Here is a 143,719-nt window from a genome sequence, read left to right as displayed (position 1 = left end):
AAGCATGGAGGGTTAACAACACATCCCATGACATTTGTCGTTGTGTCATACCACGTCCACTGGGGTTGATGAAATGCAATGCAACATGCCTGTATATCAGTAAAAAAACCACACTTCTACAACACAACCGGCACTGCAGTGTAGAAAGAACACTGGAAAGTGGGACAGAAGTACTAGCATTATAATTGGGAAAACTAATGTGATATTCTCCGCATCTGAATGTGCCATTGGAATAAGGTGGCTTCCTTGGATGTAGAAAACAAAGCATGCCTTGGTGGATGAGCTGCAGACCCCCCAAGTGTCCCTATTTTCCAGGGGCACCTCCAGATTTACAGAAGCTGTTCCAGTTTCTGATTTGATCCTGGAATGTCCTGCTTTTCCTTAGGATGTCCCTATTTTAATTGGAGAAATCTTGGAGTGTAAGGAGTTATGTGACCCCTGAGCCAAGGAGATAAGTAACTATACAACCTTTAGAAGACATCTGAAGGCAGCCCTGCACAGGGAAGTTTTTTGTGCTTAATGGTTTATTATATTTTTAGATATGCTGGAAGCTATCCAGAGTGGCTGGGGCAACCTGGTCAGATGTGTGGGATATTATTATTATTATTATTGAATAGGATGTCCCTACTTCGAATGGGTGGGACGCAGGTGGCACTGTGGGTTAAACCACAGAGCCTAGGACTTGCAGATCAGAAGGTCGGCGGTTTGAATCCCCACGACGGGGTGAGCCAACCTAGCAGTTCGAAAGCACGTCAAAGTGCAAGTAGATAAATAGGTACCGCTCCGGCGGGAAGGTAAACGGTGTTTCCGTGCGCTGCTCTGGTTCACCAGAAGCGGCTTAGTCATGCTGGCCACATGACCCGGAAGCTGTATGCTGGCTCCCTCGGCCAATAAAGCGAGATGAGCGCCACAACCCCAGAGTCAGCCACGACTGGACCTAATGGTCAGGGGTCCCTTAACTTTACCTTACTTGGAACGGGACTACAATGCAATAATGGTTCGGCTTCTTTGGGCCTTGTCAAACTGGATTTAAGATGCAGTCCAATTGCCTTTTACTTGATGGAGTTAAATCTATTTGGGGAGGGCAAGCTATGCGGCTGGGAGCGGAGGTGATATGCTCAGGTGTACAGCAGGTATGTGCCTCAAAGGAAGGAGGCTGCGTTTTAGGCCTGATTCCAAGCAGAGATTTCCCCCACCTCTTTTGCAAAACAAGTTCTAGGTGAAGCCAAACAGCTTCGTTCTGAGGTTAAAAGAAAACATGGCAGAGACTTGCGAGCAAGGAGAATAGCCCGCAACAAAATATATTTATTTTGGCCTTCCCATCTTACAAACTCCACATTTTCAAACAAGCCTAGGAGCTATCAACTAGCAGAATCAGAATGAAGTATACAAAAGAGGCAAGTCTTTGAGGGGTTTTTTAAACTGCCTTGAGGTTTGTGCTTTAAGCAATCAAAAGGCATATAAATTATATTAAATAAATAAACAAACAAGCTAGCTAGCTAGCTTATGGAAATATGCCTAATTTGCATAATTTAGAAAGGTTGCAGAATTCATTCTTGGTGGTACCAGAATGTAGCCATTTCAAGGTGCAAAATATACAAACTCCTGTACATAATAAGCCCCCCAACTTGTAAGAGCTCCCCCGCCTCCCAACCAGGGCTGTATATCTAAGGCAGCTATGTGGAGACAAAAAATAAAGGGGGGGGCCACAGAATGTGGCAGTAGTGGGCAGGGCTCAGCTTCTTGAGAATTTCAGCTTTCTTTTCAAAAAGCAAGTTTCTAGATCTCATGGCTGCACAGAAGTGCTTGGAAATGTGAGAGCAGAGATATGGCTGAATAAGCTTTTCAATGCTTAGGAGTCTGACTCCAGTAACCGGCCACTCTGACTAGTAAAACTGGAATAAACGTTTACAAAGTAGTGTGTCTGTGCCTGTGTGTGTGTGAATGATGCAGAATAAATTGTATTTAAAATACACTGCATTAACTCAAACCTACATCAATGTATACAGTTTGCAGAAATCTCCCCCCCCCCCTTCTTAGTGCTGAATTTTCTTACAAGGATATCACTCCAAACTTTGACTTTTCTTGTGGTTGGGGCTGGGGAGATGAGATTCCCTTGCAGTTTACATTAGTTGCATGAATTGAGGATTTGGCTCCATAGACTACATTTCTTGGTCTGGCTTCATTGTGTCTGTTCCTTGACCCTCCCAGCCCCCCTCCCGCTTTTTGCCTTGTCCACTCATTGAATCCAAAGCTATGAATGGCCATGACTGTCTCTTCCCTAAGGCTGTGCTGGCCAAAGTGAAGCTTTGATCTTGGACTGCAATTATATAGGTGTTGCTCTAATAATATGTAATAAAAGTGGTTTTGCAAAGGGATGGGCAGCAATTGTTGTGAGCCCTGGACCAGCCTCCCAATGTCCCAGGATGTAAACCACAAGTGACAATATTTGGAGGGTGGGGCAGAAATGAAACCAGGGGAAATCAGCAACGTGGAGAACCAGGACGTGGATAAGCTTGTGTAACCGGAGCTTGGGAACCCCTCCCAGAGCTTTCGGAACACTTAAGTGCTCTGCGCATGCAGCCTGCGGCACCTGCTATCTGTGCCAATGCAGGACCAGTTGCGCAGGAAAGAGCAGTACAAAGGGGGTACCGAAATCTACAGTTAAACTATGGATTTCACTCCCATAGGAGGCAGAGATGTCCACCAATGTAGGTGGCGTTAAGAGAGGATTAGACATGGCTATCCTGGACCACTGGGATGCTGGTGGCGCTGTGGGTTAAACCACAGAGACTAGGACTTGCCGATCAGCAGGTCGGCAGTTCGAATCCCCGCGACGGGGTGAGCTCCTGTTGCTCGGTCTCAGCTCCTGCCAACCTAGCAGTTTGAAAGCACGTCAAAGTGCAAGTAGATAAATAGGTACCACTCCGGCGGGAAGGTAAACGGCGTTTCCGTGCGCTGCTCTGGTTCGCCAGAAGCAGCTTAGTCACGCTGGCCACATGACCCGGAAGCTGTACGCCGGCTCCCTCAGCCAATAAAGCAAGATGAGCGCCGCAACCCCAGAGTCAGCCACGACTGGACCTAATGGTCAGGGGTCCCTTTACCTTTACCTTTATCCTGGACCACTAGCCACAATTTTCTACCTCCGCTGTCAGAGCCATTATGCCTCTGAATACCTGGAAGTCAAGTGCTTAGTCAGTGTGATGGCCTGGGGCTCGGGCTCGGGCTCGGAACCAGAGGAGTCTCAGTCTGCATTGGATCCTTTGCCGCAGGCAGCGTCTGAACCAAGTCTGGGGCCTGATTCTGAAGAGCCCCAGTCTGCACAGGTTCCCCTGCAACAAGCACCAGCTGGGCCGAGTCAGGGGCCTGAGCCTGCCCTGGCTCCAGATGTGGGGATTACCTCGTTGCCTTCAGCTGGGCCATCACTTACAGCTGCTCCACTACCAGTTGGGTCCATAGCTGTCAACTTACAGATGTGAAAATAAGGGACCAGCAGCCACGAAAATAAGGGATCAGCAACCAAAATAAGGGATTTTGCTATTGTAAAGCGTTACATACATTGGTAGGATTGACAGATGCTGTCAATCCGGCATGAGGTGGTTGTGGCACCGCGGTGGCCACTGAAGCGCCACCCTTCTGTGTCCCTCCCCATCCCCTACTCTTCCTCCTTCCTCAGGCCACCTCCTCAGCTGCCACCACCGCTGCCACCTCCGGGCTCGCGGGTGGTGTGGGCAAGAGTCTCTCTCCCTCCCCCCCTCTCAGGAGGGGAAGGGCCGATGGAACTCCTCGCGCCAGGACAACGGTGCCAGCTCTCTCTCTCTCTCTCTCTCTCTCTCTCTCTCTCGCGGCGGAGGACCCCGAGCCGCTGCTTCCATCCTGAGCCGGGTGAGCATCAAACACGGGAAATTTAAGGGACATCATCAATAAGGGACAGCAGTGGGACACGGTGCTGGGATAAGGGAGTTTCCCACCAAATAAGGGACGGTTGACAGCTATGGTTGGGTCAGGGGAGGCTGAGGCGGCCTCTGGGTCTAGTAACCCACCGACATCTCCCGAGCTGCAGAGACTCAAGTCTGAGAGAAGGAGAGACCTGAGTACTCGCAGGAGGAGTGCTCGCCTTCGGGCAAGACAGGGTGGTGAGTCACTGGGGAATCAGGACCGGCCATTACCCCAACAGAGATAAAAGACTGCTGGACCCTGCCCCAGGTTGCGGGAGCAACGTTGCTGTTTGCCAGAACCTGCCTGTGATCCTGTGCCTGACCTTGCCTGGTTTCCTGCCTCGTGTCCTGCCTTGGCCCTGTCAGACTGACTCCTCACGGAACCCTTGGATTTGGGACCAGACCTGGACCGCGTTACTTGGGCTACCCCCAGACCCAGCACAGTCAAAGTGGTGCATGCTCTGGTTATCTCTTGCTTGGACTACTGCAATGCGCTCTATGTGGGGCTACCTTTGAAGGTGACCCGGAAACTACAACTTATCCAGAATGCAGCAGCTAGACTAGTGACTGGGAGTGGCCGCCAAGACCACATAACACTGGTCCTGAAAGACCTACATTGGCTCTCGGTACGTTTCCGAGCACAATTCAAAGTGTTGCTGCTGACCTTTAAAGCCCCAAACGCAATCAGCCCAGTATACCTGAAGGAGCATCTCCACCCCCATCGTTCTGCCTAGACACTGAGGTCCAGCGCCGAGGGCCTTCTGGTGGTTTCCTCTGTGAAAAGTGAAGTTACAGGGAACCAGGCAGAGGGCCTTCTCGGTAGTGGCACCCGCTCTATGGAACGCCCTCCCATCAGATGTCAAGGAAATAAACAACGATCTGAATTTTAGAAGACATTTGAAAGCAGTCCTGTTTAGGGAAGTTTTTAATGTTTGATGTTTTATAGTGTTTTTAATATTCTGTTGGGAGCCGCCCCAGAGTGGCTGGGGAAACCCAGCCTGATAAACAGGGTATAAATAATAAATTATTATGATTATATTATTATTTATTATTAGTTCTGATCCCTCCCTCAAATTTTGCCCCAAAGATCAAGCACCACTCTTATCTCAGCTCCGCAAGAAAACACTCTGCAAAGGATGGGAGCAGATCCAGATTTACAGCGATGCAGGCAGCAGCACTAAAACAATGTAGGAAGAGATTTAAGGAAGAGTCCCTGGCAACCCTCTGGACAGGGTAGCAGTAATGGGCATTTTCCTTGTGTCACTATTTCTTGGAACTCTGCTGAAGGGAGCATTGCGCAACTTAGTTTTCCAAGGAAGAAGGCAATCAGTGCCAAATCTAGAGCGAAATTAAAAGGAGCCAGAGGCAATGGGAGGTGGCAATGACATTCCAGGGCAAGGATGTTTGCTTGCGGATCTAGCCTTGCCAAGAGGCCAGCATCACTCAAGTCCTTACATGTGCTTTGGACCACTTTCTTAAGCTATTGATAACACGAGTTACACTGAAAACCATAGCTTTCCTTTTTTGGAACGAGCAATTATTTTTGAAGAACAGGAAGGAAAAACCACACAGCAAGGTTACTCACGGAGAGAAAAAGAGAATATTAATTTAAAAAGAGAATAATACTAGCAACAATTATTTATTATATTTATTAAAATTGTATACCACCCTTCATCTGGAGATCACAGGGAAGTTCGCAAACAAAACAAATACAAAACAGTTACACAATATATATATATAATAAAACAAAAACAAACCAATAAGTCCCCTTCACACAAAGACATTTAAAAGACTGTAGAATATTAATCAACCAAAGGCCTAGTTGAGAAGGAAGGTTTTTGCCTGGCGCCTAGAGATATTGTTTTTAAAACTTGATTGGAAGCCGCCCAGAGTGGCTGGGGAAACTCAGCCAGATGGGCAGGGTATAAATACAGTAAATAAATAAATATAATATAATACAATATAGTGAAGGTGCCAGATGAACTTCCCTGGGGAGAGCATCCCACAAACGGGGAGCCACCACAGAAAAGGTTGCCACCCTCCAGATATCTCATGGAGGAGGCACACGAAGAAGGGCCTCAGATGATGATCGCAGGGTCTGAATGAAACTCGCTTATTACAGTATTTAGTACAATATGGATGAGCATGTGAGACAGTTAAACAGTCTGAGGAAAGAATTACTCATTATTGAGATGGTTTAGAAGTCTACATTAATCTGTCAGAATATTAATATATTTAACTGGGATACGGGCTTCCACATAGGAGATGAATGGAAACTATAGTACTGTAACATCTTTTCAAACACAGATGCGCTTGTTGAATGAGGTTGTACATAACTGTGGTCTTTCAAATTCTAGTAATCCTCTGATGTTTCTAGAACAAGGATTAGGAACCGCAGGGTAGCTCAATAAATATTCCCCAGACAAGCTTCAAAAATCCGAAATGTATTTCTTGAAAAACTAATTGTAATTTTCACAATAGAAACAATAACAAAGATGCTGCACAAAACAAAAGCTCAGTATTTGAAAATGCAGTAAACAGCATAAACACTATTCCGAAGCCCAGTGAAAACGCTGCATAGCCCAGTGGCTATACCAGCCAAAAGAGCTTATATGATGTAGGCCAGCCCTTATTGACCATCTTAGACATGTATGCCTGAGAGACAGTGTGGTATAGTGGTTAGAGCATCAGATTAGGATCTGAAAGACCAGGGTTCAAATCCCCACTAAGCCATGAAGATCACTGGGTGACCTTGGGCCAGTCACTCTCAGCCTAGCCTACCTCACAGGGTTGTTGTGAGAATAAAATGGAGAAGAGAGAATAACGTATACCACTTTGAGCTCCTTAGAAGGTGAGATATAAATGTTATAAATATAGTAAAATAGAAGCAGGGGATCAGTACTGAATGGGACCTCATACTCCAGAGAGTATAGTGTTTGCACATACACACTCCCTTGGCACCTAAATTTTTCCAGCCCTTGTTCAGCAGACTTATGTACCCTGAATACTATTTGGGAATCTGTGCCAGGCCTGCAGCAAAACAATTCAGGTTTTCTTTAATGGACCCATGCAAGGGCAAAAAACCCCCAAGATGCTTGTTTTGCACACATTCTCTTACAGCCACCTCCTGCTATCTAGGCTGGGGTTGATTGAATTATCTCTTTTTGACAGTATTTATAAGCCTGGGACATTTCCAGTGACGGGGATTAGGTGAGACCTAACACTCTGCAGGGGTTTAGCTCCTGCTGGGGCTAAGCTGCCTCTGGATGTGACAGAGCCACAAATCACAAGAGGCAAACCTTTGTTTCTCCTAATCCTTTGTTATCCAAGGGTGTCATTGGCCTCTGCACTCATTTTCCCTCCTGCCCGGCTAACCCTGCACGTTTTGCCTCTGAGGAATAGTTCGTTCCCTCCTGCTCCGATCCTGACCTTTTCTTCTTGCCTCGCTGCTCCTGCAGCAGCAGCTGAATGAACCTGTGAGTCAAGGGGAGGCGGCTGTCCAAAAGGGCAAGGCCTCAGCTTGAAGATCACGTGGGTGCCAAGCCTGGCAATTATTCTGTTCCACTTGGCACCAGCAGCGAGGCTTTGTGAGCAGCCCAGATTGAAGCAAGCTCTGAATTAGAGGAACTGAAAAGCAAGGGATCCAGCTGAAAAAGATCTTGCAACATCCAGGGCTTACGCAAGTCTGTCCAACTATAGCGAGTTTAACTAAGGCTGCAAAGACAACTATACCTTTAAAGCACGTTCAAAGCGCATGCACACCCCCCCCTCAGAAGACTGTAGTAAGTCAGGGGGTCCTGAAAATTGTAATTCTTTGAGGGGTAAACTACAATGCCCAGAATTCTTTGAGGGGGGAGATGTGGTTTGAATGTACTTTAAAGGTACACGTGCGCACAGCCTTGATCAGGAAAACCAATACAGTGGTTACATACGCTTCAGGTTACATACGCTTCAGGTTAAAGACTCCACTAACCCAGAAATAGTGCTTCAGGTTAAGAACTTTGCTTCAGGATGAGAACAGAAATCAGGCTCCGGCAGCGTGGCAGCAGCAGGAGGCCCCATTAGCTAAAGTGGTGCTTCAGGTTAACAACAGTTTCAGGTTAAGTATGGACCTCCAGAACAAATTAAGTACTTAACCCAAGGTACCACTGTATACTCTAAAGAAGATACTCCCTCCAGAGTGGTTTAACTCTCAATCGCTTTCCCCAGGAAACTCTGGGATTGCAGCCCAGGAGGTCTCCTTATACGTCTCAGGATGCTGAACAAACAACAGCTCCCAGAATTCTTTGGGGGAAGCCATGATTGTTTAAAGTAGTATCATGGAATATGGCACATGGAGGGTTGGCTGAGTGTGACTGCCGTCCGCATGTGAAAATAAGGTTGGTCACCCCCACTGTGATAACTGCAGGACATTGGACCTCCTTGGATATCAAAAGGTTAAGGGAAAGGGAGGGTGATCATTCTTCAGGAGAGCAGAGATGTGCAAGAAGAGGTTGCTGTTTGCACTATTCAGAAATGAAGGAGCTGCTGCAAAGCCTTGTCTGTGCAGGGTCCTGCCACCACCAGTGCTTTGTGGGCACTGCGGCGCTATGTAGTAGCCCTTGGATATTGCTGTGGGCAAAGACAGGAGGCCAAGAAGGAACACAGACAGACCCTTGCAAGGGCAATGAGAAACTAAACCCCCAAAAGTTTATAACTCTGACAATGAGCAAGCAGCATAGATGTTCTTCTAAGAATGGCAGCACTGTAGGAGGGATGGGCTCCCTTTGCCCATCATGGGGATCCAGGCAAATCTACAGCCTCACCACTCCCAGCCTCACCACTCCCTGCAGTTGGTCCTGACTGTTATTTGGTGAAAACAAAGCTGTACATAGATCAGAACTGGAACAGAAGTCTATGGATTCATCAAAACCCTACTGGTGGGTTTCTTATGGCTACTGCAGAAGACAGGATGCTGCACTAGATAGGTCTCTGGGATGATTCAGCTGGGTTTTCCTTATATTCTAAAAGGGAAGGGCTGTTGTTTAGTGGCAGGGCATTTACTGTCAGGAGCTTGTTCTACTCTCGAGTAGGACCCTGGCAGAGACACATGCCCGACGGGCATGTTCTCTCCCTCCTGGTCGTTCGTTCGGGAGCTTCAAAAGCTTTCCTCTGCCTGAACATCACAGCGGCCGATGCCAACAGACATCGGCACACTTAGGGATCCGCAGAGTCTTTGCAGCTTGCGTAACAGACCTCAGCAACTCAGCATTTTGGCTAATCTATTTTATTTACATATAAACACACACAGAGCACTGCAACATGGCTCCCTCTCTCTCTAGCATCAGACAGCAAAGAGGAAAAGAACAAAGGACAATAGTCCCACTTCATGGAACACAGTAACACAAACATCCCGTCTCCGTCACTTCCCATTCTGAGGAGTCAAAACATACACCGCCATGTGATAGACAACAATCCCATGACTGCAAACATGGAGCAGGAATTCTAACATTTACTGTGCCCTGGGTTCAATCCCTGGCATTTCCAGATAGGGCTTGGAGAGACTATTGCCTGTGCTGGAGACACTGCCAATGCAGTGAGCTATATGGACCCAAGGGTCTGAGTACTATAAGGCAGCTTCCAAGGTTCCTATATCCTGTTGTTGCTTCCAGGGGGCTCATGGAATTAAAACCGTCTACATCTGAGAGAGACCCTGTGATGCTCAATAGCCTGGAGTTCTTTTCATGTTGCAATTCCTGCACTTTCTCCAAGAAACTCAGAACACAAGTTGCATTGGACCAGCCAAACTTGCCGTTATAGGAGCCGGTATGCAGTACAAAAATAATGGTCTTTCCATCCCCCAGCCTTCTCTTAAGCAACTCTCCTTTCAAGTGCAAAACCTTTACAGGTTTATAAATTAATCAGTATCGTGTATTGGCAGGCAGTGCTTAGGGCCAAAACTGAAAACAATGCAGATGAAAGGCTTATTATGCAACCGTGAATTCCGAGACAAATTATGTTCCATGAGCAGCATTATTAGGCTCCCCCCCTCTCTCAGTCATAAGATTCCCCAATGGGCTTTTTAAAAAGAAAAACTAACAAGTGGGAGCTGTGGAAGTTCTGAGTTTGATCAGAGCGGCCAGCTGTGCTAGGGAAGGGAGGTTAATTCTCTCTGTGTTTGTTTTTTACTAAAAGTAAGCATGGGCAGGCAGCTTCCTATGTACTGATGCCCACCTCTTAATTTCAAGCCTTTTAAAACCATCCTCTTCGGTTGAAAAAGGCTCTTGAAAGTGGCTTACCTAAGATCCATAAGAAGGCAGACCCTGTTAGGCTGCAGATTCGCAATCCAAAAGGCAGGGGAGAAAGGAGGAAAGGGAGGAGGAGGGAAGAGGGAAACAAGAATCAATTCTTTAAATGAAAATTCTTTTAACAAGTAATTACACATTTTTGCATTTAACATGTGTGTTACCTGCTAGAAAATGTGTAAACATTGGAAACTTTGCCTTTTACTGATTACCCACACTTACATTTCCTTTGCTATTTCCAGGCACGGTTCCTGTTTTAAAGGTCTGTGTCGGAGCTAAGCACCCCCTCTTTTTTTGTCCCCCACAAAACTTGAAACAAATGTCAATCTGCAGAAAACCAGAACTGACATTTGTTCTGATTGAGCATTAAAGAGTATGCTTTTGTGGGGAAAGCTCTGGGATGAAATAAAATAAAATGCTCTGACACAGAACTTTTAAGCATGGACCTGTGCCTGGAAAAAGCAAGGCCAAAGGTAAGTGTGGCTAAGCCCCCAGACTATTGGTCCATCCATCTCCCTCAGAACTGTCTGCTTTGTGCAGCAGAAGTTCTCCAGGATTTCAGACAGTGCTCTCACTTCCAGCCCTTCCAGAAAATCCCAGGCATTGAACCTGGGCCCTTCTGCATGCAAGGGAGCTGCTGCTGTCACTGGGCCACAGCACTTCCTCCTAAATTATGCTAGCAGAGATATCTGGAAGAGATGCCCACGAGCTCCCTAATCTGATAGCCTCCAGCCCTGTGTCCTTAGGGGCACTAGAGGCTCCCACCTACCGCAGCACGCGGAAGAACCGCGAAAGCAGCTCCTCGCCCATTCTTCCCCAAGGAACCCGAAAATCCTTTGCTTATATACGGACAGACCCCAGTTGCCTCGCTCGTTTTGTAATCTGCCGCCACCTGCTGGCCAGGTTCATCACCTGCATCCCAGGAAGGTGTTCTGGACGAGGGAGGTTTGAGGAGGGGTGTGTGTGCGCGCTTGCTTGCTTGGCATTGTGTTTCCATTGCATGCTCGCGGCTTCATCATGACTCCCCGGGGAGGGTGGTGGAGGGCAAGGGCAAGGCATCTATGCCCACTTCATTCATTGGGACCTGGAATCAGCCTGATCGTCGCAGATCACAGTCTCTTGCAGCGTTGGGTTAGTGCAGGTAAAGAAAGGTAAAGGGACCGCTGACCATTAGGTCCAGTCGTGGCCGACTCTGGGGTCGTGGCGCTCATCTCGCTTTATTGGCCGAAGGAGCCGGCGTACAGCTTCCGGGTTGTGTGGCCAGCATGACTAAGCCGCTTCAGGCGAACCAGAACAGCACACGGAAACGCTGTTTACCTTCCCGCCGGAGTGCTACCTGTTTATCTACTTGCACTTTGACGTGCTTTTGAACTGCTAGGTTGGCAGGAGCAGGGACCGAGCAACGGGAGCTCACCCTGTTGCAGGGATTCAAACCGCCGACCTTCTGATCTGCAAGTCCTAGGCTCTGTGGTTTAACCTGGTGCAGGTGTCTGGACGCAAATATCTTTTTTTTTTATAATTTTTATTCAATTTTTAAAACACATAATTAAAAGACAAACACATCACAAAATACAAACAAACATAAACAAATCAAACATAAATAAATTCATAATCTTATTTTCTTGTAACTTCTTTCAATCGACTTCCCCATACCTCCCTTTCGCTGCATCCTTATTTTAGAAAGAATTTTTTTAGCAACCCTTTAGTCAATTTATCCATTTAGTTCCCTTCATTAAATTCCCATGAATTTGTTGGTTACAGCTGTAATTCTCTGCTTCTTACCCCTTGACATCTTAACACTCCTCAATTTTACAACAGTTTTTAAGATATATTTTAAATTTCTTCCAGTCTTCTTCCACTGCCTCTTTCCCCTGGTCACGAATTCTGCCGGTCATCTCTGCCAGTCCCATGAAGTCAATCACCTTTGTCTGCCATTCTTCCAGAGTAGGTAATTCTTGCATCTTCCAATACTTTGCCAGAAGAATTCTTGCTGCAGTAGTAGCATACATAAAGAAAATCCTATCCTTCTTTGGCACCAATTGGCCAACCATGCCCAGGAGAAAAGCCTCTGGTTTCTTAGTAAATGTCCATTTAAGGACTTTCTTAATTTCATTATAAATCATTTCCCACAATGCTTTCACCCTCGGGCAGGTCCACCATAGGTGATAGAAGGTACCTTCATTCTCATTACATTTCCAACATTTATTATTGGGCAAATGATAAATTTTTGCAAGCTTGACTGGGGTCATGTACCACCTGTAGATCATTTTCATTATATTCTCTTTTAAGGCATTACATGCCGTGAACTTAACACCAGTGGTCCATAACTGTTCCCAGTCAGCAAACATAATGTCATGACCGATATCCTGTGCCCATTTAATCATAGCTGATTTCACCGTTTCCTCCTGTGTATTCCATTTAAGCAGCAAATTATACATTCTTGACAGATTCTTAGTATTGGGTTCTAACAGTTCCGTTTCTAACTTTGACCTCTCCTTCTGAAATCCTATTTTCCTGTCCTCTTTAAATGTCTCATTTATCTGGTGGTAATGCAGCCAATCTCGAACTTTGGACTTTAGTTTTTCATAACTCTGAAGCTTAACCCTTTCACCTTCATATTCTAAGATTTCACAATATTTTGGCCATTTAGAATCCATATTAAGTTTTTTCACCCCCTTGGCTTCCATTGGTGACAACCACCTGGGAGTTTTGCTTTCCAATAGGTCTTTGTATCTGCTCCAAACATTATATAGAGCTTTTCTAACAGTATGGTTTTTAAAACCTTTGTACACCACTGCCTTGTTATACCATAAATATGCATGCCAACCAAAACAATTATCATATCCTTCCAAATCTAAAATGTCTGTGTTCTCAAGAAGTAGCCAGTCTTTCAGCCAGCAGAAAGCTGCTGCTTCATAATATAATCTTAAGTCCGGCAGGGCAAACCCCCCTCTATCTTTTGCATCAGTTAAAATCTTAAACTTTATTCTGGGCTTTTTGCCCTGCCAGACAAATTTTGATATATCTTTCTGCCACCTCTTGAAACAATCCATCTTGTCCAGAATTTGTAAAGTCTGTGGACGCAAATATCTCTCTCCCCCGCCAAGGTGCTGCTCCCAACCCAGCGTGGGCGGAGCCTGGATTTTTGGGGGCGGCAAGACTTTTGTTGGGAGGGGGGAATCCAGAACGGACGTGATTGTTCAGTTAGTTAAGTGTTTCTATTTTCTTACTTGATCTGCCCCCCTCCCCGACTGCGCCCCTGCACCCCAGCGCACAGATTATCCACCAGATGATTCAGAGAGGAACAGGAAGGCGGGAGGGGTGCTTTCCACATGGGAGTATTAGTGTTTGATCAGCGTCTCGGTTGTGCCCTTTTGGTAAACGTAGAAGAAAGAAGTGAGAGGCGTTTGGTTCCTTTTTCTAGATAACTGTTTTCTCCAGGGCCTTTCCGTACGAAAAACCAAGCAAACCCCGAAGTTTACCCGGTTGTGAATCAGCCCCAGGATATTCCTTAGTCTGCAAATGGTAGATGGAGTTGTCCATGCTTCAGGAGAGCCATATTCATATGCAGTTCCCAGTACTCATACTCGTTAACCCTGCCTTCTCCTCTGTAAAACTTAAACTGTAAGCTCATCGGGGCAGGAATCTCTCTCTCTGCATATCCCTCAATAGCTTGGGACCAGTTTACTTGAAGGGTCGCTTTACGCCATTTGTGCTCACTGGCACCAACCTTTATGAGTGCCACATAATGTTCATTCTGCTTTTGCAACAAATCAACCCTCCAGAGTGGCAGCACCTACTCTGTGGAACTCCCTGCCTGTTGACATTAGGCAGGCATCTTTGCTGTATTGTTTTAGTGCCTGGTAAAAACTTTTTTGTTTTCTTCTGGCAAGCCTACCCAAGTACAGTGGTACCTCGGGTTACATACGCTTCAGGTTACGTATGCTTCAGGTTACAGACTCCACTAACCCAGAAATAGTACCTCGGGTTAATAACTTTGCTTCAGGATGAGAACAGAAATTGCACTGCGGCGGCACCGAGAGGCCCCATTAGCTAAAGTGGTACCTCAGGTTAAGAACAGTTTCAGGTTAATCACAGACCTCCGGACCGAATTAAGTACTTAACCCGAGGTACCACTGTATGCAATTCTAACATGCCATTTTATTACATAGATTGCTGCTTTTATTTATACTTTGATAAAACGTTATGTCTTCTTCGTTTGTAATCTTTGCTTTTCTTAGTTATATTTAATAAATGTCTGAGAATCATCAAGTTGGAAGGGATCCCAAGGACATCTGCTCCAACACCCTGCAAGGCATCCATGACAGATGGCCACCCAACATCTGCTTATAAACCTCCAATGGAAGAGAGTTCACAACCTCCTGAGGGAGACCATTCCATTGTCAAACAGCCCTTACTGTCAGAAAGTTCTTCCTGATGTTCAGTCGGAATTAGTCCTACCCTCCAGAACAAGAGAAAACATGCTTGCTCCATGCGACAACCCTTGAGATATTTTAATATGGCTATCATATCTCCTCTCAGTCTCCTCCTTTCCAAGCTAAACATACCCAGCTCCTTCAACCGTTCCTCATAAGGCTTGATTTCCAGACCCTTGATCATCTTGGTTGCCCTCCTCTGCACACGTTCCAGCTTGTCAACATACATCTTAAATTGTGGTCCCCACAATTCGACAAAGTATTCCAGGTGTGGTCTGACCAAGGCAGAATAGAGTGGGACTATTACTTTCCTTGATTTGGACACTATACTACTTTTGATGCAGCCTAGAACAGCATTAGCTTTTTTTGCTTCTGCAACCCACTGTTGACTCATATTAAGCTTGTGGTCCACCAAGACCCCTAGATCCTTTTCATATGTACCGCTAGTAAGCTAGATGTCCCCCATTCTACATTTGTGCATCTGGTTCTTCCTGCCTGAGTGCAGAACCTTACATTTATCCTTACTGAAATCCATGTTGTCAGTTTGGGCCCAGTTTTCCTATCTGTTAAGGTCATTTTGAATCCCGATTCTATAATCTGCCTCAGGTGGCAGATGCTGTTCTGGAGCCGCCTAAGCCACTCCCCTCAGTGGCAGATCAAAGCTATATATGCTAAGGCACACATGCATCCCCTAAACCAGGCGCAGGGAACCTTGGGCTCTCCAGATGTCAGTGGCGTAGCGTGGGGGGTGCAGGGGGGGCGGCCGCACCGGGCGCAACATCTGGGGGTTAGGGAAATCCACGGGTTAGGGGGCGCAAATCCATGGGTTAGGGGGCGCAAATTACTTGCCTTGCCCCGGGTGCTGATAACCCACGCTACGCCACTGCCAGATGTTGCTGAACCACAGCTCCAATCTGCTGCAGCGCCACAGCAAGCAAGGCCGGGGACGATGGAAGTTGACATTCAGTAATATCTTTTAAAAATCGGCATCTTAAAAAGCAGAGATATCACCTTGCCAACAAAGGTCCGTATAGCTAAAGCTATGGTTTTCCCAGTAGTGATGTATGGAAGTGAGAGCTGGACCATAAAGAAGGCTGATCGCCGAAAAATTGATGCTTTTGAATTATGGTGCTGGAGGAGACTCTTGAGAGTCCCATGGACTGCAAGAAGATCAAACCTATCCATTCTCAAGGAAATCAGCCCTGAGTGCTCACTGGAAGGACAGATCCTGAAGCTGAGGCTCCAATACTTTGGCCACCTCATGAGAAGAGAAGACTCCCTGGAAAAGACCCTGATGTTGGGAAAGATGGAGGGCACAAGGAGAAGGGGACGAGAGAGGATGAGATGGTTGGACAGTGTTCTCGAAGCCACGAACATGAGTTTGACCAAACTGCAGGAGGCAGTGGAAGACAGGAGTGCCTGGCGTGCTCTGATCCATGGGGTCACGAAGAGTCGGACACGAAGAAACAACTAAACAGCAACAACAACAAATATCTGGAGGGCCAAAGGTTCCCTACACCTGCCCTAAACTAATCCTGCTGCCAGCATTGGAGCAGGATTCAGCTGCCAGTCCAGTTTTTGTGAACGGGGATTTGTGTGTTTGTGTGTTTGTCTGTTTGTCCATCTTGTCCTTTGCCCCAGGCAGCAAAATACCTTCAGCCAACCCTGACCTTTCGCTGTTATTTTCAGGAGAAGATTGCATGAGTAATGCAAAGAATAACGAGAATGGGAATTCACAGGAACACTGAGTTGTGGGCGGAACAGAAACAGAAGCAGTTTGTGTAGGCAACAGTAAGTAAGCAAAATATGCCGTGCTCTCACTTCTCTAAAATCACCCCACTGCCCTCCTGGAAAATTTAATACTCTTCTCCTTCCCCCAAAATGTCAGATTTTACTACAATCTACAAGTCGGAATACAGGAAGCTGCCTTTTGCCAAGTCAGATCATTTGGGTACAGTATTTAGTGCAGTATTGTCTCTACCATTTTGGACAGCAGCATTCCAGGAATTCCAATGAGGGTCTCTTCCAGTCTGACCTGCAGAGGCTGAATATTGAACTTGGAGCTTCTTGCATGCATAGCAGGTGCTCTGCAGTGGAACTACAGGCCTTCCCCACTGTCTCAATGTTATGTTTTGTTTAAAACAGGGACGTGGCCAAAAAAGAGAGAGAGAACACGAATCTGCACATCATTTTATATGCTTGCTGATGTGTAATAAATGCAAATTTAGAAATGATTGCTATGATTTAAACATAAATACAATACATGATCTCACCCAAGTTGGGACTCTGTACATTTCGAGCACCCCGCCTGGGCAAAGAATCCTGGGAACTCTAGTTTGTTAAGGGTGCTGGGAATTGTACCTCTGAGGAGGGCGAATTCCCGTTTCCAAGGTGGTGGTGCTTCAGATGTGTTTTAAATGCATGGTGTGAACATAGATGATTTGTATAAGAACATGCATTCTAGGGGGTTGGACTAGAGGACCTCGTGGTCCCTTCCAGCTCTGCAGTTCTGTGATTCTATGATTCTAAGGAGCTCTGCTAGATCAGACCAAAGGCCTATCTAGCTCAGGATTATATTCCCAGAATAGCCAAGCAGTTGCCTCTGGAAAGTCTGCAAGGAGGAGGCGATCACAATAGCACCCCCCCTCATAAACACCCAGACATGATTTCAGGCAACTGGTATTCAGAAACAGACTGTCACAAGTTGTAGCCTGAGATAAGAAACTTTCACATTGCACAGAAATCTTCAGGACATTCTTGCCTGGAAAAAAGAGAGTCTTCTCTCAAATAATAATAATAATAATAATAATAATAATAATAATAATAATAATTTATTTATACCCCACTCTGGGCAGCTTCCAACAAAATATTAAAATACCGTAATACATCAAACATTAAAAGCTTCCCTAAACAGGGAATGTCTTCTAAAATGTCTTCAGATGTCTTCTAAAAGTCTGGTGGTTTGACATCTGATAGGAGGGCGTTCCACAGGGCAGGTGCCACTACCGAGAAGGCCCTCTGCCTGGTTCCCTGTAACTTGGCTTCTCGCAGCGAGGGAACCACCAGAAGGCCCTTGGTGTCTGGGTAGAACAATGGGGGTGGAGACACTCCTTCAGGTATACTGGACCGAGGCCTATCCTATCCTAATAACATTGCTGGCCAAATAGCTGTTGGGGCTGGTACATATATTTATTTCCCCCAGCTTTTACAAGTTGTTACATTTAACAAGAGGAAGAGTCTACAATTCTTTTTTTGAAAAAGGGAGCAGGCACACCTTGAAATGTAACTCCTAGCTTGTCTTTGAATGAGGTATGCTAAGTGCTGGGTGGTGCCAGATAGTTTGTCATCAGAGGGTGACTCAGGTTAATTATTATCCAGTTGTCCATAATGGTGGAAAAGACCATTGTGGCATCCGTGCTTGCCTCAACCTGCCATTGTTGGTAAACATTCACTGCATCTTGACTGCAGGAACTCAGCCAAACTCTGCCCTCAAGCTCCTATAGCCTGTCTAGGTCAAGAGACAATCTCACGGATGGAGGGTTATTCTGGGGCAATCCATAAAACATGTTAACAACAGTTAAAGAGCCATGACCTCTCGGAGCTAGTGTTTGCAAACAATAGATCACATGGGCAAACTGCTGCAATTATAACTAGGGAATGGCTCGACTGAGTTGCTCCTCCATATAAATATATGTATTCCAAAGAAAGGAAAATGTGCTTCTGTGTTCTGTGGAAATAGAGCAAAAGGTACACTTGAAGGATATGTTAATTGCATCATTTCTAAAGAAGAAAGGAGGGGGGAAACATAGAAAACTAGTGTGGTCATCGGCTCTACTTTATAGAAGACAGTCCTCTGTTTGAAGGAGTCCTCTATTTGAAGGACTGGCTGGTTCAAGTCTGGGTTAAAGAACAATAAAAACAGAGAGCAGAGTTCTGGAAGTTACTGATCAACAGTAACTCCCAGAGCTACCATATCCATTGAGCACTGGATAGCTCCGTTGGTTAGAGCATGGTGCCAATAACACTAAAGTTGCAGGTTCGATCCCCATATGAAACAGCTGCATATTCCGGCATGGTAGGGGAATGGATGGGATGATCCTCAGGGTCCCTTCCAATTCTACAATTCTATGATTTCCCCCAGAGCTACTATTCCCAGCACCCTGAACAAATTATACTTCCCAGAATTCTTTGGAATCCTTTGAAGCTGCGTTCGATGTGCTTTAAAATATCTGGTGTGGATCTGCTCAATTACTCTGGCCCTTTCTAGAAAAACCAGATTTCCTGACATTTGAAAGCGACCATGGGGGAAAAACACAGACCAAACAATCTGATGATGAATCAAATGTTTGAGGATGCCCAACAAAAAGAAAGTAAGCAAAAGCGTGGTTGTTCCAAAAGCAAGCACCTAGTGTACAGCCAGTCCTTGCCCTGAAAACCAGCGCTAGGTTCAGGGAAAAGCAGCCAAGTTGTCTGTAAAGGAAGAGGAAATGTCCAAAATAATATCATTTTGTTATGGCTTAGGGCCGAGACGGAACAAAGAAACACCATTCACTGGTTCTTGATTCTCCAATAATATGTGTAAAAAGAGTTGCACTTATTATCATCAGCCTGTAGAGGTAGATTAAAGGGAAGTGCTTTAAAAAGACAGTTGCAGGCATGAACAAACACATTGATTGTTTACCAGAAAAGCTTGTTGATCAGGAAGGCTGATATCTGGCTGACAAAAGGAGTATTTTTGCTAAGCCAAGTTCGTGGAAATATGAAACTTAGGAGCGGAACAGGCTAAGCTATCACTGATACAGCACAAGGATTAAGCCTTCCTTTCTTCCATACGCAAATGATGGGCAGATGTTCGGTGTCATTAAGTGTATGCATGGAGGGAGGTGGAGGGTTGTAATGATTCAGGTGTCCAGCTCTGCCTTTCCTCTCCATGTGCCCAATGTCCACACATAATTTATTCTCAACAAAATAAAAAAATTCCTTCCAGTAGCACCTTAAAGACCAACCTACAGGCTACTAATCAAAACAAGATCAATTTATTCTCAGTGATCAATGCATGAATTGCATAGCTGCCTTATTCTGACTCAGATCGGTAGATCAGTATCATCTACCATTGACGCTCCAGGATTTCACAATTCTCAGGGTTCCCCTGGAAAGAGGGGTTGGTGGTTAAACCACTATAGCTCTGTAAGGGAAAAGGGGTCTCCAAACAACTCTCAGCACTCTTAACAAACTACAGCTCCCAGAATTCTGTGTGGGGAGGGGAGCTATGACTATCAAAGCGACATAATAGTAATGCTATAGGTTTATGGGTGCTGGAATTTAATTAAGGTTTGGGGTGTTGAAGCCAATTTCCTTTGATGTGATATTCAATTCAATTTATTTAATTTAAGCCTGACCCAGTGTGAATCTAAGTCGTGCACTAGACCTTGTTAATTCTTGAATGAAGCTAGTGTAAAAGCTAATTAACTCAGATAATTTCCTTTCGATGTGCCTGCGGATGAACCATTCAGGCAACACAAAGGCTCAAAAGCGAACCTCATTTCCTCCCACCCTCAACTGAGTGTTTAGTTTAGAAGACAATGGCAGTGTTTTAGGAAAGGTTAGAGTTTAGAATGGCAGCTGGGAGTTAAGTAACAGAGTTATCATACTAAGCAGTGGGCTGGAGAGAGAGTCAAAAAGCAGGATGGTGATGTCTGTTTTGAATCCAATGCTGTGATTATGGGAAATCCAGAGCTTCTTGAAATGAACTGCTGGAAATCCCTCCATGCTTCGTTCTTCTACTTTGGCGATCACTCGGAGCCGAGTAAGATTGTCTTCCATAAACATGGTTTTAACAATGAGTAGGCTCAGGTTGTAAGGGACACAGGTGGCACTGTGGGTTAAACCACAGAGCCCAGGGCTTGCCGATCAGAAGGTCAGTGGTTCGAATCCCCACGACGGGGTGAGCTCTCATTGCTCGGGCCCTGCTCCTGCCAGCCTAGCAGTTCGAAAGCCCATCAAAGTGCAAGTAGATAAATAGGTACCGCTCCGGTGGGAAGGTAAACGGCGTTTCCATGCACTGCTCTGGTTCACCAGAAGCGGCTTAGTCATGCTGGCCACATGACCCGGAAGCTGTACGCTGGCTCCCTCGGCCAATAAAGCGAGATGAGCGCTGCAACCCCAGAGTCGGTCACGACTGGACCTAGTGGTCAGGGGTCCCTTTACCTTTACCTTTAGGCTCAGGCTGTATGTTGGCATCTGTCAAGAGACAATGGAATGTGCCTTCAGGGGTGACGTAAAAATGCTGCGTTAGCAGTACCGAAGGGACCTCGCTAAGGCGCAAGCCTGGGCAGTGTGTATGGAGGTCCTGGGCTGCCCGGACGACAAGACTCTCAGGCACGCTGATGTGATCCAAAGGAAAGCAGAGCAATATGTTTGGTATCAGCTTGGCTGCAGGAGTTGCTAGAAGGCTCCATCCACTCTGGATTTGTGTACTCCTTAGCCTTTTGTTCTCCTGAAGGTACCCTGCAAGGCAGCAGAGGTTTAGGATCAGCATTTTCTGTCTCCTAGATGGGATATCTTCCCAGCTTGATGAGCCCCATCTGCCCGTCACTTCCCTCTGCAACAGAGGCATCTCCTTCTTGACCATTGGACCCACTTTTGGTGTCATCCGCTTAATCCACCAGATTCTATCTCTGCATGCAGGTAAAGGTAAAGGGACCCCTGACCATTAGTTCCAGTCGTGGCCGACTCTGCGGTTGCGGCGCTCATCTTGCTTTGTTGTCCGAGGGAGCCGGTGTACAGCTTCCGGGTCATGTGGCCAGCATGACTAAGCTGCTTCTGGTGAACCAGAGCAGCACACGGAAATGCTGTTTACCTTCCCGCCAGAGTGGTACCTATTTATCTACTTGCACTTTGACGTGCTTTCGAATTGCTAGATTGGTAGGAGCTGGGACCGAGCAACGGGAGCTCACCCTGTTGCGGGGATTTGAACCGCCAACCTTCTGATCGGCAAGTCCTAGGCTCTGTGATTTAACCCACAGCGCCACCCATGTCCCCATTGCATGTAAGGGAATTCCCTAACTCACAGAGGGTTTAAGACCCATTGGCTACCCTCATTGTCCACTAAGAAACACAGACTCTGGGTTAAAGTGCACCTGGTTTCCTTGGTTCAGCTCAGGCAGCAGGTGTCAAACCTGCTGTTCACGCAGTAGGTGGCTGGCAGCTCTTGTAGAAACAATGGGGCCCTGAAATTTACTTAGCATTCAGCTGCACTACAATGGAACACACACATGCAGACACACACATACAGTTTCATTTATTTGTTTACAAGAGGTTAGGTTACCTTCCTCTTTCTTTGTGCTCCACTGCATTTGAAAGCATTTTTTATTCTTATTATTCTGTCACTGCTTAATGTGCTGATTGCTGGTGCTGCTCTTTGTAATTTGTTGTTTTTAACGGATAATTTGTGTCCTAATGGCTGGATCGCTTTTGTTTTTCTGTTTGCAAGTCGTTCTGAGTAGTTCCTTTGTGGTGAAGGAAAATATCAAGTTTTAAAAATAAAAAATAAAAAATAAAAAATGAATCCAACCCAATACTTAATGTTTTCCAACCTTAAGGAGATCAGAGTGGTGTGCATTAAAAAGAGAAAAACTATAAAAACTGTACTAACCAATAAAAAGAGGAAAGTCTGTAGCTTAGGGGAAGAATGTCAGCTTTGCATGCACAAGGTCCCAGGCTCAGTCCCCAGCATCCCTAGGTGGGGCTGAGGGAGATTCCTGCCTGAAACCCTGGAGATCTGCTGCCTGTCAGTGTCAACAAATTTGACATACCCCCCAACATGTTAAGTTGAAAATCTGGGGTGCCGCAGACCAGGGCCATGCTCTTGTGCAAGTCATGTGATCCATGCAAGATCACATTCCCCAAAGACTAGCTTTTTTGCAACTGCCGCCCAAAAATGCGTGTTTTGGGGCAGGGGCGAATGAAGGCGTCGTGACACCTGGGGCAGGGCGTCGCTACGTAGGGCGCATGCGCTGTACATAGTGATGCTGCACATGTGCTGTACATAGCGGTTTGCCGGTGCTGCCGCTCCAGCGCCATACGGATGGTGCCAGGATCCTCTGCTTGCGGCTGCAGCCACGAATGGAGGATCTTTCATCCGCGGCTGTAGCAGCAATGGAGGGATTCCACTGCCGTCCGTATGGTGCTGGAACAGTGCTGGTGGCAAAACACTATGTACTGCGCATGTGCGGCGGTGTTATGTATAGCGCATGTGTGTGATGCTGCACATGCGCTGTACATAGCGGTTTGCTGCTGGCGCCGGGATCCTCTGCTTGCAGCTGCAGCCGTGAACGGAGGATCCTCCACATGTGGCTGCGGCGGCGCAATGGCTGCTCGTGCCCCTGCGAGCCCCCGTGGCAGTGGCGTAGCGTGGGTTGTCAGCACCCGGGGCAAGGCAAGTAATTTGCGCCCCCTAACCCGTGGATTTGCGCCCCCTAACCCGTGGATTTGCCCTAACCCCAGATGTTGCGCCCGGTGCGGCCGGCCCCCCCTGCACCCCCCACGCTACGCCACTGCCCCGTGGGGTATCTTCTTGTCATCCCCCCCCAGACATGGCACCTGGGGTGCACCGCCCCCCGGCTCCCATTGCGATACCACTTTTTTGGGGCACCCCATGAGATCATGGTGCCCCAAATGGTAGCCATGCTCTCTCGCGAAGAAATGGGTAGTCCTGGTTTTATTGGGACAGTTTAGGGGTACGTTCTGAGCTATACAGACCGTGAACATTTTAGTTGTGTCCAATTTATGTGCGACTGTGCATGCATGCACCGCACTGGTCCTGGAAGTGTCTGGAAAAGGGGGTGGAATGGGCTTGCATGTACCCCACCGATGCACAGGGTATGTGTGTGTGTCAGGAATGCAACCCCCTTGCAAAATGGTTGTTGCCTGAATGGACCAACGGTTTGACTTGGCCTCACTCAGCTTTCTGTGTTCCCAAATTCCATGTTTTCCTACCCTTCCTGCAAGCATTTCAATTTTGGAGCACTCGTGTGGATTCGCCCAAAGATCTTACCTACTATCAAAGGGTTCTTTTGCACAGCTTGGGTGCAAACTCCTGACATATAATCAGAAAATATGGCTTTTGTGCTTCTGGCACAGGTATAGTCTGGGGACAGGGCTGAGAGGAATATGTTTGTGTTACTCTCAGTAATCCTTTGTGTAGCTTGTTTCCCTGTGGCATGCGAACAAGAATGTTTCAAGATGTTATTTGCCCTGTGATTGACTTATTTTTTTAATTTGCAAAGGAGACAAGGCCTGTTTTATCGCAACTGATTATTCCAGGTTAACTCTTGAAATTGGCTCCTGCGGGCCAGTGGGGAAACCAGCCCCCAAAGAGCTTTGGCGTGGCGTGGCGGGGGTTGGGGGTGGGAGAAACAAAGTCTTCAGTGTAATGTCTGAAGAACTGGGCTATTTGTTTCAGAAACCTTCGCGAGCAGCGAAAGGCTGCCCTTCAGTCAGGAGTTTTCAACACATTTTTATTCCCACTCTCCGATATAATTGCCCAGAGGAACAAAGAGCCTTTCACTCCCGTTGCTGAGAAGGGTGGGCCTGATTCTGACAGAGCCGTCAGGTGAGGTCTAAGCAAAGCGTTTCCTGGAAGGGGAGAGGTAGATTTGAGGGTGTGGGGTGCTGGGCGTGGCATCTGTACCTGGTAGCACAGGGATCAGGTGACACAGCATTAAATCTAGTCAACAAGAGTGAGCTCATGTCTCCAACATCTTGGGCACCCTTTGCCCAGTTTACAAAGAAAGGCGCAAATCATTACTGGGTGTTATAAAGCCTCTCCTTTCCAATTTACAAGGCGTGCTATGCCATAACTTATTTTACTGGGCTGAATTTTTAGCTTTCCAATAAAAGACAACACAGGCTGCCTGCACACCATACATTTAAAGCACATAACTAACCACCCTCACCACCCTAGAATCATGGGAACTGTAGTTTAGGAGTGTTGTGAATATAGCTGTGTGTGGAAGCAGCAAACTACAGTTCCCAGGATGCTTTGAGGGAAGAACGTGCTTTAAATGGATGGCATGTGGACAAAGTGACAGTTGCCTCTTGATATGAGTCTCCCTGAGCAGGACTCTCTAAAAAATGGGGTATTGTGAGTGAAAAAGTTTCTCTTTCCAGTCACTACTTGTTCTAAGTACCTGTGATATCTGAATGGTTTGTTTGCAATACAGTGGTGCAGACGCTTCAGGTTACAGACTCCTCTAACCCAGAAATAGTACCTTGGGTTAAGAACTTTGCTTCAGGATGAGAACAGAAATTGTGTGGTGGCAGCGCAGCGGCTTCGGGAGGCCCCATTAGCTAAAGTGGTACCTCAGGTTAATATCAGTTTCAGGTTAAGAACAGACCTCCAGAACGAATTAAGTTCTTAAGCCGAGGTACCACTGTATTACCACATGCACCATCTTGAAGCACCCTTAGGTGGTGCGGACACAGTGTTCTGGGCAAGCATTTGTTTCAGGTGAGTTTTGTGGGCACATCTGGTAGTGGGTGTGCTGGTCTCTTTGTGAGGAACATGGGCCGCTGCTGCTGTTGTCTCTTGAGCTTGTCAAACATCTCTTTGTATGCTCCCAGAGTGTCTGTAATCCCACGGATGACCTTAAGCGGATTTCTCCCCCCGCCCCTGCAATAATAAGAAAAATCAACAACTGTACATTAAAGCATACAAAAGTTTAAATACCAAAACAGATTAAAATTACCTCAGCTTCTGCGTAGGCTTGTCTCAGCAAGAATATTTTAACAGGTGCCCAAAAAAGTACAGTGAAGTTCACCTCAATAGGCAGGGAGTTCCAAAGTGCAGTATTTCAGATGCCAGCTCCCACTGAAACCAGTTTTTGTGAAAGGCTGTCTAAGTGGTGCTGCTTGCCAAAGAGTTCTGTGGAACCTGGAAGGTTATGTATTGTGGAACTAAGAGATGTTTTCGCTCTGTTGGAAATAATCTCCTGCTTTTTGTTTGAAGCTGTGAGATTTCTGCATATAAACAGTTATGAGAATCCCAGAAGTTTTGCATTCTGTCATTGTTAGGTACCTTATCTATTACATATCCCTCAATAAACTCGTACCTCGGAAGTTGAATGGAATCTGTTCCGGAAGTATGTTCAACTTCCAGAACACTTGGAAACCAAAGTGCGGCTTCTGATTGGCTGCCGGAAGCTCCTGCAGCCAATCAGAAGCCGAGGAAGCCGTGTCAGACGTTTGGGTTCCAAAGAACGTTCGCAAACCGGAACACTTACTTGCTGGTTTGCAGCATTCAGGAGCCAAAATATTCAGCATGCAAGGCGTTCGACTTCTGAGGTACAGCTGTACTGCTTCTGTTAGATGTGAAAACACTGCTAGGCTGCCTGCTAACCTTTCCTCGCTCCTCGTCCTTTGCCCTGCAGGATATCCTTGTACTCACGGGATCTTCAGAAATTTTAACCTGCAGTAACCAAAATGCATCTCAGGGAAGGAAGGGGGAGTGAAGCTTTAAATCAAGCCATGTGCTAATAATGAACCACCTTTTCCTTTCACCCGCAATGTGTTGTGGTTTCATGCTTGAGAACCATTCAGAATTCTCCTGCTTCTGAAATGCTTTCTTTTTTTTTCTTTTTTGCTTCACCACATTGATCTGAACCTATAGGTGGAAGAGGCCACAGCATTCTTCCTACCATTCAGGCAGGTGGCTCCTGGCAGCCCATCTCTGCAAAGGGCTCTCTGTGTGCTACGCAGTGCCCAGGGAGCACAGAAAAGGGGAAAGTACAACTCATGCACCATTAGTTCATTCAGCTGCTGTCAAAAATGTCAGGAACTACCAGTTAATTATGAACAGGCTGACCTCTCTCAAAGAGAAGAACACTGTCCTCTGATGGGCGTCTCTTTATTGTCATTTTGCACTCAGGGCCAGTATAGTAGTAGTAGTAGCAGTAGCCCTAGCAGCAGTAATAATAATAATAATAATAATAATAATAATAATAATAATATCCTGCCTGTCTGACTGGGTTGCCTCAGCCCACTCAGGCAGCTTCCAACAAATATAAAAGCATCATTAGGTCAGCTAGGCAGCCGCCTAGGGCACAGACATCAGAGGGGTGCAGTACTGACCTTTGAGGGGCACAGAAACTAATACAGATTAGTTTTTTGTTATACAGTGGAACCTCTGTTGTTGAACAATTCGGAAGTCGAACGTTTCGGCTTCCGAACTCCAACAACCCAGAAGTGAATACTCCCCTTTTTGAACACACCTCAAAAGTCGAACGGCTTCTGAGGCGCGTTTCTCAATTTTTTTTCAATGCATTTTGCTGACCGGCAATTGCACCTCGGCTGTCGAATGTTTCAGAAGTCGAATGGTCGTCCGGAATGGATTATGTTCAACAACCGAGGTTCCACTGTATCATATAAATTTCTGATAATAGCTTACTTTTATATTTTGAAGAATTTTATCATTTTGGAAGTAATTCATACATTAGTAATCTTTTTAAAATGTGTATATGAGATAGATAGATGGTAGAGTTGATTGGAGGTTATTTTGTATTTACACACACACACACACACACACACACACACAGAGAGAGAGAGAGAGATAGGTAGCCGTGTTGGTCTGCCATAGTCAAAACAAAATTAAAAAATTCCTTCCAGTAGCACCCTAAAGACCAACTAAGTTAGTTCTTGGTATGAGCTTTCGTGTGCATGCACACTTCTTCAGATACACTGAAACAGAAGTCACCAGACCCTTCTATATAGTGAGAAGGTGGGGAGGGGTATTACTCAGAAGGGTGGTGGGATTGGGTGATTGGCAGATAGCTGTGATGAGCCTGTTGACGACTCTTAACGACTGCAATAGGTCTTACAGGAAAAAGCAAGGGGTGATAAGGTGAAAAATGGCTTGGTCATGTATAATGAGATAAGAATCCAATGTCTTTGTTCAGACCAGGTCTCTCCATGGTTTTAAGTTTGGTAATAAGTTGCAATTCAGCAGCTTCTCTTTCCAGTCTATTTCTGAAATTCCTTTGTAATAGAACAGCTACTTTGAGATCTTGTATAGAATGTCCTGGGAGATTGAAGTGTTCTCCTACTGGTTTCTCACAAGACAGAGACATTTTTCACCTTATCACCCCTTGCTTTTTCCTGTAAGACCTATTGCAGTCGTTAAGAGTCGTCAACAGGCTCATCACAGCTATCTGCCAATCACCCAATCCCATCACCCTTCTGAGTAATACCGCTCCCCACCTTCTCACTATATAGAAGGGTCTGGTGACTTCTGTATCAGTGTATCTGAAGAAGTGTGCATGCACACGAAAGCTCATACCAAGAACTAACTTAGATGGTCTTTAAGGTGCTACTGGAAGGAATTTTTTTATTTTGTTTTGACACACACACACAGTGTGTGGGGTGTGTGTTAGGGGAAGGGTAGTACCCCTGACGGGGGACCTGCTGTGCTCCTTCTGGTATAGTTTGTCCATTTCGGCCTCCACCCTGCACTTAGTAATTCACCTGCGGCTCCTAGAAGCTGCCAGCATGTGACAGGTGGCCACACCCTGAGAAATGCCTTTGACTGGCCGGCTAAACCAGCTGAGGGTAGTCGATGGGTTTCAAGCCCTTGGTGAGTTAAGGACTTCCTCTGTTCTGGTGGACTGAGTGAGTCCAATGGCAAAGAAGCTGGTTTCTGCATGTGCTGCAGAGGGAAACAAGGGGCTCATCAACCTGGGAAGGTAGCCCATCTAGGAGAAGGGAAACTCTGATCCCAAACCTCTGGTGCCTTGTGGCTATACTCGTTTGTGAGAAAGGCTTGGGGAGTGTGAACCCCAAGGAAAAATCGGTACCCACTGCCTCGTGGGTGCATCTTTGTGAGAAGAAAAGGCTAAGGAGCGAACCCCACACAAATCCAGAGCAGATTCCCTAAGACGGATGGATGGCGCTTTGTACACTTCCTTCCGGCAACTCCTGCAGCCAGTAATATCCAAAGGCAACACGATGACCAAGTACAGCAATGTGAAGTCAATATAAACTCTTTATATAATCTATTGAACAATATGAAATATATGAAATATGCACTCTCTGCAAAATAAACAGAAATCTTCCAAATCTCTGAAAGTCACAAAATATGCACTCTTGATGGATTCTCTTGAATAAACATAAGTCTTATAGGTCTCTGAAAGTCTTTGTGAGCTATGCAAGTCTCTGAGAGAAGCAATGGGTAAGATTCTTATCTGATGAAAACAAGCCTTTGTTTTATGACGTCCAACGCTGCCGAACTGGTCCGCAAACAGACGTAGTGAACAGTGATTCCAGATATACCCACTGTTTCGTGGAATTCTTCTTCGGCACCACAGAAGGATACAGAAGTGCTTCATAAACCCATCTATATGGTGAATGGAATTGTATAGCAACAATTACGGTACTAAGGAGCAGTGGTCATAAAGTTATGTAGCCACTGCTAGACAGGACTCAGGGAGAAATCTCTGGAGGTGGAAACAAGGCAGCCAAATGACATCTCCCTTGCCCTGCCCTCTCTACCTAATGCAAAGCTCAGACAGATAGCCCTTGTGACCACCTGGCTTTTATTTCCATGAAAGTGGCTTTAGAGTCATAGGGAGCCTGCTTCTGCTCCTACCAGTGTGGTGTAGTGGTTAAGAGCAGTGGATTCGTAATCTGGGGAACCGGGTTCGATTCCCCGCTCCTCCACATGGAGCTGCTGGGTGACCTTGGGCTAGTCACACTTCTCTGAAGTCTCTCAGCCCCACTCACCTCACAGAGTGTTTGTTGTGGGGGAGGAAGGGAAAGGAGAATGTTAGCCGCTTTGAGACTCCTTCAGGTAGTGATAAAGTGGGATATCAAATCCAAACTCTTCTTCTTCTACCTGAAGGATGGTGCAATGCTTCTTGGAAAGTTAATTAGCCCTTGAAGTGAGATTCTGGCTTGGTCTCTCTTTGGCTCCCATCCCTACCTGCCAGGACAAAAAGACAACACATTAACCAAAGGCTTCTCCCTTCTTCTGCTCTTGGGATTTATTATTTTGGTGTGAGTGCTTGCGGAAATAAAATATCCAGTAAAAAAACCCCTTTTTAAAAAAGAAACAAAAAAGAGCACTTCTTTCAGCTATTTTTCCTAGGCTGGAAAATCTGCATATCAGTGGTATTCCTCTCCTTTCCAGCCAAATGCAAATAGGAAACTTTTTTTTTTAAAGTAGAGGACTTGGCACAATAACTTCCAGGAGGCGTGAAATCATTCCCTTCACTGCTACTCAATAAACCTAAAGCTTTCTCTGTGTTGGTTATAGCTCATTTGAAAGCAGGTCTTCTTGCCATTAATAAACATCCCAAAATCCACATTGGGGTGAAACATTTAGTTACAAAATGATGTTCAAGCTTTAGAGCTCTCCATAACTCTTCGTTGGGCTATACGGTAAACAAAATGGAGGGGGAAAGGTTGGCTGATGCTGAAGTCATAAACGGAGTCTGCATTTAGTCACAGTCTTAAGAGGATAAGGAGGATGAGGGTATTAATGGCTACTGGATAGGATGTCTACGTTCTGCTTCTTCTGTTGGAGAAAGTATGCCTCTCTGAATATCACTTGACGGAATTCATAAGTGGTTCACAATTAGGGCTCTTTAGTGACGCTGATGCATTGCTCTTCTGCAGTCAGCTGGAAAACAAAATTAAAGCAATGATTCCACAAGGACCTTCGGGCTTGCCCACATTTTATCATGATTTAATCCATCTTTCGCCCATTAGAATTAGACCGGAGTAGACCACACCTGCATGCATTTGAATTTGTATATGAGGAGCAACTTCATTCTTTCCTGTTTGTACCAGTAGGTTTGTACCCTTTTGTGTTTATCCCTCCCTTCTGATTTGTTGATTATATTATGACGATTAAATACGGATAGGGCATCCTCACAGACAGCTGTGAGGCAATTATAAATGATTAAAGCAATTGTAAATTCTCAGCACACACACTGTTTGGGTATCTCGTGTAGAAGTTTTTAGTGTGGTTTGACTGGCTTTCTGGTTTTGTGCAAATCAGAGGGATCCAAAACAGGTGGTGGGGGTGGATATAAACACATCTGCATTTCTTTATTCAGGAAATAGTTATGAGCAAGACCGGTGAAGAAACTAAAGCACTGAGGAAGTAATGTGTTTGGAAAGGGGAGTGAAAGAAAGTGACAATTGGCCAACCAGCCACAACAAACTGGAACAAGTAATTTGTATCCCGATTCCTCCACTCTGGTGTGGACGAGCCCTTCATTTACCATGAGGGGGCCTCATAATGATCCCTGAAATGCCTGCCTGCACAGGAAAGGCCCCAGTATACTCACAACTCTTTTTTGTACTCACCTATTTTTTTTGCTGCCCACAGCGGCCATTTTGTGTTGGCACCCACAGCACTTTTATCAATACAAGAGTACCAGCACTTCACTTTTTTATAATAAAAAAAAAGAAAAAAGACCACTGAATATGCTTACTCTGCAGTAAGTTCAGTTCAGCAGCTGATCATGGCTACTGTCCCTTTAATTCGCCATTTCCAGGTATTTCCTATATACAGTAATCCTTTTAATTAATTGCTTCCTTTTTGCAGCCCTAGTAACCCCACTGCTCTGCTTCTTGATTCATTTCACTTAATTTATTTATTATAGAAATCGTGTGATCACAATAGCGTACAAAAATTAACAAGCAAATTATGGGGTCCATTCCCGTCCCTCCTGTGGGATGCATAAAGACCACCCCATTTTAAGACCACTGAAATCTGTCAAAATAGTCTAACGGAGAGGTCTTGTGTGACATAACACCTGAAAACCGGAGAAGCTACTTTCTGAACAGTGCCTTGTACAAAATGTTCCCATTCAAGCTATATCACATATCAAGGCAGCCACATTAGAGACAGGTTTGCGGTTTGTGTGGTTAAATATAGCCAAATTAGGGCTAATTATTTACTCCCCAAGCGCTGCGAGGTATAATCGTTTCTGAGCCAAGAAGGAAGACTCAGCTAGATCTAACTGTATTTAACTTGGCCACTGCTACTTATAAATGTGGGTGTTTCAGAGATTTCACCTCTTTGTGTACATCCACCTCAATGACGCATCTACTGAAAGGGTTTCTCTGAAGCATCTAAACGTTTGGCTTCGGTACAGTTTACAGAGGGCTCTGGGTGTGACACACGTGAGCGGGGACTATATATGTCTCTGCACATACATCTATATGGCAGGGTTGCACTAATTACATGGATATTGAGTGGGTGTGGTCTCAAGAGGGAGAATGAAGGCAGCAGCAGGGGGAGCATCCAAAACAGTAAAGCAACAGAAGGAAGGGAGAGGCAAGCCGTCCGCAAACTGATTTTTAAATGTAACATTTGTTTATTATTTTTTAAAATTACAACCTACTTTCCACAACATCTGGGTCTCAAAAATAGATATTATATTTCTCTAATACATTTATATACCAAAGGGTTTCATGTGTATGTTGCTATATACACTTCAGGCTCTTTCTTTTTAATGTGGAACATGCAGTCTGTGAAGGACTTGCCCAACAGGAGTATCAGTACTGGAGCACTGCCAGTGGGTTCCCACACACCCCTCACGCTTTCTGAGGGGAATTAGAATTCGCAGAATCACAGAATTGTAGAGTTGGAAGGGGTTATCTAGTCCAAACTTACGACCCTGAGATTAAGGGTCTCACGCTTTGCTGACTGAGCAGGTCCACAGCGTCTTTCCGAGGCAAGAAAGCCATTTCATTGGCTGCTCATCCATTGACCAAACACATCTCTAGCAGCCCTAGAGAGTTAAGTTGACCCTCCCTTTGCCCGTATCGTGCACAGAGATCTCACACTAAGGTGGCTTCTGTCACTACTGACTGACGCTGGCCATTTAAGGTGACTATCATAAGAGCTTATGGTGTGACAGAGGATGTAGCCTCTGTTTTACGTCCGCGCCCCCCCCCCCCCTGTGGCATTCCACATTCCAAAGCTGGCAGTTAATAGAAAACCACTGGGATAAATTGGACCTCAACTGTGTCCCTGGGGTTGCTTGAATCCGTTGCTGTCCTAGAGGGCGGTGTGTTCGTAGCAAAACAGTGGCCATTGAATGCCAGGCACAGAGATGAACACACAGTCAGATTGTGGAAAGGGATCATCTGCCCAAACCTCTTTTTGACCAGCCCAATGACTGACCTGGCAAGTGAGTTGCCCATTGCCGCCTTAGCAGACAGGTATGCAATGGAACCAAGGCGCCATCAGAGTGCCGGCAAAAATCTCTGTTGTGAATGAGGCCAAAGAGAGGCTGCTGGCGAGCAAAGCTGGCAACGCCTGCCCGCCAGTGTTTACTCTGAAGGCATATTTAGTGCTGCTGCTCAGTGTGGGGATGGCATGAAAAAGCCGTTATAACTGAGCTCACGCTGAAGCAGGGGAGAAATTGGATTCCGTTTGCATTTAAAGGCGAACCTACTTCATTTGCAAGGTTCCAAAAAATAAATAAATGTGAAAATGGAAATGGGCAATTTGCATTTCTCTGTTCAGGGACACTAACTTTGGATATTCCAGGACTGAACCCTGGAAATGAAAACAGATTTTGAAGGTTGGCTAAAAAGAAAAAAATGAAAAAGAGCTGCCTTTTCAGGATCGAAAAGCTTGGAAAATTATAAAATGGAAAAATAGAGGAGCAGATTTCAGAACATGATTCTAAAACAGGTTTTCAACCTTTTTGAGTCCATGGCTCCCTTGACCATCTACATTCTTTCTGCGGCACCCCTGTGGGGCTCAGGAGCCCAGTTATGTCACCCCTTGCCTGGGGAGCTGTCAGCCTCTCACCCTTTTTCAAATACTCCTTGTGGAGTGTTCCCTCAGCCTCCTCTCCTCTCCCCTCTCCTTGGGAGTCCTCTGTGCAGCACCTGCTGTTGCCCCTGATCTCTGAGCTGCTCCCCCCCACCCCAAAGAGAGGTGCCTCCTCACGCTGCCCCACAGGGGACTGGGAAGCACGCCCTGGCCAGCCCCAGAGGCACCATTCACCAGGGGAGCTTGTAGCCAGGGCTGCTGCAACAAACAGCTGTGCAAGCTTTGGGGAGGCAGAGATGCAAGAGGGCATCAGAGGAGGGAAAGAGGGACAGAGGTCAGTATTGCCCACGGCACCCCTGACCATCAATCAAGGCACCCCAGGGTGCCAAGTCACACTGGTTGAAAACCATTGTTCTAAGAGCTGGTCATGAGCTTTAAAGTCCTGTATGGCTTAGGCCTTTAGGACCTAGGTACCTTAGAGACAACTCCTTTTGTCAGATGGTGTATGAACCATTTATGTGTGTAAAAAGTGCATGTGAGATTTCCCTCAATACAGGCAATGCTAAATAGCTTTGGAACGATCCCATAATATTGGAAACAACAGTATGGAAACACATTGTTGTGTACTCATTGGCTCAGATTTTTTTTATTCTACATTTGAAATTTGCAACAAAACATTGCAGTGGATCCTAATCTCCTAACAAAACTTTTCTTCAGAGTTCCAGTGAATCAGTCATGCTCCTCTCCTTTCTTCATTTTCCCTTTATGGCTCACAGAGAATATTCTATTATTCCTGGCTAGGGATGAGGAAGAAATTAATTTTTGTTTGCATATTAATGAGAAACTGCTTACGGTAATTCACACCTCTTGAACCAATAAACAAACAAGCACAGCTGTCCTTCAAAATTCATGCTTTCTGAATTTTGCGATGCAGTACTTCGACCAAGCAAAGTGTGAAAAAACACTTTTATTGTGGGGAAATGTGCATAAATGAAAGATAAAATGCACAATATTAGGGGTAATTACTTGCATGTTGATCCTTCTCTCTTGTTTCTTTTTTATAGTATTTTTTATTAATTTTAACATATAAATTATAAAATGTACCACAAAACTTATCACTTATACAATCTTTTTGGACTTCCATCAGCACCTCTGATGATCCACCATTTTAACCACTTCTTATGCATTTCTTAACTTTATATTGCCTTTACATCTCTTAACAAATCATCCTCCCCCTTATCCATTTTTACAATACTTCTAATAATACTCCTCACAAAACTTCTTGCAACCCTACAAACGTCATCTGTTTTTCACAATTACTTTTCAAATAGTCTGTACATTTACTCCAGTCTTCTGTGAATTTCTGGTTTCACCGGTTTCGAATCGTTCCTGTCCTTCTCTCTTGTTTCTCAGTAATCTCATCAGTGCTCACATCCCAAGTTCTTTATTAGAGAGTGTGACCTCAAAATGTAAGATAAGATTCTCAGAAAGCAGAAGTCTTTGTCCAAGAATGATTCTTCAGGCACTTCCTGCACTCCTACAGCACAGCCCTTCCGATAAGTGCTTGTGGGTGGCATTCAGGCAGTTGTATTCCATGTAGCAGTTGCAAAAGAAGTTGTGAGTGGAGAAAAATAATGTTGTCTCAGCGAGATTTACCATAATTTAGATGCATCCCATGGCCCATATATCAACTCCTCCATACCTATGTATGCAGACAAATCCTGTATTGGATGAGAATGGGCAAGGTCTGTAACTCAGTGGCAGAGAAGATGTTTCACAAGCAGAATGCCTTAAATCAGGGCTATGGAACCTTTGGTTCACCAGGTGTTGGTGGATTCCAAGTTCCATTGACCTCAGTCCTCATGGCCAAGGGGCAGGGATAATGTGAACTGTAGTTCAACAACATCTGGAGAAGCCAAAGGTTCTCCCCCCATGTCCTGGGTTCAATCCCTGCTTCCTCCAATTACTGGGATCTCAGGATGCAGAACTGGGTACATCTATCTAGGGCAGCAACAGAGCAGATAATTTGGGCTTGATGGACCTAGTTGTCTGACCTTATATTAGGTAGTTCTTCATAGGACTCCTGTAGTTATTATACAGAAGGGTGTTTCATTGAGACAACACAGACAACCACATAGGTTGGTCATGTAAGCCTCCCCTTTTGGAATACTACTTTTGGTATACTGTCCTCCTGACTTATGCTTAATGCTTTTTATGTTTGATTCTGGTTGGCAGTTATTTTTAAAGAAGTTCTTTGGCAGTTTATTCCAATCAGATAAATTGAAATTGTCGAAAGCAACAAAACCCTGCTTGTTTTGGCCTGTGTAATAGTATATTTCCAAGGTAAGCTGATTATAGCTGTTATATTAAAAAGGAGGGTGGAAATCCCTTTGGGCCGGACAGGCAGTGACATTACCTAAACTTACTTCAGTGTAAACACAACCAGGCTAATAGCCAATGGTCACCTAGTATGAATGGGACATTCAGATGGTGGCTTGTCTCCAATGGTCTCCATTGCACCGATAGAAGGCTCTTTGATCCATCAGAGGCTTCTGTCAGTGTAACAGGAAGAGAGATGATGTCCACAGCGTCTCCCTTCCCTATGTAGCTCTCCATGCCACCCCCCTCACTTCCAAAGGGTCCCCCAACCCACTGCACCAGATTTTGGGAGTGCATGGTAGAGGTTGCTTCAGGAAGCAGAATTGTCAAAAATCACCTCTTGCCCTTTCTGTTGTTAGAAACCTCTGCTAGATCCAAGAGCGTTCTCTTAGCATTGGGGTTCACCACTGGGTATATTGTTATTGTTATTGTTATTGTTATTATTTTATTTATACCCTGCCCATCTGGCTGAGTTTCCCCAGCCACTCTGAGCGGCTTCCAATCAAGTGTTAAAAACACAGCATTAAATATTAAAAACTTCCCTAAACAGGGCTGCCTTCAGATGTCTTTTAAAGAGAAGATAGCTACTTATTTCCTTCACATCTGAAGGGAGGGCATTCCAACCAGGGCAGGCGCCACTACCAAGAAGGCCCTCTGTCTGGTTCCCTGTAACCTCACTTCTCGCAATGAGGGAACCGCCAGAAGGCCCTCAGCGCTGGATCTCAACGTCCGGGCTGAACGATGGGGGTGGAGACGCTCCTTCAGGAATACAGGACCAAGGCCGTTTAGGGCTTTAAAGGTCAGCACCAACACTTTGAACCTGTAGTTCAACCAGTGTGGTATTAGCTTTCATGTACATGACTACTGTCATGGGCCAGGAGTCAGCTTCACCTGCAGAACAGCAGCCTGAAAGGGGAGAAGGCAGAGTGACTCTACCTGCAGCTGATCAGCCTTCAAGGACACAGAGGAGAAGGTGCTAATGAGAACCAGCTGCCTTCAGCCTTCTTAAGCAGAGCTTCCAGCAGCAGTAAGATGCTAGAAACAATGCTTATAGTTCCTGGTCCTGTCTTCCTGCTTGTTTTGACCCTTGACCCCATGATCATCAGATTCCCTGACCCCTGGACTGTCTGTGTGGATTGCTGTCCGTCCAACCCTAGGACTGGACCTAACTTTGGACGCTGACTCTGTCTCTCGGCAAGTACACCTGAGGTGCAGGCAGAGGGCATGGTAGCCCTGGGTGGGCAGAAAGGGGGAGCAGAGCGGTGTACAAGGAGTCTTAATTTTTCTTTAAGTGCATACGTGTCTAATCTTTCCCCTTTCTGAAATTTATTTATTGGTTTGTTTGTTTTTTCTTTTTGTAAATCTACCAAAGAATAAAATACAGTCGTACCTTGGAAGTCGAACAGAACCTGTTTTCTGGAAGTCCGTTCAACTTCCAAAATGTTCGGAAACCGAAGTGCAGCGTCTGATTAGCTGCAGGAAGCTCCAGCAGCCAATCAGAAGCTGCGGAAGCCCCGTTGGACGTTCGGTTTCCAAAAATAGTTTACAAACCAGAACAGTCACTCAGTGGCGGAACTTCATGTTCCGGGGGCGGGGGCAGAGAGGGGGCGGGGCTGGTGTGTGTCCTGGGGGCGTGGAGCCCAGCTTGGGTGGGGGCAGCAGTGATGGCAACCCACTGAAGTCATGCTGCTGGGGGTGGTGTGCTCCCCCTGCACTCCTCTTCCTCTGCCAGTGCAGTCACGTCTGGGTATGTGGTGTTTGGGAGCCAAAACGTTAGAGAACTAAGCTGTTTGAAAACCACGGTACGACTGTATAATAAAATTGGGATCAAGGGGTGTGTGGATGGGGCGTGTGTTGTGTCCTGTTGATGTCCTCCTTCTGATAGGAAATGCTCTGGGGGTGGGAGGTTGAGGAGGGTTAGTTGTGTGGTGGAGTGAGCGATGCCCCTATTTTCATCTGAGGAGTCAGTCAGTTTTATTGCACATAGCCAAAGGCTGCCGCAATGTACACAGAATCATTCAACATTTAAAAGAAAATATACTGGATTGATACAAAAAACTTAAAACATTTATATTATCAAGACATTACCTACTCTAAACAGAGCTATAAAACTACCTTAATATACAAATTAAGACACTAAACAATAAAATTTATAAGCTGAAATTATCACATGGTCACTAATAAAAATGTTAATACAGTGTGCAATTAAATTCGGAGGAATGATGGAGGGTATGGGAGAGAATGGGGCAAGGCTGATAAGGGGTGGGACCTGGCAAGGAAGCATTGCCTGGGGAGAGTGACAAGGGCCCAGGTGGAGGGCTCCATTTGGCCCCCAAGATTGAGGTTCCTCACCTCTGCCCTAAAAGCAGGCCTTGATTCTAGCCAAGATCCATAAAACAAGCCCTCAGTCTCAAGCTGATTCTTTCACAAGTCTAGATCCCATCGGCACTGCACCACAGTGACTTTCCTATGCATGGATTGCAGTAGACTTGTCAATGGAAAAGGACAAAAAAGAAACAAGCTAGCCTGCCTTTGATGGCAGTTCAGTCTGAGGAAATCAGCAGGTGGAGCTTTCAGAGCATGGAAACAAACATTATCACTTGCTCATGTTTGCAGATGAAACTGCTGTGAAAATCACAAAAATTAGAGGCTGGTTCTCCTATACAGTTTTGTCGTGTACAACAATACAAATACTAGGTTTTCACCACACAGAGATTTTTTTAAAGCAACAAACAAACAAAAAACCCACTAAAAGCTCCAGTTTTCAGCATGGTTCCATTTTCTTTTATGCTCTCATCTGGCACAAAGAACAAACAGGCGCTTATTAAAACAAGACAGACGCTCAGTAAATTGGCAGGCAGACGGCGCAGTACATATGAGCAAACACTAGAGGGCAGCAGCTATTTACACAACAAAACCAGCGCACTCTGTAGGCAAGCTGTGTCGAGTGGGTTGAAGCCGTCTCAGATTATTAAACAAACTAGTGATGGATTGGTATGGGGTTGATACACCAGCGAAGCCTGTGATTATATATGTATTACTCTGTTTACATGAATAGGCTCTGGACCTACCTGCCCTTTTGGGGGCAGGACAGTGAAGCTGTAATTGAATTGCCTCAGCTATATTCAGAAATTACCTGAATCAGGGGCAAATGAGATGTGAAATCAAGAGTTCTGTGACCAAATTTCCCATGCTTTTTTAAACGAATAGAAGCAGCTACAGGGACATGGGCAGAATTGGATTGGGGCCATGGCCCTGATGGAGGGGAAATTAACCTTGGGATAGATCAGCTGGCAGTTTTGAGGGTGGCGTCACTTCCATACTGGAGACACGAATCCTTGTTTATGTTTTTCAGCTGAGCTAGGAGAAGCTGTTTTGCTTCCAGTTCACTTGAGCTGAGTCTGTCATACATACTTGTAATGTGTGAGGACATCTGGTTTTTTGACTTACCGTATTTTTCACTCCATAAGACACACCTGACCATAAGACGCACCTAGTTTTTAGAGTAGGAAAACAAGAAAAAAAATATTCTGAATGAAACAGTGGATGTATGATTTTTGTGGTTCATGCTGTGGCCACAGACATGTGATTTGATGGTGAGTTTGGGGTAGCCCAATGCAAAAATCCTGAGGATCCATGGGCTTTTACCTCTCTGCTCCCAGGCAGCCTTCTTTATCTCTAGCGTCCCTTATCTCCCTCCCTGATCGCTTGCCAATCAGCTGCTCAGCGGCTTTGTTTCAACACCCCCTTCCCTCATTCTAAAAAAAAAAAAAAAAAGCAGCATGATCTGCTTTTTGCCCCTGGGCAATTCGGCTGCAGGGACCACGCATTCGCTCCATAAAACGCACAGACATTTCCCCTTACTTTTTAGGAAGAAAAAAGTGCGTCTTACAGAAAAATATGGTATATTTCCTGAGTGGCGTTTTTAAGAGCAGGAGGCAAGGCCATGTCCCACTCATGAAAGCTAAGCGGGGTTGTATTCAATTTGATTGAGGCTTCATGTTCTTTAGGAAAAACACATTTGTTACACGCTGGTCATCTCCTTTCTCCTTTCTCAACACTGACCAATAAGTGGAATTCCTTGGGAGGCAAATGAAATGCTTCACTCGTCACAGTATGTGCTCAAAACGTCCCCAAATTTCATTCTCTGGGGCCTTCTTTGCCTCTGGAGAAAACTCTTGCAATGCAGCAGAGAAGAGAGGAAGACACTCCTATTCTAATAGCTTTGGTTCTTGAACCGTTCACTCTTTGTCAGAGAAATTAAGCAAGCAAGTCAAAATCCCTTTGCTTTCCGTCAGCCGAGAAAACGACTGTGACATTTTCCATGGAAAAAGCCTCAGCGGTTGCCAAGGGGTGCTGTCTTCTGCTGAATTCCTTTGGGATCAGCAGCAGCTGTGGGCTATGCCTGAGGTAACTTTAGGCCGGCCTTTGCCAACGTAAACATGAACCATAAGGGCCGAATGGGCAAAGCAGATCCCATGCAGTTCTGATAAATTGTATGAATTGGCAGTCAGGGCAACGTATATATGCCTCTGTTTAAAACAGAGATACATGCCCAGCAACACTTTGAAAACTCTCCTGGAGGTCCAGTGTCTTAAGGGGACACACCCACCCTTGTTGCACTTTCAAAGCCATGCCCCTTGCATTGCTCACATGGAGGGCATCATCATGCAGGGTTTGTAGGTTCAAGCCTCACAATGGGCAGATATTCCTGCATTGCGGGGGTTGGACTAGATGATCCTCGTGGTCCCTTCCAACTCTACAATTCTATGATTCTATAAAGAGTTTTGGGGGTGATAAACCTTGTTTGAACCCGAGGGTCACATTTCCTCAAGGGTAACCTTCAGTGTAAACATATACCTGCTGGTAAGGGATGGGACTAAAATTCATTTCAGTACACCTTTGAAGCCAGGGGTCAGCAAACTTTTTCAGCAGGGGGATGGTCCACTGTCCCTCAGACCTTGTGGGGGACTAGACTATATTTTAAAGGGGGGAAATGATGCAAGAGCACCACAAGCCTCAGTGAAAAATGGCTTTGTCATGTATAATGAGATAAGAATCTGGAGGAGACAAAGCCATTTTTCACCTTCTCACCCCTTGCTTTTTCCTGTAAGACCTATTGCAGTTGTTAAGAGTCGTCAACAGGCTCATCACAGCTATCTGCCAATCACCCATTCCCACCACCCTTCTGAGTAATACCCCTCCCCACCTTCTCACTATATAGATGGGTCTGGTGACTTCTGTTTCAGTGTATCTGAAGAAGTGTGCATGCACACGAAAGCTCATACCAAGAACTGACTTAGTTGGTCTTTAAGGTGCTACTGGAAGGAATTTTTTTATTTTGTTTTGACTATGGCAGACCAACACGGCTACCTATCTGTAGCTTTGAGTTGAAAAGGTCTATTGAAATGTTGGGATGCCTTATTGAGGTCCTCTTTTACCACCCCTCCAGCAGGAATATCCACCTACTGTTATTTGTGCAGACTGAAGCAACAATGCTCTAGTAGCAAGTTTCAGAGAATATAGAAAGGAGTAAGATAGACAGTAGGGATGTGGGTGGCACTGATCCTAGGACTTGTTGATCAAAAAGTCAGTGGTCTGAATCCCCATGCATGACGGGGTGAGCTCCCGTTGCTCGGTCCCTGCTCCTGCCAACCTAGCAGTTCAAAAGCATGCCAATGCAAGTAGATAAATAGGTACCGCTCCGGCAGGAAGGTAAATGGCGTTTCAATGCGCTGCTCTGGTTCGCCAGAAGTGGCTTAATCATGCTGGCCACATGACCCGGAAGCTGTACGCCGGCTTCCTTGGCCAATAAAGCGAGATGAGTGCCACAACCCCAGAGTCGGTCACGACTGGACCTAATGGTCAGGGATCCCTTTACCTTTACCTTTTTAAGATAGACAGTAAGGTGTAACATGGGCCCAAGAAAAGTAGTCTAGCCTTGCATTTTGCACCAGCTGCAGATTCCAGAATAGACTCAGCATCCCATATGGGATTTTGGAAGGAAGCATCCACAGACTTAGGAGATGGAGGAAGCTTGTTTCTGGCTAGTTGTTCCTCTGCTTCATCCTAGGAAACTTCTGCAAGGGAGGAGGAATCATCTCAGCGGATGCTTTCCAAGGCCTCATTCCAGCTCAGGCCTGGATTCAATGGCTAACAGCACAATCCTACACATGCCTAATCAGATGTACAACTCACTGAGTTCAATGGAGCTGACTCTCAGGTAAGTGTGTATAGGATTGCATCCTTAACCACACACCAGGGACAAATGATCACTGCGATGGGGATGCCTGAAAATGTATTCCCCCTTCCTGCCCCCCCCCATAGAAGCCTGTGTGCTTGTGTGTGTGTGTGGGGGGGGGCAAGCAGGTATTTTCATTGGGAAATGCCATGGGTTAAATAGTTCAACAACCCCGTGCCTTTGTTGCACAGCTGTTCCAGGCCAGAGATTTGCAATCAGCATGATAGTAATATGGGAGGCTGTGAATCGAAATAAGGAATTTTGTTCTCACAGTCCTTGGAGATCACCGAGTACAGGACAACTTGCGGCATTTTCTTCAGTGCAAGTCAGGCTGCAAAGTTTTCTTTGGATTGCCTACCCCTGTTACAGCTTCTGCACTTGTTCCAGTGTGATGTGCCATGGAAAACAGTGCTTGTTTTATTCATCTATAAATGCAGAAATGGTGCTCACAACCTGTGGATGTGGGCATGGACGTAACCAGGCCTTTTGTTAGGAGGGGGCAGAACCTCAGTTAGCTATGTATTTTTATTGATTTTTATTGATTTGGGAGGGGCAGCTGCCCCTTCCTGCCCCCCTGGCTACGCCCATGGATGTGGGCAGGGGAGGGGATGTTCTGATATCACATCTTTGTTGATGTTCCTTGAATCCCGCTGCCGATTTGGCATTCAGGTTGGAAATGACAGAGGACTGCTGAAGTACGACGTGTTGTGAGTGAGGAGGTTTTCTGGCTGCCACGAAGATGTCCACCGGGGGATCCTGTGTTGGCCGTTCCTTGTGCAAATAAACACTTTGCACTTTTCTCCCATTCGTGCCAGTCTCTTTGTTGAGAGGCCAGGCACGTAATCTAGAAAGCAGCAAGGGTCAAGTTAATCACTTTTTGAGTTGCAGATCTATATTTGCAGCCCATCTGTAGGGGCTGGCAGAACAATAATCGAATCAAATGAGAGGCCAGAATGTACAGAGGCTGCTGGCATTTCCGGCCGGTTTTAAGAGAAGAATGAAATCGATCCTGCCACAACCCGGTGACCCATTTGAGGTTCCTTCCAACTCAGAAGGAGCTGCTGTTTTTACTCCATTTCAGCATATGATATAAATTACTGCAGATGTTTGCTTAATCCATTAGGCTGTATGGACCTCGCACTCTTTGCCTCCCTTCCAATAGTTTTTGCAGTAAACAAAAGACGTTTGCTTATTTCAGACAATCGAACTGGGAGGAAAAGACATGCTGCCTCCTCCGCTTGAACTTCGAGACATGGGGAAAAGAAGAAGAGGGAGGCCTTCATTCATAAAATTAGAATTGCAAACGGTTCAGCTGGGCATTCTTCAGGAGGGCGGAGAATGGAATTTTTCATTCCATCCATTTGGCCTGCGACTGTGATAACGCCAAAGAAGCAAGGCAGGCGCCTATTGATATATATTCCCCATCCCTTTACCCACTTGCAGTGCTTCCAAAAGAGAGGGGAGGACGAGATGCGTAAGGAAGATGTATCGGAACCTGCCTCTAGAAAAAGGATCATGTCATGGGATCAACAACTGTATTCTCAACTCCTGGAACGTATTCAAATGTTAGCCACATATAGTGAGCCAAGAATGTGGAGAGTTTTCCAAACAAAAGCGGGTATCTTCTGAGACAATCCTATGGACACAGCCCACCAAGAATGCCCTGATCCTGCACTCGTAAGCTGTGCCTGTGTTGAGGACACAAGCTGTAGCACATGCAAGTGTCTAGGGTTGTTACTTTTTAAAGATAGATATTGGGTACATGACAGGCAGTGAAGGAAGTCTTACTCATTGCTCCATCTTCATGTTTGGAAAAAGGTTCACTTCTTGGTTTCTGTCCCATTATGAAACTATTACATCAGGGGTGGGCAACCTTCTTTGCCCCCCAGTTGTTGTTGTTGAACTCCAACACCCATCAGCCCCAGCCAGCATCGACAGTGGTCAGGGATGACGCGCATTGTAGTTGAGTGTTTGAGTAGACAGGCCTTGACATGTTTTCTCTGAAGTCTGTGTCTCCAAAGTCTACTGCCCAAAGGGGTCACCAGGGTCACTTTCCCCCAGATGTAGCCTCTGCTGAAGATGCCTTGCATCGTGTGGAAACAATTTAGGAAGGAAATCTCATCTGTGCTATATCCTGCACAGTACAGCGGTACCTCTGGATGCGAACAGGATCCGTTCCGGAGCCCCGTTTGCATCCTGAAGCGAACGCAACCTGTGTCCGCGTGTGCGCAGGTTGCGATTCGATGCTTCCACACATGCGTGTGATGTCATTTTGAGTGTCTGAGCATGCGCAAGCGGCGAAACCCGGAAGTAACACGCTCCATTACTTCCTGGTCGCCGCAGAGCGCAACTCGAAAATGCTTAACCTGAAGCTACTTCAACCCAAGGTATGACTGTAGTTGGTAATGTGGGAGTCATAAAGCCATGGCAGAGGCTTGTATTGTGCCTCCTGACCTCAGTGACCAGTACTCTGTGCCTGGCAGTGTATAGAATGTATTGACCTTATATGGAGTTGTGTTTCCTTTGGGCAGTGATTACCTTATATAGTGATGGGTGTAGTAAAAGCCTTGACCGGATGATGTAACGTGAGACATTAGCAGAGGGCCATGCTGGCTGAGAGACAAAGGATAATAAAAGTTACCGGACAAGAGGGAAGTCGAATGAGCTGCCCCTCTATCCTGAAAATACTTGCTGCCTCTCTGTGTCTTTTTTCTATGCTATGCTAAGCACCATTTAATGACGGCTGGTCTTCCGTCATGGTAAGCCATATTGAAGCCATTTAAAGTTATCTCTGAATAAATAGGATTGGGTTGCTGGTGTATACATAACTAAACATGAGTTCTGACCTGTCTACTAAGGACAAGATGTTCTCTGAATTACTTTATTTTGTTTTTTTAAACATACCTGGATCCGGTGATGAGAAATTCATCTCCAAAAACATACAAAACTGTACTTTCTGAACTTCACACGGAAAAAGTGATGTTGGTCAATGGGATCATCCTTTGATGTATGCTCTGGAGCAGGATGTACAGATGGAGTTTATCTGTACAACTGCTTCAGCTGAAACGCTTCATCTGGATCGTATGAGGACCCAACATAATATTGCTGTTCTTGCTTGCCTAAGATGATGAACAAACAAAACGAGAAGAAGAGCGAAATGAACAGGGGCATGTGTGCAGACAAAGCCTTCCTTTTGCTGTTCTTGGCCTCCCCCTGTCAACTTGAACCAGTTGTTCCCAGGGGGCACTGCCTTGAAAAGTTCTCCGAACATAATTTTCACATGGAGTCTATGTTCCCAATGGGCAAATATTGATTTAGCTGGCCGCAGCATCTGAGCCAATTTCTTGAAGCATGTATAGCTTTTAACTATAAATGCTAGCAAAGCAGCTTTTTAGGGGCTCTGGAAATATTATCAGGGCAATAAAAGAACCTCTTCTAGGCTTCAGAGTGCCCAGTAGCTGAGTTGCACTCATTTTAGGGATGTTGCAAAAACCAAGCTCACTACAGGGAGTTGTAACGTTCAGTGTAGCTCTTTATGTGTAGTTGTCACATATATACCCCTACTGGGACTCGGCTAGACTGGTAAAGAAAAAGCGATTTGTATGTGCGATATAACATTGCGCCCCCAGATGGCGACGTGGAGTCCCCTTTTTCTCTACCTGTTTTCCCTGTTTAAATTTACAACGCTTTAAACTGAAATGCTTCTTCGATGCGTCTAGATCCAGCCTCTGTTTCATAGGCTGGGAGTTTTTCTTCTATTGTATTTCACAGTTGTCTTTGGATGTCTAAGTTGCGCATGGCTATTGTTTGGCACGTTCACATTTAAAGCAAACAACGAAATGATACCACCTCAAACTGAAGGCAACTCTTCCAGAGCACTTTTGAAAAAGCGAAATAGTGAGTGAACCCAGATGGGACAGGTAGAAGCCTGTTTGGAAGCAATTCTACTGTGTTCGGTCCAAATGTACCTTTTCCCCTTTCATAGCAAGTTCTGAGAGATAAATGGATTGGAACATAGTTATCCTTCCGTTTCCACCTTTCTCTGAATTTTGCAGTACAGATTTCTAGTCACAAAATGTGCAAAATGCACATATAGGGTCTATTTTAGGTTAAAATGTTTATCAAATGGACATTTTAGGGTGATTTTTGTTCCGCCTTTGTTGCACTATAGGCCCTCCAGACAGCAATAATGTGGTAGGTTTGGGGAAGCATCACAGAACAAACCAAAGCAGAATAAATTCAACATGAATGTGTTGTCATTAACATTCCACAATACACTTGCAGTAAAATGGCTTTCTGGAGGTGCTCTGTGACTCATTTCAGTAATACATGTCTCCACCCATAGACATGGAGGTTGAAGGAAGCAGAATGGAAATCTGGTGGACTCGGGTGCCTAAAAAACCACTTTGCATTATTGTACAGAAAGATATATTGTTCTGCCAACATACTCCCCATAAAGAAAAAAACAGAGTGGACTTTAAATTACTGCATGTTGCTTGTTCATCTCTTTTGCCCCTGTCCGGCAACTGAAACTAGCAATTATATTTGCTGCTACTAAACTGGCCAAGTCTTTATATGGTACTATTCATGGCTAATGCCCAAGGGCCCCCCCAAACTGCCAGCGTATTCTGGAGTTCTGCTCTGCAATATATCTGTCCTTGAATCTGAAGCAAAATCAACTTTGGCTGGGAGAGCTGGTGAGCAGAGAGTGGCCTTATTTTCACTTCATAAGCTAAAAATGGAACACACCATGATGTAGGGCAGAATACAGGGAGCTAGTCTCAGGGGACCGCGATCCCTGCCAAAATGCAGGAGACACTCTCGTCTGATTCACAGAGTTCAGAGTCAGAACAGCAGCCTCCTGGAATGGCAACATTCCCTAGGTTTTATTGCAGATTGATTTATATAGCTCATCATTTCCTAAGGGTGGTGGATGGATTTCAGCCACGGTCAGTGAATAAAGTACTAATGTGAGCCCACAGAAGCTGCTGGGTGGGTCTCTGTGTAATGCAGTGAGATCTTGAAGAGGGCTTACAGCTGTCAGGTCCAGTGTTCTGCCTGTCAACCTTCAGTCAGCTGACACCAAGGCCCCATCCTACGACACCAATTCCTTTAAAGCAGAGGTGGGGAAGTTGATCCAAATGATGGGCTGGATCCTTATCTGCCCCTACATCTGGCTAGATTGGCATGTGGACAGACCCACCAGTCAGCAGAAGGCCATTAGTTGACCTATTCCCCCCCCTTCACGTGTTTTGAAGTATCTGACATCATATAGTTAGGTGGGGGTAGGGCTTGGCCAAGGAATGGGGAGGCCTGGTTAGGTCTGTGGGCCAGAGATGTCCCACCACTGCTACAGAGAGGCAGCATTTGTTGTTGGCACCTGTCTGTCTCGAGAGACAATGGAGCTAGCCTCCGGGGTGAAGTTAAACTGCCGTGTTAACAGTACTGGAGGGACCTCTCTGGGGCACAACAATGTGTATGGAGGTTCTGGGCTGCCCAGACAACAAGACCCCCATCTGAGCCTCGCTGATGTGCTCCAAAGGAAAGCAGAGCAATATGTTTGGCACCAGCTTGGGGTGCAGGAGTTGCCGCCATCCAACCGTCACTCTGGATTTGTGTAGGGCTTACTCCTTAGACTTTTCTTCTCCTGAAGATATCCCGCAAGGCAGCGGAGGTCTAGGATCAGAGTTTTCCTTCTCCTAGATGGGCTTCCTTCCCAGGTTGGCAAAGCCCCATCTGCCTCTCGGAGCCCCTTATGTTGAACGTATAACATAAAAATGTAGGGTTGCATTCAACCGGAGGCGAACATTCCAGCAGCGCAAGAACTTTCTTTGAGAAGTGGTATGTTCTCCCTTCTCCTCCCTCTGTGTGCCCTCCGAAATCTGTTGTAGGGGTTCGCCCAATCCTCTGGACCATATTGAGGGATGGTGTGCATTACACATAGGCAAAGGGTATGTGTGTGAATACCATTCTGCTAGCAGTAACCTGTGCGAGTTCAATTATTTATTTGAATATCGCCTCTAATAAGTAAGATTTTGACAGCCCCCTCCTATAAATGTCAGGTTCCTTATTTTTTTTGGCCATGGGTCTGCTGTTGAACTGGGCAACAGTTGGGAACAAAATAGCTCTGGGGCATCACTGGGGTTTCTTTGGAGTTGAAAGGGTGGGCCAGGTGTTAACAAGGTCAGATTTTCATTTCATTTCATTTTTTCCTCTGAGCAAACGACTCTTTGACAACACCTACGTTGACACAAAGCAGCATGGAAGCCCATCTCTCAGAAACCACCGGCACAAAATAACCCGAAATGCGCCAGCCACAGCTTTCCGCGGCACCCACAAGACACACTGATGTACAAGAGACTCTTCCAGCCTTGGAGTCGCGATCGGGGGAAGCAGAGAAAGGGCTTCTTGTTGGCACGACTCGCCTGGCACTTTGAGGATGCTGACGCTTGCTGGGCTGCGGTCTCTTTCCACCGGGCTCCTCTGTAGGCCTTCAGGAGTTCAACACAGGTTAAAAGCCAGTGTGTGGTTTTGGCACCTCACAGCTTTCTAAATAAGCTCCTAATGCTAAAGCAACATGCTTCAGAATCTATGATTGGCCCTTTGATGCTGCATTCGCCCGAAGGTTCTAAATTAATCTTCAAAGCCCGCAACATGTGTACAGTGGGTATCTTGTGCATTCATGGAATTTGGATGCCTCTTGGGGCCCTTCCAAAACTGCTAGGGACTCATTAATTAAAAAAACAGCTATGTGTGTGTTTGCCTATAAGTGGGACTGGACAGGGAAGATGTAGGGTTAGGCCCCACCTTAGGGGGCAGGTTGGGGGGGGTGCATCCAGGAATGAGAGAGGAATTGCCTGAAATTGGACTGCAAAACAAACTCGCCTGATTCAATCCAGGCAGATCTTGATGATCCAGGCAGATCCTGCTCTTGTAATTCAAAGCCCATGGCAGCAACAAGCCATGTGGCCCCTGGGATTGACCTGTGCTTGAGCTTTTCTAAGAAATGGTTAAAAGGACAGAGGCAGCACTGCAGCCCTCAAGTCACCTTACAAGTACTTTAATTTTAATTTTTTTTTTAAAATTAACATTTATCTTGAAATGCAGGTGTCTGGTCATCTGAAAAATTTCTCACAACTGCTGTATGTACAATCCATTCTCTTTTTTAAATTTAAGTTTCAAATAAACGCAACGTAACATATACAGCCCTGCACCCCCATTCCACAGATAGTGCAGCATATCATCTCCATAAGAAACAGTTCAAGTCCAGGTGACCATCAAATGAAAGTGTCTTTTCATATGAGATGCTGGCAGTCTGCAACTATGTTCTTTTGTCATCGCAGTCTAATAAGCGCTATTTATTTATTTTTAACTCGTAATGCCCAAGAAATCCAGATTCTGCACTTGGAAAAGTTGAAATTTTGCAGCCTGTATAAGTTATGCACATTGAACAATATTGCATGATTTCTGCGTAATGTATAATAGAATGCAATTTTGCACAATTTTTTCAGCCTTGACAGTCACAACAGGCCCATCTTATTCAGCCACTTCTCTGGTGATATAACAGGTGATATAATTCACTGTTATAATTCTGGGCCTGAAAAACACTGGGCCTGTTATAATTCACTGTTATAATTCTCTGGTGATATTACAGGTGATATAATTCACAACATACTTTCAGGTATATACATTAAGGCTGAGCAATATATCAATATATTGTCCAAAACCTGTTTGAAGTCCATATTGTAATATCTGTTCCATAATTTTTGACCTCGCAATATATTGTGGTTCATGATTGTGTGTGTGTGTGCGCTATGCACAAATCACAATGCAGGAAAAACTGTGAAGCCAGCCAATGCTTCTACATAGCTCCATTATCATTTCAGACACCGTGATATACTGGTATATCGTGATGTTTAGCTGGTGATATATCACAACGTTGAAAACCAGATATTGCCCAGCCCTAAATAAGACATGAGAATTAAAGCTAAAATTCACAGGAAGCCAAATCTTTTGCTCTGCGCGTCCCCCTGTCCTCTGAACTCCTGTTGAATCCTGGCATACACAGAGCACCGGTTCTAACTTTGCATGAAGAGGTGAAAGTTGGTCTTCGTGAACTCCTGATGGATGGTATCAAGCAAGGTGTCGGAATCCTGCATCACCTTTGGCAGGATTGGTTGCCCGGTCAAGAAACTCTGCTCTGGTGTGTAAGTGAAACTGAAAGTGCTGGAATAAATCAAGCCATCATTCCTTAACAGTAGAAGAGGGACAGTGATGGGGTATCTCAGCCACCTCCAGTCACGGCTGAATGCAGAGATATCAGGAACGACGCATACTAAAGTCTTGGGACTCCTAAGGAGGAAAAGAATGCACAACACAAGAAAAATGTGGTTTCTTCTCCCTCCCCGCAGTGACTCAAAGGTTTACATTGGAGTCACTTCCAGACAGCCCATTTCACTGAGCATTCATCCTGATTTGCAGGGAAGTTATATGATGCCCATTGTTTATTGAACATTTGTTTGGATTTGTTTGTGGGGAAGTTACCGTATTTTTCGCTCTATAAGACGCACCAGACCACAAGACGCACCTAGTTTTTGGAGGAGGAAAACAAGAAAAAAAATATTCTGAATCCCAGAAGTCAGAACAGCAAGAGGGATCGCTGCGCAGTGAAACCAGCAATCCCTCTTGCTGTTCTGGCTTCTGTGATAGCTGTGCAGCCTGCATTTGCTCCATAAGATGCACATACATTTCCCCTTACTTTTTAGGAGGGGAAAAGTGAGTCTTATAGAGCAAAAAATACGGTATATGACACCACACCCAGCAATTACCCCACACTTTTCAGTACATCTTCCATGCAAAGACTTCTGCAAGAACAAGGGGGCTTTCTCCCTCCTCTCCTTCATGCCCCATACTCCCCAAATTGGCTTGGGTGGCGGTCAGGAGAATCCCTGGAGCAGCATGCAGGGGGAGGAGAAATGCTTGAGCTGATGGAGCGATCTGCTTAGCGCTATGTTGAATTCCTCCCTGTGAGTTTACACTTCTTGAATGTAACGTGTGAACGCCCCAGTTGTCTGGAACATGCCCAAAGAATAGTGGCTGCGGAACTGCCCAGGTTAACACACCTTGTCTGCACAGCAGATTGTCTCTCTGCTTTACCTGTACATGGTCTCGGCTTCCACATCTCCAAACCAAACCTTCAGGTTTGCATGCAAGTACTCGCCCTGCACTTCTAGCATCGCCACGTCCCCTCCACCTGCCAGCTGTGAGAAGCAGACCCAGTCGCAGGGAGAAAAGGTTACACACATCTCATCATGAAGTTAGAGCACAGCCTCGCCTCCCTCTTCCCCTTCCGCCTTCTGACATTAAAGCAAGCACGGGTGATTCCAGACTGGTTGCTTAATCGAGCATTCCTGCTGGTATATTTGGACAAAATTGTGTGGCGGCTATGCAATGTCTCCTGTTCCTTGAGCGTTCATCCTGATAAGGTGGTGTGGAGGTTACATGACATCACTAGCTTGTTATCTCACATTTCCAACATAAATTCCTGGGACATTTCTTATCTGACATAGGGCCTATAAAACAGCAGTCTTCATATTAAGAGGACAGAAAATAGGTGACAGCCTTCCATCCAACATTTGTTAGATCTGAGGGACGTAGAGGCTGCAGAAGAGCATGTGGTGTCAATATACAGTGATACCTTGGTTGTCGAACGGAATCCATTCTGGAAGTCCATTTGACTTCCAAAAACTGTTTGACAACCAAGGCGCAGCTTCCAATTGGCTGTAGGAGCTTCCTGCACCCAATCGGAAGCCACGGAAGCCACACCGGACATTCGGGTTCCAAAGAACATTCGCAAACCAGAACACTCACTCCCAGGTTTGTGGCATTCAGGAGCCAAAACGTTCAAGTCACAAGGCGTTCGGGATCTAAGGTACAACTGTAGTTCATTTATAAACCACAAGTTTACTGTTTTCAACTTCTCAAAGTTGTCTTCCCTTCTCAAAGAGGCTCCCATGTTGCATACCCAAGTTTACACCCTTGTAGTCTACATTAAGTCAGCCAGAAGAATTGATTGCTATCTTCCAATTTCACAGTCAGAATGACAAACCAGATGAGAAGCCTCCTGGCACCCATCAGCATGCACTGAAAGAGTGAAAGAAGTGCACCTTCCGAGTATCCTGAGCATGGGAAGATGGGTGCGTGATTTAATCTCCTCCAAGTAATCACGAGTGGCATCCCAGGAAATGGGGATAATTCCATATTTCATTAAAGCAGGTTAAGCAAAAGTTTCTGCCAGATTTTTCTCACTCCCTCACAAAGCAGAAGAACTCGACTCACCTCCAGAGCTGTGATGAGAGGGACTGGGCTCACGGGATCCTGAATGCCAGTGAGGCAGTCACTGAATGTGTATTCTGCGGTTTCCGTCCCAATGATGGTCCAGCAAGAGCTGTCGTTCAGCAGCTCCCGGTTCACTTCCTTTGGACATGGTGATGCCTGTTTAAACCATCAACAACCTCACTGGGTACTTAGAAAAGAGGAGTTGAACTAAGCCCCAGTTCATGCTACCTGAACAGTGTGGTTGTGGTCAGCTTTCTACTTGGAATTATTAAGGATCGCATTGGCAGTTCCCACAAAAGTGCTGGTGACCCCCCCCTCCAGGAGGTGCATTTCCAATGTGGGGGCTTTATGTCTGTGGTACTCCCAAGAGCTCATGGCACAGTCTATTTGTCAGTCTTTAAGGTGCCATGTTGAGTTTAGTGTATTAGACTAACAAGGCTAGCCGTCTGGAAACTGTTCCAATTTCAGATGCCACTGAAGTGATCATCGGGACACCTGTCAGAGTGGCCAATAGATGGTTGTTCTCCCAACCAGATCCAGTTCTGGTGTATACAATGCTAAGTGAGGTGGATCAATGGGCTGGCTCAATGAAAGGCAGATTCCTACATTCGTACGAATGTTGCTGGACTCCAACTCCCATCAGCCCCAGCTAGAATGTCTAATGGTCAGGGGTTGTGGGAGTTGTTGTCCAACACTCTATTTGTGGACAGAGAAATAGGGATTTCTCAAAAACAAAACAAAAACAAAACTCCAAGGGGAAGAGAAATACTCCAACAGTTTCTCAATCCAGGGGTCACTCACCATTAGCAACGGCAGTGACACAAGTTATTTTCTAAGCATTTTTCCACCACCCTACTGCAAGTAGCAACACCACTAGCACTGGCGGCAGCCAGGCCACCATTTCGCATCTTCCACAATGTCTGGGACTTGTCATTATTTGGGGCACTGCATGTAAGAATGGCAACTGCCACGAAAATGGTTGAGAATGTTCACAGAAAATTCTGCAAAATTCTGTCTTCTTTTTCTCAGGGACATTGAAAATTCCGAAAGTTTCTCCTCCTTCTTGTTACTAAAAAAAGGAATTCTGAAATGATTTCAGCTCTGCTGTAGCCCTGTGGCACAGATTCCAAATTAAATAATACAGCAATATTTTGATAAAGCTGGGGTGGAGGGTGATCTATCTCACTTGAGCCCCCAGTTCTGCCCGCCATCCCTGCTACCTGGAACTGGACCACTTTCTCTGTGGAGAGACTGAGGTACATCCGGTCAGTGCCATGCAGCTGGAACGCACATTTATGCAGCTGGGAGACAGGTTCGTTCACATCCAACATCACTGATTGCTTAGCAACTTTCCGAATGATCTGGGGAGATGAATATACACCTGGATTAACAGCAGCTCAGGGGGGGGGGGACCCTTCATGTTTTTTATTCTGGTATTGTCCTTAGGATACTGCTCTATTGAATTATTAGGATGGGGCTAGAAGGTTATCTCCAGATTTTGCTGTACGGTTCTCAGTTCAAAAGACGCATAAAATGTGCATAAAAAATGTACTTTAGTGCACAACACATATTTTGTGGAATATGACATTAAACGTGATACGGATTTTCATGAAGGGTGTTTTTGTTTTTTTTAACTGCAGGTTGAATGCTGAACCTGGACGGAATGTACTTAGGACATGGACTACATAGGATGTGAAACGGACATGATGGGCTGAAAATATACGAATTGGTGGAATGTGGCAACCATGCCAAATTCCTGGGGAGGGAGAGGAGCTAGAAGAGGAGGCAGCCATTGCAAAATTTGGTGAGGCACAGGATTCATGGCATAGTGTATTGAATAATGAGAGAGAGAGAGAGAGAGAGAGAGAGAGAGAGAGAGTGAAGATGGATTCTTGGTTTTTGCCTTCCAGTTGACTGCCAGTCCTTACCAGAGGGGGCAGGGCCATGCCGGTGGCTGTGCAGATGAGGCGAATGGTGGAACCATAGTGAATGTATCCTTCTCGCAGGGGGAACTCACCCTGGGACTCACCCGCTCGATATAAACAAGGATGGGAGAAAAGAAAAGAAGAGAAAGTGAGAAAAAGGTGAAAAGCTAAATGCAAAGAGCAAGAAGGAGGGACTTAACAGGAGTGCCTTATTTGACAAAAAGCTTTAAGACAGGGGTGGGGAACCTCAGGCTTGGGGGCTGAGTGCGGCCCTCCAGACCTTTCTGTCTGGCCACCAGGCTACACCCCTTCTTCCAAGGCTCCACCCCTCACTGGCCCTGCCCTATGGCCTCCTTGAATACTATTGCCTGGCTGCAAAGCATCCTTGAGGTATGATAATGCCTTTTGCTTGCCTAGATGGAGGGATGTGGGAATGTGTAAACTTCTGGCACTTGTGTCCCTGGAATATAGCCTATTGTACAATGGTCAAAACAAAATAAAAAAATTCCTTCCAGTAGCACCTTAAAGACCAACTAAGTTAGTTCTAGGTATGAGCTTTCGTGTGCATGCACACTTCTTCAGATACACTGAAACAGAAGTCACCAGACCTTTCTATATAGTGAGAAGGTGGGGAGGGGTATTACTCAGAAGGGTGGTGGGAATGGGTGATTGGCAGATAGCTGTGATGAGCCTGTTGACGACTCTTAACGACTGCAATAGGTCTTACAGGAAAAAGCAAGGGGTGAGAAGGTGAAAAATGGCTTTGTCATGTATAATGAGATAAGAATCCAATGTCTTTGTTCAGACCAGGTCTCTCCATGGTTTTAAGTTTGGTGATAAGTTGCAATTCAGCAGCTTCTCTTTCCAGTCTATTTCTGAAATTCCTTTGTAATAGAACAGCTACTTTGAGATCTTGTACAGAATGTCCTGGGAGATTGAAGTGTTCTCCTACTGGTTTCTCTGTCTTGTGGTTCCTGATGTCGGATTTATGTCCATTTATTCTTTGGCGCAAGGTTTGGCCTGTTTGTCCAATATAGAGAGCTGAAGGACACTGTTGGCATTTGATGGCATACACAATGTTAGACGATGAGCAATTAAATAGTCCCGAGATGGTATGTGTGATGTTGTTCGGGCCAGTAATGGTGTTGTACAATGATTGTACAATGGGAAGAGTTCCACCTGTTTCTCCTTCCTCTTTTGCTTATAGTCCCGCCCAGCTTTGGCCTGTGGCCCCTAGAATGCTGCCTTTGAGGCATGTGGCCCTTGAGCTGAAACACATTCCCTATCTCTGTTTTAAGGCATCTCTGTTTTTAAGGCAATCCCATTGATATAGACTCACTTGCAGTACCCAGATAGCAATCACATAACATTGTCTCCTTCCAAACCATATTTTATCCATCCCTTACACAAAACTGGCACCCCTTGGTCATTTTAACTCTTATGCAGCAGTCCACCCTGGCCCCAAACATATTTATAACTTCAACAGGGACATTACAACGGATGCTAATTTTCCTAGTTTGATTAATTGCCGAGCCTTAATTAGCCGTTTTTATTTTGGGCTAGGTTGCCACCCACTCCTGGGCACAGTGCCACTGAATGTTGAAATGCCACTGGCTGGGAGGTCAGAACCACCAACGTCCTCACATTATTAGTGATTAAAAATGAGCATGTCGTTAGCAAGCCTCACCCAGATGAAGTGTAAAGGCTGCCCACTGTCTGGCACTTGCTGTGAAGGCGCCACCCTCAAACGAAAGATACCGGGTGCTGACAGTCTGGGAGCGCAGGCGGTTGAAGAGGGAGACTTTGGACCCGGACGGAATGCACACTGTTGGGTGGCAGGGGGACAGGAAGGAGAGCATCAGGGAAGAGATAGATGTAAATGGCTAAGTCCAGGTTTAATGCTGCAGCCCTGTACCCGCTTACATAGGAATAAACCCCATGAACACAGTGAGATTTGTGCAAGGAGTCAACATGTGCAGGATTCAGGGAAGCTGTTGCTGAAGACTCCACTTCTGCAACCCCAGATATTTTGTCCTACAAGTAGCATTTCCCCCCTTTGCCAGATGTTCTGTCAGGGGCTGGACTGAGGAGGAATGGTGGGAGCGGGTCCCCCCTTCTCCTGAACCTTCCCAAGGGCAGGAGGACAGCATTGATTTAGAACAGTGGTTTGCAGAGGGGCACAGTCCTGAGGGGAAAAGCTGGGAGATACTGGGTGAGGAACAGCTAGAAGAGGAAACACCAGGAGAGAGACAGCTGGCAGATTCAGTGTCTTTGGACAGCATTCCTGACCCTGCTTCACCTAGGACTAGACGGGCTTTGAGGGTGATAGAACAGAGAGCGCAACAGCAACAAGCTCAGATTACCCGACGTAGGAGTGACGTAGATTCATGGGGACGGAGGGGGTGAGATATGCATTCCTTTGTCTCTCGCTGTGATTATTAAAGAAACTAACTGGTAAGAACACTCCTTTCGTTTGATCTGATGAATTACTGCCACTGGAGCAGGGATCCGATTCCCTGAAGCTGACACATTCTTGCTTTAACATAGGAAGCTACCTAATACCAGATCAGAATATTTGTCCATCTTTTCTCCAGGGGTGGGAACCTCAGGCTTGATGGTTGATGGTGGCCCCTCCAGGCCTTTCCATCTGACTCTTGGAACTCTCCCCAGGCCACGCCCCTCAACAGCCCTGCTTCACAACTTCCTTGAGAGTTTTTGCCTGGCTGGAATGTGTCCTTGAGCTCTGATAATGCCACTTGCTTTTCTGGATTGCATACCCGCCAACATTTCTCCGCTGAAAACAGGGACGCCCTATTCTGTTGTTGTTGTTGATGGTGATGATGTTTTACTATTTATTCCCCTCCCCCATCTGACTGGGTTGCCTCAGCCACTCTGGGTGGCCTCCAACATATATAATAAAACATTAAACATTAAAAAATGCTTCCCAATATAGTGGTACCTCCGGTTACAGGCGCTTCAGGTTACAGACTCTGCTAACCCAGAGATAGTACCTTGGGTTAAGAACTTTGCTTCAGAATGAGAACAGAAACCACGCGGCAGCAGGAGGCCCCATTAGCTAAAGTGGTGCTTCAGGTTAAGAACAGTTTCAGGTTAAGAACGGACCTCCAGAACGAATTAAGTTCTTAACCCGAGGTACCACTGCACAGGTTTGCCTTCAGATGGCATGGGGGTCAGATAACTCCACACCCTCCGACATTTCTTTGATGAAAATAGGGACATCCTAAGGAAAAGCTGGACATTCTGGGTTCAAATCAGAAACTGGACAGCTTCTGTAAATCCGGGACTGTCCCTGGAAAACAGGGACACTTGGAGGGTCTGGGATGGAGGATACAGAGTAAGTGTAGAAGCTAGCCTACTGAAAGAAGGAACATGATACATTGGTTGCTTTGCTCACTTTTGTCTCTGGCCTTCCTACCTGGCATGTGGCCCTCAGAAGGCTGCCCAGAAGAATACGTGGCCCTTGAGCTGAGAAAGGTTCCCCACCTCTGGACTACTCTTACTTATTGGTAGCAGCCATCTGGGATCTTAGATTCAGAGTCTGAACCAGCTTCTCTCATCTGCTCCTTTTAAGCATGAGCTCTACCCCCATGCTATTCCTCCTTCCTAGCCTGTTGCATTACCTTTCTCAGCCACAACCAGTCTACCATCCTTTCTTGTAGCTTCCTGACAAGATGTCTGCCTCCAAAGACACAAGGAACTCTCCTTTCGCTGGCACCCAGGAGCCCATGTCAACTTACAGTCCGTATTCTTCAGGGATTGCTTCTTCTGGGAGGGCTTAGAGATCACTTTGATCAGCTTGCTGTGGAACGTGCCGATCTCCAGCCCGTTGCTGAAGAAGAGATTGACGACCAGCCGGAAGTGCTTCCTCTTGTCTGAGTCTGAAATGTACAGAGCTTTGGCACAGCTGAACACCTGTATCAAAGGGGGGACGGGGATTGTTATGGCTACAATCCTGTACACCAGTGGTTCTCAAAGGGTGGAAGAGGCTTGTTTATAATTATATTTTGGGAATGATGCATGTTCTTATGTAACTGCATTGCTTTATACTTTCTGGACATCCCATGATTATATTTTAAATCAGTTCTGTTCTATGTTATAAATCAAGCAGTGTTAGCAGTTGTTTCTTTTTGTTTTCTAAAGCATTTCTTATCAATTAAAAAATACACTGTTTTTTTTAATCCTAAAAGTGGGGCCCAGAGGGAAAAAAGCTTGAGGACCATACTTACCTTGGTGTAAAGCCCATTGTACTCAAAGGGTCTTACTTACAGGTAGGCACAAACAAGATCGAACTGTTAGCACCCTCAAAGTGCGGAACAGGAAGACTTTAACGGCAACTTTGTAAATTGGATCACAAACCATCTTGCTTTGATAGGGAGACTAGGTTATACAACGCACAGAAAAAAGCAGCAATGTTTTAACAAGATGAAAGGAAGGGATGGTGGGGGAAAGGAACCTTCCAAGCAAGAAATATAAAGAAATGAGATGGCAAGGCATTGTTTTGTCTCCAGGACCCAGGAAAACAAACTGGCCTTCTCAGGGAATCACATCAGCGTGAACTATCATTAGCTCGGCTTGTCACCAGCAAGAATGAAATGTGGGACGAAGCAACTCTCAGCAGAACTCATAATGGTCACCATTCACAGCCCTTTGAGGTTCATTTAAAGGGGAATGTGATTAGAGATGTTATTACAGGTGGGATGAAAAACTTGGGGATGGGGAAGGCTTTATTTACTTTGGGGTTAGGGAAATCCAAATGGAAAATTAATGTTCACGTGCAATTGGCTGTGCACAGCACAAGGAATCTCCTAGGTTTACAGTTCCCAGTCATCTTGGCGCTCCCTCTCCCTCTCCCTCTCTTCTGATAGGCTTTGCTTTCACAATGAGCTAAGCATTGCAGAGACAAAGGTCCCTTCTGTAGCCTTCTTGGCCCTTCTCCTGGTCCCAGCATTCTTCCAAGGCTGGAGATAATGCCACAGACATTTTGGTTCTGTCAAAAGGTGCCAAGCTATCGCTCCCGCTCTTGATCTTTTGGGACCATTTAGGGGTTTCTTTCACCGCTTATCTGCCAACGAAAGAAGGTACTTTCGCTTGGCAGAGAGCAATATCTATGTTCACCAGCAGAAACCTACAGCTTTGCAAGCTGCGTAATCCCTGGCAGATCACCAACCACGAAAAACCAGCTGTGGAAGGACAAAGGCAGTGATGAAGGCAGATGGGTTTCTTTGAAGCTCCGGAGAGTCTGGCTTTCTTTCTGGAGGCCGCATGCAAGAGGATAGTGATGTGAAGGGGTAAAAAAACTGACTTTTATGGAGGAAGAAACTGTGAATGCTGCAAAAGAAGGCAGAGGAGAACCAATACATTTGATCAAGTCCTCTGGAAAATGGTCAACATTTGAGCATTTTTATGTGGATACCTGTAGCTATCCTTCGGGAGGCGGTGGACTCTTCTTCATTGGAGGTTTATTAAGCAGAATTTGGATGGCCACCTGAAATTAATGCTTTAGCTGAGATTCCTGAATTGCAGAGGGTTAGACTAGATGACCCCTGGGGTCCCTTTGAACTCCACAATTTTATTATTCTACCTGCATGATGCATGAATTGGTGAACTCACAGTTGTCTCATTCACACATATTTTAAGGTGCACGCCTAAAGCATCTTCAGTGTACAGCAAAACGGTGTGAAGGGAGCAGTGTGCAAAAATGTAAGGTGCCAGGCATTGAAGTATACATGTTAAACTCTTGAAAATTCAATAAAAAAATTATTAACAACAACAAAAAGTAAGGCCCTTTCTCTGTTAGCTCATGTGATTGATCGACTGAACTAAGCTGTTGGCATCTGCCGTGGTTTGCGTGGGAAGTGAATTGCCATCTCTTCCTCCTAGTGGGAGGCTCCTGTCCTCGGGCCCTGACATTTTGTAGGCTAGTCTCTATGTCATCTGACATATATGCCCTTGCGGCACATGCCAGCCTTCTAGCATGATGCTAGACTAGACTTCATCCAAGGGCAGTGTGCCTGTCCGGGGGAAGGCTTCCTGCAAGTTTCTGTTACAGGAATGCAAAAGACATTTGAGCAAACCAAAGGCCTTTTAGTCTCTCAAGCAATAGTCCCCTGAGGGATCATTCTCCTATCAAGACTTTACGATCCAAGATGGGTGTTGGCTCTTCCTGCTCAAGGCACTAGCTGATCTCCCTAGAGACTTTATTCCCCTACACCAAGCCCAGTATTTCATTCGCCTCTTGGCTGAGGCCATGTTTAAGATGTCACAATGCTTGTTTATCCAATGGCAAAGGAGTGGTAATGGGAAATCACTTGGTGTTCCAATAACATCACACGTTTATTTTTAGGAATTGACCCCATATCCTTTTAATCTGGTGGCTATATTTTGGTGGCTCGGCTCCAAAATGGCTCTACAGCTCATATAGAATCAGAACTGGGAAGGATGCGAGCACTGTGTCGAAATTTCACAACATTCAGATTTCATATTGGGTTGTGGCACTGCTTTTTCTTCCTAGCGGTATGCAATGGTACGCAGTACCGCCACCTTTTTTGGGTGGTGGTGGACGAAGCAGGAGGGCTCTTGGACTCTGTCAGAGCATTCTGCCTCCTTCCCTAAGCTGGGCAAACACTTCCAGGGCTTGAGGGAAGGAGGCGTAAGCCTGTGTCCTGGCAGTCTGTAGGACCATATAACCCTGTGGCATGCATCGTTTGTTCTGCAATGCCAATGATGGATTCTTTCCTAATGCAAACAGCAGCTTCAGAGGAGGGATTTTTATCAAAACCACAGAAGGGGATTTGCAGTTTTAAAAAGAAACAAGCTTGCTCCTGTCAAACTGGCAAAAATGTATAGAACAAGTGGTAATAAGTGCTGGAGGTGTAAAGAGAAAGAAGGTACATTTTACCATATGTGGTGGAATTGCAAAATAATTAAAAGTTACTGGGAAATGATATATGACGAACTGAAGAAGATGTTTAAAATAACCTTTGTTAAAAAACCAGAAGCTTTTCTGTTCGGTGTAATAGCACAAGAACTACCAAAAGAGCAGAAGAAGTTGTTTTTGTATGCTACAACGGCAGCTCGGATTCTACTAGCCCAGAAATGGAAGGATGACAAGATACCAATGAAAGAAGATAGGCAAGTCAAGCTTATGGAATATGCAGAAATGGCAAAACTGATGGAAAGAACCAGAGACAATGATAATGATAATGAAGAATTTAAAAAAGACTGGGAACCTTTTATGTTGTATTTACAGAAATACTGTAAAGATATCGACTCACTAGCAGGGTTTGATTAAACACAAGTAAGAAAATAAGATCAAAGGTTAAGTAAGGATAACATGGAATGAAATTGACTATAAGATGTAATCATGAAGGAAAATTTGATATAAAACTGATAAGAAAATAAGAGTATTAAGGTATAAGATTATAAAAATAAGGTAATAATTAAGCAGAAGTAGTAAATATTTAAAGAACCAGAAGGGGAAGTGGAGGGAACTCATGGGGGTGGGGGTGGTTCTTTTTCTTTTATATGACAAGTGTTATATTGTGTTGTTTGATTGAATATAAAACTGTAAAAATCCAATAAAATCTTTTTAAAACCCCAAAAAATACCAACAAAGTTTGCTTGTTCAATGAGACTGCCAACAACCTAGCAGCATTAGGGAGGGAAAAAGAAGGTATTCAGGAGTATTATATTAGAGACCAGTGACTTTTGATGTCCCCTCTCCTTTCCATCCCAGCTCGTCATTATAACTTACAACTAAAAACTTGAGCTGGAGTTTGCCTATTTCCTCCTCCCTTCCAGTTCACTTTCCTTTTGTGCCTTGCCTCTTAAAATTTTAAGCATCAGGGCAGGGAGTTGTGTGTTTTGTTTTTTTTAAAAAAATCTGATCTGGGAGCCTTATCTGGCTGAGGAGTAGAATTTATAAAAGACAAACAAACAAACAAACAAACAAACAAACAAACAAATGGATTATAACTGCATTGCATGGTAGATTGAAAGACCCAACTTCCAACTCACTGGCAGTCCCAGTGAGAATCACATTGGCTGGGTTGTATGATGTGTGGTATACCTTATCTGATTCTGATTCCTGCTAATCTATAGCTTTCATGCACGCTGGCTATCATGATGACATAGTGCCAAGTTACACAAGTTATGGACCTTGCCTTTCTCCCTGTGCACAGTGGAACCCTGTGAATGGCTGTACACATAACACCACCTACTGGTTTTGGATGACTGTACCTGAGTCCTTGGCTCAAACAATCCCCTTTGAGCTCCGTTTTCTTGCAAAATGTCACTGTTTATGAGGCTTCGACTTGTTTGAACTCTCACTACAACTCGAGCCATGCTCCACATCTTTTTCCTTGGCATGTCTCAAGGCTGCATTTGGATTGTTTTGCCACAGATCAGTTGATAAGGAACAATTTCTAATATGTACCGGTAATTGCTCTTGCGAGATGTAAAAGATTTCACTCTAAACTATAGTATTTAAAATACTGTAAAATACTGTAAAAGCAAACAGAGAAAAAGAATGGCATGTATGGGGCAGGGCAAATAGGGCACAATCTAATGCAGACCTACTCAGAAGTAAGCTCAGAGTTCAATGGGACTTATCTCAGGTTAACTGTATAGGACTTAAAGCAGGCTTAAAGCCAAATAGATTTAAGCAAGTGTTTCTTGTGGGCTAAATTCAGTATAAACTGAAGTCTCCCATTGAAAACAATGAATTTGACTGGGCCATGCTTCAAATCACTGAAAAAATCTGGAAATAGCACCCACCTCTGCAAAAAAAGCAGCAGCAGTTTTAAAAAAGAATGAGCATAAATATGTTTGATGCAAGGCACAAATTGTTATATTTGAGATCCATCATCATCATTATTTTTTTTAAGCGTGAGCTGAGTTTATTAACAATACATATCATAGCTGCTCTGAACAGATCCACCTTAGGAACATAGGGAGCTGCCTTATACGGAGTCAGACCTTTGATCTGTCTAGTTCAGATGGTCCATCTAGCTCAGATGTAGCTGAGATTTGTTCAGACAAGATGTAGCTGAGATTTGTTCAGACAATCTCAGATGTAGCTGAGATTTGTTCAGACAAGGCTCTCTCCCAGCCCTACCTAGAGATGTTGGAGATTGACCTGAGGCCTTCTGTGTGCAATGCAGATGTTCTACCACTGAGCCACTGAGCCTTAATTTGCTGCTTACCTTGGAATCTAGCTGCTCCTCAAAGTTTAGCTTCTGGGTCTCCACGTGGCTGCTGCTTGTGCCATCGAGTCCTATATAGCCACATACTTTGGAACTGAAGTCTGTTGGATCTTTGGCAGGAAAAAGAAAGGAAGTGAAGAGCAGATCTCATGATGACCTCTAGGAAGCAGCAACATACGCAGAGTACCTCACTAGCTACACCTGATATGCAAAGCCAACCCTGTCCACATGCTTGCTGATATTCTCAAAGAATTCTTTGTGGTCAGTTTTTATCTCTACCTAAAAAGAGGGTGTTGAAAAGAAATCATAGGAGCTCCTATGTTCCAGCATAGCAGGGCTTGTTCACACTGGAGTTTACTGTGTGCTTGCAGCTGTTTGTGTTCCCATTTAATTTGCACAGTGTTCAAGAAATTAACCTCAAACAGCACCAATCTCATTGCTTTCTCCCTTGTAAATTCGGGTTCGCCTGATATGGAAAAAATATGACAAATTGGGGGAAATGGGGTTCCAAACTGCCCACGTGGGGTCGCAGATGCCCCCCCCCAGTGCTTTTGAGTGAGTACCTCAATTGTCACTTTCTGCTCCTCCTCATTCTATGCTTTCATTTCTTTTCTGGTTGTGCACTAGCCTATTTCCAGTACGCTTCTGGGCATAGGGATATATATATTCCTTTTGATCCCTCTGATTTGCACAAACCCAGACAACTGCACAAGCACATTTACAATTGCTTGACTGGGTGCCTTTGCACACTTCTTGCCTGGGGGTTTTTAAAAAAATTAACACCCCCGCCGAAGATGCACGTACAGCTATTTGTGTGCATGCCCTGTTCACACTTAACTGACATAACCAAATCAAGAATTAGAAAGCATTATAATTCTATTATTCGAATGCAAAAGAGAAAGCCTACAGGCAAGAACAGGGAAGATTGAAGTTGCTTCACATATACAAATTACCGTACAAATACCTGCAGGTGTGGACTGCTCTGGTCTAATTTGAAGGAAGGGAAAGTGGATTAATAGGTAAATAATGCTCAAATGCAGACCCAGATCTCCCCTTTCAAAGCAATGCCGGTTTTTATGTTATCACCTTCCTCTGCCCCTTGATGTGTCAGCAAATCCTGAGGCTGTAAAACTCTCCCTGTGGTCTGGACACATTTCCTGCAGTTGGCAGCCCAGCCTGAAGCCCAACTGCTCCATATTTTGTGGTGTTTTTACAGGCTGATAGTCGGGTGGTGGTGGGCTTCTCTGTAGCCACTGCAGTCAATAATCTGTCAAGTCTACTAGGAAGCAGAGGCCAAGGTAAACTTTGACCTAAGTAGACACATGTCCTGTTGATTCCCCTCGGTGTCCTATGGCAAAGACTTATCAAAAGGAGCAAGGACACCCTTAGGCTAAGAAAGGAGGTATCAACAGGGACGCTGCATGGCTCCAGATGAAAAATATAGTTGCATGGTGTGAGAACATAGTGGTGGCTCAGTTGAGAATGGGTGGCATTCAGCATATAGTGCTTTTCAACATTCAAAGTGCCCCATGTGCATTATCTAGCTGCAATCTTTGCAAGAGCCCTGTGACTTGAGTAAATATTATTACACACACACACCCTATTGCAGATGGAAGCAACTGGGGCTGAGCTTGCCGAAGACATGTAGTGAGTTCAGGGCAGAGGTGAGATCCAAACTGGGCACCTACTGATTCTAAAGTAGGCACTTATTCATTCATTGGGGGGGGGGAGCTACATAAACAAAAAAGAGAACAACAATTTGCCTATGATGGTGACTTTTATGTATACAGTAGATGCAAACTTAGAAATAATTACTATCATTTCAATAGAAATACAGTGATATTTGGGGTTGGGCAGCCCAACTGCCCATCAAGGGACTCTGTCCCCCAAGTCCATTATCGCTCAGAGAAAGATTAACGGCAACAGCGGAGAAGACTTCAGATGACATATGCCATACCTTTCATGTCTTCCTTCTTCAACTTCCAGCCTGGTCCAGTCAGGTAAACGCAAGGCGGAGGGCAGAAAAACCTGAGAAGAAAAGAAAAAGTATTTTGTCAGTAGTGAAAATGATTACGCTAAGAACACTTCTCTGACAAGAGTTGTGGGTCCGTCCCCCCCTGGAGAATTGTGATACAAACTATATCACCATTATTTTATAAAAAGATACAACAAAGGCTTGTACAAGGCAACATGCAGAAAAAAATGGCGAGTGTGGAAATGTGTTTTTTTTAAGCAACAAAATGGGGCAGGGGTGGGATAAGAACAAAACAAAAAAAAGCAAACAAAGAGGGCCATATGTTAATTCCTTTCCTAAGTACATCCACAAGGTTAGAAAATATGAAGGGGCTGTTTAAACAGGTAAACAGGTAAAATCGTTAGTAGGATTGGAATATCACTTGCAGTTTAAGGGTGAATTCTGGACACAATGGAGATGTAAAAGATTTGGATCATCATAAAAGATGCAGGAGGAAATTATTAATAATAGGACCCACAAAGGGGAGGAGGAAAGTCCAGGAGATTCCTTGGAGTCTTGTTTTTATGATTTATGTTTGATATAGCTCTAAAACGTTAATTTGAAAGACCAAATCAATAAGCTAAATAAAATAAAATATGAAGGGGCACCTATAAATAAAACTTTTCAGAAATCTTTTTTCTTATTACTTTATATAAGATTTAATACCAAGATAGCATTACTATGTATATTGCACAAGGATTTGTGTACAATATACACACAGAATTCCTATTATAACCTTCTGGATAACTAAATGATCACCACTATTAAAGAGTGATGGCATGGGAAAGTGACTAAGCTGTCATGGTTCAATCTGGGACACACGTGTTTCGATTCCTGATGAGCCATAACATTCACAGGATAACCTTGGACAGGTCATTAATTTGTATATGGAATTGTTTTTAATTGTTTCCAACATACGGAATTGTTCTCATTGTTCATGTTTTTACCAAATTACTTTCCATAGTGCTGAACAGGCACAGGGGTCTCTTGTTATGATCTGGGCTCCAGACATGGAGCAGCCACATCTATCAGAGGCACAGCAAGCTCAACATGGCCCCCTACTGTGGAAGGTGGTGGTGATTATATGGAGGGGAAAACTCTTGTTTCTTCACTTCTCCTTGAGCAGAGGGAGGACTTGTCCCTGTGACTGTCTCAGCCTGGAATGTGGAAGTTTCACAGGCTGGGAACAGAGTTTACATTCACAGCGAGATCCTTAGACCAACACAAATAAATTGAGGTCCAAAGGTTTGGAAACGTGTTTTCCTGTGTTTTATTTGGGTTTCCGCTGTCTTTAAACTCACGTGAATGGCTAGGATTCATGCTGTATTGGTAGTGCGTAAAAATGTTGGTAATAAAACACACCAGAATGGGTGGTTTTATACTCTGATGCCATAATAGTATTTTTTGAGGATGTTCATTACAGAACGGGGTCCCATCTGACTCATTTAGACTTTAGCCTAACAAGTTTAGGGCCAGTTCTTTTGAAGGATAGCTGTGTTTCAGATCATGTATTGTTACTGGAGGTGCAAATCAGGGAGTTTTGCATTAAAATTCAAAACTAATTAATAATAGCAATAATAGCAATAATTTATAATAATGATGGTTTATTTCTTGTACCCCACCTACCTAACTGGGTTACCCCAGCCACTCTGGGTGGTTTCCAACAAAATATAAAGGAACAAAACAAAACAAAACATCAAGCATTAAAAGGTTCCTGAAACAGGGCTGCCTTCAGATGTGTATGAAAGGTCATATAAAACAATAATCTATCCTCCATTGCTAGTGGAAACAATTCAGGTTTCAACAACACAATGTAATCAGTGTTAAGCAAGAACGAGAATGGGGGAATCTACCGCAAAAGTTATATGTTGGCAACAGGAGTGAATTCTGGCTCTATGCATTTCCTGGAAATGGTGATTCCACCAAAGAATCCTGTGAACTATAGTTTGTTATAGGTGATGGGAGCTGTAGCTCCATTAGGAGGTAAACTACTACTTTCAGGATTCTTTGGGCCGTGGTGACCAAACTTGTCCCTCCAGCTGTTTTTGGACTACAACTCCCATCATCCCTAGCTAACAGGACCAGTAGTCAGGGATGATGGGAATTATAGTCCCAAAACAGCTGGAGGGCCAAGTTTGGCCACCGCTGCCTTATATGTTATAGTGTGGATGTGACCTAAGAAAGGGAATTGAATACCTTAGAAGCAGAGCTGGGTGTGCTTGAAAAACTACTGGAACACCATGAGACCCACAATTCATTTCACGTAGAGCACATACGCACACACATGCCACCTGCTTAGTTTCTCTACTGTGGAAAGCCCCATTAAAATTCTGATTTTAACAGGAAGTTCAAGCTGATTTCCTACCTCTTTTCACTGCCATACGATTTCTGAGCAACTTTTGCATGGACTATCAGCACAGTCTGGTCAGATGGGAGCTGAAGGTACCTGCGCACTCCATTTCGGAGAGGGTCAGCTCGCTCTGGATTGGATCTACATTGGAGGCAGCAGAGTAGAACCACAGGTATAAGTAAAGGGAGCTCAGGTGTATCATTGAAAAGCCAGAACACATGATCAGCAGCCTCATGTATCACATTGATTACTGGATTCCTCCTCTGGCCTGTGATATTCTGCTGTTCAGCAACATACCTGTCTTTCCATAGTGTGAAATAACAAGGTGGAATACCACAATAATTTCTTATAGTGTCTAACGGCCCAGGAGAAATTATTTCTTTGATTCAGCCCTTAAATTCCAGACGTGGTTATATAAACCTCCTATTGCATGTTGAATAACATATCTTGGCAAAAATAGAAGAATAATAGCTGAATTGTACTCTATTAAATGAGAATCCCTTTAAGATGGCTCATCTACCAAGGATGTACTTTGGTTAAGGAAACATAAATCCAACAGGAAAGAACACTGTTCTTTGCAACATCCAACAATGTTATTAAGCCACCCGAAGGCTTCGGCCAACTGGCTTGTTATCTCCTCTCATTGTTCTCTTTTTGCTCAGTCCCCTGTCTCCTCTGCCCTTTTCCCAGGTTCCAGGTTCCTTGTCTGTTTTCTACTCCCTTTCTCAGCCATCTTTTCCTCTGGGCTTCCTTTTCCTTAACTGTCCTATCTCCTGTGACCTACTTCCAGTCCTCTAACTTCCTCATAAACCACTTCTGTCCTTTGGGCCAGTGTGAGGTTTTATCCCAAGCAAAGCTGACAATGATGCTTGCCCTCACATAAACTGGACTGACAACATGCTGACAATTCTCTACTCCTTGAAGCTGAAAGCTTTCAAATCCTGGACAATCCATACCAGGAGACTTACTGCAAAAGAACAAGATACCTTCCAAGAAAATGCCACTTCTGCAAAACTGTTGCCTTTGCCCAGGTATGGCATTTTAAAACTGACAACCGTTGTGTGGTGTGGTGGGTATATTTGAGGGTAGCAGGTTATATATATATAGGAAATGGGATATATATAGGAAATGGGACGCCTGGTGGTGGAAAAACACTTCATGTTGCAGATTGCTCTGGTACAGAGCTATAAGCACGGAAGTTTCTTTTGCCTGTCTATTTTATGCATGTGTGTTCATTGATGGAAGGAGGGAAAAGAAAGCCTGTAACAAGACTGCAATCCTGTATATGCTTACCTGGGAGAAATCCTTGCTGGACACAATGGGACTTGGTTCCAAGTACAGTACTCATAAGCATGCACTTTGATCTGATAGGGCTTAGGATCCTAAACGGCCAGCAGCTGGGTAATTATGCAAGGACACAAAAATTGACTGAATTCTTTTTGGTATGTTTTGCAAATTACCCAGCATCTCAGCTCCTGTAATGACAGCTTTGATCCTAGCTCTATCTCTTTGCTGCATTCCTAGAACTCTGTGGCACCTGAATAGAATTCAGAAACAGCCCGTGCTTTATGAAAACAAAGCGTCTTAGAGTTGAGTGAATGAGAAGAGAAGACTCCCCGGAAAAGACCCTGATGTTGGGAAAGATGGAGGGCACAAGGAGAAGGGGACAACAGAGGACGAGATGGTTGGACAGTGTTCTCGAAGCTACCAGCATGAGTTTGACCAAACTGTGGGAGGCAGTGGAAGACAGGAGTGCCTAGCGTGCTCTGGTCCATGGGGTCACGAAGAGTCGGACACGACTAAATGACTAAACAACAACAACAACAATTGTGGAATAGGTTTTGGTGTACAAGTGTGGCATAAAGTGTTATTAGAATAACAAAGATGACAGGTGTAGGTACACACACACACACACACACACACACACAGCACGAGAGCTCTGTGTGTGTACATTGTAAACAGTAAGGTTAGAGGGAAATGAAATGTAAAAGCTACAAACTGACAATTACATCAAAGCTTAAATCAGGGATGGTGAAACTGGCCCTCCAGATGTTGTTAAACTCCAATTCCCATCAGCTCCCATCAGGAATGGTGGGAACTGTAGTTCACCTACACCTGGAGGGCCTCAGGTTCCTTATCCCTGGCTTAAAGGTCTGTAAAATAATCACAGCGAAAGCAGTGTTGATTATATGTCAGGGATAAGGAAGGCTGTATTAGTGGAAGAGCCATAGCTCATTGGTAGAGCATCTGCTTTGCATGCAGAAGGTCCCAGGTTCAATCCCCAGCATCTCCAGGTAGGGCTGGGAAAAATTCATGCTTGAAAGCTTTGAGAGTCACTGCCAGCATATGCAAGCAATACAAGGCTAGATGGACCATGGGTCTGACTCAGTAGAAGGAAGCTTCCTATATTCCTTGTGCTTCTGTCACACCACCTTTGCCTCACTGTAAAACTCTTGTCTCTTTCTGCTTTGTTTCACCTTGTGAAATGCAGTTTGGAAGCCCAGTCCCTTGGCATGCTCAACCCAGTGGACCACATCTAACCTGTTCTTACACCACAACGGTCTATTGTTCTTAAAATTTTTGTTGGCTGAATTATTTCCATGTTCCATCTTCAGATTTCAAATCAACTGGAGACCACCCAACGTCCATCATCTGGTTTAAATTTACATTCGTCAAAGTTCATGGGCAATGGCTTTCTGGCACATGGTATATGTTTAGGATTACAGGGAATTATTCGTTCCTTCTGACATTGATTATAGTGAATCCATACAAGGCTTTGAGTATTGTTTCATTTTATTACTTGGTCATGTCTGCACCAATGTGTTGCGCTGTTAGCTGGGATGGAGCTTTAATGTCTCTAAAGCACTTTTCTTACAGTGCTTGAGCTCTCATCCAGGATTCAGATGGCTCTGCAAAGCAGTGCTGGGAAATATAATGTTATGAGTTTGGAGGAGTAGGCTGCATGTAGAGACCCTTCTAACCCCTGGATCCCGCAAGTGTTAAAATGTAAGTCAGGCTAGCTTCCTGATGAGGCGATTGTTTTTCAGCCATGAATATTCCATGATGTCACAGAATCTTGGCCAGTGGCTACATGGGGTTCAGAACCATTTGGACCTTTTCATGGATCTAAAATTCACATGATGTTATGCAATATTTATCTATACATCTATTGATCAAGCTGGTGACCTATTTATTAATTCATAATGTAACTTAATGTGGAACTGCCACTTTTGATTAAAATGCACAGCTCCACCATTTTTCTTCCCTATGGTCCCATGTGAATGGTATGCCAACTGATAATTAACACACGCGTGAGGATTTCTGCAGCTGCAAGCCATTATCACTATCAGTATTAAAGGGTATTCGCAAACGGCTAATTTTAACTATAGAACTGTAGAGATGGAAGATATCTCAAAAGGTTCTCTAGTCTAACCCTCTGCCATTGCAGGGAAGCTGCTGCTACAAGATCTCTGATTGCTGGCCATCCAGTCTCTGCTTAAAAACATCTAACTAAAGAGAATCTGCCACTTCCCAAGGTAGTCCATGTCTGTATTCTTCCTAATGTTTACTTCAAATCCCCTTATCTTGTAAGTTGAACTTATTGGTCCAGGGCCTGCCCCCTAGAGCACCAGAGAACAACTTTCTCCATCATCTACATGCCAGTCCTTCAAATATTTGAAAGCGGCTATTGTATCACCTCTTTATCATCTCTTCTATCTTCGTTGCTCTCCTTTGAACCTCTTCATTTGTCAATATCCTTCCTAAACTGCAGGGCCCAGAACTGTACATGATACCTCCAGGTGAGGCCTGGTCATATCAGAATCAGGTTGTACCAAGGCCAAGAGACAACTTCCTTACAGCAGATACTCTTCTTATCTCCTGGTAGTTTATTTGACATCTGAAAGTATCATCCTTGCCAGTTTCTACTCACTTGGCTAAGCTCTGGGTCCCCCCCTCCCCGGTCCACCTCTGTACCAAACAGAAAGAATGTTTCCAAACACATACCAACAGTGGAATAAAGGAGAAAAACAAAACCCCTCCCTGGCTATTGATGACTGCGGATAAAAAGCCTCAGAACGTGTGAATAATTTTTCAATTATGTAAAGTCAGAATTTGATGGACATGTTTCATGATTGATATTTCTACCTGAACACAGCTGTCCTTACCACCCTCTTCTGGACAGGCAGCAACATGAAGCGCTCAAGACAAATTAAATGGAGGCATGATTGCTGTCCTGCCAAGGAAATTCCATGCAATTAAACACATCACTAACATAAAAAGCAATGAAATGCTATTAATGTCCAGTTCATGTGCTGGCCAGTCAAGCACTCTCAGGACAGTACAAGTCTAATTTGTGCCAAGATTCTTGTTTACATTTGTAGGAGTCACATGTACCTCAGCAGGTCTGATTTCCTCCACACGTCTACACTCGATTACTCCTGTTTACCCCAATTTAAGTGATGAAGCTTAAAGCCACCCAGAGCCAAATGTGGGTCATACATTCTTTGCACAGAAGGTGTACTAGAAGGTCCTAAATCTTTAAAAGGCCAATACAGATTGGATAGCTTAATGCCTGATCACATCATATGCAGGCACCCCCAATCTTTATTAGGAGCTGCAATGTTGACAACACTCATGGACTCTTTGAGAGCCAGTGGGGTGTAGTGGTGAACTGGGTTCGTGTCCCTGCTCCTCCACATGCAGCTGCTGGGTGACCTTGGGCCAGTCACACTTCTCTGAAGTCTCTCAGCCCCACTCACCTCACAGAGTGTTTGTTGTGGGGGAGGAAGGGAAAGGAGATTGTGAGCCGCTTTGAGACTCCTTTGGTTGATAAAGCGGGATATCAAATCCAAACTCTTCTTCTTCTTTCCAACATCAGCCAGGACCTGGGCAAATAACTCTTTAGCCTCTTGTCCTATTTTAAATGCTGAGCTGCTTTAATGGGGCTGTTTTACGGTAGATTTAATAATGGGTGTTTATATTTTATTGTTTAGATGGGATCATTTTATTGTGTATGGTGTAACTGTTCTTAAAACATTTTAAAAATTGGTTTCAGATAAATATGAAAACAAGAACCATTCAACACTTATCCAGCAGCACATCTAATGCTGTTTGTTCTGTCCATTGACTTTAGACTTTAGGCTTACACATTCAACGTTCAAACACATTACTTAACGTCATCTATTCACGCAGAAGACTGAGCAGTTGGTTATAACAAGATCTTGATTCTGGTCAATAATATAGTTAAAGAGAGGGGTCCACGTTTCTTGAAAGGTATCTCTTTTTGCTTTGTCTTTAATTGCTCTCCTGTGTCTGGTGAGATGCTGAGACATTGTTGTATCCCAGATATTATTTTCCCATATATTCAGGAGTATTTCAGCGTGCAATATTAATTATTCTGTATTTTAACAATGCTGTGCAACTGTAAACCACTTAGAAACCATATTGGTATCAAGTGGAATATAAATCCACACATAACAACAACAATAAGGATATTAACAACAGAGACTATGGTGGTGTGAGGGTTGAATTTAGGGGCAGGCAGTCCAGGTGTTTGTCATGCTGTTATGTCTGTGTTGAGGGAAGGATCCCTACTGTTGCTTTTTTAAAAAATCTGTGGGGAAATGTAGAATGTCAGTGCCCTTTCAACAAACTTCCTGTGTCAGAGTGATGATGATGAGATCCATGTATGCCCATTTAAGATATTCTATGACAGGGATAGGTCCCATGTTCAAACTATCCATCAAATTTGCAAAAAGGGTGTGTGTAGGATGAAAGAAGTATCTGGTGATGGGAGCTAGGATAGTGATGCCTGCTTTAAGCCTTTCCCAACCCGGTGCCCTCTACTTCTGTCAGCACATCCCAATGGTGAACGATGATGGGAGCTAGAAATCTGGAGGACATGTGGTTGGGCAGAGCAGAAACCACAGATAACCAACACCGCACCCTCTGGTTGTTATTAGATGCCAGCTCCCCCATCAGCCCGAACTACTGCCCAATGGGAATGGGAGTTGTAGTCCACCTTATCTAGAGGGCTGCAGGTTGACTGCCCCAGGCAGAGAACATGTGTGAATACAGTGCTACCTCGGGTTACATATGCTTCAGGTTACATACGCTTCAGGTTACAACTCTGCTAATCCAGAAATATAACCTTGGGTTAAGAACTTTGCTTCAGGATGGGAACAGAAATCATGCTCTGGAGGTGTGGCGGCAGCAGGAGGCCCCGTTAGCTAAAGTGGTGCTTTAGGTTAAGAACAGTTTCAGGTTAAGAACGGACCTCCGGAACGAATTACTGTAAGTACTTAACCCGAGGTACCACTGTACATGCATTTCCCTTTACATGCCATACTTGTAAATGTGTTTCTGAGAGGGGTTGGGGGTTACTGTTTTCTTTTCTTACTTTTCTTATGTATTTTGTGTTTTTATCTTGTGTTTATATGCTGGGCACCGATGAAGCGCAGCATGCAGATTTGTAATAAACAATAATAATTATAAATTCCTGTTCCTTTGAATGATCTTCAAATATCTAAAGGGCTGTCACTTGGAAGATGGAGCATGCTTGTTTCCCCCTGCTCTGGAGGGTAAGACTCAAACCACTGGCTTTAAGCTACAGGAAAGGAGATTTCAATTAAACACCAGGAAGAACTTTCTGACAGATAAGAGCCTTTGGGCAGGGGAACTAACCAACTCCATGGGAAGGTGATCGACTCTCCTTCCTCGGAGGTTTCCAAGCAGAGGTTGGATGGCCATTTGCCATGCATGCTTTAGCTGAGATTCCTCCGTCGCAGGGGGTTGGACTAGATGATCCCTGAGGATCCCTTCCAGCTCTACGATTCTATGAACTGCCAGCCTTGACTGGACCAGCCTCTTCCTTGGAGGCTCGGGCTCCTGTGTCTCCCGCCTTCCTTGACCTTGCGAGACAGCCTCGGGGGGACACGCCCACCCCCACCCCGAAGATCTTCGTGGGAGAGGGCGGGAAGGAGACGGCGCCCCCCTGCGCGTTGCCAGGCGGCGGGGGCGTGGGTGGGTGGGGCCGGCCCCGCGCAGCTCCGCCACTCGCCATGGGGCTGCAGCCCCACTCTCTGCAGCCTCCAGGGGGAGGGCTCGGCCCCCAGCCGCTCCCCACGCCGCCCCGGTTAAATGCGGCGCCTGCCGCTCTGCTTCCTCTCAGTCCCGAGCCAGCGGCCAGAGCGCAACCAGCACCGCCAAGCAGCGGCCTCCCTTCTCACCCCGCCCCGCCGCCTTTACCTGCCCCAGGACCAGGGAGGCGTCGTCCGGCTGCCGCTCTCCTCGGCGTCGCGTGGCTGCTCCTCTCCGCCTTCCAGACGGCCGAGGTGAGTGAGGGGCTCCGGGGAGAGCCGGGCACCTGAGGGCGAGAGAGCGCGGGGCTGAAGGAGTGCGTGGCACCAGGATTCATGACCTCCCCCCTCCCCACGGGCAAGGGGGCAGGCTGGGTACCACGCTGATAACGGGGCGCAGGGCGGGGGAGGGCGGTGAGGAGGCGAGCCCCCTCAATCCTGAAAGTTTTTTCTTCCTCATCCCCCGAAAAACTGTTTTCCCGCCACTCCCCTGGCAAAAGGCAAATCCAAGCTGAGCATCTCCTCTTCATGTTGAATATAGCAATAGGTAAAGGTAAAGGATCCCTGGACGGTTAAGTCCAGTCAAAGGCGACTGTGGGGTGCGGCGGTCATCTCGCTTTTCAGGCCAGAGTTTGTCTCCAGACAGCTTTCTGGGCCATGCGGCCAGCATGACTAAACCGCTTCTGGCACAACAGAAATGCCGTTTACGTTTCCGCCGCAGCGGTACCTATTTATCTACTTGCACCAGTGTGCTTTCGAACTGCTAGGTTGGCAGAAGCTGGGTTCGAACCCCCGACCTTCTGATCAAGTGCAGCTGGAAGACTGGAGGGACTGGGGAGATATGTGTGTGTGCCAAAGTGGGGGTCCAGAAGCCATGCGGGGTTTCCACATATTATTTATTAATTGTATTTCTATGCCACCATTTCTTCCAAGGAGCTCAAGGTGGTGCACATGGTTCTTCTCCCTATTTTATCCTCATAACAACCCTGTGAGGTAGGTTAGGCTGAGAGATGGTGACTGGCCCAAGGTCATGTGAATGCGTAGGAAGAGGGGTGTGTGTCAGACAGACAGACAGAGAAGTTTTTGGAAAGAACATGAGGGATCATCTCTCTCCCTACCCCAGGCATTCTACTTTTCCTTGACTTAAATACCATAATGGGATATAGATAAACACCCAAGCCTTTTAAACCTCCACAAAAAGAGATTGCACACCTTTTCTGAGCAGGTCTTTCCCTCCTTATCCAATTCCTTGCAGCTTCATCCTAGTTGCTCCTCAGATTTTTTTGTTTATCTTTTGGGGAAATTTCTGCTCCTCTGTTCATAAAATCTATCCCATCTTCTCGGGTAGAAGATCAGAATTGCAGAGTTCTTGTAATGAGTCCCTGCCTTTCATATCCTTTTATAAATAATAATAATAGCAGCATGTGTGTCAGGGGGTGAGGTATGGTTTTTGTTTGTTATAATGGCATCCCTTTTCATGTTTTTATATTGTAAACTGCCCTGTGATCGTTGGATGAAGGGCGGTGCAGAAATTCAATTCAATAAATATTTATAATACCCAGAAATCCGTAGCTCCATTCTGAGTTTTTGTATAGGGCAATGTTTGCCAGGAAACGGATGGCAGTATTGGGATAGAAGAGCCTATGCCCTCTTATTATGCCATCCTCTCACTCCCTGTTCTCACCTATCTACTAATTCATGTGAGACTCTTAATCTTAGGATCGTGGGTTTGAGTGGCATTGGGCAAAAGATTCCTGCATTGCAGGGGGTTGGACTAGATGACCCTTGTGGTCCCTTCCACTGCTATGCTATGATCTGCTCAGAGGAGCAAGCCTAGAGCCAGGTAAGCTGCTCACTGCTATGAATAAGAATGGGGTCAGTTGGCTGGTCCATCTAGCCTAGTATGCTGCCAATAAATAAAGCTCCCGTTGAACAATCCTGTTCCTCACACAGAACCAGGGGATTGGTTCCTAAGAACTGTGGCTCCTTACAGAGCATAGACTTCCCTTCACTTCTTCTAAGCTCCCTCCGGCCTTGGACATTTCAGATCTTCAGGGTTGTTGGGGGTAGATTTGGAAATGCAGGTGCTTGGCTCAGGGATGCTTCATGCATGGTGATTTTCTTGCACAGGTATGACACCTGAATAGAAAATGTGTGCCCCATCACATGCCATGAATACACACACGCCTTCTGTAAAATACATAAATGCATACCTGTGCATTGCACACGGTGGTGCACATGCAATGTACAATCTTTCCCACAGAAATAGTAACTGTATAAAAATGAATTAAGATTTTTGAGCCACCTTCATTTTCTCCAGCCATTTTTCCTGTTGCAATCTGGAAAGTTTTCCTTATCACCCCAGGCCCAGTGGTGCTGGTGAGGAATTTCCTAACATCTCCTTGTTGGAGTTTAAGTAAGAAATGGTACCTACTTCTTAGTATGGTCCTGATTATCTAGAGCTGCTTACAGTAGTGGTTAGCAATCTGCTCTTAATCTCGAAGGTAACTGAACTTGTCTGGGACCTTGAATGCTTTTTGCAGGTGTTAACTCCATAGCGTTGCCCCACACATGACTGTTAAGACTGATACATGCTTCACTGCAGTGCTCTGAGCATGACAAGATCTGTCCAAGGCTATCATGTCTTCTTCCATGCCTGACTGTTTAGCTTTTACATCTGCTCTGCATTGGCTGAAATTGTACCTGCAATCAAGGTACACTGCATGTGGTAGGCAAGTTTGCACAGGCAGTCACTTGCTGCCTAGGTATGTGAGCAGGCGAAATCAATTCAGCAGCTGTGAGTAGGGGATTGTTTGCTATATCCGGTTCATATGTCACCGCAGTTTCTTTACTTATGTGTAGCATTGTGACCAAAGCAGTTGTTGTTAGGGGAGCGTGTGCCCTACACCATTTATTTCCTCTGTAGCAGATACAGTGGGATATTTAGCTGTGGAATCAGCCAAGAATGACTAGGGCTGCAATCTAAAGCACACATGACTTCTGAGAAGACATGTATAGGATTGTGTAGTATGGCTCCTGCACTGTTACACAAAACATGCCAGTTCATAATGTGGGGTTTATCTAATCAATTATTGCAGCAACCCAAACCCACGCTAAGTTAATTGTGTTTTAGACCCATTGGAATTGATGGGACAGAACTTTTACAATTGCAAATTAGTTTATTGCAATGGGATTTAAGCACAACTAACCTCTGGATTTGGGCCAATAAATCTGCATACATTTGCATATGTATAAACAGTTCTGAAAATGGGGTACTCAGTTGCATTCTGTTGTATGGGGGGACGACGAAGGGTTGTATCTTCTAATATACCTACCTAGATGATACCTAGCACCTGTGATTTTTGTATGTACTTATATTTTAAAAAGTATTATTCCTGTTAATAGGCTCACCATCGTAAAAATTGCCTATTAATAACCAATCAATCAAGTAATGGAGTGTTGCTATTTACACTTGAACACAGTGGGATTTCCTTACAAGTCAGTGTGCAGTGTCCAAGACTATAAATGTTGCAGACCTGAAACATTTTGACGAGGTTAGGACCTATAAAAGAATTCTCTGTAATTGGGCAAACTTGTTCCTGGAAGTAAACCGTTGCATGTATAATGGCAGCACAGAAAGAGCTCCTATGTAAGAGGCAGAAGCATGTTCTATAGGGGCCTTGCTTACCAGAAAAAGTCTAGTGGTTTTAGTGCCGAGAAGGCAGACAGGAAAGGCATGGCTCCATATTGCTGGAGTCAATGGGACTTTTGTCCCATAAACCCGGTGGTTAAAAGCAGCACAATAAATTATCCTTCGAAAAACCTTGCCGGCATCTCACACTGGAATCGCCAAACCTCCAAGAATGAAATCTTGTAAAAGCCAGGGGAATAGGCTGCCTTGAGGATGGTGTTTAGGACCTGGCAGCAAAGAAAACTTTTCTGAAGCGAATCTTTATGGTTCGCTTGCAGAGCTCAGCTTTGGTATTTGCCTCTCAGAGGGTGGCTCTGTACAGTAAGTGGATTTGCTTCGGAGATGGAATTGGCCCCGCATTAAATATGAATTCCTGTCTGGAATGCAGGCAGGAGAGTTTGGTGTTTCATTCCCCCCCCCCCCAAAAAAGTAAAATGACACTATCTACCTAAACTAATAGGCTTTTACTGAAGCCATCTGGAAGAACTGTTGTTCAAATCTTTCATAACAAAAACAAAAGGAAGAAAAAAGAAAGATATCTTCCCCCCCTTTAAAAAATAATTATTATTTCATCAGACGCCATTTGGTGACAGAGTCTTTTCTTTTCTTTTGGATTCCTTTTTCACCAGACAATGGTATTTCTTTAAAATAGAATTCTGTGTGAATTTGTCCTTTGGTTGCCCAGAACTCAATACGTCTCCTGAGGTTTCCTGCAAGGCTTCTCAAGCAAAGCTTAAAACATTCCTCAGTGTCTCCAACAGGGGCCCTTTGCTAAAATTTCCTAGGTATGCATCTAACCTCATTTTGAGAGGTGGGAGGGGGGATTGCTCTGCTCTCAAGTGTGTGGCTGCAACATCTGAAGAAAGTAGCTGGCATAGATGAGTTATAGTCTGCCGCTACTGGGAGAACAAATAAGAGATACTTGATCTGCTAAGTGCTTAGTCTGGAGTGCTCTGATTTTGGGTGAGTTAATGGTGCAAAGCTTATGTATATTGATTTGGGAATAAGTCTCATCATATTTGGTGGTTCTTACTCCCAGGGAAGTGCACATAGAATATCAGCCTCAGGCTTCTGTTCCATCTTTTAAATGCCAATGGCACAGTCTGGCTTGGAATAAGACAACTTCCTATGTCCCTCTTCTTTGCCTCTGTTGCACTGCTGGCATTCCAAGACCTATTGCAAAAGTGGGTGGCATACGCCCCTCTCCAACTTCCATCTCAGCAAGCAAGAGGGATGACCACTTTTCAAGCACACATTGCAGTTAGGCAAAAGCACTTGAAGTGGGTGCAGAAGAAGGCTGGGAAATGGGGAGCTGACCAGTGATAGCAATCCCCCGGGCACGGTTTGCAACTGGCACAAGTACAACTGCAACCATATGGAGATCTCTGGATGCCAGGTTATCAACTGACATCTCTACCTAGCTGGCCCCTCCAGCTTTCTTAAGCAGGTAAGAAGAAGAGCTTAGTCACTGCATTTATACTCCAAGGAGTACATGGTTTACACATACCCCCAAGTTAATCCCTACAGCGACCCTGTTAGGTAGGTTAAGAGGCTGTGACTGGCCCAAGGTCACCCACTGAGCTTCATGACGGATGGAGAGTTGGACCCTCATCTCCCAGGTCCTAGTCCAACACTCTAGCCCAGGCATAGGCAAACTCAGCCCTCCAGATGTTTTGGAACTACAACTCCCATCATCCCTAGCTAACAGGACCAGTGGTCAGGGATGATGGGAGTTGTAGTCTCAAAACATCTGGAGGGCCGAGTTTGCCTATGCTTGCTCTAGCCACTATACCACACTGGTTTCCTAGAGTGCTTTTGCTGTATAAATTAACTAGGCAACTAAATATGGGAAAAGCAAACTATAGAGAAGGATCTGAAAACTATAGAGAAGGATCACTTAGAGAAGGATCTGAAATAGTTGAAGCTTGAATGTGTTTTATTCTGGTTTGTTTTATTTGATGTTTTAATGTGTTGCAAACCGCTTTGAGATTTTCTTATTTAAAATATAAAGTGGTAAGGAAATGATGATGATGATATAATAATAATAATAATAATAATAATAATAATAATAATAATAATGTGAAACCTCGGGTTGCAAACGTGATCCGTGCAGGAGGCACATTCACAACCCACAGCGCCGCGTCTGCGCACACGCGGGTCACGACTCGGCACTTCTGCACATGCGCAAAGCATGATTTAGTGCTTCTGTGCATGTGTGAGCGCCGAAACCCAGAAGTAACCCGTTACGGTACTTCCGGGATCAGTAGGGTGCGCAGCCCGAAATCGCGTAACCTGAAGCACCTGTAACCCAAGGTACCACTGTAATAGTAATAATAAATTTCACTGCAAAGAAAAGATGCCTAGACATTCTGTTGTGGTGACCGTAACCATGGTTTAAGGTTCCATTTGGTGATTAGCTCATATATCTAAGCTTCTAACACTGTCTAGCTCAGTTTTGTTTGCACTGGCTGGCAGCGGCTCTCCAGGGTTTTTAGACAAGGCTCTCTTTCAGCCCTGCCTGGAGATGATGGGAATTGAACCTGGAGGCGCCTGCGTGTAAAGCGGGATACTATACCACTGAGCTACAGCCCTACTGCGAAGAAACAGTTGTTGCTAAGTGGTTTACAAAGATACCATACCAAAAATAAGAATGTGCCTTGTTTCCACAAACCATAGTTGAGTTTGACCACAGTTTGTTTGTTTAAAAAGCATTCGTATATTGCTCAATATTTCAAAAATCTCAAGGATCAGACGTTAAAACTTCCCTGTAGCTAATTAAAATGAATGGAAGCTTCCAATCTCCTTGTGGTTGTACAGGAAGAGTGGAGTAGGGGTGGGGGTGGGAATCATGCAAGCGTAAGGCTTTTCTGTGCTCCTCCCTATAATGCCAAACCATGGTTTAATGTGAAGTGCAAACAATGCCAATATTTAGGTTCCAGTTGCTCTGCATTGATTCTCCCTTCCTGAACTACTTTGCCTTAGGTTTCCTCCTTGCAAGGTTTCTGCCTGTGGGTCTGCTTTACATCTCTGCTCTAGAACCCCTGGTGTTTTGTGTTGCAGAGGATTATGTAGGCATATTCTGGCAAGGGCATACTCTTAGGAGAGACACTTGCAAAGCTTGGTGGCCCTCACTGACATCATTTACCCATAATGCTAAACATTCTGATTGACTGAGAGATTGCCTGTGGCAGCTTTGCTCCTATTCCTCTGATCTTGCTGCTGCCACACTGCTGTGAGCTAAACCATGGTTTGGATTAGCATTGTGTCTGAATTCAAACTCGTGCTTTGTCTTCCCCAGACAAACCGTGAGATGAAAACCAAGATCAGACCTTGGTTACAGGTCATGATTTATCTGGAGAAAGGCAATCCATGAGTCCAATACCCTCCTGCAGTTGTACATTACAGGGGAAGAATATTGGTAATGGTTTTCAGGAAAGTTGTATCTGCTATGTGCATTCATCTCACTGAGGAACTCTCCCCAATCCTTGGATGAGCTTTTGTGGAAACATAGGGTTCCCCCAGATATAGATCTATAATTATTGTAGAGCAATTAAGTTCTCCCTGCTTGTCCCTCAGCCTTCTTCCAGCTTCCTCCAGACAGAAGGAGCTTTGACTATGTGGGTTCAATCCACTGAATGTCTGTCACCAGATTTGGATCAGGGACTTCATAAAGGTTTCATTCAGAGGCTTGCCCCTACAACTCGCCCTTCACACTTCTATGTTACCCGCTTGTGAGGTGGAAGAATTAGTCTTCTGTGGGTTTTTGCAACACAGACATAGCTTTAAGTATCATATAACATTTTATATTTTAAAAGCGGTTGGAAGTAGTCTCCCCACTCCCCGCCTTCATGCATCTTGGCAAAATGGGCAGATTGTTTTGAAATAGCCTTGTTAAAACAGGGCTTGGAATAGAAATGGGTGTAGGAGGTGTTACATATATACCAAGAGCTTCATGCCCCCCCTTTCTTTCAGCAAGTGAACATGGCACAACAGTTATTCTAAGAACAGAATTGCATGCTACCTGGCAAACGGCTGCTTCCAGACCTGCTTTTGCCAAGATAATGCACAAGTCAGGAGGTAGATTTTCAGGGGAGAAATGCCACGGATCCTTCCCTCCAATCCCAGTCTTGTTTCCCTCCTAGGTTGTTTTCCTAGGGGACGTTGGAAGGGGAAAATTGGTGGGCAAGAAGAGCATTAAGTACTCCCTCCCAAAATTAGATTCTCCTGAGGCCAGCCCTACTATTAGGCAAAGCAAGGTGACTGCCTCAGACAGCAGATGCTAAAGGGTGTGTGGGGTGGTGGTAGCCTGTGGCAGGGCAGATGTGTGTGCCACACAGCCCCATGCCTTCTAAGCTACTCTGCTGTCCTCAGATGTGCTGAAGGACAGCATCATGCTGCTAGGATTGAAAGAAAATAAGAAGAGCTTGCTGGATCAGGCCAATGGCCCATCTAGTCAGGTATCCTATTCTCACGGGATGGGAAGCATACAAGAAGGACCTGAACATAACAGTTCTCTTTCTCTGCTTATAATTCTCAGCAACTAGTACTCATAGAGGCATACTCCCTCTGACAGTGGAGGCAGAGTACTGCCATCCTCCGTGAATTTCATAGAATCATAAAATTGTAGAGTTGGAAGGGGACCCTGAGGACAATCTAGTTTGACCCCTTGCAATGATAGAATATGCAGCTGTCCCATACGGGGATCGAACTTGTGGTGTTGGCACCATCAGCACCATGCTCTAACCAACTGAGCTAAATGGGCAAGAAGCACCCAGTCCTGTTTTAAAGGCATCCAAGGTGGTGGATATCACTGCCTTTTGTGGGAGCACATTCCATCATTTAAGTATGTGCTGCGTGAAGAAGTACCATATTTTTCGCTCTATAAGATGCACCTAGTTTTTGGAGGAGGAAAACAAGAAAAAAAAAATTCTGAATCCCAGAAGCCAGAACAGCAAGAGGGATTGCTGTGCAGCGAAAGCAGCGATCCCTCTTGCTGTTCTGGCTTCTGGGATAGCTGCGCAGCTTGCATTCGCTCCATAAGACGCACACACATTTCCCCTTACTTTTTAGGAGGGAAAAAGTGAGTCTTATAGAGCAAAAAATACGGTACTTTCTTTTGTCTGTCCTGAATTCTGCCCGAGTCCTAGTGCTATGAGAGAGGTAAGATTCAGCTGCTGCCAGTCCAGTCAGCTACTCTGCAAGGAAGTGGCAGAGTGGCATATTGTCTGTTGTGCTTCTTTTTAAATAATAGTAATTATTTCTAAATTTGCATCCGTGCATGTAAATCATCAGTGCATAACTGGCCACTCTAATTAGCAGTGGTAGCTGCCCAGCTCTCTTTCCCTACTATAACTTTCTGCCTGCCTGCCTGCTGTTGCAAAAGACAGTAGCGACAATGGTGTTGGCAACCTGGCCGCCATTTTGTAACACCCCCCCCCCCCGGCAAATGCTCCCACAGTGCCCTGGACCTGTTGCTATTCTAAGGCTGTGCATATGTGTGTGTGGTGGGGAACCACACACACACACACACACACTTTTAAAGTGGCCTTCTTTTTCTGGGGAAGGGTAGAGAGAAAAACAAAACAGAAATTTTCTCATTAAAAAAACCCACTTCCCCTGAGAAAATTTGGCTCAGCTCTAGTTCCAATTGATTTGACAGCTCTCTCAGTGCAAACCTGGCATTGCCTAACTTCTTCTCCCTTTCCTCCATACCAAATATCTAATGCATTGGCAATGGAGTATAGAAAAATGCCTCAAGCTTGCAGGGCTTTCTCATGGAGCTCCATTACATATTCAGGAACTTAGTGGAGGCAGGTGGGAGGGAAATCTTGACCAGGGCCTCTCTCCGTTATGTAAGGCAAAGATGGAGAATGAAAACTGTGCAGTCACTGATAGGGCCAGATCCGGGTGTGAGGGGGCTCTTAGCAAAGTGCTTTCTGATTGGCCCTCTCTTATGTCAGTGGGCTTACTTGGTGACAGCAGCAGTGCTCCAGTGGGTTTGCCATTTACATTTTCTGCAAGGCCCCATAGCAACATTACATCAGGGCATTGTGAGAAATTACGGTAAAATGACTCTAGATTCAGCTGCCAGGCACTCAAATTTGAGCAGCAGCTAAAGCAGAGGTGAGCAAACTTTCTCAGCAGGGGGCCAGACTGTATTTTTTGGGGGGCAATGAACGAATTCCTATGCCCCACAAATAACCCAGAGAAGCATTTTAAATAAAAGCACACATTCCACTCATGTAAAAACACCAGGCAGGCCCCACAAATAACCCAGAGATACATTTTAAATAAAAGGGCACTTTCTACTCATGTAAAAACACACTGATTCCTGGACTGTCCGCAGGCTGGATTTAGAAGGCGATTGGGCCGGATCCGGCCCCTGGGCCTTAATTTGCCTACCCATGAGCTAAAGGACAGACATCAGCAGTGAGACCTTATGGGGCTGCCCAAGCCGGCCGTTTGTGGTACCCATTGTGGCTCCTGGTGCAAGAGCTCTCCTGGGAACGCAGAGCTTTGTGCAGGATCACCTCTTGATCTCCAAAAGTTGTTCCCAAGGGAATTGAAATTCTGATGTCTAGCAGCGTATAGCATTTACAGAGTTAAATCCTATTTCTTCAAACTGTTCAAAAACCTCAGAAATGCTTAGAAGAGAATTTAGGCTTTCAGTTGCTGCGCATGTGTGTTTCCAAAATTGCATGGGTTAGACAAGAGTCATGCTGCAGCTTAGCTCGGTCACAGGCAGATATTTGATAGGGAAGCAACTTTATCTTAGGCAAAACCCGCAAAAGCTCAGAAGAAGAGGAAACCCACCCAGAGTTTCCCTGCTGATATTCATTTCCTTTTCCAGAAGTAGTGCAAACTTCACCCTTTACTTAAAAGCTAAAGGGCACAGAGTACAGTAAATTCACTCACAAAGCTGGCCTGAGACTGTGATTTAGATACTCCTCTCAGTCTGCAAAGGAACTTGGACAAGATGCCTGCATTCCTACCAGCTTACTGCACAGGGTCCCTGCGCCACGCTTTTGATCCCTGTAACCAGCAGAGATGTGTACACAAATGGAAAATCCAAATGTTCGTGGGAAGATCAAAGCAGCCAGTTCTAGTGACACCCCAGAACAGAAAATTAATGAGGGCAGTGTCCATCGAAATGTGCAAGTGAGGGTGGGTTTTTGGTAAACATCAAACCATATTGCCCAAAGAGTTCTCACTGTTGAGCAGCATCTCTCATTAATGCTTCTCTAGAGCTGCTTTGGTGTCGTAATTTAGAGTGTTGAACTATGACTTTGTAGACCTATGGTAGGACTGAGAAAGATACCCATCTAAAACCTGAATGCCTTACTAAAGATTGTGAGTAAGCAGTTCAATTCTATGTTTACTCTTAAGTAAGTCTTACTGTGTATATTGGGACTTACTCCCAAGTATTAAGGCACATGGCTTACCCAAGATAATCTTGGGAACTCTGTTTTACCTTTCACAGAGCTACGATTCCCAGTATTAAAGGTAAAGGTACCTCTGACCGTTGGGTCCAGTCACGAACAACTCTGGGGTTGTGGCACTCACCTTGCTTTACTGGCCAAGGGAGCCGGTGTTTGTCCGCAGACAGCTTCCGGGTCATGTGGCCAGCATGACTAAGCTGCATTTGGTGAACCAAAGCAGCACATGGAAACGCCATTTACGATTCCCAGTATAACCTGGGAATAAATTTCATTGAGCTAAATGGGACATAACTTTCGAGTAGACATCCATAGTATTGTGCTGTAAGTCTCTTTGCATCTTCTTCTGGAGAACCAACATCATTCCACCAGATACACATGGAAGCTTAATTCTTTGGTTTAGGGAAGCCAAAGGTGAATGAATATGGTGCTCCCCAGCAAGACTTTGTGCTGAATTTTGACACGTGCTTATATGCACATTATCCTAAATCCATATTTACATATCCCAGCTTTGCATTAAGTTGCTCCGGGTGGATAACAGAATCAAAATGGCATAAAGTAATTTTCATTGAATCAGTACGAAGTGATCGTGGGAATGATAAAGATTTGATGACAGGATAGTGGTGTTGACAGTTTACGGTAGCATGACGGTGCTTTTCCAAACTACATTACTGTTATGTGTCTCCTCGGCACATCTGGGCCTAAGGTTGCAATCCCAACTATGTCTCCTCAGAAGCAAACCCCATTAGATTTGGTAGGTTTTACTCCCAAGAAATTGGGATTAGGATTGCAGCCTTGTTGAACATTGTAAGAACCACAAGAAGAGCCTTGCTGAATCAGACCCATCAAGTTGAGTGTTTTGTTCTCACAGAAGCCAAGCTGATGCCTGTGGGAAAACCCACAAGCAGACCTTGAATGAATACAATGCTTGTAATAATCTCGACAGAAGAGAGGATCAGACTGGAGTTCCTGGCTGTGTCTCATGGACCTTCACACATGTGAGAAGCATTTTAGACATCTTCCTGCATGCTGGTATATTGGGAGTCCTGAAGACAGTTCAAGTCAGTGTTGAGCTCTGAGCTGAAGCAGGCATGTGTGCATATTGTGAATACCTACTTTCCAATTTCACCCAATTTTTAGGGGTGTGTATGACAAGTTGCAGAAGTGTCCATTTTCTGCACGCCTAACACCTTCAACATTCTTCTCTCAGGTGCCTGGCATTATGTGGGTTCTCCAGATCCTCTTTGAAGCCCCTGTTGATTGCTGCTTTTGTGATATTCTCTCCCTGCTGCATTTCCAACCAGCATACAATCATTTTGAAGGATTTCTATTTGCCCTTAGTGATGGGCATCACATAGCCCAGCCTTCTCCAACAGGATGCTCTCCAGATGGTATGGGGCTACAACCCCCAGCATCCGTGACCATTGGGTCTGATGAGAGCTGGAACCCAACTGTGTCTAGATAGCACCAGGATGGAGAAGGCCAACTTAGCTACATGTGTGATTACATCATTGTGGGTAGGAAGAAGGTTGATGGGGAAACTCACACGAAACGGCACTGAACAGCTACAGTAGCAGAGCATTTCCAGGCCCTCTGAAGCCCCCCACAAACTACATTTCCCAGGTTTCTTTGGGTGGGGAGAACCATATGCATTAAATGAATGCCTTGGATGTGACCTGGGTCCCTCAACGTTGGTGTCACACGCATGCCAGTTACAGAGTACCGTTTTTAATCCTTCACTAGGGTAATAATTTGGCGCAAGTTAAAACAGGTTGGCTCGAAATCAGAAGAAATCAGCTCCTGCTCTGCAGAACATAAAAGGTAAAACGATCTCTCTGTTTTAATAAAGAGCTTTTTGTTCAGTTCTCTCACTCGCCGCTGATTCGGGCTGCGAGGGAGCTGAGCCGGGGAGCCTAACTCAGGCTTTCCACGTGGGAAACAATTTGTCACTGTGTCAGGGAGGCAAAGGCAGGTTCATGTTTCAGCCGTTTGCAGTGGGTTTGCCAGGCTGGGGACGGGGCAAAGAGCAAAGAGGTATGGAAAAATAATTACCATGCCTGGTGGGAAGCATTCAGTGCTGTGTGTTGGGCTAAGCTAGTTGTCGTTCCCCACTGTGGCACTTTTAGAGGTCGAGAGGCAAAGCTGTTGCTGGCCATCCTCACAGCGCTTGTTCCTTTCTCTTTGTTTACATAACATCTCAAGCTGTGTGCCCATCACAGCCCCTGGCCAGCTTTTCCTGAAACATTCTAGCCTTGTTAAAGCACAGTAACACTCAGAGGAAGGTATAACCACACTATCTAACATGAGGCAGGAGGTACTTAGAAATGCAGCTGTCCTGTGTCCGGAAGAGACTCGGCTAGGTGAGCCAGCCCAGTGTGCCTGGTGCTCAACACTCAGAATAGGCACTCGGAACTGGCACAGCCTAGGAAGCCACCAAGCAGAGTTGGGTGACCTGCAGCGGGTGAATCTGGGTTGTATGCAGTGAAGTCATTGAGTTTGCGGAACAATTTCAATGCACAAAGGAATTGACTTTGCTGGAGTCAACCCTCTGGGTAGTGCTCATCAAGCCCTTTTCAGAAACCAGAGCTTACACATTGATGAAATTGATGAGCGTGGCCTCGCTGGGTAGCCCAACCTCCATCACTGTGTGCTCCCACTGCCCCCTTCCTTCTTACTCGCTCTGTATTAATTTGGCTAGCTACAAACGGGTGGCGCTGTGGTTTAAACCACTGAGCCTAGGGCTTGCCGATTGGAAGGTCAGCGGTTTGAATCCCCACGACGGGGTGAGCTCCCGTGCTGGGTCCCAGCTCCTGCCAACCTAGCAGTTTGAAAGCACGTCAAAGTGCAAGTAGATAAATAGGTACCGCTCCAGCGGGAAGGTAAACACTGTTTCCATGCACTGCTCTGGTTTCACCAGAAGTGGCTTAGTCATGCTGGCCACATGACCCGGAAAAACTGTCTGTGGACAAACGTCGGCTCCCTCGGCCAGTAAAGCGAGATGAGCGCCGCAATCCCAGAGTCGTTCACAACTGGACTTAACTGTCAGGAGTCCTTTACCTTTATCTTCGGAAGCCTTCACACATACAGCTATGCCTAAGCAGAGCTAGCTCTTCTTGGGGGAATGCAGGGACCCCTCCCACTGAGTCACTGGGCACTCAGTCTGGGCCACCCCTCTTCCTTCTGTTGCATGTGCATTGAGGCTTTTATGTATTTATTTGTGTAGCTAAACTATTTCTAACCTAGTCTTCCATCCAAAACTATACCAGAGCTGGCTACGAAGCAGAGTAAAATACAGAACATAAAACCATAAATGCATTAAATTCCAGAAACGACCATAAGTGCCACCAGGAATTGAAAACACAGTAAATAACAGCATTCTCCAGAAGCACTGAAGCGGCTTCATACTTCAAAATAATTTCACGGCTAGCATCCTAAAAATGCCTTTAGTAAACTGATGAATGAATTTTGAGCTGGCACTGGAAAAAAGCATGTGTGGAGGTGTTCATAATTGGGGTGCCACCACAGTAAAGGATTCTTCTGCATCAGAATCACTGTCCAAGACACTGTCCCAAGTATATCCCATGCAAAATATACTGTGGAATGTTTTAACTGAGGATAGCCTAGTCGGTAGAGCATGAGACTCTTACTCTCATTCTCAGGGTCATGGGTTTGAGCCTCACGTTGGGCAAAAGATTCCTGCATTGCAGGGAGTTGGACTAGATCAGGCTTCCTCAACCTCGGCCCTCCAGATGTTTTGAGACTACAGTTTCCATCATCCGTGACCACTTGTCCTGCTAGCTAGGGATCATGGGAGTTGTAGCCCAAAAACATCTGGAGGGCCGAGTTTGAGGAAGCCTGGGCTAGATGATTCTATGAACTCTATGATTTTATGATTGTAACTTTCTTTACCAAAGAAGTGAGAGCCATAGCTTAGTGGCAGAGCAGCTGCCATGTAAACAGATGTTCCCAGTTTCGATCCCTGGCATCTCCAGGTAGACCTGGAAGAGAATCCTCCTCAGAAACTTTGCTGTGTGTTATTCTGCTCTGCTCCGGGGCAGACAGTGTGTTCACCCATGTGATTCACAATTGGAATATTCAAAGCATTTCTATTAACCAGCATCCAGCAAAGGGGAGAAAAAAAGATTAAATAAAGAATTGACCAGGCAGGCCACACTGAAATCCAAAGCGGCTGCTTTTCTTGAAACTCAGGATTTGGCTGTTAGTCCAGACAGTACGAAATGGGAACAGGGCAAGACCTTGCTGGGTAGAGCAGTGAGAGGGAGAGAGCCAGGACTCCTATTGGGTTTCACATTGACATACCTGGCTCCATTATGTGATCAGGGACCCCTTCTTCTAGCTTTTGATCATTCCAGGAACTGAAATGCACCACCTGCAGCCTCCATTCGCTCTTTGGCTTTCTCTGTCTTGGCTTCTTTTTATGCACTCGCAAGGGGACTGCTGGCCGAGATAAGCTTTTTGGCTGCTCCCAAGTTCTGTGGAGTCCCCCCGCCCTGCATCATGCCTTTTTAAAATTAGGAATCATAGGCTGCTTTTCCAGTGGAGCCACTTATCTCTTGACCGGCATTGCCCAAACACAAATACCCTTATCCCCTCCGCACAGGTTGTGAAGGTCTTTGCTTTAGACAACCCATTGGAATATCCTTGGCTTTGCAGCAGAGCTCTTTTTTTTTAATAATAAAAAAAACAACAGCCCACAATCTCTAAGGCCTGCTGCTCAAATGCTTCCACTTCTGCTCAATATTTGCACATCCTTTCCCCAGCTGCTTTCCAGCTCCTGGCTTCTCACATACCTCCCACTACCACCGAACAATGGCTGCAGCATTGGGGGTGGGGAGTTGAGGGCAATGCTGGTTCCAGGTTTTGTTTGGGATTTTTTTTGGAGCAGGCTTGTGGGCAATAAGCAGGTCTCCTCCTTGTTCCCCTTCTTGCTGTTGCCCACTCACTCTGCCTCTGGGCCCAAATCCCCCTGCTGCTTAGGACAAGGGGTGGAGAGCCCTGGGGACTGAATGTGGCTCTCCAGGACTTCCTATTTGGCCCTTGGGACTGTCCTTGGGCTATCCCTTTACTCACCTCCTTGAATGCTTTTTTCCTGGCTTGATTGTGTCCTTGAACTGTGGAGTCCTTTGTTTGCCAAGACTGAGGGATACCTCTGGTGTATATAGATGTGTGTAGAAATGAATATGTTCAGAAACCTCTGGTCTTTTCATGGCTGGAAGGTAGCCCATTGCAAAGGTCAGAGTCATGTCTGATACGCCTCCCATTTTTGCATCTGACCCCCACCATCACCTGCATGCAGCCTGCCTGCAAGGGATGTGTCCCTTGGGCTAAAGAATGGCTGTGTTTCAAGTCCCACATTTTTTCGAAAGTGCAAATTGAATAAATTGATCTTCAGACGGGAATTGGATCAAGTTTCTCCCCCATCCCCATTGTCTACGCCAACTTGCGGTCCAAGGTTTCAGGAAGGAGTCTCCTAACCTTACCTGGAGACACTGGGGATTGAACCTGGACCTTCTGCCTGCCAGGAAATGTTGTAGCACCGAGCTATGGCCCTTCCCCAAATATAGTATGGTGCATCTGAGCAGTCAAATTGATTTATTTACTCATTCATTCATAGGCATCTATAGCTCACACTTTGTAATGGGGTCCTAGATTGGGTTGCATGTAAATGGGAGGGATATGCCAACCTCGTCCCTCACCCCCGCCAAGGCCTGCTGAAAAAGCTGCATCTTGACCTTGTCACAGGGAAACCCATAGGGCCTCCCCTGCAGATCTTGATTCTGGGGCAAGTTTGTATGGGAGGAGGCACTCCTTGAGATATTTTGGACCAGTCCTGTCTGCCAGCATCCCGGCAACTGCATTCTGCACCAGTTGCAGCTTTCGAACTGTCTTCAAGGGGCAGGCCCACGTGGAGTGCATTGCAGTAGTCCATTCTTTAGGTTATCTAAGCATGGAGCACTACAGCCAAGCTTTCTCTGCCAAGGAAGGCCCATAATTTGAGACAGTCACTTGTAGCCACTACTGAAGAAGAAGAAGAGGAGTTTGTATTTGATATCCTGCTTTATCACTACCCGAAGGAGTCTCAAAGCGGCTAACATTCTCCTTTCCCTTCCTCCCCCCACAACAAACACTCTGTGAGGTGAGTGGGGCTGAGAGACTTCGGAGAAGTGTGACTAGCCCAAGGTCACCCAGCAGCTGCATGTGGAGGAGCGGAGACGCGAACCCGGTTCCCCAGATTACGAATTTACCGCTCTTAACCACTACACCACACTGGCTCCCACCTGAAGCCACCTGACCCTCAAGCAACATTAGTTGGCCAAGAAGCATGCCCAGCCTACTGACCTAATCTGTCCGGGGGAGTGCCGCCTCCATTCATAACAGGTTGTCCACTCACTTTGCACACTTGAGAGCCTGCAACACACAGCACCTCTGTCTTGTCTGTATTCAGTTTCATTACACACACGCACATATATATTCACAGTAATCCTTACTATAATCCTGTAGGGATGGTCAGCAGTATTACCATGTGATTCCTCTCTGGTTAAAATAAATTGGTTCTCTCCTCATTTTTAAAATAAACATCTCACTTCTCGCTTTTTCTCAAGTTTTTCTTTCTCTAGCTGAGCTTTCGAAATGACCTGGACCCAGACAGAATCAGGCTGCTTGCCACCCTGTCATTGAAGCAAGGTTTGGACATGGTAGAATGCAAGAAATGTTATGCATGGCACAGCTGCCCAAAACAATTTTTGTGGTTATTGCTGCATTGCCAGAGAGAGAAAGAGAGAGAGAGAAATAATAATTTAAGAAGTGGTAAAAACAGTGCAGGGTTTTTTTAAAGTAGAAAGTGTTCCGTGCAAATGGCTTTTGTAGAAGCTGAGGTTTTCTCTCACCATGTGTGATTCCAAAATTAAGCTAATCCACATGACTTTTTGACTGGCTCTGTGGCTCATCACTCCATCCCTGGAGTGTCTGGGATAGAGGGGTAATTGAAGGTGAAGGTGCTGTTCATCCAGAGATATTATGGCTTCAACAGGAAGTGAAGCTTTTTCTCATGTTCCTACAGTCCCTGGCTTTCCTTGACATCCAGTCTGACAAAGAGTTCTGCTGGATTTGAAAACTTGCTTGCTATTTTGTGACATTTCAGTGGGATTTTAACCTTCAGCCTCATATCCCTCTTCCTCTGCTTAGCAGCGGTTTCTCTCTGAGAACAGCTTTAGTTGTACGACTTGAAGAGGATTGGCATATATCTGCCCCACACCACTTGCATTGGAGCAGGATAAGAGTCCTGCTCCTGTTGCTGTTCAGTGAGTCAGCACAGTCCAGTGGTTAGAGTGTCAGACTAGGAAATGGGAGACCTGGGTTCAAATCCTCACACAGCTGTGAAGTTCGCAGGGGGACCTTGCACCACTCCCTGCCTCTCTGCCTAACCTACCTCACAGGGTTGTTGGGCGGATAAGAAGAGGAGAGAGCCATGCATACTGCCCTGCCCTACTTGGAGGGAAAGGCAGCAAATTAAATAAATATTCCAGGGTGGCACTGGAGGCTGGGCACAACTCCTTTCAAGGTGCAAGCAGCTGCCTTCATGGTACTTTCTCCAGGGGATGCCAACAATGCCTTTGCCCCTGCATTCATTCATATTCCTGCATTGCAGGGGGTTGGACTAGATGATCCTCAGAGTCCCCTTGAACTCTATGATTCTTTGAAACGTTCATCCACAGGGTTAAATCAATAGGTGAGAGGAAGACTCAATATGGCTTGTGCTAGGTCTGTCCCCCCTTCATCACTGCCCCCTCTTTGCCCTCTGAGATGGAGGGTGACTGCAGCAGGGAGGCTCTTCTTATGTAGAGTCTTTGCACGAGATCGAATCCTGAAAAATCAGGGTCCCTCCATGAGTAAACCAGGCTCTCCACAGCAGATGTTCCAAGAGATGGTGGTGATGGGGGAATCTAGAATGATCTTCCCTGCCTGCGTGTTGATTTAACGCAGAAGACAAATGTTCAGCTCTGAGGTACTTACACAAAGCAGATGTGGGTGTACTTTGATGTGGCTTGCAACGGGGGAAACTTCCACATGTGTTAATTTGAACAAGGATGCCTAGAAACATCGCCACACAGTCCAGACGATCTGTTGGGCCGTTATTTTCCTCATAGCAAGAATCTGGCTCAAAGAGTGTGAATTTAGGTGATTGGGGCAGGGGGAGAGATAACAGAGGGATAGAAAAGAAATGTGGAGTAAGGAGGAAGAAAGGGCCTCATGTAAGAGGGGAGCTTGGAGGAAGGCTTTGAACAGAGAGAAAAAAGCTGTGACACCAAGTTGGTATTCTGGGAGGAAATTCCAGGCACGAAGGGCAGCAGGTCTAGTGGGTGGAGCTGTTTAAGAGTTGCTGACTTCAGGGCAGAACTAGAGTAATATTCCAGGGTTTTTTAACTGAAGGGGCAGAGAGGAAAGAGAGAGGTTTTTGCCGTGTTCTGTGGAGTCAAGTGACATTATACATTTAAAATTTATTATTATGTTACATCCCACCTTTCTTCCAAGGAGCTCAAGTGGTGTTCCTGGTTCTCCCCCTCCCCAGTTACAAACAAGTCAGGCCCCTCTGGTACTAGTTTAACACTCTAAGCACTACACCTGATGACCAGTCGCATCAGATATGGGGAAGGAAAGAGACAGGTAGAATCAAAGACAGACGGGAGACTTTTCCTGCATAGATGGTGCTAGTAAATGAGGCCCCAAGGGGGGTGGGGAAATATAATGATTTGCACTTAATATATATCATTTGTACCATTCATCGGGTGGTGCTGTGGTCTAAACCACTGAGCCTAGGGCTTGCCGATCGGAAGGTCGGCGGTTCGAATCCCCGCGACAGGGTGAGCTCCAGTTGCTCGGTCCCAGCTCCTGCCAACCCAGTAGTTTGAAAGCACGTCAAAGTGCAAGTAGAGAAATAGGTACTGCTCCGGCAGGAAGGTAAATGGCGTTTCCGTGTACTGCTCTGGTTTCGCCAGAGCATGAGCCAGAAAAACTGTCTGCGGACGAATGTCGGCTCCCTCAGCCAGTAAAGCAAGATGAGCACCACAACCGCAGAGTCGTTTGTGACTAGACTTAACTGTCAGGGGTCCTTTACCTAAATAATAGAAGTCACTGTAGACTTAGAGTATTCTTGATTACTGGACAATATATTTTGTGAACTTCTTGGTTCTATAGAGACTTACTCAACACACTGATTTCAAAGGGACTTAGGTTGCAATCTTACAAAAAAATTACATGGTAATAAGCCCCAATAATAAGTTGCTGGGGCTTACTTTTGAGCAGACATGCATAGGGCCCTACTGTTGTTTAGGATCACAGCCTAAGATAGCACAATCTTGACTATGTCCATTCAGAAATGAGTCCTATTAAATACAAACATACTTACTCCCAGGTAAGTGGGGTTAAGATTGCAATTGTATACACTAACTTAGAAGTAAACTCTATTGAAGAATGGGATAAGATGTTTAGGATTGCAGCTTCATTCGTAGAGGAATAAAAATGCAGTTCTAAGCATAAGTATTTAATTAGCCGACAAGACTTATTCTTAAGTAAACATGGTTTGTCAATGTCTGTTTTAGTCTTCCTGCTTGTAGTTCGAGTCCTGATAAATGTCACTGGATCCGCTAATGGATAGGGGGCCAGATCATGTATGTAAGCAACCTTGTCTGATTCTTTTTGTGTCTGTGAGACCTTAAGACTTCCAAAAAAATCTTCTTTTTTGCAAAGGCAGTTTTTCTCCTCAAAAATGGCTTGCCTGAGTAAAGTCTTACTGGTTAGAATAGTTCAGATGTGATTTCCTTAATTGCTTTTTTGGCATGTTTTCCTTAGCATATATTTGCATTTTAAACCCCATTTGACTAGAATCTTTTGATGCTCAGAAGGAACCGGGATCACCTGGCATCCCCTTGGGGAGCATTCAGTTCCTAATGAATGAAAAATTGCCAATTTTCTTAACTGACAGCTGTATGAATGGAGGTGTTTGGGTTTGCTTTTTGGCTCAGAGACAAATTTATGTCAAACTTTGAAGACGCATGAAGGAGGAAAGCTTTCTGGTGCAAAGAGAGAATATTGTATGCGTACAAAGAGAGCCTTTAGATTAACTGTAGGTGCTCAATACAAGTTCTTAGAAATGAGGAAATGGCATGAAGTGACAAGGTGTAAAATGATTAGGAGCAGTGAACAAAATCTTGTTTAGCTTGCGGTCATTTGAAGGGTAATTTTGAATGCTGTTTTATGGATGCTGGGGAAAATGCTGTAGAATGGGCCACTGTTCTGCCTTGTTCGGAGTTAATAGCCTAGTTGCCTGTGGAGGATAAAATTCACCTCTTGGTGACCAGGCAGCATTTGAACATTGAGAAAGATTAGCGGAGCAAATCTATGTATATTTACTCAGGAGTAGGCACCATTGTGCTCAGTGATGCTTATATCCCAGTAAATACGTTTAGATTGCAGTCTAAAGAATTGATCGCTCCCCCTTTTCAGGTGACTAGTGTAGGGATGGACAAATTTTTGTTAGTTCTGGTTTCTCTCAGGCTGTGCACACATTACTATTTACTTTGGCTTCAGTGTGCTCCCATCACTAGTGTTGGAAGCTGTAAAGACATGGTGTTAGCCACAATCTGTAGGCTACAATTCTGCAGTTTCTTGAGAAATGCTCCAGCGTTTTCCATCTAAAAGCTGCAATTAAAAGTGAGGCGTGTACAGTTCATACAGCCATTGCAAGTGCACAGAGGACAGCTTCATTGCATTTGTTTCACTCCAAAGGATCCTGGGAGCTTCGTTTGTTGAGGGCGCTGAGAGTTGTTAAAAGTAAAGGTAAAGGGACCCCTGACCATTAGGTCCAATCGTGGCTGACTCTGGGGTTGCGGCGCTCATCTCGCTTTAATGGCCGAGGGAGCCGGCGTACAGCTTCCGGGTCATGTGGCCAGCATGACTAAGCCGCTTCTGGCGAACCAGAGCAGCGCACGGAAACACCGTTTACCTTCCCGCCGGAGCGGTACCTATTTATTTACTTGCACTTTGATGTGCTTTTGAACTGCTAGGTTGGCAGGAGCTGGGAGAGAGCAACGGGAGCTCACCCCATCACGGGGATTCGAACCGCCGACCTTCTGATCGGCAAGTCCTAGGCTCTGTGGTTTAACCCACAGCGCCACCCGTGTCCCTCTTGAGAGTTGTTAGGAGACCCTTATTTCCCTCATGGAGCTACAGTTCACAAGAGTTCCCTGGGAAAAGAGGGACTGATTGTAAATGTAAAACCACTCTGGAAATTGTAGCTCACTGAGGGGAATTGGCGGGGGGGAGGTATCTCCTAACAACTCTTCAGCACCCTTAAAAAAACAACCGGTCCCAGGATTCTTTGGGGGGAAGCCATGACTGTTTAAAGTGGTATGATAGTACTTTAAATGTATAGTGCAGATGGGACCTGGTTTAAGATCCACGGAAGGTTGCCCAGGCCTGCCAGATAGCCACCTTACGCCCCCATTTCCAAGCAAATACAAAGAAAGTTTGCTTTTCTTATTTTCCTTTCCAGAAGGGAAAGGAACAGGGGCTGTCTCCTTTCTCTTGTTCCCTCTCCCCGCTCCACCTCTGCCCTTGATACACAGCTCATTCCCATCAGTTTACCTTCTGAGACAGGCGGATGCCAACAATAACATTTGGGTGGCACGGATAGCTAGTTTCACCCCATCTCTCAACCTGCGGTGCCTTCCAGGATTTGGGGCCCATAACTGTTTTGATGGTAATGCATCATGGGGAGGGGGGTGCAATTGTTTTCAAGATTGCAGCAGGAGGAGTGTTTTAAACCTTCCCTTCCCAGCTATCTCCTCGTGGGGAAAAGCAGAAGCTCCCTTTGACTGCCTTTGGCCAAGGTTGTCACTCTTCTTTCCCCATTCACAAATCCTCCCTCGAGCCAGCAAGGAAACCAGCAGGCTAAGCTGCTTTGCATTGCAGTGGCCCCTGGTGGATATATCAAAACACCACATCTCTCTCCCTCCCCCCCTTTTTAATAGAATTCAAAGCTTATCCCTCTTATTAGAAAGCTGGAAAACCGTTTCCCAACCTCATGGGTTTGCAAGCAATTTCAGCCATGATTTTTGGCCAAAGCCACTATTTCCATAATGTCATTAAACTTTGGGGGTCTTTTGGGGACAGTTCACAGTTATCCTAAATATTAGCAGCTTCTGTGGGGAACAATCTGGGTCATTTCTCCAGATGCTTCTGTTGTAGCAAAATTGCATTTCCCCCTGCTCTTAGATATCAAAAGTTGTTTCTGGTGAAAATGCAATGCTCCCCCCCCCCCCCGCCCAAGCTGCAGCTACCGTTGCTATGTGAATTGTGGTTTCGTGAGTATTGCACAATGCTGTGTTGCACAATTCTTTGGTAAATTTATTTAGCAGGAAGAGCTAATAAAGCAACCCAAATGAATTTGTTCACCATGCTGCGGAACAGTTACATAAGAACATAAGAAGAGCCTCCTGGATCAGGCCAATGGTCCATCTACTCCAGCACTTTGTTCTCAAGGTGGCCAGATGCCTGTAGTTAACCTGTAGTTAACACTACAACCTTTCGTCATAGGAGAGTAGGTCCATCCCTTGATCCTTTGGTTGTCCTTTTCTGAACTTTTCCCAACTCTGCAATTTAGGTAGGTAAAGTCTAGTAGGATTCAGCTGCTACATGCAGGCACATAGCTCATTCTTGGTCCCACAAACCTTAGAATGGCTATCTGTCTGTTTCTATCCCCTAAAGAGCCTGAAATGCTTGGTTGCTGTCTGTGAGTCCATTAAGAGCAGCACCCTGAATATGCTTCCATGAAAACCATCCAAGGTCATCTAGCAAGATACTTAGAAGCTTATCCTGAATTTGATCACAGGAGAGCTATGCCTCTCTGGTGGGGAGAGTGATTCTGGGCCCAGGGGCATGACCTTAACAATCGGTAGAGTTGTATCCGTGAAAGCAAAGAGCTGGGGCCATCCAATTTCTCTTTTATCTCTGTCACATTTCATCTCCAGAGCTCTGCTCATTATTTGCTTTCTGCTGCTCCAGATCAGATAACTTATCTACTCATGCCAAGCTGGGCATGGTGCCAATCCTTGCATTGTCCTCACCTCAGTATGTCTCAAATCGCTCCCCTTGCTAGCCCTTCTTTTCCCACTGAAAGTTCCTGTTCTTGGAAGGGTCTGGTGCTGATCCTGTTCCTTGCTTTGGGTTGCTCTGTGGCTTGATTTACAGCATGGGGAAGGATTACCAGCCCAGGGACCAAATTAGGCCTGCCAGGGTTAATACGACATCTGGTGTGGGGCAGGCAAAGTGTGCTCCCAGCTTGTGTCCAGTGCCATTTAAATTTGGTGCCAAATGCAAGCTGCATGGCTTTGGCCAGGGTCATATCCGCCTGGCATCGCACAATGTTAGCTGAGGGAGGGGAGTGCAAAGGATGGGTTAAATCACTGTACTCCCCACGCTAGGGATCAGGTAACCCATGCTAGCTGTTTGCCAAAACACCAACAGCCCCACACTTAAGAGCACAGCTACATACGTGACCAACATTATGTGCAGTTTGGCTCTGATACTCAAGGGTGGTAACTTCCTTCCATAGAACAGCATCTTGAGTATAGGGCTGACAGTTGGGCTTTTCCTTTTTGCACAGTCTTCTTCTGCCCTTCAGAGGCCTAAGCAAGATGCTTGGCTGAAAAGAGTGCCTGTCCTCAATAAATTGTTCCCGGTTTATATGCTGAAACAAGGTTTGTCCAGCTGCCAGGACAGCTCTGTGTCTGAAAGGCAGACTGCAGTTTCACAGTGCCCTTATGGATGTGGAACTGTAACACAGTATTTCTGCAGCAATACTACTAAACCACAAAATTGGTGTGTGGGGGGGTGTGGTGGTGGTGAAATGCCCTTGCATTAAGAGTACTTTGTTCAGTAACTTGGAGCTCAACATGCTGAAATTTGCAAAGTTGCTGAAAGGATGTGGAGACTTACGTTGTGTTCCAAAATGGATCCAGGCACTGGATCTGTGTCTGCTTGTTTTCCCCAGCACAGATCAAAAGCAGATGATGGTGGTGGTCTCAATCCTAAGCACACACTCACCAGGAAGTAAGGCCTGCTGAACTCCGTGGGGCTTACTTCTGAGTAAAACATCCTTAGGATTGTGCTCTTGTTTGTACTTGCCCAGTTCGCTGTTTCACATAGCAAGTTGGAACGCTTACCTTCAAAATTCTGATTTGAGAGTTGGACTGCAGTCCTTATTCTCCCACTTACCTGGGAGCAAGCCCCATTGACTTGCATAGGATTCACTTCTGAGTAGACGTGGTAAGGACTGCAGCCTAAAACAGCACAGAGTGCAGAAAAAGTGAAGGAAACGTTGCAGAATCTCACTGGATGTTCTCTCCCCCCCCCCCCAGAAAATCCTGTAGACTTCTTCCTGGGATTCTGCAGTCTCGAAACTGAATGATGAAGCTGCTATACGTTGCCCCTCTCCTCCTCCTTGCCTTTACAGCATTGGAAGCCCGACCGAAACTCTTAGGTAAGCTGCCAGTCAAAAAGATATATAGACAGCAGATACCAATTGAATCAGAGCTGTATTAAGCATAGCAAGGAGTAGCCCGTGAATTTATTCTCACGAAAGGAACATGATCACTTCTGGGTTTTTTGAGGTATTCTGCAGCATGTCCTTGACGTAATAAAAGTGCATGAGTGTTGGATTTACACTGGACCATGCACACATGGGAGACCATGAAGCTCTCTGGGTGCCCTTGGGCCAGTCACTGCCCCTTAGCCTAACCTTCCTCACAGGGTTTTTGTGGGGATTAAATGAGGAGGGGGCAAACCATGTACTCCACCCAGAGCTCCTTAGAGGAAGAAGGTGGCATACAAATGTGATAACTAAATAGTAAATGTTGCTCCCATCAGTCTCAGCCAGCATGGCCAATAGTCAGGGATGATGGGAGCTGGAGTCCAGCAAATACTTGGAGGGCCAGAAGTTTTCCCCACCTTGGTAGAGAAATTTGTGAAATGAGATCTCTCTTATTTCCCTCCTCCAGGGACAACAAAGTGTAAGACTGGCCCCCTGGACATTGTCTTTGTGATTGACAGCTCACGCAGCGTCCGCCCCTTTGAGTTCGAGACCATGCGGCGCTTCATGATTGACATCATTCACAACCTGGATATAGGGCCCAACGCCACCCGGGTAGGGGTGATCCAGTATTCCAGCCAGGTCCAGAACGTCTTCTCCCTCAAGTCCTTCTTCACCCGGGCGGACATGGAGAAGGCCATCAACGCCATTGTCCCCTTGGCTCAAGGCACCATGACGGGGCTGGCAATCCAGTATGCCATGAACGTGGCCTTTACCACCCAGGAGGGGGCACGGCCGCTGCACAAGAAGATCCCTCGTGTGGCAGTGATCGTCACTGACGGGCGGCCCCAGGACCGTGTGACGGATGTGGCAGCTCAGGCACGAGCCGCCGGCATTGAAATCTATGCCGTGGGCGTGCAGCGGGCAGACATGAACTCCCTCCGGGCCATGGCTTCTCCCCCACTGGAGGAGCATGTGTTCTTGGTGGAGTCCTTTGACCTCATCCAACAGTTTGGCAAGCAATTCCAGGACAAGCTGTGCGGTGAGTGATGGCGGCAGTGGCAGGGCGGTCAAGCCACCTCCCGTGGCCATTGTTGACATTCAAAAGCGATTCAGTGAGAGATCAGAACATGAGGGGAAAGGTGGCATGTCCCCCCTTCGAGGTTACCAGGATAGAAGATAGCTCAAGCGTTGTTCATGCATTCTTGCTTCTTGTGTTGCCTGCAACCTGTAATGGAGGTGGAGATGGGGTGGATGTGAGCCCGTGAATTGATTCACAGTTAATCAAATGCTGGTTTGTCCATCAGTCTTGGCCGCTCTCTGTGAGTTTTGGACAATCTGCCTGCCCCATTTATAAATGTGAATTTAAAGAAAATGTGAGAGTTTATCCCTTCATCCATTTTCTTATTAAGTTCTTAAAACATGTTGTAAGTGTACATAATGCTCTGGGGATTGCTGCATGTACAAGGGAGCAAGAGACAAAACTGGTTGCGTCACTGGCACCAGCCAATCAGTGTTGTGCACAGCCAGCTTCTGCTACCAGCCTGTAATACCATCCCTCACCCACAATGCAGTGTTTAGTCCGGAGAGAGATATGCTTCCAAACTTCCAAATTGGCCCCACTAACTAAGAACATTACACTGTCTTCACCCTGGTATATCCGTTCTCATGTGTAATATAAGTGGGCGAACCCTTATTTACCTTGTGCCATCTTGCATCTTCCAGGTGTTGATATGTGTACAGAACTGGATCATGGCTGCCAGCACACTTGTGTCAGTGTCCCAGGCTCCTTCTATTGTCAATGTAACCCAGGATACAAGCTCAATGCTGATGGAAAGACGTGCTCCAGTAAGTAAGATCAGTACGTTCAGTCAGACAGTTATTAGGGCTGATGAGATGGACAGTAATTCTCCCCGTTCCTAAGCCTAGATTACAATGCAACTTGCACATTGGATGAATTTTATTTTGCAACCATGTCATTGCTGATCTGCCAACGAGTAATAAGGTTCGACAATGAACCATCTGCATAATGTGGATGCATGCTGAACATGTGCCGATATGGACAAAATGTGGTGTTCATTATCCGACACTGTTTATTCTGTGTAAGAATCCCTTGTAAAACAAGCAGTGCTGGGTGGGAAGGAGACTCAGAAATGGATCTGTAGATAATAGATTCTACATAGATAATAGAATTGTAGAGGTGGAGCGGATCCCAAGGATCATGTAATCCAACCTCCTGAAATACTGGAATCACAGCTAAAGAATCTTTGACAGATGACCATCCAACCTCTGTTTAAAAACCTCCAATGAAGGAAAGTGCACCACCTTGTAAGGTGGACAGTAGAACAGTTCTTACTGTCAAGAAGTTCTTCCTCGTGTTTAGTTGCAGCCTCCTTTCTTGTAACTTGAATCCATTGATCTGGATCGTGTCCCTGGAGCAGCAGAAAACAAGCTTGCTCTTATTTTGCATGCAGCAGCCCTTAAGATATTTGAAGATGGCTATCATACCACTCCCAGTCTTCTCCAGGCTACACATCCCCAACTCCCTCAACCGTTCCTCACAAGGCTTGGATTCCAGACACTTTATCATTTTGTGCAGGAAAGAAATAAGAGAAACAGCTGTGATAACTGCATTACAGGTTGTGGTGCTGGATCACTGGACTTCAGCTGGTGGGTCAGGACCCTCATGGATCACTGTCTGATCCAAGGCGGGTTGCAACAGCAGCACTACCAACATACAAATATATGGTAAAAGACTGAGAAGTGTTTTCCCGAATTCATGTTTTGGTTAAAAGTGGGTCCTGAGTCTGAAAAGGTTAAAGATTCCTGATGACACTTGAGTTCCAATCTCACTCTACAATTTTGTGAAAGTGAGAATGTGCCTGTGCCTGTGACCTCTTATAAGGATGGGAGAGAAATTGGATTCAGTTAACATTTAAGGAGGAACCTACCTAGTCTGCAGTTTCCAAAACAACGTATAAATGAAAACACAACCATCCTTCAACGTTTGCGCTTCTCTGGATTTTGCAATATAGCTTTCTGGCTAAGCAATGTGTACAAAAACGCATAAGGGGAAATAGCATAAGAATGTGCATTGGATTTGGGTAAATTGCTTTGCAGAAATGCATATTTTTGGCAAAATTTGCATAAGAAAGTGTATATACAGTCATACCTCATGTTATGGATGCTTCAGGTTACATGTCTTCGGGTTGCGGACCGTGGAACGGGTTACTTCCGGGTTTTGCCGCTCGCGCATGTGCAGAAGTGCTAAATCGCTCTTTGTGCATGCGCAGAAGGCCAAATCGCACTGGCACCTGTGCAGATGTGGTGCTTCAGGATGCGAATGCTGCAGGTTGTGGACATGCCTCCGTCATGGATCACGTCCACAACCCGAGGTTCCACTGTATTAGGAGAAATCCTAACAAAAATGCCGATGAATTTTCACAAAGACTTCAAAAATAAATGAATTGCAAAACAAAGAGGAAATGTGTAAGACTGAACTGGAAAAATGAGAAGCCAAAACCAACAGATCTGCCTACCCCCTAGCTTCTTGTCAACATGAATTGCGGTACCTGATATCCTCTGGTGGTACTCCCAGTGCCCAAGCATGCAAGAGTGGACAAGCCTTACCTATGGCTTTTGTTTGCCCAGTCCATGACGTGTCCTTTTTTTAAAACCTCTGCAGTCATCGATGCCTGTGCTGATGGGAGACACGGCTGTGAGCATCAATGCGTCAGCTCTCTCAGCTCCTACACTTGCCGCTGCCGGACAGGCTATCAGCTCAACCAAGACAAGAAGACATGTAGCAGTGAGTAATCTCCATCTAAGGGTGTCAGAAGAGTCCTGCTGGATCAGATAAGAAACCTCTCTAGATCTGGATCTTCTTTTGCACAGTGGTTGATTGGGTTCCCACAAGCAGGACTCTCCCCACTGTCGACCCCCCCCCAGCAAAATGGAACTAGTATATTGCCATCATGATAGATCATGTCACCTCTTAGTCACCAACATTGTGGTCGTTCCTGATAGGGGAGTTTCTCCAGCCCTCTGTTAATTTTGGCTGCTCTTTTCTGCCTCTGTATGCCATAATACTGTACAGCCCTGTTTAGGGAAGTTTTTAATGACTGATGTTTTAATGTATTTCTAATCTTTTATTGGAAGCCCCCCAGAGTGGCTGGGGAAACCCAGCCAGATGGGCAGGATATAAATAAATGATTATTATTATTATTATTATTATTATTCATATTAGGGAAGGGGTGGGTGGGTTGGTAGCTATTAAATGGGAACTGGGATCTCGGAGGAATGGAGGCATTTTGCAGGAGGGAAGAGCAATGGGTCCTGATCACCTCGAAAGCATTCTCCCCCCTCTGTTTCTTCCAGTGATCAATTTTTGCAACTTCGGCAACCATAGCTGCCAGCATGATTGTGTGAATATCCTCAACGGGTACTATTGTCGCTGCCGTGGTGGTTACACCCTGCAGGCTGATGGCAAGTCATGCCAGGGTAAGTGTTGCATTATGTTGCTGTGGTGGAGAACACCATATGCATTGGTGCGGGGGGGGGGCAAGAAAGAAAAGCAAACAAGTGAGCTAAAACATAGAGTGCAACATCTGGCTATGATTCATTACTAGGTTTGCCAAATGACTGTTTTGAAAATGAGTTGGGATGTCTCAAAAGAAGACACCCATAGAGTCGGTGGAAGGGACTGTGATGCACTGGATTTATGGGCTGTGACTTCAGTATAAAACACGTTCCTTAGAGTGCTGGAGAATCCTGGTGATAAACATAACCAAAGGCAATATTGCCTTTCTAATTTTTCTTAGAACCATAGAATTGTGGAATTGGAAGGGACCACAAGGGCTATTTAGTCCAGCAATGGAGGAATTACAACCAAATAATCCATCCAGCCGGTTAAAAAAACCTCCAATGAAGGAGAGTCAACCACTTTCCATGCTGGCCTGTTCCCCTTTTGAACAGCTTTTACTGTCAGAAAGTAAATCCTAATATTTACTGTAGTTGGAATTGCCTTTCTTGTCATTTGATTCCGTTGGTTTGGGTCCTCCCCTCTGGAGCAGCAGAAAACATAGTTTATAGTTTCTTCACCGTATGGTCCTAATGGTTCTCCACCTGGTGCAACATGCTGAACTCCGTAGCTAGATGAAATTATCCCCATGATTTGTGTTTCAGCCAGCGACCTCTGCAATAGTGTAGAGCATGGGTGTGAATTTAAGTGCGTCAGCACTGCAGGCTCTTACCACTGTCTTTGCCCAGAGGGTCAGCAGCTCCAGGCAGACAAGAAGACATGCAACAGTGAGTATTAGAGGCTTTCGTTGCTATGGAATGTTCTTCATGCATGGCTCCTCTTTGATACCTGAAAGAGATTCCTAGCCTTGACATCTCACATGACAAAGAGTATTTCAAATAGATGGCAGGCAGGTAAGTGGCGATGTCTTGATCCTGACTGATCACTATTCCTGATATCTCTTAGACGGACACACATTCAGAGATACTGTTTCTGCTCTTAAAAATACAACAAAAATGTGTCCCAGTTGGCACATAGCAGAAATGCATGATTGGTTAGGAGGAGCTGAGGGATGCATTAGTTGCTGTGTGTTATTAGACTGGATTTGCCGAGTTGGGTGGCAGTGGCCTCAGAGAAGACAGAATGCCTCCTGTATCGTGGGATCTAAGGCTACAACAGAGGAGTTTGTGTATTATTTTCAAAAATATGTGACAGGAAGCAAAAGATTAAATAAAAGAAGTTAATACGAGGTGTTCAGAATAGTGTGATCATTAAAATACTAAGCAGAATTCTGAATCATGATCTACCACCAGTTCTTGCATTGGTACTGTTGTGTATTCTCTCTCTCTCTCTCTCTCTCTCTCTCTCTCTCACACACACACACACACACACACACACACACATACCACTTCCTATATAGAAGGAACACATAGTACTTGCTTCTCATATTTTAACAGCTGCACAAAAATTATTTGCCCAAAGATGAAAAGACATAGTACTCCCTCATTGGAAAGAGCGGTTTATCAAAGTTTAGCATTTTGCTATAAAGACAAAATTAACATCTTATCTAAGAGCAAGAGTACCTGATGATTATAGGAACAAATTCTGGGGGAGCTGGTCTCCTTTCATACAATTCTGCCAAGAGAACTACTACCTTCCGGAACCTCAGGTTGGCTTTAACTTTCTAAAGTTGTGCTTACCATAATCTCTTACTGAAAAACATTGGATAAAATGTAGAGAGGAACAGTATTGTATTTGTATGAAATTTGCTTATGTTCATTTTCAAGTTTTTTGAATGATGTTGTTAAAAGTAACTTTAAAAGGAGTAATAATTATAATAACAATATCCGGGATGTCAGGTTGTAACCCAATCTTACAGAGGGATTTGCTTGTCCTAATTAGGCTGTGGTGTCAGTTGGTAGCAAGAGGGCACTGTTGACCCACAGTTTGTCTGTGTGATTTGCTGAGGAACCAGTACGCTGGTAATGCAAGAGGCAAGGCACAAGAGATTGCCTACTGAAAATCATGTATGTGTGAGGTACATTTTAGTTGTCTAGAAACAGTACTGGGATTGGGTTTCCAAAGGTCTTGTAAAGTGTAGCAAAAGGATTGTGAGTGAATTCTCCAACTGTGTGAAGCTGGGATCCTCACAGCTTGGAGGTGCCCAGTCTGGACTTTTCAGCCACTTGAGGGTGATGGCCCAATATCCATCATATATCTCACTTTGCTGCTATTTCAGAAGACAAGGCTAACGCTCATCTCCGTTCGCCTCCCCTTTTCTCCTTGGGCTATAGAGTGCAAAGCTGGGCACATCGACTTGGTGCTGGTGATCGATGGCTCCAAGAGCGTCCGGCCTCAGAACTTCGAGCTGGTGAAGCAGTTTGTGAACCAGATTGTGGACTTCCTGGACGTGTCCCCTCATGGCACGCGCGTGGGGCTGGTCCAGTACTCAAGCCGTGTGCGCACGGAGTTCCCTCTCAACAAGTACACGACAGTGGCTGATGTCAAGAAAGCGGTGCAGAGGGTGCAGTACATGGAGAAGGGCACCATGACAGGCCTGGCCCTCAAGCACATGCTGGAGCACAGCTTCTCAGAGGCAGAAGGGGCCCGGCCCCTTTCCCAGAATGTGCCCAGAGTAGGCCTGGTCTTCACGGACGGCCGTTCTCAAGACGACATCTCCGAGTGGGCAAGAAGAGCAAAGGAGTCAGGTGAGGGTGCAACAGGGATGTGTAACTGGGATCTGTCTATAGGTATTGCGGAGCTTTTATTCATGGGTGAGGAGCTGAAAGGAGGTTGCTTCTGAATTTCTTCAATCAGTTAAAGCACTTGATCTCTAACTGTACGCATTTTGCCGTACAACTCTTTTCCCTAGGTATGTTCTGACCATAGAGGTTGGACTATGAATTGCTGCTGTGTCTCAGTGGTAGGACACATGCTTTGCATGCAGAAGGTCCCAGGTCTCCATTATCTCCAGATAGGGCTGTCTGAAAGGAACCCTGGAAAGCCACTGCCAGGAGAGATGTAAGGTTTCTGGAAATTTTGAAGCAGCTGGAGATAATATTTCCCCCCCAGCTAGCCCCTTAGAAGTTGTCACCTGATGTCCTTGTGAAGTCCGGTGATTGAAAGATGGGCAGCCCCTCTCCCATGTGGCAATATGGTCCATCAAGAGTAGAGGAGTGTGGGATCCATCCAGTTGGCAAGAAAAGATTCCTGACTCGTGTGCTAGGGATTGAACCTGGAGTTTCTGCATGCAGACATGCTGTACCACCAAGAGATGCTTTCTTCTTTCTCCTTCCAGCACTTACAAATTCTAATCGGTTTCTTTCATGAGCTGCCATGGTTTCCCTGAAAGGATGATGGGAATTGTAGCCAGTTGGGCTTGCTGAGGATTCTGTTAGAGACCCCTTCATCACAGAACTACAGTTCTCAGGATCTCAGGGGGAGAGGGAATGCTTATTTATTTTAAACCGGTTTGAAAGCTGCAGTGCAGACAGGGGCTGAGCCACTGTGTAGGCAGACTGTCTGGGATGGCAATGCCTGCATTCTAAAGGTTTGAGCCAAATAACGCCTTTGCTCTTGGCACCAGGCTGGCCAGAGGTTTGCTGGAGCATTCCAGCCAGTTTGTTCTGCCTCTGTGTTTCTGGGCAGTGTCAGGAATTTGTGGCTAATTAGCGAATTCTCTCGTTTCCTCCTGTTATTGCCAAAAGGAAAATGGAGAGGAGTGTCAAATTACAGGGCCTAGAAAAAGTGAGGCGGTTATGCTGCTTTCTAGTCAGTTGCTGAACTCCCAAGAGATGAGGAAAAGGGAAGGTACAGTGGCCTTTCTTATCCCTGCCCAGAAGAGGACAGGCAGCTTAAACCCAGAACAAGAAATGGAGGAAAAAGAAGTTTTCATCCTTTGCCAATGTTATGCCTGGAAGCTGCAGCTTACTTCTCATTGAAAGTTGTGTCTTTTTCTGTTTTTCAGTCATCTGGTTCCAGCTTTTCAAGCCTTGTTCTTTTCCCATAGGTGGATAAGAGCACAAACATGATGGGACAGAGCAGGGCAGATAAAATTGAACACACAGTATTATTTAATCCTGTGTTCTCCTGTCTATAACTCTCTCTTCTTGCATGATATTCCATTTCATTGCCTACATGACAGGGACCAGCCATTTTGTATCCTGGGACCTCAAGGGCTCCTAATCTGGACTCCACTATTGACCCAGTCTCATAGAACTCCCATGATTCTCTCCCACTTCAGTTGTTTTCTGTAATGAACCCTTCCCTCATGTTGTGGGCTGAAGTTTTGGAAGAGCGCTCTGTGGTTGGCACAAGACCTGAGGTTAAAACTACTCTGGGAGAAGAAGGGGAAGGGGGTTATTATTTGCCCCATCTTAATTATGACCAGCTTGTGGTGATGCAGAGGCAGGCTTGTTTACTGGTAGCACTGGTGTTACAGAACACATGTCCTATGGAAACAAGAGAGGCCTCATCTGTATTGGCTTTCCACCAGCTATCGATGATGCACCTCATTGCCCAGTCATCCCCTTGGTCTCTTGGCCTGAGTCTCCTGCTTTAATTGCTGTGTTGCTTTAATGGAATTGTTTTATTGCATATTTCAGTGATGGATGTTCATATTTTAATGGGATTGTTTTATTGTGTATTTTAATTATGGATCTTTGTGTTTTAATGTTTGTGCCTTTGGTTTCTGTACTTCTAAACTGTGTAGAAGCCTAGTTTGGCATTAAGCAGTATAGAAATCCACAAATTATAGTGATAATAATAGTGACTACTAATATCCGAGAGACCTACTTCCATGTAGACCTGACGAACTATGAAGACTGGCCAGGAAGGCTCTCTGGCTGTATCATCAGCCTAGGCTTGCTATGCAAAGAAGAGCCTTCTTGGTGGTGGTACCCCAGCTCTAGAACTCCTCCCTCTCTCAGAAACGATTGGTTCTGTCTTCATGCACAGTGTATGAATGGCATCCCATAGCACTGGCTACTGAGATTCAAACAAATTGCCTGAGTTCCCAAAAACTGAAACCCTTGTATCCTATACATGTTGCTGGTTCTGCAGGAATTACCATGTTTGCGGTTGGAGTTGGCAAAGCTGTTGAAGAGGAACTGAGAGTGATTGCTTCTGAGCCAGTAGATCAGCACTTCTCGTACTCCGCAGATTTCAACACCATGACGAACATTGTCGACAATCTCAAAGTCAACATCTGTCCTGGTAAGCGATGGCGGAATCTGGGCAACAACCTTTACCACTATGCTTCTACCATCAGATATTTGAATGCCGTGTTCCAGTAAATCCTGGGAGCAAATGGCTCATTCTGCACACGATCCTGTGACCCGCCTCACATTACATCACTTTCCAGGTCATTTAATGCTAAATTTAGTATCCCCCTAAAAGAAAGGGGGAAGCTGTGTAGAGACAGCCTGAACCTGTGTTCAGTTTGTATCATGTGAACAGGTCTGGTAGTTGAGCTGTGGTACAGTTCTTCACTTGTGGTGCTCCACAGGTGTGGAATCCACAGGTGTGGCCATGTGCACAACAATTGAGCTGTACAAATCAACAAGCACACACTTGGTCACATTAACAATTCTACACCTGCAGAGGCAGCTTGTATATCTGTTCAGTGCATGTGTGAATAAGCCTCATAGCACAGAGACTTGGAGATGGTAAGGGGTAGACTTTCAATAATAATAATAATAATAATAATAATAATAATAATAATAATAATAGCGGACCATTTGGATCCCTTCCAGTCGGGATTCAGGCCTCATCATGGGACTGAAACTGCCTTGGTCGCACTGGTTGATGATCTCCGGCGGGCTAGGGACAAAGGTGAGAGCTGTTTCCTAGTTCTGCTGGATCTCTCAGCGGTGTTTGATACCATCGACCATAACATCCTTCTGGACCGTCTTGAGGGGCTGGGAGCTGGGGGCACTGTCATACAGTGGTTCCGCTCCTTCCTCCTGGGCCGTGTTCAGAAAGTGGTGGTGGGGGATGAGTGTTCAGACCCCTGGCCGCTCACTTGTGGGGTGCCTCAGGGTTCTGTCCTCTCCCCCATGCTTTTCAACATCTACATGCAGCCGCTGGGAGAGATCATCAGGGGGTTTGGGCTGGGTGTTCATCAGTATGCGGATGATACCCAGCTCTACCTCTCTTTCAAATCAGAACCAGTGAAGGCGGTGACGGTCCTGTGTGAGTGTCTGGAGGCGGTTGGAGGATGGATGGCGGCTAACAGATTGAGATTGAATCCTGACAAGACAGAAGTACTGTTTCTGGGGGACAGGATGCGGGCAGGTGTGGAGGACTCCCTGGTCCTGAATGGGGTAACTGTGCCCCTGAAGGACCAGGTGCGCAGCCTGGGAGTCATTTTGGACTCACAGCTGTCCATGGAGGCACAGGTTAAATCCGTGTCCAGGGCAGCTGTGTACCAGCTCCATCTGGTACGCAGGCTGAGACCCTATCTGCCTGTGGACTGCCTCACCAGAGTGGTGCATGCTCTGGTTATCTCCCGCTTGGACTACTGCAATGCACTCTACGTGGGGCTACCTTTGAAGGTGACCCGGAAACTACAACTAATCCAGAACGCAGCAGCCAGACTGGTGACAGGGAGCGGCCGCCGAGACCATATAACACCGGTCTTGAAAGACCTACATTGGCTCCCAGTACGTTTCCGAGTACAATTCAAAGTGTTGGTGCTGACCTTTAAAGCCCTAAACGGCCTCGGTCCAGTATACCTGAAGGAGCGTCTCCACCCCCATCATTCTACCCGGACACTGAGGTCCAGCACCGAGGGCCTTCTAGCGGTTCCCTCACTGCGAGAAGCCAAGTTACAGGGAACCAGGCAGAGGGCCTTCTCGGTAGTGGCGCCCTCCCTGTGGAACGCCCTCCCACCAGATGTCAAAGAGAACAACAACTACCAGACTTTTAGAAGACATCTGAAGGCAGCCCTGTTTAGGGATGCTTTTAATGTTTGATGTATCATAGTATTTTAATATTCTTTTGGAAGCCGCCCAGAGTGGCTGGGGAGGCCCAGCCAGATGGGCGGGGTATAAATAATAAATTATTATTATTATTATTATTATTATTATTTATTATTAAGGCTTTTCCCTATCAGAAAGTTAGAGTATTGCATATATCTTATGCAGTATGTCAATTAAGGTCACAACAGGAGCCAGTGGCAATTTGAGAATTGTTCCCCCAACTCCCTTGGACAATTTCTTTTTTTCACAGAAATCTAACTGCATTTCACATTTTGGTTGCCTTCAGTTAACCAACTTCGCCCAGACATTGTGTAGAAGTCAGTGGCAAGGTGATGATCAGATCTGATCAAAGAAGGTTTTCAGGGGCCTCTGGTACTATAAAGTGTCGATGGTGCTGATCTGAATATGTTTCTAATATATTTTATGTTATTTCAGAGGAAGGCAAGGGAGAAACTGAATTCCGCAACCCTTGTGAATGTGAGGCCCTGGTACAGTTCCAGACAAACAGTCTTGCAATCCTGGAAGACCTCACTGATAAAAATATCCTTTTTGGTATAACCTTCACGAAAAGTGAAAGCGGGCAGGAACATTTGTTATGTTGCCTTTTCCCCCCTTTCTTGGAAGGATTTAGATTCTCATTTTAAGCATCCCATTCTCCAGGGTTTCAGAGGGCAAATTGTACCTAAAAGGGCAGAGTCTTGGGGAAGTGCTCACCAGGCGCAACAGAACTCATGTGCAAAGTGTCTGCTGAAGTTCAGTGCTCTTGATGCCACCTTTGTGACAAGCAATAACTTCAGGGGTGGGAATGTGGTCCAGCGGCTAGAATGGATGAGTTTGGGTGTGAGGACAGCCAAGCCCAAAGCCCCATTCAGCAATGAAGCTTACTCGATAGCCTATGCAAGTCATTGTCACTCATTCTGATGATGTTAGGCTAAAATCATGCTCTTGGGGTGGAACTAGGGATGAGTGAATCTGTTACTTTCAGTTTTCTCATTTTTATAACCTTAAATTCAGGTCCCCACATTTTTGCATCGTTTTGTGGATTCTTTAAAAAAAAAGGCATGAAAATTTGCCAGCATTTCTGTGTGAATTTCTTCCAATATAGACACCTTTTTTTGCAAGCAGTTTTCCGCAAGGTAATGCATTTCTGCACACTATCCTAATGAGATTTTGAATTGTCTTCAGTGTTTCATCCCAAAGCCAGCTGCCTAAAACTGCAAAGACTCCACTATGAAGGGAAAAAGCCCCTGCAGGGTGAACATTTACCCTTGGCCAACCCAGCAGGGTTTACATATCAGTGGTGGGTGTGGCCATGCCACACTCATGGGCACACTTTCACACGCATGCGTGCGCACTCAGACAGGCACATGTACACAGGCACACAGTCCTCATTCTTTAGCTGAGCTGAGAAAGGGAGGGGAGGTGTGTTGTGCCCCTCCATTCATCATATAATTATCTGATTACCCAGAGAGAAGGGTGGATTTGCATCCCCATCAGTGCATTGTGTCTAACCAGGGTTCAAATCCCCACTTGGCCATGAAGCTCACTGGGTGACTTAGGTTCAGGCTTGCTGCCTTTCAGCCTAACCTGCCTCACAGGGAGGTTGTGGGGATTAAATGGGGAGGGTGAGAGAACCATGTAAGTGTCAGGCTTCGAGGAATCAGATCCCTCCCACAGTGGCAGCCAAGAAGCAGAGAAACGATAAAAGTTCTAACCAAGCAATTTATTCAATAATTCACAGAGAGTGACGAAGGAATGTAGTCTTCCCTAAATAATCGCATTGCTCCAAGTAAAGTTCCACCCTCCTACGTCTTTCCTATTCTACGTCACCCCTGCATCAGTTAATCTGAGCTTTCTGCCTCTGAGCTCTCTGTTCTACTACCCGCAATGCACACCTAGTCCTGGGAGGGGGGGTCAGGAATGATTTCCAAGGACACTGTCATCTGTCTCTCCCCTGGTTCTTCTTCTTCCTGCTGTTCCTCTTCCAGTATTTCCCAGCTTCTGCCTCTGCAGACTCTGAACTATGTCCTTCTGCAAACCACTGTTCTAAATCTATACTATCCTCCTGTTCTCGGGGAGGTTCAGGAGAAGGGGGTGGGGTGGTCCCCACCATTCCTCATCAGTCCAGCCCCTGACAGTAACTCAACTTGAGTTCCTTCCTTGGAGAAAAAGGTCAGGTAGAAATGCAGCCAGCAAATAAATAAATAATAATTGGGAGACAGAAAAGAATTGGGGTGTGTGTGTGTTTATGTGTGTGTGTGTGTGTAAGGTAAAGTAAAGTGACCCCTGACCATTAGGTCCAGTCGTGACCGACTCTGGGGTTGCGGCGCTCATCTCGCTTTATTGGCCGAGGGAGCCGGCATACAGCTTCCGGGTCATGTGGCCAGCATGACTAAGCTGCTTCTGGCAAACCAGAGCAGCGCACGGAAACGCCATTTACCTTCCCGCCGGAGCGGTACCTATTTATCTACTTGCATTGGCATGCTTTCAAACTGCTAGGTGGGCAGGAGCAGGGACCAAACAACGGGAGCTCACCCCGTATCAGGGATTCGAACCGCCAACCTTCTGATCGGCAAGCCCTAGGCTCTGTGGTTTAACCCACAGCACCACCCGCATCCCTCCAGCACCAAACTGGGGGGTTAGTTGCCCCTGCCTTAAGTTGTGAATGACTGTTCTCGCAATCTTGCATGTGCTGGTTTCCTTAATGCAACCACTTGCTCAGATGACTGCCAGAATTGACCAGCTGGAAAACCAGGTTGGCAGAAAATGATGGGGGCTGAGAGACACCTCACCTTATGGGCGCAGACACATCCAGTTAACTCATCGTTGGCGTTCCTGTTGTAAATGGTTGTTGGTTTTCATATACCACGAGCCTGAGGGGGAAGCTGAAACTGCTCCCTACTTGCCTAGATTAAAAAAAACAAAAAAAAAACTTTTTTTAAAAAAACAAAGAAACCCTATGTTGGAACACTTTCCCTCCCTTGGCTTGAAATGGATGGTTGGGCTGAGCCATTTGTCGAAACAGGTTGAGCCGCAACAGGTGGATGGTTCAGAGAAGACGCAGGAAGTGAGGCAGACATTATCTTCAAGAGCGACCAGGGTTAGTTGGCAGCCAATGAAGTCTTTCCTGGGGCTTTGCGGAGCACTCAAGGGCCCCGGACAGCAACATGCCTGGTTGAAAAAAGAAATCCCCTTCCTTGCTAAATTTCATTTTTATTTTTTAAAAAAGGCTTGCTTATGGAGGGAGAGACATTGGCAGCTTCTCACATTTTCAAGCTGAAGACTGTGCTGTTTTCTCCCTTGTTATCCTCCACTGTGAAAAGCAGCCCCAGCAGCTCCTTTGTCTACAGCTTTCTGCTTCAGTTGCACACGAATACCTGCTTTTCAAAAAAAAAAAAAAGGAAATATTATTTTAAAATATGTAAGTTAGAATAAGATGCTCCAACCCCCCCCCCCACCAAACTGGGGCATCTCTGATTGGAATACTCTGCTCCCACCCCACAACTTGACTTTGACAGTATTGATGGAGAATTTGTTGTTTTCCCTCCTCTTTTAAAAAAAAAAAAGAAACAGGTTTGGTTTTTTTAAAAGTTATATATATAAATATGTGTGTGTGTATATATATATATCTTTCTTTCTGAAAAGCAGGGCAGGGTAGTCTTATTTTTAAACAATCTTTTTTATATGTAAATTTTTAATAAACGGACCCAATAAACTTGCTGAAGATTTCTAATTGGCTTCTGTTGTCTTTTCAAGTGTGGACCCTTGGAAAATAATAAGCAAGCCGGTACCTACAGCAAGGGAAAGGGGAACATGAGATCTTCCAGATTTTGCTGGATTCCAACTCACATCAGTCTAAATTCTATTGCAATAGTTGATGGATGATGTCCTTTAGCCTCTTGCTAAGTCACGACTCCCCATTTACCCCTTAAAGGAGAAAGTCTCTTAGCTGCTTTTGCTCAATCCTTATCTCACCAGTTGTACAAACTGGGCAGTAAAGTGAATACAGTAAATTGAAAACTACTCCTGGAAGTAAGTCATAGTGAACTCAGTGGGGCTTACTTCAAAGTAGCTGCTACTATAATCATTCCATCAATTTTTGATGCTAGGCTGTGAGTGTTGCCTCTTTGTTGTTTAGTCATTTAGTCATGTCCGGCTCTTCGTGACCCCATGGACCAGAGCATGCCAGGCACTCCTGTCTTCCACTGCCTCCCGCAGTTTGGTCAAACTCATGTTTGTAGCTTCGAGAACACTGTCCAACCATCTCGTCCTCTGTTGTCCCCTTCTCTTTGTGCCCTCCATCTTTCCCAGCACCAGGGGCTTTTCCAGGGAGTCATCCCTTCTCATGAGGTGGCCCAAGTACTGGAGCCTCAGCTTCATGATCTGTCCTTCCAGTAAGCACTCAGGGCTGATTTCCTTCAGAATGGATAGGTTGTTTGAATAGGTTGTTGATAGGTTGATGGATAGGTTGTTGATGGATTGGTTGTTGAATGGATAGGTGTTGCCTCTTAGGTAACCAAAATGGTGTCGCCCATTCTCAAGAGGGAGTCATTGGCAGTCATGGTGGGGGGGGGAGCCCATGACTTACAGAAGTACCATGGGAATCTCCCCTACAAACAGCCCAATGAGGATTGTGCACTCAGTGGTTCATAGAATTGTAGAGTTGAAGGGACCCAAGAGTCATCTAGTCCACCCCCTGCAATGCAGGAATCTCATCTAAAGCATCCATGACAGATGGTCATCTAACCTCTGCTTGAAAACCTTCAAGGAAGGAGCGTCCACAACTTCCCAAGGAAGACCATTCCACTGTCAAACAGCTCTTACTGTCAGAAAGTTTTTCCTGATGTTTTGGCAGAGCAAAGGGTTTGTGGGGAAATCTGCCTCCAAAATGGCAATGACGTTTACTAAATAAGCATATGAAGGGGTTAAGGCTCAGAGAGTTCCTGTGTTTTTAGAGAAGACAGGACTGTTTGATGTCATATCCCCTACTTCCGGTGGCGGGAAATAGGACAAAGGTTCTTAATCTTTTCTGCTTCTTCTTTGTCTCGGTCTCTCTGATGAAGCAGAAAAGTGGATGGGAGGGAAGGGGATAGAACAGAGTGGCTGGAATCTCAAACAGGGAGATCTCATTGCAACATTTTTGTGCAGTCCCACTTGTATTGTTAAAAATTCACGCATACACTAGGGCTGCCATCTTTGTTCTGGCAAAATACAGGGTTGGGCAGTTAGGGAGCAAACCCCCCCTCCCAATCTGGTGCTGAAGTGACTTCAAAGCAATACAGTGGTACCTTGGGTTAAGTATTTAATTCGTTGTGGAGGTCTGTTCTTAACCTGAAACTGTTCTTAACCTGAAGCACCACTTTAGCTAATGGGGCCTCCTGCTGCTGCATCCGTGCCGCTGGAGCACGATTTCTGTTCTCATCCTGAAGCAAAGTTCTCAACCCGAGGTACTATTTCTGGGTTAGCGGAGTCTGTAACCTGAAGCATATGTAACCCAAGGTACCACTGTGCCTTGCAATCTACAGCAGGATGCCCTCTCTGGAATTTGTCACACGCGCGCGCGCGCACACACACACACACACACACACACATGAATTTGTAAATCTGTGTGCTTGGCTAGGTAAAGGGACCCCTGACCATTAGGTCCAGTCGCGGATGCCTCTGGGGTTGCGGCGCTCATCTTGCTTTACTGGCCGAGGGAGCCGGCGTACAACTTCCAGGTCATGTGGCCACCATGACTAAGCCACTTCTGGCAAACCAGAGCAGCACACGGAAACGCTGTTTACCTTCCCGCCGGAGCGGCACCTATTGATCTACTTGCACTTTGACGTGCTTTCGGACTGGTAGGTTGGCAGGAGCAGGGACCGAGCAACAGGAGCTCACCCTGTCACAGGGATTCGAACCACTGACCTTCTGATCGGCAATCCTTAGGCTCTGTGGTTTAGACCACAGTGCCACCCGTGTCCCTTTGTGTGCTTGGCTACCCAAGAGCTTAAAAACATGATCTTCCACACACCCTTTCAAACACATGGATTTGGAAAGGATCCCTAACTTGGCAGAGGGGGGGGGGATACAGGACAAATCTATCAATACAGGACATCACATTTTACATTGGAATACGGGACAATCCTGTATTATTCAGGACAGGTGGAAACCCAACAGGCACCATTAGTATATGTACGAAATAGCTTGTTCCTAAGCAAAGTATTCCAAGCAGCAATGAGAAGGCAACTTCATACATTTATCCTGAAATCTCTCTTGGGAAATGGCAAGAAATAAACTCTTTCCCCTAACCCAGCCTTTATTCTTACGGATGGAGGGAACAGACAACTGGAGTGTTTGACTATGCTAATGAATGGGAGCCTGTGAAGGGAGGCAGACACCGCCGCCCGCCCCCCAGCAGGAAGCTTGAGGCATAGACTTTTTTTCACCCACACCCAGAACAATCCTTGTTTTCACAGGTGAAACACTGAATGGAGCATTAACTCGCCAAGCCTTCCCAATGGGGTGGATTGCAATGGTTGATCGTACCACACACATTGCTGACAGCTGCACTCAGGGGAAAGCAGAGAAGGAATCCAGTGAATCAAAGCTGTGTAGATTTATCTTTGGTAGCTTAGCTCTGAATCAAGCAATTCATACATTGCACATAATGAAAATTTTAAAAAATTAGGCTTTGCGCTTAAAAAAAAAGAAATGAAATCTAAACCTAGAACGGATCATATAAATAAACGTTTGTGGATATTTGCTTATTTTGCAACAATACACGCTTTGTCGCTTGGTTTATTCTGAACCTGGCATTGATTCTCCTACTCTGCTATGAACATATTAGTACAGACTTGCGTACCATGGCAGGAAGAACTGTAGAGTTGGGATCTGGAGGGTCACCCAATGCAACCCCTCTAATGCAAGAATCTCAGGCATCCATGACAGATGGTTGTCCAACTTCTGCTTTAAAATCCTCCAAGGAAGGAGTGTCCACCACCTTCAAGAGAGTCCGTTCCACTGCTGGACAGCTATTGCCGTCAGAAAGCTCTTCCTGATGTTTCGTAGGAATCTCCTTTCTTGTTACTTGAAGCCACTGGTTCGAGTCCTACCCTCTGGAGCAAGAGGAAACAAGCTTCCATCTTCCATGTGAGAGCCCTTGATATATTTGAAGAGTGGTATGTGCCATGGGGGCTTGCATTGATGTTTACCTACCACCATTGTCACCAACTTTCCCTCCCCTGATTTGCCCCTCCCCTTCTCCCAAACCAACCAGCCAGCTTACCTGAGGCTCTTTCTTTCAAATGACTGTTTTTCCCAACACTGATCATAGGAGTCATTGGACTTTTTGGGCCCGTGGACACGTCTGCAATCTGGAGATGCACCGCAATTGAGCACATGTGGCTTCATTGGCTACAAGAGAATACTTCTTTCAAGCCTAATTTCAACACAGGCAATCCATGACTTATGGCATAATAAAATAAGAAGTGTTTGCTGGATCAGGCCAATGGTCCCTCTAGTCCAGCGTCCTGCACTCACAGTGGCCAGTCAAATGCCTGCTGGAAACTCGCAGGCAGGACCTGAGCACAAGATTATCCTACCCACCTGTGGTTTCCAGAAACTGGTATTCAGAAGCATTACAACCTCTCAATATGGAAGCAGAGCATAGCCATAATAGCTAGTAGTCACTGATCGTCTCATTCTCCATAAAGAGTGGTAAGAACGGTGAACCACTAGCTTACAAACGTGAACCAACCTCTGTTTTATTTAATGTCTCGCCAGCCACCTAGTGAATCTGCTGGTAGCACTTGATTTCTCTACTTTCTTTTACTTTGGGGCCACCAAATTTTGGCGCGCAATCCCTGGGGGATTTGCAAAGGAGGGAAATATTATTTGTATATACTAGGGATGCGGGTGGCACTGTGGGTTAAACCACAGAGCCTAGGACTTGCAGATCAGAAGGTCGGCGATTCGAATCCCCCAACAGGGTGAGCTCCCATTGCTCGGTCCCAGCTCCTGCCAACCTAGCAGTTCAAAAGCACGTCAAAGTGCAAGTAGATAAATAGGTACCACTCTGGCAGGAAGGTAAACGGCGTTTCCGTGCGCTGCTCTGGTTCGCCAGAAGCAGCTTAGTCATGCTGGCCACATGACCCAGAAGCTGTACGCCGGCTCCCCGGCCAATAAAGCGAGATGAGCACCACAACCCCAGAGTCGGTCACGACTGGACCTAATGGTCAGGGGTCCCTTTACCTTTACTACTACTACTAATAATAATAAATTTTATTTATATCCCGTCCTCCCCAGTCGAAGCTGGGGTCAGAGCGGCTAACAACAGTAAAAAACCACAGTTTACATAAAATCACAATCAATTAATAGAAATATATTCTAAAATCAATTCATTCTAAAATCAGAATCAAATTAATGGCAACCATTGGGCTAGAGTTCTATGAGGATTACAGAAGGAGGGGGTCAGACTGTGCCTTGGCCAAAGGTCTGGTGGAACAGCTCTGTCTTGCAGGCCCTGTGGAAAGATGTCAAGTCCCGCATGTGAGGTTGTCGAAAACATTCACAATACCTTGGATCCCAAATGTCTTGCGATTCAAACATTTTGGCTCTGCGTGTTCCGGTTTGCGAACATTCTTTGGAACTTCCGCAGCTTCTGATTGGCTGCAGGAGTTTCCTGCAGCCAATCAGAAACCGTACCTTGATTTCCAAATGATTTGGAAGTCGAACGGACTTTTGGAATGGATTCTGATCGAGTTCCGAGGTACCACTGTATTTGACAGTGCCAAATCACATTCTTTTGGGGCTCCGAACAACCTAGAGTGATAACACTGGGAGTATTAAAAAACATCTCCTGTATTCCCTGGAAAGGCGGAGGGAAACGGAAGTATTACATAGGTGTGTCAAGGAAGGGCAGGGCACTTTTGGGAAGACAACAAACGCTCCACTTCTCAGCAGCAGATCCAAGTTGACGAGCTGCTTCCTGACTCCCAAAATCCAGGTGATGCAATCAGCGTCAGAGCTGGTGCAAAGGCAAACCACACACATTAAAACCAATTTGAGGCATTTTGGAGCCACCTGAGACATGATGTCAGGTGGGACCCATGGCCAGCTTCTCACATGGTGGTTTCCAGGTTTCTGAGACTTGTAGATACCATGGATCTGTATGCACAAAACCGTTTTTATTTATTCATTTGTTTGCTCATTGTTTATATTTATAGACTACTTACTATCTGAAATATCTCAAAGCATTTTACAATAGATAAATACCAATGTGCATCTCTCTGTAAGAGTGCATAAATACATATATATGAGCACACCCGAAGTATTTTCTCACAGATGCTGATGTGACTGTGGCTTTTAAGTGCATTCAAAAGAACGAAAACATGGCATGCCAACAACGCTATCATTGAGCAACACGGGGAATGCCCAGCGTTTAATTAAGAGCACAAATTCTATGACCAATGTAAAGGTCTCGTGCAAGCAACAGAAATGACACGAGGTCCAGATTGAGAGATACGTATATAATTGGGTGATTCTGGAAGATCAGAGCATTAGCAGGAACACAGTCAGAATGCCGTCTCTGTTTTCATTAGTGACAGGAAACTTTTAATCCAAGCCTGGCGTCTTCCTGTGCATGACTCTGTTAAAGGAGGCACCAAACAGGCCTGTCATCTACGCAGGCCAGGTGCACTTTGCAGATGAAGATGAACAACTTCCATATTTAGGGCCATGCACGTTATGTGCTTTATTTTTTTTTTAAAAAGAACTAATTATTTCCAAGACTGGCTCTACCATTAGGTAAAGTGAGGCAGCTGCCCCAGGTGGCAGATACTTGGGAGGCAGTATTTGCACTTCCCTAGCTGTTGCCCTTCAGCCCAGGGCATTCACACCCACCTGAGCTAGTGCCCTGGTGGTGCTGATGCTGGCTTGTTGCTGGCATGGCTTGGCTGTCACCTAGTCACCCAATGTGTTACAGAAAGTACTGAGGCCCAGCGGCCTGGTGCCTGCCCTTAACAATACTGAAAGAATACAGCAAATATGGGGGCATTATAGTAGCAGTGGCATGTGAATGGTGCTCAGGGACTGCCTGATTCCTTGGGTCATGAAGATTCTAGGCTGCTCATTGTTCTGCCTCAAACTGTGTATCTACACCAATCAGCATCCCTGGGAATAGGGAATCAGCGCTTGGTCCGAAGGGCTGTTTGCTCAAGCCCCATCACTACTGGCACAAATGGGGAGGAATTTGCTTCTTTTGGATGGAATGTGAAGAGGGAATGTATTGAGTCTTCAGCCGGAATGGTTTGCAGGGAGATGGGGCTTCTACCACCTGGAACTGGCCTTATTTCCCCCAGAGCAGTCATGTGCTCTCCCACCTTGAGTTAATGGTGGAGGCTATGGCTGGTGGCCCTTCATGGGGTCTGAGTGGAAATTTCTTGGTGGACCCTGAAAAGACCATGTGGTCCATCTTTTCCAACAAATTCTCACTGTTTCAACTTCCTTCCTTTGGACCCTTTGAGAAAAGTTGGGAACAAAGTATTATTTTTTTAAAAAAATTGAGGGGCCAATGTGCATGTGCTTGTGACTACCTGATGTAAGTAATGAGGTGACTGTGGGACTTCACTCATCATTTTTAGGCAGGTTTACAACATCCTGCTTGTACTTGCAGCATTGCAGCACTCAGTGAAGAAAGGATTCCAGCCTGCAGGTATTCCTAGCAAGACCACATGACTATGGACCATAGAAGCCTGTCTTCAAAGAAACCCAGGACACTGCAAGTGGACTTTGTGTTGTCTGTGTGTGTGTGTGTGTGTGTGTGTGTGTGTGTGTGATGGTCCTACAATTGTTCTTATTATGAATTCCATTTATAGATAGCTTACTATCTGTAGATCTCAAAGCACTTTACAGTATTGTGTGTGTGTATATCATGGGTAGGCAAACAAAGGTCCAGGAGCCAGATCCAGCCCAATCGCTTTCTAAATCCAGCCTGCGGACGGTCCAGGAAGCAGCTTGTTTTTACATGAGTAGAACGTGTGCTTTTATTTAAAATTCATCTCTGGGTTATTTGTGGGGCACAGGAATTCATTCTTTTTCTTCTTCTTCAAAATATAGTCTGGCCCCCCACAAGGTCTGAGGGACAGTGGACCAGCCCCCTGTTGAAATAGTTCACTGATATTGTAGTATGCCTATAACATACAAGGATGAGGAACCTGTGGCCAGCTATTCTTGAAGAATTTGGAGCAAATGATTCATCAGAGGAAACACAGCCCAGAATAACTAAGGAGATAGTACAAGAATACTTGGCCAAGGTCCCTTTGGCCTCCACAATACAATATTTGAGGGGACCCCCCCCCCCAGAGTTGATGGGCATTGCCATTCAAATGGTGTGTGTGTGTGTGTGTGTGTGTGTGCGCGCGCGCGCCATGTCATGTGATTGATTATATGGGGCAGGGCTTACCTGCCCCCCATATTTTATTCAAGTTGGCACCCCTGTAAGCAGGCATTCCCAGCCTCCTAAGATTTACCACATTGTTCTATTATTTATTGGTATTTAACTGGCTTTTTATTGATGGGTTTTGTGGTTTTGCTGATATGTTTATTTGCGTTTTTTTGGTTTTAAATGTTGTGTATGCATTTTTTACTTTTTAAAATTAAATTATCTCACCATGTTCTATGTAAATCTCTTATGGATTTTGAACAGTATATAAATATTATTGATGATGATGATGATACACACACACAAAGTAAAATAAAACCAATGTCAAATAATTTACATTAAAAAAATTAAAGATACATAAGCAATATTCATATTGACAATACCAACATGAAGTCAAAGAGCATTGCAAGGCAGCAGAATGTACAAAATAAAACACACTACAGTATTCAGACAACCACTCATTCCCACCATCCACTTTCAGAACACAAACAGGGCATTTCTTCAGGCCTGAGGGCCTTGGACCCCTAAGGGTCTCTCAGCAAATCCCACTAAACACTGTGCACCATGTAGTAATGAGCTGACTATTTCACTCTATATCTGAGGATCATTTTAATTAGAAATGCCACATAGTGACTCACATGCTTCTTCAGGAAAAAAAAGGCATGTGCTGTGCTATTGAGCTATAGCCTATCCCACCTTGTGGCTGTTTAGTTCTCTCTCACACACTCTCTCTCTCTGTCTTTTTGAAAACATCACAATCACCAGGTATTAACTTGAATATAGGAAGTCCTGGTTCTTTTACAACATGAGCCCTGCCCTTGTACCATTCCCAGGGATGAGTGAGTTTTCCTCACGTGCTGGAAGGAGCTATAATCAGGGTGTGACTCAGGAGAATTCTTTGAAGTTTGGGTGTTTATACAGGTGCATTACAGGTGTCAACACCCACAGGCCCGGCTACAACAACACATGCAATCTATAAAGATGGTACAATGCAATTATTTTCGAGGGCCTGAAAAGTTTGATGCTGCTGATATTAAGTATGAGGTAGATGGGGAGACATATAATCTTAACCCTACCCACGCATCTGTTTAAATACAAGTCTTGTTCTATTCTAAGCGTTCACACCCGATTCCTGAAGGCACCATGAAGACACTGACTGTCCTTTTCCTTGTGGGGCTTCTGGCCCTTTGGACCGAATTACCCTCTGCAACTTGTTACAGAATAGGTAGGTAAGATGCGAAAAAGTTGAAAGGCGATTCTGGAATACAGGACAGGGGAAAAAACATTTGGAGTAGCTAAAGCTGGGTTATCGGTAGTTATATCCACAAAGCCATTTCAGGGCAAGTAACTTTGTCCTGAGATAAACAGGACTTGGTTCTGCAGAAGAGAGAAACGGAATTCACGCTGTCTTGCTATATAATATTTTTGTAAGGGAAAAAGTTGTCATGCTGTAGTTTGTGTGGCTGCCAGTAGGCGGCAGTGTGAGCTGCAACATGAGCAAGCAGAGCAGGAATGGCAGGCAACAATAACAGAGATGGCAGCCCCCAATATAATTCTGCACATGTTTGCTTTGCAGCTATACATTACTGAACTCTGTGAGTTCAATGGGACTTATTTCCAGGTAGTAAATGTGCATAGAACTGCAGCCTTTTTAGGGCAAACATATGTTTGTCTATACCCAGAACTTGAGTTGAATAAGACTACAGAGTGTATGAAAAATTGTAGCCTGAGAAGTAAGTTACATTGAGCATAGTGGGAGTAAGAGCAAGCATTTATATAGGACAGCATTGCAATGCTAATAATACTAATAATATCAATACTACTACTACTAATAATATAAATGAATAAATTCATGCTACCTTCAGTTAAACAGAGCTGGTGGTATGATGGCCACTCTTAGGCACTCTGGAGAAGGTTGCCAGTGGGCATGGACAGAGTTTTGTAGTTTGCATAAGGGATACAGAAAGCCAAGAGCAATTCTTAATTCTCTCTAAAACTATACTGCATTTTTTGTGTGTGTGAGGACATGATTGAATTCCATTTATTTATGTATACAGTACAGATTGGAATAATGTGAAAAAAGTAGCAGTGTAGCAGAGCACATGTGACAAAGACTCAAGTCACCAAAAATGATGGATTGTTTTTTAATGAGAAATAATTGTTTATGTTGTTTATTTTTTATATTTTTTAATTTTAGTATTTTTAGACTGCTTTGACATATGCTTTAAACAAATAGAAGTGCTGAACAAACCACATACAGTATCAATATATCTTCTATCTATCTATCTATCTATCTATCTATCTATCTATCTATCTATCATCTATCTATCATCTATCTATCTATAATCTATCTATCTATCTATCTATCTATCTATCTATCTATCTATCTATCATCTATCTATCTATCTATCTATCTATCTATCTATCTATCATCTATCTATCTATCAATCTATCTATCTATCTATCTATCTATCTATCTATCATCTATCTATCTATCATCTATCATCTATCTATCATCTATCTCTATCTACCATAGCTTACCATGCCTGCTGGCAACTTTGCATCTTTAGAGATAGGCAACATTTTTTTGATTCTCACATCTTGGGAGAATCATGTGATCACAATGACAACTGTAATTTCCTTTTTTTACAAATGAAATGTTTAGCTGGAAACATCTTTAAAGAGATCAACGAATCATTCATTATTTATATAGAACTTAAATTGTAAATTCCTTTGTGTGTCTCATTTATCTTCACAAAATCATAGTGACTTGAAAGATTCCCCTGTCTTACAGAGTTAGTTACTGACTCTGAGAAATTGGGCACTTTCAGACACGCTGTTTATTAACACAGATTTGGCTGGCGTCCTATCACTTTTCTAACAGCAAAAAATGGACGGAAGAAACGTGTTGGAAAATTTCACTGGAAAGTTATCATTTAGCAACATTTCCCAGGGTTTCTGGCCTACATAAGATTTGGATAGATGGGGAACCTATAAAATACATGTGGAAAGAATGCAGGATAGTGGGCTCTTGCATGCCTAAAATGTGAGCTTCCTAATTATAAATTCAAATGCAAATTTTGCTATGGATAACATGGCTGCACTATAGTCAATAGAATTTTAAAGTGCGTAAAAGTTCATATTTTGATGTTCAGATGCTGTTCTTTTTTATTTTTGTGCTCTTTTTATTGTAATTATTAGTATGTTTTGATGGATCGCACTCATACGCACAAACTCATATAAAATTTTAATTCTATTAATGTTTAACTGTTTTTAATGACTGCTTCCCCTCTCCCATGCTTTTTCCTGTCAGAGAAAAAGGTGGGTAGTAGCAGTAGCAGTAGCAGTAGCAGTAGCAGTAGTAATGATAATGATAATGATAATGATAATGATAATGATAATGATAATGATAATGATAATGATAATGATAATGATAATGATATTTCAGGGATGTGCCCAGGAAATCCATTTCGGTGCTCCATGCCAGGAATTAGTCGTTGCAGGAGTAACTATGACTGTCCACGTAACCTCCAGTGCTGCAACTACAGATGTGCCAGGGTCTGCAGAGCTCCATCACCAGGTATATTCCTCAATGACTGACGTTTCAAGGTACAATTTCTTAGAGCATGCATATTATTGGAAACAGGGAAGGGGGAAACCAGTTTGTGCAAGATGTACCACCACTGCACACCTTATTCTCTGGGGCAGCCTAAGTGGCTAAGCTCTGCCATTCGAAAGGATATTAATGGGTGTATATATATAGGTGCAACAATATATTCCATAAAATATGAACCGGTGCCAGGAGTGGATCAGTAATAAAACACCCAGTGTCAGTGAAGTTGACTCTTTATTCAAAGAAACCCAAACAGGCCTAGTGATCACAGGAACTCTTCCCAGTAGGTCTTGCCCCAAGAAGACAGTTGCAAGGACTGGAGGTCCCTGCCATCCCACTCCTCTCTAAGATTCCTCCCCCAGTTCCTCCCCCAGCAGCCCAAGCCTTCGCCTTGTCTCTGTTCTGCCCTCTTCATTCCTCTGGGTGTTCTGGGAGACCAGGAGGAAGGGGAGCTGGTCACAGCAGAAGGGGAAGACTCTGTGGCTTCTTCAGGGCCGCCTTACCCATAGGCACTAGGGGTGCGGGGCACCTGGGTGCCGGGCTCTCAGGGGTGCCAGCCTGAGAGTTGAATCCGGTGAAGAGCCCTCCTGTTGGTCGGAGCGCCGCAGTGGGCTCTTCTGCTGTGGGCAGCTTTGAGCTGTGAGTTCAGGGGCGACCGAGCCAGCAAGACGCTGAGGCAGCTGGCTGGCTCTGACCTCCTGTTCACCTGGGACAGGACAACCTGGGAGGGGGGCAGCTCCGGGCGGATCTTTGCCCCCCGTGCTGCATATGTTTAAGAAAGCCCTGGGCTTCTTCAGCAGCCTTCTCATCTTTGTCTCCTGGCCCCACTCCTCTCCCGCCTCTCAGTCTAGACTGCTCTCTGCCCCAGCCTCTTTCTGCTCACTAAGGCATGTTTCCTCTTCTGCTCCCAACACCTCCTCCTGCCAGCCTGTTCCTTGTCCCTCTGACCACATATCAGCGTTCCACCATCAATCCCCTGTCTCTGAACCTTTTTCCTCGGGGAGTTCCCCAGCTGATGCCTCCCACCATTCCTCTGCATCCAGCCCTTTTCTATGGGCCAGGCAGGAGGGACCTACTCAGAGTTCTCTCTATGAAGCAGATGTGTTTGGCTGTGAGTAGGAACAAGGCGTGTGTCTCTTTTTTTAATAATGAGCTGCATCAATTCACCTTCCTTTTAGCCTTTTGAGAGATGTGTAATGCTGGAGTTGGCATTGCTGGGCACCTGCCAAGGCCCACCCCTTGCAGGGGGCACATTGCCAACCCCTGGAGACCCCTTGCTCTGCTCCCCCTACTCCTTGCTGTTGCTGCCACTCGGGCAGCTCCTCGCTGCTCACTCAAACAAATGACTCTCTTACCATGCAAGCAATGATAAGAGCAAGCAGATAGGCAGCAGTGGTCATCTCTTACCTCTTGATTTTCCTGTGGACACTTGTGCCTAGAGGGGTAGTCAATATTTCACCACCCATTTGTAGGATGTCAACTGGATGGCCATTTCAAGGAAGTATAAAAGAAGAACAGCCACCATTTTCCCCACCCATCTGCCCATCCAGAGGTACATGGGGGGGGGGGAGCTAGCATTACTGCTCTGACTCTGGTTTGCTTCAGAGCAATGGTACTACCACATATTTGGAGAGACGCTGAATCTGTAAAGTATACATAGAAAGCTGAACCAGATTGTCAGGTCTTGCAGGCTCAGGCTGTGAACTTGCTGATTACACATTCAAATGTGGCTTTTGGTACCGCCAATAGGGCTGCACAATAGTCAAAAGAAATACTAGAATGCATTCATTAGTGTCTGAACATTGGTTAACGATGCTCCTATTGTTCTTTTCCCCCAGTGATATCTTGGTATTGCCCACGAAATCCATTTAGGTGCACTGTCCCAGGAATTGATCGTTGCAGAACTGACTATGACTGTCCAGGAAGACAAAGGTGTTGCTACTCCAATTGTGCCAGGTCCTGCAGATAAGGTATCACCATCAACGGCTAAGGACATCCCTTGGACATCATTTTGATAGATGTAGGCAGCCCAAATGATCAAGAGGATGGAGCACATGAGGAGCGCTTCCAGCATTTGGAACGTTTTAGTTTAGAGAAAAGATTAGTAAGAGGCAACACGATAGAAGTTTATAAAATTATGCACGGCATGGAGAAAGTTTTGCTCCCTTTCTATCAACACGAGCACTTTTTTCACATCCATAAAAGCTGAATATTGGAAGATTTGGGACAGATACAAGCAGTGCATTGTTGAACAATGGAACCCACTCACACAAGGGGCAGTGATGGCCTCCAACTTGCAGGGGTGCCAGTTCCTGGGGGCCGAGCTGTTTTGGGGCTCCTCAATATCTTTTGGGAAGGGGCCAGAGGGCTCCCAATGTTGAGGGGGCAGAGGAGGCCGAGTGCGGGTCCAAGCATGGCGCAGCTCCAGTAGCCGGCTGCTTCCCTTTCTCCCCTGCTGCGGAGGGAAGGAGGGTCAAAGCAGCCTCCTGCCAGTGGCTGTGCCAGGAGGAGGGACAGCCGCTGGCCATTGAAGCCGCACAACCACTGCATTCAGCTCTGCCCCTGGCTCCTCCCGACATCCTGGCATCAAGTGGACAATGCTGGGCCCAATTACGCCCTCACAAGCTGGCACCTCTTCCAACTTGGTTAGCTTTGAAAGAGGAGCAGGCAAATTCATGGGGGGCAATGCTCTGTCTCCACAGAGGCAGTCTGCTTCTGAATGCAAGTTGCTGGAAACCACAGGAGGGAGAGAGCCTGAATAAGATACTGTATTTTTCGCTCCATAAGACACACTTTTTTCCTCTTAAAATCTAAGGGGAAATGTCTGTGCGTCTTATGAAGTGAAAGTGTGGTCCCTGGGGCTGGGGGGGGGGAGGAAACCCGGGCTTCCCCCACCAGCTCCAAGCTGCTTTTGGGGGCTGGGGGTGGGGGAAACCCGGGCATCCCCCACCGCCAGCCCCACAAGCTCGGGGAGCAGCTTCCTGAGCTGCTTTTTGGGGCTGAGGGAGGAGTAAACCCAGGCTCCCCCCCCAGCCCCAACAAGCTCCTGAGCAGCTCTGGGGTAGCCTGTGAAGCCTCCGCAGGGCAGCGGAGAGCCTTCATCCCGCTGTCCTGGGAAGGCTTCGCGCGGCTATCCCTGGCTTTTGCGGGAGGTGGAGGAAGGGACAAAGCGAGGCTCTCTCACTTCCCCCACCTCCCGCAAATGCCCCCAAGACCCGCTCTCCCTTTAAAGAGCTGTGCGGAGCGTGTGTGTGGCTCTTGGGGGCTTTTCCCCGAGGAGGGAGAAGGGCAGCCCATCAGTGACAGGTTGCCCTTCTCCCTCCTCTGGGAAAAGCCTGCAAGCGCCGCACACACGCTCCACGCGGCTCATGAAAGGGAGTGCTGAGCAGAGCCTGGGATGCATACAGGCTCTGCTCAGCACTCCCTTTAAAGAATATTTTTTTTCCTTGAATTTCCCCCCCCCCCCCAAAAAAAAAGTAGCTGTGCCTTATGGTCAGGTGCACCTTATGGAGCAAAAAATACAGTAGATGCTCTAGCCTTGCTTGTTGGTTCTCCACAGGCATCTATCTGGGTGGCCACCGTGAGAGCAGGATGCAGAACTAGATGGGCCGTTGTCCTGATCCCTCAGGCTCTTTGTCTTTCCCTGTGTTCAAAGTCTTATGATGGGCCTGGTGCAATCAGGGAAGCTGGGAGCCACAGGTTATCCCTATATACAAACAGTAATTGGTCCACTCAAATATATCGCCCTGTCAGTTTGGATTTTATTTTGATCTGACAAATGTATCAGAATTTGGCTACTGAGCGCCAGTGCAGGGCACTTCTCTCTAGGACACCAGAAAGGGCTAAGCTCTGTGCTTTAAAGGGACATTTATATGTCTGACAAATGAGGACATAACATGGTAAGATATTCAAAATGCTAAGATTCCCAATTATAAGGATTTAGAAGGAGGGACCTACTCTGAGTTCTCTCTTCCAGGGAGGTAAGGACAACAACAGGCGGGAACATTTTAGGAATTTTCTCCAAGGCTGGGAGTGAGGAGGTACAATTGACAGGGATTATTTTGTTCTCTGTCACCAACCTTGTTGTTTTCCGTCTCCTTTTCCCATCCAGAATAACATCCTGTTGGCGTGCCTGAAATGCAACACCTGTGCCTGAAATTCGCCCAATTATTCATCTTTTCATCATGCAGGGAAACCACTTTCTACCCAACTGAATGCAAATAAAGGGTTTATCTGACTGAGTCAGAGTAGATCCATTTAAACCAGTTGACTTTTGTTAGTAAATCAAATTATTTTTGTGGGTCCGTTCTGAGTATGACTTAGTTGAATACCACCAACAGTCTTTTGTTTTTGTTGTTGGCATTTCTCATCTGAGTCTCAGGACATCATGTGGAAGGAGAACAGAAGTGAAGGAACATGTTTTTACTTGTTACCTAAAATATTGGTGGTCAGCTATAACGTCTCCTTGGAGATTTTCTTGAATGGGCCACATATTGACCAAGAAGCTCAGATGAAACAGGAGCATTTCTGTACATTCATCTATTGGACTATAAAAACAGACCTTGCTCTTGTGATTGACAGTGAAGAAGTCATAATCTGCAGCAAAATGTGTTATATAATAGGTTATGGGCTATTGGTTATTTAAATTGAATATACAACTTCTAACACAGAGCAAGCTTCCAGATTCATCCCAGTGGGTGAGAAACTCCATGTGGTTATAACTCTGACAGCTTATTTCCAGTTCCTGCATCAATGTGGGAAATTTTTATGCAACAAGAAATTACCTTGCAACACCAGTATTTACAAACACCGTCATCACAAAATAGGAAGCTTTCCTCCTGTGGATCCAGGACTCATTTATCTCTCTCTCTCTTTGAAACTATAAATGAAAAAGTCATACAATTACACTTGCAGAAGAAATAAATGCATATGGTTCAAATTGTATATGCAAATTGTTATTCCAGTCTGGAAGAGCTGCAATCTATATTATTTTATATTGCTCTATTTCAATTGGAGATTTCCCCAAAATAGCAGCACATCTGTTGCAGTACAGGAACTACACAACCAGTTCTGAAAGGTGAAAATTCCAGGTAGCCTGACCTTGCAAGTTGCTAGATCTCAATGGAGAGAATCTTGGGGCCTGGACACACTTTCATTCACTTTCGTTTTCTTAGGATTTGCATCAGATCAGTAGCACAGGGTCAAAAGCTTTTCATTTACATTGGTACCTTGTTTTGAATCCAGGATCTGTTCTGGAGCCCTGGATGCTCGACGAAAGGGACGCTCGACAACATGCGGAGCGGTTTGAGCTTCTGCGCATGTGCGAGCGGCAAACCTGGAAGTAACCCATTCCGGTACTTCCGGGTTTGCCATGGATGTTGGTGGAAATGGACAGTCGACGGGGTGACGTTCGCGGAGGTATTACTGTATATTGCGACACAGAAATAGGAAAAACCACTGTATCACAACAAATTAAAAACCCCTTAAAACCCCAATAGAAATTTGTTCCTCTCCTGATCTGATCCTTTTTCGGATTCTTGAATGGAAAAAGCTTTCCACACTTTCCCTTGTGGTCCATTGTGCGAGTGCTCTGCTTTCTCCTCCTTCATCTCCACCCTTTCTGTCTCAGCCCATGCCTTGAGTAAAATTTACCAGTTGTCTCTGGAGCTGCGCTGGTCTCTACCCAACACTATTGTTTTTTATTTTAAAAATGTGTCCCCCTCTTGCACTCTTATGGGAACTGCAAACAACTACACATATGAGAGCATAAGCAGTTTTCCTTTCCAGTGCCAATGTGTGTCAGCTGTGTGACCACAATGCAAAAGTTGAGAATGACTGGGGAACGTACACCATCCAAATTGCCCCCCTTCCTTGACAGTGGCTGCTGCTTCTTCTTCTTCCTCCTCCTCCTCGTCTCTGATCACTCGTGGTCTTAAAACATGGTCTTAACAGTGAGTCTGTAAGTGACTGTGGAGACCAATTCTGGATCCACACGTCCTTCCGCAGGGGACATAGGTGTCCGGGCGGGAGTTGATCACAGCAAGGGTTTGCTCCGCCTGCCTTCCTCATAGCATGTTTCTCCCTTTTGTACAGAGTTTGAGTGTCTTCAAAGCCCATGACACCTTTGGTAAAGGCTGTTCTCCAACTGGAGCGCTCGCAGGCCAGTGTTTCCCAGTTGTCAATGTTTATATATTCCATGTTCCAAAGTTCAATGGTCTTTTACAACTGCCGGGTGGTGGCCCCACTGGGCGTGGTAATCCAGTCAGGGGGAAAGGGAGGCAGACTATGTTTAGGGCACCTTTTCTAGCCCCTCCCCCTTTTCAGGGAGAGGAGAGTGTATCCTAAATAGGACTGCTCAGTCATGGATATAGCTGCTGAGCTGCTCAACTGCCTCATTCCTTGAGTCGGAGCCACTGAATCTGTATCCACTACCCATGTGCCGGTTCATGACTAGGGGCTTCCAGATTTCACAATCCTGCCCCCATGACCAGGGGAGCAGAGAAAGGGTAGGGCAAGAAGGAAGAAAAACAGAAGTGATGGACAGAGTATCACATGTTATCAGGGATGCCTCCTTGAAATAATGAGCAGTAAGTTGTGGCAAGAGGACCTAGAATCCTGGACAAAACTTGTGGACGGCCCAGGACAAAACTAATCTGCAGCGTGACAAGCGGAAGAAAACAAAGCACAAATGGAAGTGTGGATAAAACTTCAGTCCATAATTACCACCACCAGAGGGCAGACAGGAACTATTGGCTAGATTTGTGAAAGTTACCCAATTCTCTTAAAAAAACAAAAAATAAACCTTCAGCTCTCTATGACTGTTAAAGGTCTCTTCCAGACAACCTGTTTATTGAGAATTCATTCTGCTTTCTTATAGGGTGGTCCTGCTAAGCAATTTTCCTGCACATTTCTCCATCACCTACCTCTCTACAAACAGTCGGATTTTTGTTGAAAGTCGGTTTCCCCCTGCAATAATGCCAAATCCACTTTAACTGTTCAACCTGCATTTGCCAGGAGGAGTTTAAATCCCACCTGCAAACCCATTTGTGTGAGTACAGTCAGGACAGTACAACCAATTCCAATACATTGGTACCTCATGTTACAGTCGCTTCAGGTTACATACGCTTCATGTTACAAACTCTGCTAACCCAGAAATAGTACCTTGGGTTAAGAACTTTGCTTCAGGATGAGAACAGAAATCATGCTGCGGCAGTAATGCGGCAGCAGGAGGCCCCATTAGCTAAAGAGGTGCTTCAGGTTAAGAACAGTTTCAGGTTAAGAACGGACCTCCGGAACGAATTAAGTACTTAACCCGAGGTACCACTGTACTGAGTTGCTTTCCTCTCTCCCACTTTATTTGACAAACATGAAATTGATTTCTGGAAAAGCAGAACAAACTACAGAGCCAGATTTAGATTATTTTTTTTTTACCGTTTAAACAAAATAACCATCAAAAATATTAGCCAGAAATTGATTTCAAGATACTTTTCAAGAAAAAGTGACTAAAATGAACCCTTGTTTACCCATATCCTAATATACCTCATTAGAGCATGACAAGTCTCTATAGGGAGCCATGCGTCCAACTTTATTGAAGAAACTCCTCTATTAGAAGGCCCTGGTTTGTGTCTGACTTTTTTCATTTCCTCCTACTATAGTAGCGCTGTCTACTTTTCAACATGGCAAGATCTGAAGTTGGTTTGTGCAAAGATACACATGACAGACCCTTTTGGCTTCTTTGATTATATTTTAGTGTCCTGGCTTGAAAGAATTTTATCCCGGGTATAGTTCTTCTGAGATGGAATCTGAAACAAAACGGTGCAATGTGTTCTTACCTTGTAACTGGAATGCTCCTGTTCAGGTTTCCAACCAGCCAGCCCCAGAATATTATGGGAATACTTCTCCCAATCATGGGTCCACACATGTTGTTGTTGGACCACAACTCCCATCATCCCTGGTCACTGCTAGCTTAGGAATGATGGGAGTTGTAGTCCAACAACATCTGGGGAACAAAGGTTGAGAAAGGCTGGTGCAGACATATTGAGCTATGTGAATCAGTCATCTGACTCACTATAAGGCACCTTCTGATGCTTCAATCAGCAATGACTAAATCCTATTGGCCATTAACTTCACAAACATGGTGGTCTCCTCCTGGGGGCATCATCCCAAAGGGTGCTCATCAATGGTTCCTCTTCATCCTGGAGAAGAGTGACTAGTGGGGTGCCACAGGGTTCTGTCTTGGGCCCGGTCTTATTCAACATCTTTATCAACGACTTGGATGATGGACTCAAGGGCATCCTGATCAAATTTGCAGATGACACCAAACTGGGAGGGGTGGCTAACACCCCAGAGGACAGGATCACACTTCAAAATGACCTTGACAGATTAGAGAACTGGGCCAAAACAAACAAGATGAATTTTAACAGGGAGAAATGTAAAGTATTGCACTTGGGCAAAAAAAAATGAGAGGCACAAATACAAGATGGGTGACACCTGGCTTGAGAGCAGTACATGTGAAAAGGATCTAGGAGTCTTGGTTGACCACAAACTTGACATGAGCCAACAGTGTGACGCGGCAGCTAAAAAAGCCAATGCAATTCTGGGCTGCATCAGATCAAGGGAAGTAATAGTGCCACTGTATTCTGCTCTGGTCAGACCTCACCTGGAGTACTGTGTCCAGTTCTGGGCACCACAGTTCAAGAAGGACACTGACAAACTGGAACGTGTCCAGAGGAGGGCAACCAAAATGGTCAAAGGCCTGGAAACGATGCCCTATGAAGAACGGCTAAGGGAGCTGGGCATGTTTAGCCTGGAGAAGAGGAGGTTAAGGGGTGATATGATAGCCATGTTCAAATATATAAAAGGATGTCACATAGAGGAGGGAGAAAGGTTGTTTTCTGCTGCTCCAGAGAAGCGGACACGGAGCAATGGATCCAAACTACAAGAAAGAAGATTCCACCTAAACATTAGGAAGAACTCCCTGACAGTAAGAGCTGTTCGACAGTGGAATTTGCTGCCAAGGAGTGTGGTGGAGTCTCCTTCTTTGGAGGTCTTTAAGCAGAGGCTTGACAACCATATGTCAGGAGTGCTCTGATGGTGTTTCCTGCTTGGCAGGGGGTTGGACTCGATGGCCCTTGTGGTCTCTTCCAACTCTAGGATTCTATGATTCTATCCATTTCTGTTACAGCAATCAAATGCAGACTTTGTGGCTACAACATCCAGCAAGTTCTCTCTCTCTGTCGCCCCCAACCCTTTTGTCTTTCCTGAACCTCCGTCAGCATTAAGTGTGCCACCGAATTCCAGATTTGCTTGCTTTTTATTGTCCAGATTATACTGGAATATTAAGAGTTGTTAACACACACTGGTTCCAGTACCTGCAGTTGTTGCCACTCTACATGCGGTCTGTGATGACTTTGCAAAGAAATTGCTTAGAGTTTTCTGTTGTTGCTTTTCTTTTTCACTTTTCCTGCAAGGCAGGTGATGCTAGAGGAAGATTAGCAAATCTGATTTCCCAACTCAACTGTAGCCTTGCAACTCCTTAAATAGCAGCCTTGCTCAGTTCTGAGCAGTAGTGCTTGATTGCTGGAAGAGCCATGAAGACACTGGTGACTTTTGCCCTTGTGGGACTTCTAGCCCTTTGGCTACCTTTCACAGCTTGTCAGAAGACTCCAAAAGGTGAGGCATAAAACCAGCAGCAATCCTATATCCATTGACTTGGGAGCAAGCCCCACTGAATCTTGTACCACTAAAAGATTGGTGGGGCCCACAACTATATATTTGAAGTTTAAAGGAAGCCCCATTTCTTCTTGTTGGGTGTCCTTACAAAGCCTCTTAAATTGGATAAGATTAGTCCACTGGTTGTATTTGAAAGCGGTCTTTGGTAGTTCAACAATATATTTTGTAGTTTGCTTATGGTTTTGTCACTTGCCTTGAACAATGAGCTGGGGCACAAATATTTAAATAATGCACCAAGATACAAAACCTACTGTGCTGATTCAAAAGATTTCCAACCTTTTCCTATTGCAGGCAAACCTGGAACCTGCCCACCAACTCCTTGCTTATGCACTGGCCCTCAGCCAGATGAGTGCATAGATGACTATTCTTGCCTAGGACGGGAAAAGTGTTGCTTTTCCTGCTGCGCAATGCGCTGTGTGGATCCAAGATTCCGGAATGTGGAATGTAAGTGGGACTGTGGATTCCTGAGACTGTGGGTGTAATTCTGATGCCCCAATTTACCTCTTTCTCCCCTTCAAACACTCATCAGCACAGTCCCATGCCTCTATGTCCTTTTTTTCTGGGAAACCCCAGCCATATGGGAGGGAATAATAATAATAATAATAATAATAATAATAATAATAATAATTTTGTTTCTGCAAATACAGTAGATCCAGTCCCTATATTCTCTCTTGTGCTCTCTGCTTCCTTTTCAAACTGTTGAGGCAGTTTGAGCATCACCTTCCCCTCACCATTCATCTGTTTGCTGGGTAGTGGCAACTGCTGTCTCCCATATAGCTCTGAAAAAGAGAAGACAGGCACACACACACACACACAGAGAGAGAGAGAGAGAGAGAGAGAGAGAGAGAGAGAGAGAGAGAGAGGCTGCAAATATGTACACCAGGGATGGGGAGAGCCAGGTCTCTCTGTCTGACCCGTAGGACTCTCCCCAGCTAACACCACCTCCTCTGACAACAGTCTTTAATTAGCACCACTGCAATGAGAGGGGAAAGCCACTGAACAGTTAATGTATCTCGGTCCAGAAATCAAGGTGGCTTTCCTGGACCATACATTGAGTTTCTCTTTCCACCCTCCTCCTTGCTTCTGCAGTAACAAGTAATGACTGGTGATTCTACGTAAGGAGCCAGTTTACATATTATAGCCGTGTCTGTCTTCCACTTAGTGAGAGAGAAACGTACTCTGCAACAAAATTCACATTAGTGGCCAAGAAGGGTTCTCTGCAAACCAGATCTCCAGTGTTGTAAACAACTGCTAGAAAGTAATGTTCCCAATGATTTCTTTCCAGGATGTTTCCCCTTCATCCTAAAATGGCTGAAGACCACAGGTGTTGGTGGCTCATCATGCTTATGAAGATTGGGAGAGAAGCAAAATATTTGAGTGGGAACCGGGCTTCTTTTTCATTATTTTTCTATTTCCCTGCTAATAAACATTTTTTAAAAAAAGAAAGCTTGGTCACTTGTGATGATTGTCTCTTTTCTTTTTCTTGAATTGCACGTGCTGCTGCTGCTCCCTGTAGGTTTACAGTCTAAAGGAGAGGCAACACGGGTTTAGAAGTTAAAGTGTCTGACTAGGAGTTGGGAAACCACGTTTTGAATCCTCACCCAATAAGCTTCTCAGAAGCTTAGGTAGGATATAGATGGAATAATATGTAAACAACTGACTGAGCTCTTCTATCCCATCCTGATCACTGAGATTGTTTAAACAACAACAACAACAACAACAACAACAACAATAATAATTTTTTACTCATACCCCGCCCATCTGGCTGGGTTTCCCTAGCCGCTCTGGGCGGCTCCAACAGAATATTAAAAACACGATAAACGTTAAAAACTTCCCCAAACAGGGTTGCCTTCAGATGTCTTCTAAAAGTCAGATAGTTGTTTATTTCTTTGACATCTGATGGGAGGGCATTCCACAGGGTGGGCACCACTACCGAGAAGGCCTTCTGCCAGGTTTCCTGTAACTTCGCTTCTCGCAGTGAGGGATCTGTCAGAAGGCCCTCGGCACTAGAGCTCAGTGTCTGGGCAGAATATAGGGGGTGGAAATGCTCCTTCAGCTATACTGGGTCAAGGCCATTTGGGGCTTTTAAGGTCAAGACCAATTGAATTGTGCTCGGAAACATACTGGGAGCTAATGCAGGTCTCTCAGGACCGGTGTGATATGGTCTTGACGGTCACTCCCAGTCACCAGTCTAGCTGTCACATTCTGGATTAGTTGAAGTTTCCAGGTCACCTTCAAAGATAGCTCCATGTAAAGTGCATTGCAGTAGCCCAAGTGTGAGATTACTAGAGCACACACCACTCTGGCAAGACAGTCTGTTGGCAGGTAGAGTCTCAGCCTGTGTGTCAGATGGAGCTGGTAGACAGCTGCCCTGGGCACAGAATTGACCTGGATGAGCTCTGTTAGTTGTCCCCTGGGTTACAAATGGCCACATGGCCTCTATCAGAAGCCAGGCATTTAGTGTTGTTGGTCCCATACTTCGAAACAAGTTGGCAGAGCATGGGTCCCACATTGGGTAAAAGATTCCTGCCTTGCAGGGAGTTGAACAAAATGGCCGTCGTGGTCCCTTCCAATGGTATGATTTTATGAACTCTATGAAACCCTCATTCAGCAGGCATGCTCGCTTTTGACTTTAAGGTGCCAACAGGCCAATGCCGTTATTTACATTTTTCTTGAGTAGTCTGCTGTTATAACAATTGTCCTCTGTTGTTTGCAAAGGTTTTTATGTTGCTGTCCACCACTCTGATGCTTTATGAGAGGGAGATGTAGAAATAAAGAAATTGATGCAGAAAGAGATGCGGGAAATGACCCAGGAGCAAGTGTAGCCTGTTCAGTCACTGATTAAACACCACAATCTCAGGTGGAAATATCATTAATTCCAATAGTATGGTACAGCAAGATGCACAACATGTAAGCAGTGAAAAGGCTAGCCAGAGCATATGGTGACTTCTAGGTCAATGTACAGCTGGAGAAGCCTGTAAGACATTTAGTATTTTCTTCTAGGGAGTGACTGGAGCAGACTGAGACCAATTTATGAGTTTGGGGCATTAATGTTACATAAAGCAGCAGGAGGAATTAGGAACCTGTAGGGGTTCCTTCGAAGACAAACATGAAGAAGAGATCTGGAGGGTGGTAGTGATGTCTCATCTTCATCTTTAAATATTTTTTATTGGTTTTCCATTTTTTACAATATAATAACATCATATCCCCCTTTATAAATTTTTAGTTCAACTAAGCTATCGACTTCCCTCCGTTCTATCGTCTGGTTTTTATAAAACAAATCTTAGATCCACACATTTGTATCATCTTGTTTCTACATTTGTTTTACAATGTTTAAAATTTAAAGCATATATAGAAAGTTTCTTCCAATAATTGCTGCATAGATCATTGCAGTCCTGCAAGTGTCTTTACATGTTTACAGTTACTAATTATATATTGAGTAATTTTACTCCAGTCTCTCAGAAATGCTTGGTCTCTCTGGTGTCAGATTTTTCCCATCAGCTTTGCCAGTTCTGCAAATTCCATCATCTTCGTCTGCCAATCTTCATCCGTCGGTACTTCTTGCTGTTTCCATTTTTGGGCTAACAAAATTCTTGCTGCCGTAGTGGCATACATAAATAATCAACTCTTAATATTTACTCTCCTGTCATACCTAGCAAAAAAAGCTTCAGGATCTTTTGGGAAGGTATATCTAAACATTTTTTTAACTCATTATAAATATTTCCCCAAAATAATTTAACTTCATCACATGTCCACCACATATGGTAAAAGTCTCCCTCTTTGACATTACATTTCCAACAATTTTATTTTTCATTCTATACCCTTCTAAATCCAATAAATCTGTGTTTTCCAACTTCATCCAATCCCTTCGCCAGGAGAGGCAGAACACTCCGTAGTATAACTTTAAATAGGAAGCTTTCCTCATGGAGGTCCAGGACTCATTTATCTCTCTCTGTCTATCTGCCTCTGCCTCTGCCTCTGCCACTGTCTCTGTCTGTCTGTCTGTCTGTCTGTCTGTCCGTCTGTCTGTCTCTCTCTTTTGAAACTATAAATGAAAAAGTCATACAATTACACTTGCAGAAGAAATAAATGTATATGGTTCAAATTGTATATGGAAATTGTTATTCCAGTGTGGAAGAGTGTAGTCTATATTATTTTCTATTGCTGTATTTCAATTGGAGATTTCGCCAAAATAGCAGCACATCTGTTGCAGAACAGGTACTACACAACCAGTTCTGAAAGGTGAACTGCAAACATAGGCGCCGACTCCATGGGGCCTGAGGGGGCCCGAGCCCCCTCAAAAATTCGTTTGGGGGGGCTCTGCCCCCCCAATAATTTAAGAAAATTATTAGTTATATTATGCTTTGTAAAATCACAAAATTATGTTGGTATTTTTTATTTTCCTTGTTTGACGATAGTTACCTTTTAAAATACATTCAGTAATGAGTTAAAACAAAGCCACTCCCGATCTAGAGAGGGGGTGGGGTTGCGGGCTCTCGACCTATCAACAATCTCGCGGGGCTGGCGTCAGCCCCGCGAGAAGCGGGGATTCCCCCTAGCTCATTAATATTCACCGCCCACGGTGGCAGCCAATCAGCTGCAGCAAAGGGCGGGCCCTCACAGGTTCACTTAAGGTCGGGGCAGCCCGGGGCTCGCCCCTTTCGTTCCCCCAGCAGCAGCGGTTTGGAGGTCTTGGGCGCCCCCAATGTTTTTTATAAGTCGGTATGGGCCCCCGCCCCCCCCAATATTTTTTATAAGTCGGCGCCCCTGACTGCAAACAACTAACATATGCGAGCATAAGCAGTTTTCCTTTCCAATGCCAATGTGTGTCAGCTGTGTGACCACAATGCAAAATTTGGGAATAACTGGGGAACTTACACCATACAAATTGCCCCCCTTCCTTGGTGGGTTCTTCTTCTTCTTCTTCTTCTTCTTCTTCTCCTCATCACTTGTAGCTTAGTAAGATTGTCTTCCATGAACATGGTCTTAACAGTGAGTCTGTAAGTGACTGTGGAGACCAATTCTGGATCCACATGTCCTTCCGCAGTGGGGACATAAGTGTCCAGGTGGGAGCTGATCACGGCGAGGGTTTGCCATGCCTGCCTTTCTCTTAGCACGTTTCTCCCTTTCATCCGGAGTTCGAGCGTCTTCAAAGCCCATGACACCTTTGGTAAAGGCTGTTCTCCAACTGGAGCACTCGCAGGCCAGTGTTTCCCAGTTGTCAATGTTTATATATTCCATGTTCCAAAGTTCAATAGTCTTTTACGACCGCTGGGTGATGGCCCCACTGGGCGTGGTAATCCAGTCAGGGGAAAAGGGAGGCAGACTATGTTTAGGGCACCTTTTCTAGCCCCTCCCCCTTTTCAGGGTGCGGAGTAAAGGTAAAGGACCCCTGACCGTTAGGTCCAGTCGTGACCGACTCTGGGGTTGCGGTGCTCATCTCGCTTTATTGGCCTCCGGGTCATGTGGCCAGCATGATTAAGCTGCTTCTGGTAAACCAGAGCAGCACACGGAAATGCCGTTTATCTTCTCGCTGGAGCGGTACCTATTTATCTACTTGCACTTTGACGTGCTTTCGAACTGCTAGGTTGCTCATCTCGCTTTATTGGCCGAGGGAGCCAGTGTACAATGTCCGGGTCATCTGGCCAGCATGACTAAGTTGCTTCTGGCGAACCAGAGCAGCACACAGAAATGCTGTTTACCTTCCCGCCAGAGCGGTACCTATTTATCTACTTGCACTTTGACGTGGTTTGAAATGATAGGTTGGCAGGAGCTGGGACTGAGCAATGGGAGCTCACCCCGTCACAGGGATTCAAGCAGCTGACCTTCTGATCGGCAAGTCCTAGGCACTGTGGTTTAACCCACAGCACCACCCGCATCACAGGATGAGGAGAGTGGATCCTAAATAGGATTGTTCAGTCATGAATATAGCTGCCGAGCTGCTCAACTGCGTCAATCCTTGAGTTGGAGAAACTGAATCTGTATCCACCACCCATGACTAGGGGCTTCCAGGTTTCACAGTCCTGCCCCCGTTACCATTTGCTGATCTCCATGGGAATTTGGAGGTTTGGGATGGGTTTTTGGAAGACTCCTGTGTTTAAATTGGGGCGGTTAGCAGCTCATGCCCCTGCCACCTCAAAAATTCTACATTCTGGGCTGTGTGGATGGTCTTCCTTTAATGGCAATTAAATCACGGCCTGTTTTTAACCTGTGCCTGTTTGACCTTGGGGGGGAGGCGGGTCTGGAGAAGCGACAACATGACATTGCGTGCTTATGTGCAGGAACACAATGGACCACAAGAACCCCAAAAAAAGAGCAAGAGAAAAGGAGGACATGTGCAGCTCCACAGTTGTGTGAGGGAGCAGAGGGAGCAGAGAAAAGGTAGGGCAAGAAGGAAGAAAAACGGAAGTGATGGACAGAGTATCCCATGTTTTCAGGAATGCCTCCTGAAAACTAAGGTGTGGCATGAGGACCTTGTGGATGGCCCAGGACAAAACTAATCTGCAGCTTGACAAGAGGAAGAAAACAAAGCACAAATGGAAGTGTGGATAAAACTTCAGTCCATAATTACCACCACCAGAGGTCAGACAGGAACCATTGGCTAGATTTGTGAAAGTTACCCTATTCTCTTAAAAAACAACAACAACCTTCAGCTCTCTATGACTGTTAAAGGCCTCTTCCAGACAACCTGTTTATTGAGCATTCATTCCAGTTTCT

General features: G+C 45.3%; 3 protein-coding genes and 2 long non-coding RNA genes across 6 annotated transcripts; 4 read left to right on the top strand and 1 right to left on the bottom strand.

Annotated features, from left to right (window-relative positions):
* The first annotated feature begins 13,633 nt into the window (after positions 1 to 13,633).
* LOC309345229 lies at positions 13,634 to 16,891 on the top strand. Its single transcript, XR_014158120.1, has 3 exons — positions 13,634 to 13,747; positions 16,348 to 16,449; positions 16,547 to 16,891. It is a non-coding gene; the product is annotated as an uncharacterized lncRNA (long non-coding RNA).
* A 24,849-nt stretch (positions 16,892 to 41,740) lies between these two features.
* Positions 41,741 to 45,780, top strand: LOC309345198. Its single transcript, XR_014158085.1, has 3 exons — positions 41,741 to 42,050; positions 43,512 to 44,475; positions 44,833 to 45,780. It is a non-coding gene; the product is annotated as an uncharacterized lncRNA (long non-coding RNA).
* A 3,942-nt stretch (positions 45,781 to 49,722) lies between these two features.
* RBPJL (recombination signal binding protein for immunoglobulin kappa J region like) lies at positions 49,723 to 141,333 on the bottom strand. Of its 2 annotated transcripts, XM_081867835.1 has the most exons (12): positions 90,446 to 90,493; positions 75,168 to 75,285; positions 67,935 to 68,060; positions 65,513 to 65,583; positions 63,556 to 63,665; positions 58,090 to 58,264; positions 56,019 to 56,156; positions 54,335 to 54,438; positions 53,627 to 53,767; positions 52,407 to 52,562; positions 51,225 to 51,328; positions 49,723 to 50,420 (listed from the first exon to the last, which is right to left on the bottom strand). In XM_081867835.1, the coding sequence occupies exons 1-12, from the start codon at positions 90,453 to 90,455 to the stop codon at positions 50,147 to 50,149; spliced, it is 1,527 nt and encodes a 508-aa protein (XP_081723961.1). In that variant the 5' UTR covers positions 90,456 to 90,493; the 3' UTR covers positions 49,723 to 50,146. The 2 variants fall into 2 exon arrangements, with proteins under 2 accessions (XP_081723961.1, XP_081723962.1); XM_081867836.1 differs by lacking the exons at positions 75,168 to 75,285; positions 90,446 to 90,493 and adding an exon at positions 141,251 to 141,333 and having other exon boundaries at positions 67,935 to 68,005.
* On the top strand, positions 75,148 to 115,965 carry MATN4 (matrilin 4). Its single transcript, XM_081867727.1, has 11 exons — positions 75,148 to 75,253; positions 100,564 to 100,685; positions 101,203 to 101,775; positions 102,459 to 102,581; positions 104,419 to 104,541; positions 105,111 to 105,233; positions 105,918 to 106,040; positions 107,547 to 107,960; positions 110,314 to 110,466; positions 112,668 to 112,772; positions 114,947 to 115,965. The coding sequence occupies exons 2-11, from the start codon at positions 100,610 to 100,612 to the stop codon at positions 115,000 to 115,002; spliced, it is 1,869 nt and encodes a 622-aa protein (XP_081723853.1). The 5' UTR covers positions 75,148 to 75,253; positions 100,564 to 100,609; the 3' UTR covers positions 115,003 to 115,965.
* Positions 124,723 to 132,214, top strand: LOC309344129 (waprin-Enh1-like). Its single transcript, XM_081866284.1, has 4 exons — positions 124,723 to 124,882; positions 127,106 to 127,237; positions 129,109 to 129,240; positions 131,382 to 132,214. The coding sequence occupies exons 1-3, from the start codon at positions 124,801 to 124,803 to the stop codon at positions 129,237 to 129,239; spliced, it is 345 nt and encodes a 114-aa protein (XP_081722410.1). The 5' UTR covers positions 124,723 to 124,800; the 3' UTR covers position 129,240; positions 131,382 to 132,214.
* Positions 141,334 to 143,719: the final 2,386 nt, after the last annotated feature.

Source organism: Podarcis erhardii (genome assembly GCF_964252035.2).
Source record: "Podarcis erhardii genome assembly, chromosome: 6".
Taxonomy (NCBI): Eukaryota; Metazoa; Chordata; class Lepidosauria; order Squamata; family Lacertidae; genus Podarcis; species Podarcis erhardii.
Note: the sequence above shows the minus strand (reverse complement) of the source record. Positions and strands in the feature narration are given on the sequence as shown.

Excerpts from the sequence above, each read along its gene's own strand:
- RBPJL (XM_081867835.1), bottom strand. Across the intron at positions 56,157-58,089 it reads ATCCCTGAAGAATACGGACT|TGTGCATTCCGTCCGGGTCC; the intron begins GTAAGTTGACAT and ends GCCACCCAACAG. Across the intron at positions 52,563-53,626 it reads AGAAAGTGGTCCAGTTCCAG|GCATCACCATGTCCAAAGGA; the intron begins GTAGCAGGGATG and ends TGGTTTAAACAG.
- MATN4 (XM_081867727.1), top strand. The coding sequence starts at position 100,610 with ATGATGAAGCTGCTATACGTTGCCCCTCTCCTCCTCCTTGCCTTTACA. Across the intron at positions 106,041-107,546 it reads AGACAAGAAGACATGCAACA|AGTGCAAAGCTGGGCACATC; the intron begins GTGAGTATTAGA and ends CTTGGGCTATAG. Across the intron at positions 107,961-110,313 it reads AAGAAGAGCAAAGGAGTCAG|GAATTACCATGTTTGCGGTT; the intron begins GTGAGGGTGCAA and ends CTGGTTCTGCAG.
- LOC309344129 (XM_081866284.1), top strand. The coding sequence starts at position 124,801 with ATGAAGACACTGACTGTCCTTTTCCTTGTGGGGCTTCTGGCCCTTTGG. Across the intron at positions 124,883-127,105 it reads TGCAACTTGTTACAGAATAG|GGATGTGCCCAGGAAATCCA; the intron begins GTAGGTAAGATG and ends ATGATATTTCAG. Across the intron at positions 127,238-129,108 it reads CTGCAGAGCTCCATCACCAG|TGATATCTTGGTATTGCCCA; the intron begins GTATATTCCTCA and ends CTTTTCCCCCAG.